Source organism: Anoplolepis gracilipes, chromosome 9 (genome assembly GCF_047496725.1).
Source record: "Anoplolepis gracilipes chromosome 9, ASM4749672v1, whole genome shotgun sequence".
Classification (NCBI taxonomy): Eukaryota; Metazoa; Arthropoda; class Insecta; order Hymenoptera; family Formicidae; genus Anoplolepis; species Anoplolepis gracilipes.
In genome coordinates this window covers 5,977,942-6,122,120 of record NC_132978.1, presented here as the reverse complement: position 1 = coordinate 6,122,120, position 144,179 = coordinate 5,977,942, and the positions used below count along the sequence as shown (strand labels likewise).

General features: G+C 35.7%; 1 protein-coding gene, 3 long non-coding RNA genes and 2 pseudogenes across 7 annotated transcripts; 3 read left to right on the top strand and 3 right to left on the bottom strand.

The window, feature by feature from the left end:
* Positions 1–11,850, top strand: part of LOC140669649 (uncharacterized) — a 13,418-nt pseudogene extending 1,568 nt beyond the window's left edge.
* Positions 11,851–31,582: 19,732 nt separating this feature from the next.
* Positions 31,583–33,360, top strand: LOC140669722 (uncharacterized; annotated as a pseudogene).
* An 8,208-nt stretch (positions 33,361–41,568) lies between these two features.
* LOC140669316 (uncharacterized) lies at positions 41,569–43,738 on the bottom strand. The gene is made up of 3 exons (XR_012047323.1): positions 43,608–43,738; positions 42,996–43,069; positions 41,569–41,845 (listed from the first exon to the last, which is right to left on the bottom strand). It is a non-coding gene; the product is annotated as an uncharacterized lncRNA (long non-coding RNA).
* Positions 43,739–52,471: 8,733 nt separating this feature from the next.
* Positions 52,472–53,911, bottom strand: LOC140669438 (uncharacterized). The gene is made up of 3 exons (XR_012047341.1): positions 53,823–53,911; positions 53,633–53,720; positions 52,472–53,521 (listed from the first exon to the last, which is right to left on the bottom strand). It is a non-coding gene; the product is annotated as an uncharacterized lncRNA (long non-coding RNA).
* Positions 53,912–53,977: 66 nt separating this feature from the next.
* LOC140669437 (uncharacterized) lies at positions 53,978–65,081 on the bottom strand. The gene is made up of 5 exons (XR_012047340.1): positions 63,907–65,081; positions 55,281–55,444; positions 54,724–55,173; positions 54,116–54,453; positions 53,978–54,028 (listed from the first exon to the last, which is right to left on the bottom strand). It is a non-coding gene; the product is annotated as an uncharacterized lncRNA (long non-coding RNA).
* Positions 65,082–67,733: 2,652 nt separating this feature from the next.
* Positions 67,734–135,311, top strand: LOC140669315 (uncharacterized). 4 transcript variants are annotated; one of them, XM_072899034.1, is made up of 10 exons: positions 67,734–68,149; positions 71,670–71,775; positions 72,551–72,715; positions 121,891–122,254; positions 130,282–130,366; positions 130,573–130,872; positions 130,948–131,439; positions 131,581–131,673; positions 132,040–132,190; positions 132,270–135,311. In XM_072899034.1, the coding sequence occupies exons 4-5, from the start codon at positions 121,894–121,896 to the stop codon at positions 130,359–130,361; spliced, it is 441 nt and encodes a 146-aa protein (XP_072755135.1). In that variant the 5' UTR covers positions 67,734–68,149; positions 71,670–71,775; positions 72,551–72,715; positions 121,891–121,893; the 3' UTR covers positions 130,362–130,366; positions 130,573–130,872; positions 130,948–131,439; positions 131,581–131,673; positions 132,040–132,190; positions 132,270–135,311. The 4 variants fall into 4 exon arrangements, with proteins under 4 accessions (XP_072755135.1, XP_072755136.1, XP_072755133.1 ...); XM_072899035.1 differs by lacking the exon at positions 67,734–68,149 and adding an exon at positions 70,577–70,608; XM_072899032.1 differs by lacking the exons at positions 67,734–68,149; positions 71,670–71,775 and having other exon boundaries at positions 72,439–72,715.
* Positions 135,312–144,179: the final 8,868 nt, after the last annotated feature.

Genomic DNA, 144,179 nt, shown 5'->3' with positions numbered 1-144,179 from the left:
TCTTCTCTGCAATTTGTTCTGCTCGTGTTAATATATCTTGGAGTTTATTTAAAGCATGAGATATAAAACCTGATTCTTTGGACATATTTCATATTTTTTTCCTTTTTGAAAGTATATTTTCTGATTCTGATATTTTGAGAGACATTTTTCTTTTTCTACGGGCTTGTTTCATGCGGATGATGTTTTTGAAAGTTGGGATGTGTGAGAAACAGCCTCATCATGAATAGTATCCTCTATTACTACTACTTATTCTGCATTTTTTTCTTAATTAACTTCAGTTTGAGTATCATTTCTTTGCAACACCTGAAAATAAATAATTTATTTCAGGTACCAATGACTCAAGAAGACTGGAAAAATATTGAATATGGATTTAGGATGTGTTGGAATTTTTCAAAATGTATAGGAGTTCTCGATGGAAAACATATTGTTATAGAAGCTTCTCCAAGAAGTGGCACAGATTACTATAATTTTAAGAACAGCTATAGTATCGTATTGCTTGCTTTGGTTGACAGTAATTACTGTTTTCATTATATCGACATTGGAGCTAAGAGAAAGGGGATCGGATGGAGGCATATTTCAAAATAGTTCATTATACACCGCTTTAGAAACCGATGCTCTTGCCATACCTCCCAATGCAGTCATTGTAGGAGATGACGCATTTCCTCTAAAAAAATATCTTATAAAACCCTACAGTCGTCGCAATTTATCAGAAAGAGAGAATCTATAATTACAGACTTTTCAGAGCACGCAGAGTCGTGGAAAACGCATTTGGAATTCTCGCTAGTAAATTTAGTTTTTGAAAAACCAATTTCATTGAAACTAGAAACAGTGGACAAAGTAGTTTGTACATTACACAGCTGTGCTTTACACAACTGGCTGAGAAAAACCAATCTGTGTTACATAACTAATGGCCTAATTGACTACGAAGACGAAAATCACCATGTTTTTCCTGTTCATGGCGTCAATTTAACGATGGTTTGCAAAACTTGTCACCGACGCGTAACAGACATGCAAACTTTGAAGCAGAACAAACACGAGAAAGATATTGTAATTATTTCAATGGTGAAGGAGCAGTACCATGACAACATCAAATATTAATTTATTATTAAAAATACTCATTTTGCCAAAAAAATATTACCAAAAAAAAAATATTTATTATGTGTAGTTAATTTCTCTTAAAGATATTTACTATTATTAAATGTTATTAAATGTTTATTATTATTAAATATTATTAAATATTAATTATAAAATTAATTATAATTATTCTACTTACCATATTTGACTAAGTTTCTCTTTATTGCACAAAAGGGCGAATAAAGGAATTCATCTTCGTAAACCACACTACTTTTGGTTTGTAAACCTCATCTGCAGATTTTCCCGACCTTTGACGATCTCTGATTTTTTTCAATTCTTGACAATACGAACTTCTCGAATTTTTCAATTTCAAAATTACTTCTTTTGGTCCAAAGCCATGTATATTTAAAGCCTCAGAAATTCGTTGGGCTGCTGCTGCTCGCATATCGCGATCTCTGTATTCATCCAATTTCGGATTATAAAGTACAGGTTCTGTTTGATACAAATGCAAAAACTTAAAAGTATCATTATCGTTTAATTTCATTACACGCTGCGTAGACATGTTGGTTCACGCGTGCTAGTATCACGACTGAGTCGTGGAGGTATTGACGTCACAGATAATCTTCAGGATAGCGCGTTCATACGAGTCGTAGGCCACGAAAGCGTAATTCACGTTCGTGATTCACGCCTTGTGGGAACGTGACATAACACTCGCTCGTTGTCCCTTTCCGCCTAACTCACGAACCTTGATCTCGGCGAACTATCCGACAAGCGATTTCTATACAGGGGGTCGTTACAGGCTATTAAAGGACTTCAAGCTCAAGCAAATACTATGAAACAATTATCCGATAAAAAATTTCCACCTATTGAAGTAGAAAAAACCGTTACTGTACCTATCCCAAGCGTGGATAGAGCAGAAGGTGATGCTCGAAATGTACTTGACGTAATAACAGAAAAAACGGATGATGAATTTTATAAAGTAGGTACCAAACAAGGAATTATAAATACACTTTTCTCTAAGGAATCAGATACAAGAATGTAAGGAAAATTTGATTAATATTAATAATGGACCCAATATGGAAGTATCCTTAAGAGAAGTTAGTATCAAAGATTCAAAGTTTGGAGGCTTTATAAAATGTAATTGTAATAAAAATTGTAATTCTAAATTGTGCAAATGCAAAAGGTCAAACGTATTGTGCAATTCTAAATGCCTTAAATCGATTGGTTGCCAGAATAAATAATTCGCTTATTGTCGATTTATGACATTTCGATAATTATTTAGTCTTAATTCTTTTTTATATTAATTATTTTTAATTTTCTTGTGTTTTTTAAAAATTTTTCCTACATATTGTTCCTAATTTTAAAAATATTTCTTTTACATAATATAAATTAAATGCATAAAGGCAATAAAGAGCAAACGCGGGTGGAGGGCGTGAAAAAACTTCTTATTCAATCGTATTGGATGTAAATCTTTATTTTCAAACGTTTTAAACTCTTTTTTTGAGTCTTCTTCAGTGACTTTAACATATAGAAAATAATATATCAAAAAATTGAAAAAACGATAGTAAAAAGGCGCAAAGTACAAAAATTATACTTACAATATCAATACAATATTAACGTACCGCGATACATCCCGCCATACTCCAACGCCTATCCAATGTAAGACGCCTCCTACACAGTGCTAAACGCAAGGATAAATGCACTAATGGGATCACATACAACTTATGATGAATAAAACTTCAAGTGCGAAATTCAAAATTTAAGAAAGGCAACTTACTTGGACCGACGAAGGACAAACGAGATCGCACGAACACACGCATATAAATGATAGACAGTAACGAAAAATTCAACGATAAATCATAAAAAATGTCGTCAAACCGATAAAAAATAAATAATAAATAAATAAACAACACAAGGACAAATATTAAAATAGTGACACGTTAAATTTTAGATAAATTGTCAATAATAGGTACACAAACATTATTTAATTTTATGGTATTGCTATAGAAGTTCAACGCATTCTTTTGGCGTTTAATATGAATCATCTCCGATATTAATCTCTTTCTCAAAAACAGTTCTTCATCCAAAATCTCAACATTGTCGAAAAATTGTGATTCAACGTCCTATGATCAGCAATGACAGACGTACGGCTCTTAGAATGTTTTATTATTTTCGTTTTTAGCAAACGTCCGGTTTGTCCCACATAAAACGCATCGCAATCCATACAATTGATTTTGTAAACTACATTACTACGAGAAAATTTATGTAATCTATCTTTTTCTACTTTAACGAACCGGCGTAAGTTGTTAATTTCCGTATAAGACAATGTTACATCTAACAAAGAAAGGGTTGGAAGTGTCCCCCTCCGATTTTAATGAGCTTTGACTATGTTATAGTCTTGGTCAAAATAGGAGACATGTATTTTTTTTATAAGTGCCCATACGCCCGTTAAGGGGATGAAACACCCTCTTGAGAAAAATCGATTTTTACATTTCTGAGCGAATATTGTCGAAACAATAAGATATAAAAAAATGTTTCAAATAAAAGTTTTATGGTTTTTCATGTTTTTTTTAAAACCGTGCAATCAGATTTTTCAAAAATGTTATATTTTTCAAAATCCCTTCTCCTTCCTTTCAATTTTTGAAAATTTTAAAATTTGTCTTATAGCAAAACTTATAGCTCATTTAAAGACAAATTCAACCATATATGATAAAGTTGTATTCCGAAGTCGCATTTTTCAGAAATAAGCTAAAAATATCTCTATATATCACTATACGCGCGCTTTATCCGCCTCATGACACTCGCTATTCACAGCGACGGTTTTTTCTTCGCAAACTCACAGACGCAACCATAAATTATCAATAAATAATTTATAAGAATATACATTTATAAATATAGAAATTATATTTATATAATTTACAATTATATAATATATATATATATATATATATATATATATATATATTATATATATACAGGGTGTCCCCGAAATGGCGGATCAATTCTCGTGGATAGATAGAACATGTTAAACTGAAAAGAAAAATCTTATATCATTTTGTTAAATTCGCAATTTATGAGATATAAATTAATAAAGATCGGCCAATACGTGCCAGGATAAGCGCGCGGCACGAAGAAGCCTCCTACTTGTTACTTGATACTAGGCGCGCGGCGAGACAGTAGGCGGAGCGCTCTACAAAGGACATACAAAGGGCGTACTTAAAGAGACACGTACAGTGCGTTCTGCGTTTACGTCTTGCCGCGCGCCTAGTATCAAGTAACAACTGGGAGGTTTCTTCGCGCCGCACGCTTATATTGGCACGGATTAGCCGATCTTTATTAATTTATATCTTATTAATTACTGCGAATTTAGCAAAATGATATAAGATTTTTTTCTTCAGTTTAACACGCTTTATCTACCGACGAAAGTTGATCCACCAATTCGGGGACACCCTGTATATATATTATATATATATATATATATATATATATATAATTAATATATATGTTATGTGAAAATATATAATTTGCATAAGAAAAATGTTTTTATACATTAAAAATAGAACTAGTCGAAAATCTTTGACGGGATGTGGAGGTTAATAGATTAAATGATTCAGTTTTATGAATAAACAGATGCGTTTACGCAACTGCGAGATAAGTTGGTGCAATATATAATTCTACAGCGATTAAATTTTCCGAAAAAACGTTCCTGCTATAAAAATTTGGTTTTGCAATTAATGCCTCTGCACCGTATCTTCCATCCCATTTTGTTAAAAGTTTAACATCTACGCGATTGCGCACATTTTCCATCGTTTTGCCAAACACGGCATTATTCATTAGTTTGTACAAATTTTTTTCAAATTCATTTTTCGCCAGTGTTCTAAATTTTGTGTTGAGTTCTATATAAGTACGGAGCCACGGAGATTGAGTGAATTGTAATATACAATGAATTTTTGCAACACGAAGACCGTGACGTGAACATTGCTGCAGGTTGCGGTAGTGTATCAACGTAACGCTTCTTATCGTATAAGGTTGCGAGAAGTTTGTCCTTGCGCTTGCCGGATGGTTTGTCGCGTGTCGGACAAAACGTTAAGTCAGTGTGCAAATCGTGAAGATGCTGCGGATACTTCGAGGATGTAGTCTGTAGACGAATCGAGCCTGTAGACGAATCGAGCGCGATCGATGATACATCAAAATTGGAAACATTATCGATCCACTAAAAATCAGCATAGGGCAATGGTTGACACATTGCCGTATAAATTATTAACATCGAAATACATCAAGAACGTTGATGGTTTCGATGAGTCATACAACTGCATGTACTTGTTATTAGCACACGCGTATCTGTTGGAACATTGACTCAAACCACTGCGTATACCTCGTTCGATAAATATAACCATGTCAATGTCTGTGAGTAATTCAAATATAATTTTCGTATGATTTAACATGGCGTCCCACGTGTAGCCGGGAAGAGTATAGTAATACGCGGGGTCGAACCCATAACTCTTGATACAACTCTCGCGGTTATTTTCAAAAATGTCGGCTTATTAGCCGACAACTTGTTACTACAAGACATCAGTTTTGAGGTATAAATCGCTATATTCGCTTAGCGTTTGAATGGAGAATCGCTTCCACATAATTTCAGCGTGCGCGTAATCGCTCTCGGATACTGTGTTACCTGTCAAGGAGCTGTAAAATGATTCTCGCGATGGTAGACACGCATCTTGCAATTTATCTATTCAGTCAATGTACTCGTACGGGAAGACACCTTTTCTTGTCAGTAAATTGAAATCCTCAGCGGATAAATTCCAATTGTAAAATTTTGAGTTTATCCTTGCTTAGAAAAGATACCAATTTGTCGAGACTTGTGAGAAATTTATATAAATCTATGAAACGTAATTTAATGTGATTTCCCGGTTTGTCTTTCGTACCCTTAACATGTTTTGTAAATGAAATATATTTTTCTTTTGTTATCGGAAGTAAATCGATTCCCCCTTCAAACGCTGTAACTATTTCCTTGATTATAAAGTGAGAATCATAAATTGTGAAATATGTACTATTGAAATACAAAAAGATTTTTTGTAATTTAGATTGCAATTTGAATGCGCGGGACCTCTGTACCGTCCGGTCAAATGACAATGATCGCGTACGCGCGTATCATCATCTTCCACGAATGGTTTCTCACATATATGACACTGAGTCGCGCTTCGAAATTCTTTCCATTCAGTTTGCGTTAAATTTACCATGGGGACATTGGTTGTTAAAATATTTTCTACGTTGCGCTAAATTTTTAAGTTCGTCGGCAAACCACGCAACGCAATTGGCTTCGCGACAAAAATGATATGCGGATAACGAATTATCGTACAAGCAATGTACATAATAAGCGATACTAAATACTTGATGTTGATAAAAATTTTCTTCTTTTTTCATCAAAACGCACTCCAGATCGGCATACACGACGAAAGGTAGTCGCTCTTTTCTGTTGTAGTTGGCGAATGCGAGCCACCTGTCTTTATCGCTTAATCGCGGTAACCGGATAGTGCAGTCGTTCATCTTTCCACAGTCTACTGTATGCGACTGTAGTTTCTCGTCCGAGTGAAAATAGCGCATGCATCTGTAAAATAAAAGTTAAAAATTTTATATCCTTGTTTTAAATATTTTTAGACAGTTTTATTAAATATACATACCGATCGCAGATATATTTTTGACCATTGTGTTTGCTGAGTTGCGAACTCATGAGTCTGGATAAATTCTTGATCCACGTGAAATGTCCGATATCTCGCGCATCTTGCACGTAAAACAAGTTAACGTGCTTGTCCCTCTTTTTCTCCGGCGTAACGGGATAATGTTTTCGTTTTCAATGGTATACATATTGATTGAAATGTCATTATAAATTTCAATTTTTTTAATTTGATTAAGAGTGACTGGAAACTCAATATCTTGGACATTTAGTACTGTTGTATAATGTGAGTATGATAATTGTCGGTCTGTTTGCCTTTCAACTGGATACAGAGCAGCCACCACCGCCCAAACATGCATTGTCTTGAGATTGCACGTTAACCACTGCTCGTTTCATTATTATCTTTCGCGGTAATTGCACGCAACATTCGGCGCGCATAGGATTATATTTATTTATATTTACAGTCAAATTTAATATACGCAATAATGCCCATCCGCTATCACGTTCCTGAAATTCTTCGAGCGATGCAAGGGTGGGCTCGACGACTCGCCGCTCATACTCGCGTAAATCGGATGTATGAAAGAGTTCAAAGTTTCGTGTATTGATTGATTTCTTGGCGCGCTTATCGCCCGCCACAAACTCGCCGTTAAACACTGTATTCACTTTCACACTGGTGTGTTTTTGCATAACGTTTTGCGCGTGCTCGAGCATAATGTCACTCGCGTCTTCCAAAAATTGACGAGGTTCGATGTAATTATAATTTATAATCGCATCAGTCAACATACGACCTTCGAACGCCGTATCGATCTCTCCCCAAATCAATCCATTTTCTCGCGAACTGCATCCTGCACCCGCGTGTACGAAATGCCTGCGCAACATATTTTTCAATCCTTCGAATCACGCGATTCGAGCAATCAGCGATTGTCGATTTCCGATCGATAATCATGGTCGTTTAATTCGACTTTGTTCTTCCAACGACTCGATACATTCGTTACATTGCGCCTCTCACGCAATGTACTCCTCCACTGAATTTACCCGGGTGGATTGCTCCCACACAATTTGTCCCGCCATGTTTTTCAGACCAAACAAGATGCACGACTCAAAAATAATAGAGATGCACCTCTTTGCAGTGATTTTATATCGCAATTCATAGACGTTTCTATCACGCATTTCGCGATTTGTCATTTAACGATGACGTTATGTCGAAAAATTTTTTTTGCTGTATTTCAAATATTAGCAGCTGCACATCGGCGCTCGAAAGTTTTGCAGTTTCAAATTTCATGCAGCTGCATTTCGCGATTTGTTATATCTCGTTGGATTGTCACCTATGGGCCACATCATCTCAAAGATTTGTCATATTTCGAATATTAGCAGCCGTAAATCGGCGCTCGGAAGATCTGCGTTTTCAAATTACATATAGTTGTCATTTAACCTTAACAATTTTGCAGTTTATCATGCACACTTTAAACATTTTAGTAAAATTCGTTAGCGCATGGATAATTTGTAGTTTCAAATTACATGCAGCTGCGGATTTGTCATCTAACGATGACGTTATGTCGAAAAATTTTTTTTGCTGTATTTCAAATATTAGCAGCTGCACATCGGCGCTCGAAAGTTTTGCAGTTTCAAATTTCATGCAGCTGCATTTCGCGATTTGTCATATCTCGTTGGATTGTCACCTATGGGCCACGTCATCAAAGATTTGTCATATTTCGAATATTAGCAGTCATATATCGGCGCTCGGAAGATCTGCAGCTTCAAATTACATATAGTTGTCATTTAACCTTGACAATTTTGCGGTTTGTTACGCACACTTTAAACATTTTAGTAAGATTTGTTAGCGCATGGATAATTTGTAGTTTCGAATTACATGCAACTGCGAGTTACTTTTTGATAATGTGTCACGTACATTTAGAATATTCAGGTGTGATTTCATCAGAAAATGTTGTCGTACCTCGGCGCATGGAAAATTTTAAGCGTATTCAGCTAAAATCTTTGGGGACGTAATTATTAATTAGCAGCTGTATATAGGCGCTTGGAGAAAAAAGCTTGCTGTATCAACAATCACCCCCTCCACATTGCAATTTGTAGTGCTAAATTGTGAACAATAATCCCCTCCACATTGCAGTGTGTAGTGCTAAATTGTGTTTTAATACTTAAAATAATTTAATATCGTGTCAATCGTTTGTGGTCTCCGCTAATGAAAGCAACATGAATTATTACGTCCCGATTACAGACACTCTGCCAAAAAAAGAATAAGTTTTATTTTTTTTAAATAATATTTTTATTATTTATATTAGCCTAACACTGCATATAAACTTTTATTTTAATTAAATAATATTTTTTAATATTTATATTAATATTATATTTTTAATAACATTTTTCTAAAATTTTGTAGCATTTCATCCGAGTCTCGTCGCGCGGGTCGTATCTTGGGAAGAAGGTATGCTCTAACCCCGACATCATACAAATACTTGGAGATTGGAATAAGCGTCAGAGCTATGTCATATGTGGAATTACTTATTGGTGATAACCGAGACAATCAAATAGTATTGCCTATCGTTACCTGACACTTTGATGCAGAACCGTGTTGATATTGAACTACATGTACAATCGACTGAAAGTGAGCTATTATGGATCTGCGATCTATCTATTCAAATGATTACATTAACTGATTCCAAGATTGTTAAATTAACATTATCTAATAATTCTTTGTATGTGCATCTGCAAACATTGGTGCATTAATTCGATTTTGAAGACTGTATCGATCATATGCATTTCTAGCTGTGTCAGAATACATATATTGTTAATGAAAAGTTTAAACAATTTGTTAGCGTTTTGCAACGCAACAATATCACTGACGTTTACGATGCGGTAAAAGTGATACGTGAGAGTGACGCGTTTGACGGCAAATCACTCGTAGGTTGTGAATTGTTAACATGTGCTGTAAATGATTTACTCTATGATGTTTGCAATAAATAAATTACCGTTTTTATTACTGATTTTTATTATTTCTTTCTTCGCCTATTTTTTATAAAACGTATGATGTATATAGTTGGATCTACATTCATTCTGCTAGAGATGTTGAAAAATGCTGATGTAGATGAGACGTGAGTTACTCGAGTTAGAGGGAGATGAGAGATGTGAGATTAAAATATATATTTGGGAGAAGCGTGTACCATAGGAAAATTTGCGATCATCCTTGTGACAATCTTGTCGCATCTGATAAAGAAAACGCGAGTTTGCGATCATCCTTGTGACATTTTTTTTGTTATATCTGATAAAAAAGAACTTTGTACTTATGGATGACTTGATGGACATTTCATCCGATTCGTTCGAGTTGGCCGATTCATCCGTGTCGCCTGATTTACTCTTGATGAACATTTCATCCGATTCATTCGAGTCGTCCGATTCGTCCGATTCGTTCGAGTTTGCCGAGTCGTCCGATTCGATGGATTTTTCGTCCGAGCATTCTATTCGGATGTAGAATCCTTACACGATAGTATTCTTGACGGTAATTCTAATGATTTCAGTGATGTTGTAGAACCTATTCATACGTTAGATGATGTACAAGTACGTACATATAATGAAATGAAACGACTGTGCATTATATCTTTTTATTATAAACCTGGGATTTCTGTTAAATACTGTATATCGTGTTTCATGCGATTACCGGAGAGGTCACAGATTGGGAGTGATGTGCGCACACATCAAAGTGAAGTTTATCAACAAATCCGTGATTTACATGAATGCGGTGGATGTCTGAGACCGCGGTATCAATTAATACCGTGTAATTTTTGTCCGTTTTGTACGAAAGAAGACTAATGCATGAAAAATAAAACTATTATTGTGTAAGTGTCGCGATAAGATGCGGTGGAGAGAACGCTCCGACGCCATCGGTGGCTCTGTGACTCCTGTGGTGCAGTTTTTGCGAAATCGTGAAATTGATTTGCCAAAGACTTATACGAGATCGCTAAAACTGTTTTTCGAGATTCGTGATGATATAGACTTTTTATGTAATGTGATCAATGAGGATATCGAAGTAGAACTTTTACAATTTGAGGATCCTGTTGTTGCGAAAATGAAGCATCTCCGAAAAGAGAAGCTGCTACAAATGAAAAGAGAAAGAAGGATAGACTTTTTAGAAGAGAGAAAAAAGCGACTTGTCTCTCACACAATTAATACACGCATGTGGTAAACGAAGAAATTCTGCATGAATTGTGTGTGTATTTATAATTTTTATAAAATTTTAAAGATGTTAATAATAATGTTTTTTTTTAAAAGACGCTGTGGTGCGCTCTCCCTCCCTTCTCTTATTTTAATTTTTTTATCTTTTTATATTTTCTATTTTATATTGTATATTTTCATATTTTATATTTTTATGCTATTCAATTAGAATTATCTGTATGAATGTTGTGTGGAGTGACAGTCCACGTCAGCTTTTAATTTTTGTTATCAGCTGTGAAGAGTAAGCATTCGTACTAACTCTTATGTCATGCTCGTCCCTTACCCTTTTTTTCTACCGAGACGTTACCTAGCCTCCGCTGGAGTTGGCATAAAGTGCCTGTCTGTTAATGAGTACATTTGTGAAGTGATTAAAAGTTTAAAATGTCACAAGTATTAGCATTCATTGAGGCTATGTTTGAGACGGAATACCGTCGCCTGCGGCTTCCGAAGGGAATTGACCGACGGTACCATCGCCGGTCAATTCGAAGAATGCGAAATTTGGCACGCGCCCTGTTCTAGGCATTGCTGAACGTTTTATTCGGAGACGTAAGTAATTTTTATTATTATTTTATACGCTTTTTTATTTATAATATATTTATAATATATACATATTTATATTTATTAATTTTGTTATATTTTTTACATTAATATAGATTTTCCAAATATGTACCGATCCGATCCCTGGATACATCAATATAGCGCACATGGAGGAGGTGTACTGGGTGCGGGCCTACCGTAAGGAGAGTGCCGAATGGGAAGATTTGCGGGGCGATAGCTCCGGGGCCCGAGAGCTGGACGCGGAGTATCCACATATGTATGCGGATATCTTCTCCCTCCGCAGATTATTCGGAGAGGAGTCCCTCATATTGTAAGTATGCGCAAATTTTAAATATTTTTTTTTAAGTACTAATAAAAATGTTCATTTTCTTTTCTGTTACAGAAACAGCCGTCGCGAGTTTCCCCTCCGCCTTTCTCCCACGAATTTTTAGTTTTTTAAATTTTATATTTTGTATCTTTTACATTTTATATTATATTTTATATTTCATTTTTTATATTATATTTTCTTAATTTTATATTATATTTTACATTTTTAAATATTTATATCTTTTTATATTTTTAATTTTCTATTATATTTTTAATTTTAAAACACACACACACTCTTTATATGTATACACACACCTTTCTTTATTAAAAATTATATTTATGATAAAATACGTATATTGCTTATTTGCGCCTTCTTCATCAATCCCATCCTTCTTCCTCCATATATTAGATATAATTAGATAATATTTAATATATATAATAAGATATAATTATATAATTAGATGTAATAACTTAATATTTAATATATAAAAAAAAAACTTAACATAGAAAAATTATATTTTCTCGCGTACGCCTTAGCCTCCGTCTTATCGCGCTCCCGCGGGAGGGTCCCGTTAGCGCACGGTGCAATAGCCCACTACCCGATAGCACACGACAAATTTAACGTTATTCTCTATAGCCCACAACTCTTTAGCACACATCCCGATAACACACCAAGTAAATCGAGTATTTTCCCGATAGCGCACAATAAAAATGCACATTGTCTCGATAGCACACGGCAAATTTGACGTTATTCCCGATAGCTCACAACTCTTTAGTACACATCCCGATAGCGCACGAGATAAAAATGCACATTGTCTCGATAGCACACTACCCGATAGCACACGGCAAATTTAACGTTATTCCCGATAGCTCACAACTCTTTAGCACACATCCCGATAGCACACCAAGTAAATCGAGTATTTTCCCGATAGCGCACGAGATAAAAAATGCATCATCCCGATAGCGCACAATAAAAATGCACATTGTCTCGATAGTGTCCAATAGTGCAGGATGCGTGTCCAATTGTTCAGTGTCCAATCGTGCGGTGTCCAATCGTGCAAAGTGTGTCCAATCGTGCGGTGTCCAATCGTGCAGTGTCCAATCGTGCAAAGTGAGTCCAATCGTGCGGTGTCCAATCGTGCAAAGTGTGTGTCCAATCGTGCGGTATCCAATCTGAACGTGTCCAATACTACTTGTCCAATCCTTTGGTGTCCAATCGTTCCTTGTCCAAACGGGATCCTCCCGTTATGGACAAAGAGGACTATTACAACAAAATCAAAATTATGCTCACAGACCATAATGTTTATAAGAAACTTAAACGCGATCCGACCTCTAGTATTAAGAAGAAAACCTCTTCACTTCTCAAAAATGCAGGTCTCCCTCCCCAAACTATCAGTAAAATAATCCCCCAAGATTTCTCAGCCCCCAGACTTTATGGTCTCCCTAAAATCCATAAAGATACAGTTTCTTTACGTCCCATTGTCAATAAAATTGGAAGACCCACTTATCAATTAACTCATCTTCTTGTGAAACCTCTCCAAGCCCTTACGGGACTCAATAATTTCCACACAAAAAAATTCAATAGACTTCGTGAACAGGATTACGTAAATCCAAACAAAAACCAACGACATTCTGGTCAGTTTTGATATAGTATCCTTATTCTCGAATGTTTTAATTCAAGACAATCTAAATATTATTAAGAAATCGGAAAAAATCCCTTCGAATCTTGTCCCACTAATAGAACATTGCCTAACTTCAACCTATTTCCAATTTCAAAGAGAGTTCTATAAACAAACCTCTAGAGCAGCAATGGGATCTCCCATCTCACCCATCAACGCAAACATTTTCATGGAACACTTTGAGAACAAAGTCCTGAAAAACGCACATCTCAAATCCTCCACATGGTTCCGGTATGTTGATGACACTTTTGTCATCTGGAATCATGGCAGAGAAACGCTTTCCCAATTTCTCGACTTTCTCAATTCCCAGCACCCAAATATTCAATTTACAATGAAAATAGAACAAAATAATCAGATTCCCTTTTTGGACGTGTTAGTCAATAAGAACGAGGATGGCATCGGGTTTACCGAAAACCAACACATACGGACCGTTATCTCCATGCTACTTCCCATCATCACCCTCTCAAAAGAATTCTGTCATCAGCTCATTAAGATACAGAGCTTTAACAATTTCTGAACCTACGTCCCTGAATGAAGAATTAGAACATCTTAACCAAGTCTTGACCAAGAATGGCTACAACAGCAGAGACATCAACCGCATAACTCAAAGACTGAAAAACTAGATTTTCATTTCTACTGATATCGAGACATTAAACGAAAAAAAGAGAAAATAAAAAATGGACTATTCTTCCGTATCTTCAAGGCACAACAGAACGCATTAGCAGAATCCTGGGTAAACACAACATCAAAATAATTTCCAAACCTCAAAGAAAGATTGCACAATTACTTCCTAATCCTGAGGACCACACTTGGAAACACCAGGAGTATATAGGATTCCTTGCTCCTGCGGAAAAGTATACATAGGAGAAACCGGGAGAAAGATTAGCACACGCATTAAAGAACACCAACGATGTACCTAGCACGGCCATTTTCATCAATGAGCCTTAGCCGAACATTGGATGGAGATGGGACACTCGATACAATACGACAGTGCTCGGAGTTAGTTGCTCTTTTCGGGCCGATTTCCGAAGCGCCACCTCCTATTCCCCCACTAGCGCTCGAGGCTCGACGGGCGAGCCGCCGAACGCTATACTTCAGGCGTGTCACTATAAGAAATATATTGAGGTCCGTATGTTACATCATAAATCGTCATTAAAATTTTTTTTGCTAAATAATTTTTATGTTTATAAATAATTATAAATAATAAATAAAATTTTATTAACAAATAATAAATATAATAATAATAACAAATAATATAATAATATATAATTAAAAAAATATAATAATACATAAAATAAATTATTAATAAAGTTATTAAAAATTCTATTATTAATATGTTATGTATGTGAATATGTATATGTATATGTATATGTATATGTATATGTATATGTGTGTGTGTATATATATATATATATAAAAAATATATAATAATAAATTATAAGAAAAAATATTAAAAATTCTATTATTAATGTTATGTAAAGCTATTATATATATATATATATATATATATATATATATATATATATATATATATAATAGCTTTACATAACATTAATAATAGAATTTTTAATATTTTTTCTTATAATTTATTATTATATATTTTTTATTATATATATTATTTATTATTTATTAACATAATTTTGTTTATAATTATTTATAAAAATAAAAATTATTTAGCAAAAAAATCTTTAATGATGTGACGATTTGTGTGCGTAACATACGGATCCCAATACATTTCTTATAGGGACGCGCCTGAAGTGATTCGGCGGCTCAGCCGTCGAGTCTCGAGCGCTAGTGGGGGAATAGGAGGCGTTGCCTCGGAAATCGGACCGAAAAGAGCAACTAACTCCGAGCACTGCAATACGACAAAGCAACCAGATTAGTCTCCTCACAAAGCTATTTCGCCAGAAAACATCGGGAAGCCCTAGAAATTCTAAAGCATCCTAACAACCTCAATCGCGACAAGGGCTACCATACAAACCCTATTTGGAACACCGCCCTTAATTTACGCTCACACCACTAGAGGGCATAACGGTATAGTTTTCCCGTAGATAGAAAAAACCTCTCGCAAGATATAAGGACCCCAACTCAAGAGAGCTCAATATCGGAGCTCTCAGCCCTGAAGATGCAAACTACAACGTTTGCGAAACGTCGGCATTACGCTGTTCAATCACGCGGCATCCATCCGGAAGTCCCCGTTTAGATTCTAATGGCCGCGAAAGCCTCAAGACTAGAATGAGTGTAACCTCTAGAAAATCAATTCTTCGGTGATGCTCAATCTTTAAGGTAAACTGTAATCTATCATGAAAAAAGTTAAAAACAGAAAGAAAAAATCAAGTTAATAGAGTCAAGGGGAACGTATTAGTATGAGGAACCATTAATATGTCATCCACATATCTGTAATATAACGGGGGACTAAATGTGTTGAGAGCATTTTCCAAATCTTGCAAAACTATGTCGGCTATAATCGGGGACAAAGCAGAACCCATAAGAGTGCCAAACGTTTGTAAGTGATATTATTAAACGTAAAGAATGTCGAGTTTAAAACCAGTTTAATTCCATTTAAAAATTCGATCTCAGGTAAATCACAGTTATCCCGCAAGAAGGGCTAACTATTGGAAACACTTTCGATAGTTAAATCTATGGAAATATTAGTAAACAGCGACACAACATCCAGTGAGATAGATCGTTTAGATGAATATTTGATATCTTATTTAAAAGATCAAAACTATTACTGACATGACTCTGCGTTGTGGGGAAATTATTGTTTATGATCTTGTGCGGAACACTGCAAGAGAATGAAGAGGAGTATTTATAGAGGAAACTATAAGCCTATAGGAAATATTAATTTTATGGATCTGCCCGTATTTGGTAGCCCATATGCCCTTGGTAAATTACCATCCGTAAACAAGAGTGACCGATAGGTAGCATTCAATATGTAACCGTGACTCTTCCACCTTGATAATAAGTTTTTTAAGTTGAAAATTAGTTTTTTTGTAAGGTCTTTTTCAACAGTTGTATAAGAAGCTTCATCATTTAATAAGTCTTCTACTTTTTTTATATATTCAAATCTGTCCAAAGCCACTGTTACATTTCCCTTGCCTGCTCTTGTAAAAATTAGGTCATTGTTAAAATCAAGAAATTTTTTTGTGGTGGAAAAACAGTGTAATAACCAATCATGCTGTGGTGTTTTTGGATAGGAATCTGTGGAAATGTTCCCTATAATGCTCCTTGTTCGATCTCTAAAATGCATCCTTTTTTCAACCATGAGTTTTCTCAAGTTGCTTTCAATGTCTTTTAAGAATTCAATAGTTAAAGAGGAATTCTTTATGATGGGGAGACTAAAATTATTGCCCAGTTGCAATAAAGAATGAATATTTTTTGGAATGTTTACCTTCGATAAATGGAACCATAAATGGTAAGATAAATCTCGAACTTCTTCAAGACTCGACTGTGATTCTGAATAATGGGAGGGATCTATAACGACTTTAACGGTTTCATTAGGAGATGGTCCTCTGCTATTGCTGCTTTTACTTTCTCAGCAGTAGCCGCGTCGTCCAGGTTCACAACCCGAATCTCCGCCATGTCCTTTGGTCTGGCAACACGCACATCAGTTCTTCCCGCTACTACCTCAAGTATTTTCGTTGCCAGAAGGTCCACTCTTTGAGTGCTGCCTTCCCCCGGGATTTCTAAAATTAGCTCACCAATCTTGACTCGTTTAGATTTTAGATATTTAATCCCTAGGTCTATTAGGTTGATCCTTTTCATGATCTCCTCCATGATCTGGGCAATGGAGATATTGCTCTCCATTGCCTTGTTCTGAGGAAGAACATTGACAGTGACTGCAGCAGTCCTGTTTTTGTTCTTCCTCTTTCCCTTACCCTTTTTGGATGAAACTTCCCTCTCCCTCAGGCTGAGCCCATCACCTTTGGGGGTGGATGAGGCCCCCGCGGAGGAGGAAGGACCACCCTTATTGAGGATATCCTTCCCTTCTTTTTTCTCTCCTTTCCCTTTCCTTTTCCGTCCTACAACCTCAGACCAGGTTGCAGTTTGTGCGGAGCGTTGGTTTCTGCCACGGCTGTACGGCTTCAGCATCTATCTCCCTTATAGTGTTTTCTCTCTTCTTTCTTTTTTCCTGCTACTGCTGCAATGGCGAATTTACAGCAGCTTTACCAGAGGGGGAGATCCTATTGCCCGTTTCTTTTTTGCTTTTTTCTTTCTTAGAGCCTGACTCAGAAACAGTTGTTGGAGCAGCCAGTTTAGGATTTGTAGTTTTCCTAAATTGTTTCGTGTTTTTAGGCATTAACCCATCTTCTCTTAGTGCGTCCAGTCTGGCTGAGACCAGCTCGCCAGTTTGCCGCATTGCTTCTCACATCCATTTTTGGAAGGTCTCCTCCAGGTCTTGTACATTTATTACCTCCCTGGAGGGACTGGTTTCCATTTTGTCCCTTCCGAATTTATCCCTCCTTGCTCTTGAGGGACGTTTAGGAAGGGATTCTTCCTGGGTTTTTATTGTGTTCTGCTGATCGAGTCTCATCTTGCTCAGCATCCCTATCTCTTCTCTGAGTTTCCCGATTTCAGTCTCGAGAAACTCAATTTTCTCTTTCAGGAACTTTTTATCTCTTTCAAGAGATTTTACTTTCTCCGTTGCAGAAAGTACCTCCAAATTCATCGCTGCATCTCGAATGTTAGCAGCTGTCGTCTTTAGGATGCCCTTCATAGTTCCTTTCAGGCCCTTCGAGATCTTCGTGATCCGTAGGCATTCATTCGCGCAGTTCTCTGCTTGTTTTAAGTATACTGTGCGTCTTGCCTCTTCGATCTTCTCAGGACCCTGACCAGCCTCTTTTGCCATTTTGGTTGCCAGTGCGTTAGTTTTCTCTCTATTGGCAATGGTGTTATCAATTATTTCCCTCTCTACTATATCGAAAAGTTCTTGTTGAACTTGCTCGTTATAGTCTCTCTTCGCTTCAGCATGACCGACATATTCGCCAGTTTTTACGGTCTGCCTCTCGTCTCCTTTTCCTGCCGCGAGCAGGAGGGAGCAGGATTGACGATTTCATCCGAGATTGCCTCAGTGTCGTCGTCAGAGTCCTCTGTCTCCACGGTAGGTTTCTTAGAAATAGAAGCGCATTCCTTTGTTCTGGACCTTATTCCAGGTTTGTTCTTAAATCCAGATCTGGACCTAGACCTATTGCGCTTTTTTCTATCTCTTCACTGTCAGAGAATTCAATCCTCTTCTTTCTCATATTTTTTTCTTCTCTCGTTCCTCTCTCTCTTCTCCTCTATCGTGAGAGGGATGCCCGGGAATTTCTTCAGATCATGGACGTAGCCCAGCTTGCTAGAGGCAGGACCGGGCTTTAACCCTTTCACCACCTTTATTTTATTGTCAAAGATGGCGACATAAGTGATTTGTGGGGCAGTAGCCCTAGCTTTCACCTCGCCCTCGCCATCTACGATCCCTCCCATCTCTTCACAGAAACGGGCCTATTCCTGCTCCCTCTCCTCCGACTGATGCGATACATAGTCGCATTGGTCAATATTCATTTTTTGTAGATTTTGCGTGTTCATTTCTATTGAAACCCACGCCCCGCTGCGGCTCTGCCACCCAGGGTGTACCCTCACCCGCCGCAGAGTGTCCTGAAACATGACCGGCAACACTTTACGACGGGGCTCCGAGTTCCCCCGGGAGGGGGGGGTGGCATACGACACGGGCCGGGGGATGGGCATTCCTGGCACTGGTCCCCAGCCCCTTACTGACCCATGGGGGTTTTTACGCCCCCATGGGCTTTCAGGGGTTCCTGGCTTCCGACCGGGATACCGCAGTGGGTGGTGCCAACCGCGGCACCTCCCCCAACGATGCCGCGCCACCGGGCAGTTGAAGTCGGAGCTGCCTACCCCTACCAACGATTGGGATGACACTTTAAACCACCCCAGAAGATGGGCGTCATCCCTGACAGGGAGTCGCTGGGTCTTCCCTTATACCCTTTCTAAGGGTACTGTGCGCTCTTAGTTTCCCTTCCACCCCGGAGGTTCACCCAACTTGGCCGAGGGTGTGTGGGTGTTCCATGGGGTTTCAGGGTTTAAGCCTCCTCACCACGACAAGGTGCGCACGACGAGGAGGACCTTTTTTTTTTTTGCGTCAGGAAAATGCTTTATGCATCCCCCAGGGAGCGGGAACTCCCTGGGGGTATGTGGGACCCCCCCCTATAGTCGGGGTATATCTACTAAAAACCTGACGACGGTCCTACTCGGCGGTTGATGGTGGGTGAGCCCTAGGGTCGCTCTCGCATTCTACCAGGACCCACCCCCGCAGATCCCCCCAAATAGTTGGGGGGGATTTTCCTGCCATGGTGCACCGCTGAGAAAACTCAGCGATGCACCATCGACGGCGCTGTGGGACCGCCACACAGCGCCGCCGCCTTCCCTGGGACCAAGGTGCAATGGGAAGTGGGTGTTACCCACACCCACCTTCCCTTGGCCCCTGGGGAAAGGTGAGAAATTAGTTCTCACCTCCCCCCGCTAAAGACCGGATCTTAGGTTTGGATTGGGGCGAGGGGGGTCCAAGGACTCCCCGAGTTCACTACCCCGTGGGGGAGAAGGGGAAAGACTACGTCTAACCTCTTCCTGCTCCCCCACAACCCCCTCATCCGTTTGGATGAGGAAGTGTTTCAACCCCTGGGTGGGGACACATCTCCACCTCCATTAAGGAGGTGGTGTCTGAGTCCCCTGGGGAGGGAGGGGCTGATAACTCGGTCCCCCCACACTCCTTAACAGGAGACTCTTCATTCCGGGCCACCTCCGTCGGGGGGACACCCTCCCCTCGTCCGATGGAGGCGCCCTACGCCTCCTCCTCTTCCCCTCCACACGAGGGGAGGAGCATTCCACGCCCCCACCCAGAGCGTGGTTAGCGGAGACCCCCAGGTTGGCACACAGCACGCACCTGGGCGTCCCCCTACACTCTCAGCTGAGGTGTCCAGGGACGAAACACCGGTCGCCGCTGAACACCTCAGACCTACAGGCTGCGCCGATGTGACCCCCCCTGAGGCATTTGAAACACCTCAGGGGGCCACCGGCGCCGCCCCCTCCCTTTCTTTTCCCCTCCTTTCCAAGAGAAAAAGACCGACCCGAGGACCCCTTACCCCTTTTAACGGGGAGGGCTCCCCGGGACCTGTCTCTCCCCTCTGCTCTTTTTTCCGCCCCCTTTTGCCGTCATCCGTGCTCAAGAGGGCTGTACGGCAGCCCCGTCACTGGGGGCAGAGGAAGGTGGGCGATAACTCGCCCGTAGCTCTTGGTGGAGTCCGCTTAGCCCTAAGGCCAGAGCGGACTCCACCTCACTCCTCACAAGACCACGGAGAGATTCCACATCCACGCAGGAATGTGGAACCTCCGCAGCCTTAGAGGTCTCCATTATTTGGAAACCTACGTCTCTCATAATTAGGGGGGCAGGTCTTACCTGCACCCCCTTCTTCCTGACTGACACCTCCATTTGCGTGGCGGCGTCAGAACGGGAGGTCATATGCTGCAACATGTGGTCCCTCGCTTCCGTTTGGGTGGAGATGTTCAGAGCCTCCACACTCGCGAGGGCCTGAACATACTCCATTTTGATGGACTTCTCTTGGAGGAGCCGGCCGATCTCGCCAAACATGGTGTCAAAAACACCCGTCAACGCGTCAACCAGACCCCCTCCCGACCGTCCTCAACCTCTCTCCACTCTTTCCAGGCCTCCAAAATCCGCACTCTCTTATAGGACCTATATGTCCCATCAAGGGTGCAGAGGAGAGACCTGGACACTTCCTTCCAGACGATCGCTGGTTCCCCCGAGGGCCTCGTCGGCAAACCCCCTTCGCATAAGAGCGACGAGGGGAAAACAGGGACAATACTCCCCCCCCCCGCAGCATCCGAAATTGCGGATTTTTTCCGAGTTTTAACCATCCCATATATTGGCACACTCTTAACACCCTTCGGGATCACCCGAGGGTTGTGAGTCCTAAGACCCGACAACCACGCCGGGCTCACCCTCCGGGTGAGCTCCCTTACCACGTCAAGGTGGTGTGCCGTCGGGAGGGTGCACCCTCCGAAGAGGGCCGATAGATGGCCCTTAGTGGTCTGGCCGCGTATACGATGACGAGTCGTGCCGTTTGACCAAACCGGGCGACATCCCCTTTGGCCCCTAGCTCGCCTGGGCCACGTCCTCTTTTGGCATCCCTCGGGTAACATCCCTGGCCTACGTCTTTGCCTCCGGTGTCTACCCTTGGAAGGTAGCCATTCGCGTGCGTCTTTCGGCCAAGACGAATCACCACTAGGCGAACTTCTGTATTGGCGGTCCGGCTGCACTTTATGGTCCCCACTTTGACGAGGACCTTCTACAGGGCCCTGGTTTCGCAGAACACCTCCTGGGTTCCGCTACTAACAGGTTCTCGCTTCCAGTTCTCGATCCAGCAGAGCCCTTCCCCTTGGACGAGTTCCCAGAGAAGGAGTCGAGACACGTACTAGCCCCAACGGCAGTTGGCCCGGAAGAGTCTTCTGTGCAACAACGCCCCAATTCATCGCGAACCGGTTTCCCCCGGTCAGGCACCAGCCATTTCAGAAAACGTTATTGCATTGTTGATGAACATGCTGCCCCGAACGCCTCCGTGTTTTGTACAGGGGGTAGGCGGACCCCTGTGCGTACTGTGTATAACATCGGGACTGCGGTCCTTCAACATACATCGGGCGTCCTGTTAATCGATCCGTCTTTCGAGATTCCTATACAGGAGAAAGAGGACCCCTGTTGCGGTGTTTGGTGACTTTGGGACTCGAATCTAGCCGAAAATCCCTCCATCACTCACTACCAGAACCCGAATCAGGGGGGAGCGACCCCCTGATGCCTCGCCCTGCTGTCAAGTCAACAGGTCGAAGTCCTACCCGAACCCTGCATCGTAGGGTGACTATCTAACCTACGACGACCAAAGCAAAGAAAGTCTTCGTTACTCCTCAATCCCCGCCCAGCCACGCTCCGGCTTAAAGGCTTTCGCCCCCGGCGTACTATGTGGCGTTCACCATCATTTCCGCCGCGACCGTCACGCCTGTAGCAGGGACCGATTCGTATGCGTCCGACATTCAGGTATGCATGCCGGTGCTATGCATCCTGTCCGAGGGTCCAAGAGGAAATCTGGCTAAAAGTGCGCTCTTAGCTATCCCTCCACTCCGGTTTCCCGGGGTTTTGGGACAGAGCCTCCCCACCACGTCAAGGTGGCGCACCATTGAGGAGGACGACGAGGACCTTTTTTTTTTACGTCTGGAAATGCGCTACGCATTCCCCGAGGAGCGGGAACTCCCCGGGGGTGTGTGGGACTCCCCCCTATTTAACGGAGTATACCCACTAAAACCAGACGGTGGTCCTCTCCGCGGTTGGCAGGTGGGCTCTGAGGTCGCTTTCGCATTCTACTAGAATCCACCCCCGCCTTTCTCCCCCAGATGGTCGGGGGAGATTCCTACCTTGTGATGCGTCACAGAGAAACTTCAGTGACGCATCAACGACGGCGTTGCGGGATCACCACGCAACTCCGCCGCCTTCCCTAGGGCCAAGGTGCAATGAGGAGTGGGTGTTTCCGCACCCCCCCCCTTGGCCCCTGGGGGGAGGTGTGAACTAATTCTCACCTCCCCCCACTAATGGCCTGATGAAAAGCCATTTTGGGGCGAGGGGGGTCAAAGACCTCCCGAGTTTACTGCCCCGTGGGGGAGAGGAGAGGAAAACTACGTCTTGCACCTTCCTACTCCCTCACATCTCCCTCAACTATGAGGGGGTTTTTCCCCTGGGCGGGGACATACCTCGACCTCCATAAAGGAGACTTTCTTCCCTGGGGAGGGGGGTGTTAAACAACATCCCCCCACTCTCCGCACCAGGGGCCCTCGAAACCTCTGGGGCCACCCTCACCGGGGGAGACACCTTTTCCGCACCCGGTGAGAGAACCCCTCTCCTTTTTCCCCTCTTCCTCCCCTCCATAGGAGGAGAGGAACACCGAACGCCCCCGCCCAGGGCGTGGTCGGAGGTAACACCCAGATCAGCGCACAGTGCGCATCTAGGTGTCCCCCGACACCCCCATCCGAGGTGTCCGGAGACGCCGCACCGGTAGCACCGGTCGCCCCGGAAAACCTCGGACCTGCAGGCGGCACCGATGTGTCGGCGGCATCAGTGGCCCCCTGAGGCATTTAAAACACCTCAGAGGGCCACTGATGCCGCCCTCTCCCCTCTTCTTCCTCTCCTTCGCAGGAGAGGAAGAAGACCGGCCCGGAGATCCTTTCCCCTTTTAAAGGGGGGGGATTTCTCCGGGATCAGACTTTTTCCCTTACTCTCTCCGCCCTCTTTTGCCGCTACTGCTGCCTAAGAGGGCGGCATGGCGGCCCCCTCACTAGGGGCGGAGGAGGGTCGGCGATGACGTGCCTCTAGTTCTTGGTGGAGTCCGTTTAGCCCTAAGGCCAGAGCGGACTCCACCTCACTCCTCACAAGGCTGCGGAGGGATTCCACATCCATGCAGGAATGTAGGACCTCCGCGGCCTTAGAGGCCTCTATGATGGTTTGGAGGTCCACTTCCATTTTTTTGGGGGGGGACAGGTACGACATGCACCCCCACGTCCTCGATCTTTGGAGGAGCAGGCCGCGCCTGCACCCCCACACTCTTCGCGGACGTCTCCACTTGCGTGAAGGCGTCCACCTGGGAGGACCCCCTCAGAAACACCCGTACGTCCCGTTGCTCAAAGAGCTGGTCTAGGACGTGAAGGTGATCCATGAGGAGGTCTTCGAGTTTGTCCACGAACTCGTTGGCCCCGTCCCAGTCCTCCCTTTGCTGGAGGACGTGGAGTCCCGAGTACGTGGACTCCCCTGACTCCCGAATTCTTTTCAGCCAGACGATAGCTGATGCCCCCGGGTGGCCCCTCACATAATGATGACGAGGGGGAAACGGGGACGATCACCCCCTCCCCCGCCGGTCCACCGTATCCGAAACGGTGGCGTTCGACCGCCGTTTTTTACCCATCCATTTTTTGGCGCATTCTTAGCATCCTTCGGGATCACCCGGGGGTTGTGGGTCCTAGGACCCGACAACCACGCCGGGATCACCCTCCAGGTGAGCCCCCCCACCACGTCAAGGTGGTGCGTTGTCGGGGGGAGGACGAGGATCTTTTTTTTTACGTCTGGAAATGCGCTACGCATCCCCCGAGGAGCAGGAACTCCCCGGGGGCGTGTCACAGGCCACGCCGATGTGCCCCACCCGTAGACATCTAAAACACCTCGGGGGGGAAACATCGGCGCCGCCTCTCCTCCTCTTCCTCCTCCTTTTAGAGGAGGAGGTTGGCTGCAGGGGACTGTCCTCCTTCTTAGGAGACAAAACACCCCCACGCAGCCCCGTTCCCTCCATAGTCCTTCCCGCCTGGACCCCCAGACGAAAAGGACCCATCCCTGACTTTACCTCTCCCGCCCCCCGCGATTTACGCCCAAGTCACCCCAAGGGGTGAGGGCATGGCCCTTTCTTCTTTACCAAAATTTTATTTAAAGTATAATTTTATGCTATAAGATAAAATAGTTAGCGACTCATGCGGCCGTAATCACCCGTCGGACGGTCAGCTGCGCCCGCGCTCGCGGTGCGCCGCGCCGCTTCTGCCTGCCTTCTATACTCGACGCGTGATTTGCTAATTATTTTTGCTTATAACACAAAAACTACGCTTCAAATCAAATTTTGGTAAAGGAAAAATTGTCTTAGAATTGTATCAGAAATACGTCACTTTACGGACGGTTGTTCTGGGACTCCCTGTATAATGGTTTTAAAAGTATTATTGTTACGTTCGCATAATTTATTTATTAGATTTTAGCGATTCTGATATTATAGTAACATATATTCCTATATATTTAAATAGAGAAAATTTCAACTCTTATTTAGAGAGTCAAATGGTAAAGTAGTCTAATGGTTGCAATTATATGATTTCTTTTACTGATAATGGTCAGTATTATTTTGTTAACACTATGTAAGCAAGCAATATCCAATTTAATAGCTATATAATATTTTGCTCGATTAAATATTTTATTGCGCGAATTTGAGAGATATACGTATATCTCATACCTTGTGTTCATATTTCTAGCGGTACGTTTATATTTTGAAAATTTGAATTTGAAATTTTTGGCGGGACGTCACAATAGGCATATTGGGATGCGTTATTACAGGTGAGAGAGTATGGAGAATAACTTCCACGGAGGTTTGGCCAGGAGGTTGTGGCATTGAAAATAGAGATTCGTCAGAGTCAGAGTCAGGATCAGATGGAAGAAAGGGGCTTTTTCTAAAGGGCAGGACTTGGACAGTTGGGTTCCTTAATAATGCATCAGCATTATTATTTAACGTTCCCTTTTTATATCGTATATCATAATCATATTCGGCTAATTTGATTCGTCATTTTAAAAGTCTTGAAGTTGGGTCTTTGATAGAATGTAACCATACTAGAGGTTTATGATCAGTCACTATGGTGAATTTAGTGCCATATAAATAAGGTCTAAAATGATTCGTACAATATACCATAGCTAAACATTCTTTCTCGATGGTCGAATAATTTTGCTCTGCTTTATTAAGTACTCTTGATGTATAGGCGATTGGAAAATCTTTTCCGATTGGTCCTTGACTTAATACTCCGCCGATTGCATATCCGGATGCATCGGTAGTTAAATTAAAGGGTTTACTAAAATCTGAATATTGTAATATCGGTTTGTTGCATAATTGATCCTTGAGATTATTAAACGCGTATTCTTGATCTTTTTGCCATTTGAAACAATTATTTTTCTTAAGTAAATCAGTTAGAGGTTTAGCAATTTTTGAAAAGCTTGGAATAAATCGTCGATAATAACCAACTAATCCTAGAAATTGTTTTATGTTTGTAGGATTTTTGGGAGGAGGAAAATCATGGACAGCGGTAACCTTGGTAGGGTCTGGTCGTACGCCGTCGGATTCCATAATATGACCGAGGTAAGCTACTTTTTGTCGCAAAAATTCACATTTGTCGGGTTGTAATTTTAAATTAGCTTCGCGTAATTTTTTCATTAATTTGTTAAATTTCACCTCACTGTTCTTTTAATGATCGAGCGTATATGATTATATCATCCATGTAAATAAAAAGCTCGTTGCCTTGTAATCCAGATAGTACATTGTCCATTAATCTTTGAAATGTTGCAGGGGCATTTTTTAATCCAAAGGGCATTCTCTTAAATTGATAATGTCCGTAAGGGGTGGAGAATACAGTTTTGTAAGCGTCATTTGGATCCATTGGTATTTGGTGGAATCCTGAGGCGAGGTCAAGAATTGAGAAATATTTAGCGCTTCCCAATTGGTCAAGTATATCAGTTATGTTGGGAAGAGGATAAGCGTCTCCGAATGTTTTTTCATTAAGAGCGCGATAATCAATGACCATTCGCCATTTTTTATTTCCAGAAGAATCGGGTTTCTTAGGGACGATCCATACTGGTGAATTATAAGGTGAGAGTGAATATTTTATCATATCGTCTTTTAGTAGTTTAGTAATTTGCCTGTCTATTTCTTTTTTATAGGAGGAAAACGATACTGCTTGGTGTGGATCGGAAAGTCCGTGGTATAAATAGAATGATGGGTTACATGAGTGGTTCCCAATTTATCATTAGGCAAATGGAATCTATCTAGATTATTATAAACTAGTGTTTGAAGATTATTCCTTTCTTCTACATTTAAATGTTCCAACCTTAGGAGTTTTAGGGTAAGTTCCGCACTCTCTCTAGAGGTGTTTTAAAAATGATCTCGTCTAACTGAGACGGATTTTGAATTGAAAGATGTGGTTCGTGCTCGTCTGATGCTCTCTGGAACCAACAACACTGCAAAAGCCTCCATGAGACGTAGAAAAATCATCTTCGTCTTCCTCAGGAGAAGAAGAGGATTGGTAAGAAGAATCAGGATCAGAGACACAACGAACTGTGGCCTTGGATAACCCTCGGGTTCCGTCGGCACCACAAGAGGAATATGGATTCTCTTGAGTATAAATGGTGTCAAATTTATGCAGAGTGAATACAGGTATTTCTATGTTATACTCTTCATCATTAGTATTAAAAAGAGGCAAGTAAGCTTTGCCATGAATATTAGAAACTATCGCGTCTCCAGGGTATATTCCTTTAATGGAAGTTATTAATGGAAGATATCCCGTTTTTATTTCAGGATTCGTGATTTTAATGAAGAAAAGAGTGACTGTTCTTGGTTTAATGTTAATATATTCCACTTCGTCGAATGGAATCGAAGTATTTTCAAGTAGTAAGTGTTTTGTTTTAAAATCAACATTTGCATTTCTATTTTTCAAAAACGGATTACCAAGAATACCGTGTTGCGAGAAAAGTATGTCGTTGGAAACAATGTGAAATTCAGTTTGTTTTCCTAATACTGATATGTAAATTGCACCTAAAGTATTAACGGGTTCGGATGCTATTCCTTGTAATGATTGAATATTTGTCTCATCCGGAGAAATATTAGAATTGACGTATTGTTTCTTAATTAAATTCAAATCAGAACCGGAATCTATCATAAAGGTGCATGTGTCCCTTAGATCAGGGGATGATAAGGTAATGGTAGGAGCGCAAGTGCTTGCTATAAGCCGATGTTTATTTACTTTTGTGTCACCAGGTTTTGATTTTCTATATCTACGAATCGCACGACTCGAGAGGGGTTTGGGCGTTCCTGAGCAGCGTCCCGGCGAACGCCTCCTTGTACCGGAGCGCTCTGACCGTTTCCCTGATTGTCAGGAGATTGATTAGAAGGGTTCATATCTCCGGTGAGTGATTTTCTATAAGCTAATTTCCGGCATTCTGTAATCAAATGTCCAGGAGTTTTACAATAACGACATATTTTTTCAGTTGGAAAATTTGGACCAGGTTGTCCAAGAACTAATGGTTTAATAAAAGGACCGACATTACTACGCGTGTCGTGTACTCTGGGGGCGGGAACGGGAGAAGCTATTGGACTACGCGAGGGGTTCTGAAGAATACGAGGACTATAAGTAAGGTCTACACGAGGGGTAAGAACAGGTCGTGTAGGAAAAGCAATTCTCTTACAATGATTTTTACAATCAATAAATCGGGCGGAAGGCCGTTAATAAAGCTTTCTAGTGCTCTCGCCTCAATGTTATAGCGAAGCTGTTCACTCATATTACCGTGAATGGTGATTTCACCGTCTATAATCGCGGATCTTAATTCTTTAACTCTTTCAATATAGTCGAAAATATTTTCATTTGGTTTTATATAAACGTTGGCAAGTTCCCCGCGATATTGATCGACTGATTTATTAGGACCAAAAACCTTCTTCAATCGATTAGTCAGATCGGTTAAATTAGGGTATTCTATTCCCTCTATTGCCGCGTAAGCATGTCCTTGTAATTTGTTTATTATTAATGGTAACAAATATTCTTCTTGCCACGAAGAAATTAAATTTAACGCCCGTTCGCACGTTTTACAAAATTGGAATACGGACATTTTAAGACCGTCATATTTGGGAATGAAATCGATTATGTCTTTAATACGAATGGGTGAAGCCAACTGGATATGATCCATATTCAAAGGGGTATTTCTGGAGGCAGATGGAAGAGGCGGATTGGTATTATCAGCTGGAAGTTTGGAAGTCAAGGAGATATTTATATTGCCAGGTAAGGGGTTAATAGGCTCCTGAGGTGGCAAATTTCTTATATAATCTTGTACGTGTAAGTTAGATACACCTTGTTGTCGCATCTCAGATACCTTTTGTTCTAAATTATTTAATTGATTTGGTAAAGTTTTTAATGAAGATACTTCTTGTCGTAATAAGCTTAATATCGAACTGAGGCTATTTATATCGACAGCAGCGTTTTGCTCTGCTTCAAATCTTTCCTTAGAAATTTCAAATTCTTTTTGCTGTATAGTCAGAGCAGCTTGTTGTTCCCTAACAAGTCTTTCTTTATTTTGTAATTGTTGCATCATGACTTCTAATTCAGCTTGTTATTTTTGTAAAGGAGTGATGACAGTAGTATCACTCTCGCTATGCTCAGAAGTGGTTTTAGAAGATTGTGATCGCGTACTAATATTTTTACTCATTATGAAAGATTGTTATTAATAATTAAATTTAAAAAAAATATTATATTCGTAAACAATGATTGATCCCTTTTTGGCGATCCCACCGCTGTCACCAATTTATGTCACGTGCAGTGACCCACTGTTATCATCTACCTAGGTGTCAATAACAGGGTTGCTCTCTATTTAGTTTTTTGGGTAATCTGTCTAAATAGGCTGTCACGTCCAGCGCCTCCGCTTGACACCAGTCGCCGTCCGTTGACGCCATACGCCACCTGTTAAGTAGACATAGTAAGCGTTAACCGCCTATAAAAATCTTTTTTTTTCTTTTTCTTCTTATATATATATACATATACTTATTAGCAAAAATAGATTAAGCCGATAAATACCTTTTTATTATATTTCCGGCTAGAACATTTTTTTTTGTTTCTTTTTCTTCTTTCATCCCCATCACTGGTTCTCCCCTATCACCTACCTAAAAATAAAGGAAAATAATTAATTAGTTGTCCAATGAAAATTCTTATCTATTTTCCGGCCACCCGGTATATTACCTTCTGGTCCGCATCCTCAGCACCTGAAAAAAGGAAGAGAAACGGCCTACTAAATCGGTCGAACATCTTAATTTCATTATAATTACTCATTCAGTTTTGTCACTCTAGTTGCAGTACCTGAAAAATAAAAAGGAAACAATATTAAGTATGCGTCAATAAAATAGCATAAATTAAGTAATAGCGATAATATAAGTCAATGTTCACTCCACCTCACCGTCATCATTCTAACTAAACACAAACATACACGTACACATCACCATAGACACACGCATCGAGAATTAACCACCACCTGATATAACAAAAATAATAGGTTAGATATAATCACAAGGTAGTAATACTAATATAAGAAAAAGAGAAAATACAACAAATAACACATAAAATACGAAAATAAAAAAAAATAATAATAACATATAATGTATAATACAAATATATATATATATATATATATAAGAATAGATATAAAACAATAGGCAATAGAGTTATGTATAAATGCTTAGATTAAGAAATATATATATACAAGTATCATCTTTTCAGTAGGAGAATCCATTCCTTGGAGACATTGGCGACCTGAGCCTGGCCTGGTCTATAATAATAATAATAGTAATAACTTTTGAATACATATAAAATAAATATATATATATTTCTATGTAGCAATAGTAATTTATAAAATGTGTAGACCTAAACCTTATAGATATAAGCCGCCTTATATTCTGACGCATTGCCCTGGAATTTTCTCTTATCATTGTTATAATATTCAGTATATTAAAGTGGAAGATAATCGATATTGCGTCACTTGCTTCAGATTAATTCAACAAAATTTTCAAGCGTACGGACTTATACAATTCCATAGCATGTATAGTGGTATTTTTCAAGAAGAAAATTGTTATATTTGCGGAAATGATATAATTACCTATACTTCCGTAAAAGAATGTTCTACTTACTTCATGCATTATTTAGCGATATGTTGCGTACTCAGAGAAAGAAAATTAGACTTAAATAATGTAGAAGAGTTGTTGTATGATTGCGATAATACAGAAGTAACGATACTATTAATGTATGAACCAACAAATGAGATGGAAATACCATGAAATAAAGTAAAAAATATATATATATATATTATATTCATACAAATATACATGTATAATAATAAATTGTATCTGCTTACTTACAGAAATGATGTATCATTTAGTATTATTATTCACTGCGCAAACCTCCCTCGCCCTTCTCGGTTTTGATTGCGGAGGACGACATTTAAATATCACATCGGTTTTGTTGTTGGATGTGGGAAAATGCAATCTTCCGCATAAAACATCAAACTCTACGGATACTTATATCCAACTCCTTCAATTATCTGACTATAATCATGCGTATATAATACAATGTAAGGTTGAAATTTCAAGAACTATATATTACTGTGGCATGCACTCACATGTTTCCATCGTGCATAACGGACGTGCTGACTATATACATGAAACCGGACACTCACAGTGCAAACGAATGTTTCGTGATGGTACTCTTTCGCTAGGAGCAAGAGTTTTAATCGATGGCATCCGAGTCAACCAAACCGCCTCCTACAGCATCACCATGGTTGGAAGCGTAAGCAACGATGGAAAATGCAAAGGCACGCAGTATTCCGACCATTATGGAACATGGGACGACGTTGTCGTGCAAGCTGTCGCCAGAATATCTTTGAAATCAGCCTATGTCCCCGTGAAGTTAAATACTGGAAAAATAATGCTAAAATCAAAAACAATTTGTACGCTCAGTGAAGGATTTTGCATCGATTCAGAGGATGGATATACCTATTGGGAACCGATGCCTATCTCTTCATGTAATTTTCATCAATACGACGTTCTATATGAAGGACCTGCTATCAAAACTACGGACGATACCAGTGAAGGAAAATCACCTATTGTATACAGCCTGACAACACAAGACATAACCTTCGCTCTGACAAGAACACGGGAACAGCCACTGTGCGGATACACGCTTCTTCGTACAGAGCATCACAAACTCTTTATATTGGAAACTAAAAAGGGAGACGTCTTCGCCGAAAGAGGAACAATCCCAATTGATAATCTTGATATTTTTGCATATATGAACTCGAAGTTTGTATATGTAGAAAAACACATACGACATCAAATGACATCTCTTTACCACAATGTCATACAACAGAAATGTGAGCTGAAAAAAGATGTAATAACTAACACCTTATCATTTGCCACCTTACAGCCTGACGAATTCGCCTATTGATTAATGAAAGGACCACGGCTGCAAGGATACATGGCTGTTACTGCAGGAGAAGCAATTCATGTAATAAAATGTATTCCCGTTGACGCCATAATCCGGAGAACAAAAGAATGTTATGCCGAGCTCCCTGTAACAGTAAGGAACGCTTCACTATTTCTAACGCCAAAATCAAGGATACTCACCAAATTTGGAACTCAGAAGGAATGTAGCTTTGAACTACCAACACTCTAGCGCATAGATGATACATGGATCCAGCTCATCTCTGATCTACAAGTCATACAATTACCTCCACAACGATTACATCCGATGATCTCTTTGAGTTGTAAATACCTCACCCCAGATCCATTAGCCATTAGTGGAATATATACTGAAAAGGATATAGAAAAGTTACGAGATCATATTATGTTTCCTGCAGAGAAACCAGCACTTCTAAATTTCATAGCCTGTGGGATGACAGGACAAGCTGTCATACCCGGAGAAGTCTCTATATACAGTCTGCTGGACGAGGAATCACTCCAGAAAATAGCTTCGAATACTGTCTCAAGAATTTGGGGTGGATTTGTAACCTTTGGATCAGCAACGGCCGGAATTCTAGGAGTATTCCTAATTATACGACTCATTAAATTAACTATTAACACAGCAATCCATGGATACGCCCTTCACACCGTGTACGGATGCAGTCTGCACCTACTAGGCGCCATATGGAGTTCTCTCACACATCTCCTACTTCACTTAGCACGAGGACCCGTGAATCAACAAAGAATAGAGAAGAAGATCAATCTCCCCTCGAGCCAATAAGTCTCTCACCAGTAACACCGACAGCACCCAAAATCGAGTCAACTATCGTTAATGCAACAGCGGTAAATACAACCACCTCTATTCCCATTGTTTACACTGACCTTCGAGAGCGATTGAACGATATGGAACAAATCCCTCCGATAACATCGAGAATTCGTTCTTAAATAAGGAGGGGGATGTGACGTCCCGCCAAAAATTTCAAATTAAAATTTTCAAAATATAAACAAACCGCTAGAAATATGAACACAAGGTATGAGATATACGTATAACTCTCAAATTCGTGCAATAAAATATTTAATCGAGCAAAATATTATATAGCTATTTAATTGGATATTGCTTGCTTACATAGTGTTAACAAAATAATACTGACCATTATCAGTAAAGGAAATCATATAATTGCAACCATTAGACTACTTTACCATTTGACTCTCTAAATAAGAGTTGAAATTTTCTCTATTAAAATATATAGGAATATATGTTACTATAATATCAGAATCGCTAAAATCTAATAAATAAATTATGCGAACGTAACAATAATACTTTTAAAACCATTATATTAATATGTCAATACCAAATCATACTAAGAATCGCTTTATCAATTATAAATTTTGCATTTTCTTAATTATTATAATGAAAAAAAATTAGAAAAAAAAGAAAAATTATTTAGTAAAGCATACCTCAAGGGGAATGTACACATTATTTATAAAAAAAAGGTTGGACAGGGTTAAAAAGGGTTGAGGCCTGCCTCAACCCCTTTTTCTCATAATAAAATGTAAATCTACATGGAAGACTCTTTTCTCAGTGTAACTAATGAGGAACTAATAATTTCGAAGCATAATACGACAAGCATTACTATATACACATATATATTACATATACGTATACCTATACATATATATATATATATATATATGTATATATATAGGAAAAGAACTAGTCTCCTATGCTAAAGTAAAAGTATAAGGAGCCAAGAGAAAATTATAAATTCATAAATGTGATAGTAACAAATTATGATAATTGAATTATAATAATAACCTCTTCCATATAGATGCTATAAAAAAAAATAAAATGTCAGTAAGAAATATGTAATACAACAAGAGAGAAAGCTAAAAGAAATTCAAATATGAAATGTAATTAATAAGTGAAAAGAAAATAATTAATGATGAGATATAATAATTACAAGAATATTAACTTTTACCATAGTTAAATTAATAAGTCTCTCTTGCTGTAAAATGAATTATAATATAAGAGTACGAAATTATTTTATAAGACGAAGAGTCTTTCATTCGCGTATCAAAAAATCAATAATTAGACGACGGCGAGAAAGACTGGATGAAACCGAATATTATTCTTATCTATCGACGCAGAGATTCAACGAAGCTAAATATTATAACAACTCGCTTTTGAAATTTACCGCTAGATACCAACTTATAAACTTTGCAATTTTCATCGAACCTATTAAGATTATGAAGAGCTCGCCGCTTCTGACGTCTTCGAAGGTGGAGAGTTCCCTCACCAGGACCAAAAAAATCCATCTCCATCCGGACAAAGTAGCCAACCCGGGAAATCTTGGGTCCACTGGATGCCTGGAGGGAGGCGACTCCGCAGTGGGGACGGACCGCAGGAAGTCAGTCGATCTTGTGGACGAAGTCAGTCGAAATTCAGCAGTCGTATTAAACCATCGCAATAAGAAAGTCGTCTCCGAGTCTTTATTCACTGCGTCCTAAAATCAATTTTAACTTAGTTCGTCAGCTACTTTGTGTCGTCAAGGTAGATCTTTAATAATATTTTATTTTCTCGTCTTCGTGACTCGTCTTATATTATAATTTAGAGTTGTGACTCACTCTACTTTATAATTTAGAATTACTATTTTATTGTTAATTAATTTCCAATGTCTGGTACAGTGCGGTTGTACCTTTTACTTTTAAATTGTAATCAATCATTAATATACTCGCAATCTCTGTAAAATTTTCAAGCTTTTAAAATACATAGTTGCTTATTTCACGATGTTCACAAATTCATTATTTCAAAATAGTGACCCTTCACCCTCAACCAGTATTTACTATAATTAATTTAATATTGATTAAATATTTAACGTACGTCTGGATCTTGTGTCACGTGCAGTGACCCACTGTTATCATCTACTTAGGTGTCAATAACAGGATTGCTCTCTATTTAGTTTTTTGAGTAATCTGTCTAAATCGGCTGTACCCAGGGCTCCGCCGAGAGCAGGATCAATGTGTTCTAAGAACTAATAAATCAGGGGATTTTTTTTACTGATCTGGGATTATGATAATAGAAGCTTGGTTTAAAAATTCTTTAATAATGTTTTCTAAATTGTAAATAATATTTTCTTTATTTTCTTCTATAAATTGGATTAAGGTGTCCAATATAACTTCAGGGTCAACAAAGGTGTCTTGTTGAATTTCAGTATCAGTTATTTGAGGTCTCATTTATTCTTAATTTATTTGGAGCTAATTAAAAGAGATAGGGATAAGATTTATGTCTTTAACATGTAAGTGTAGGGAATATTATGGATATTTGAATTTTAAACTTTAACGAGTAATGATTTTTTGACACCCGGTATACAAGAGATGTATATAGGGTAGCTTTAAAGTAAGATATCGTCTCTATTATTCAGTAGTGAGTATTAGGTATTATCATAACTTATTAATAAGGAATTTGATAATTCTTATAATTAATTTATTTAATTAACTATTATAGGGAGTGATTTGGAGAATCGAGATTGGGGACTGATTATCGTCGGTCTATCACAATGGAATTGGTCTGGTTTTCTTAGGATGGACCAGTAAAAACAAGATGGCTGACGTCTTATAAACAAATAGAAGTATTTCGGAACTTATTAGGGGTAAGTTTACGAAATTTTGCCTATAAGGTCGTCAGGAGATATTGCATAAAATAGACGTTTTAAATTATATTTTTGCAGGTGCAAAACTGTGATCTATTGAATAGTAGAATTCTAAAGTTGTCTCAATTTAGTTGAAATTTTGTATAAATCTTAGTTTGATAGTAGTAAGGGTATTTAAAGGTATTTGGAATCCTTAAGTCAAAAAATAAAAAATTTAAAAATGGCGGCTAAAATGTGTAAAATAGGCTAAAAAGCATGTCCTCGAAGTTTTGGGCAATTTAGAAATTTTTGTTAATTTTTTTTTATTTTGCAATAAATTTTGTTTTTTTATTATTATTATAAAATACTATTGTTAATTGATCATAAGAAAAAAATTTGTTGGAAATTATTAATTTACAAGTAGAATAGAATAAATGAGAAAAAATTTCTAATATCGTATCCCCGATAAATCTTAAGTTGTTCAATTATATAAGTAATTTGTTAATTAACTTATGTTGGAAAAATAATATTTATAATTATACAAGAGTTTAATTATGACTTGACCAAATTTTATATGGAAAAGATAAATTGTTGTTTGTAAATTTTTATAAATTTGAATCTAAAAGGTCGTTTTCAATAAGTTAATATATATGTGTTAATGGGTATACACAGAATTTTAATATTTATGTTCTAGTTCTTCAGGTCATAATCAATTGGTGGACCAAATTTGGTCCCTTAATGCAAAATGGTATAAGAGTGGTAACTCTAGGAAGTTATATAGTTTATGGCTTAAGGAGGAACATATGGTCTAAGACGTGTTGGAAGTATTTATTATTTTAACAAAGAAATCGGTAGTTATTTATGGATCTTCGGATAAGAGGGTAAGGTATGTGATTAATAGTTTCGTATGGAATATAAATTTCGTTGTTTAAACAATTATTATTGCATGTACTAACGAATTATATGAGAATAGGTTAACTATATTAATTGTTATTAGTAAGAATTGTTATTAGTAAGAATTTATTATGATTTTTTTTTATATTTGATAAAATTGATATTTTATTTAGTAAGATTTACAACTAATAAAAAAAAATAATTTTATAAAATTTATGTATGTATGGGCATGTTCGTGATTGAGTCTGGTGGGAAAAGGAAGAATATTACTAGATAGAACATAAATATGAAAGGATAATGAATATTGATGATCACTCTGTTAATTTATTGTTTTGGAGGAAAATAAAACTGATTTAGTATGAGTTGTTGATTAAATTGATGTAAATTAATTTATAAGTTTTGGACAAGTTATATCTGTATAGTAACGAATATAAGGGAATCAATTATTTTATTTGTATGAGAGATTTTATGGTTCATGAATACTTTGAATTAATTTTTTTTTATTTTATAATAAAGCAATTATTACTATTAATATTATTATTATTCTTATGATTAAGTATATATGTACTAAATAAAATATATGTCTTTGCAGATTTGATATTAAGTGGGAAGGTGTCATACAAAATAAATAAATTCATACTGGAAAATGGTTCATTGGAGGCCGGCGATATTATTTATTTAAAAATCACCGTCTCCGATGGAAAAGGGAAATGGGTAATATAAGAAGAATGCTCCTTATTTATTCATATCGTTATTTATTAAGATAAGTATCATGAATCTTCCTTCTTATTATATTTTATTTATTTATTTCCTTATCATAATTAGGAAAATCAATGATTAGTAATTTAATATTAATTTTATTGATAAGAATAAAATTTATTGTTTCATAGGTACTTATACGTATGTCTTAAAAATTTGAATAATATTTTATTTATCTTAAAGGTCTTATATGAAATTATTATTATCGTTAATAATTTTTTATAATATATATATATTTTTTATTAATTATTATTTTTCTTCTTTTTTTTTTATAAATTATATATATATATAGAAGCTAAGGGTAGAACAATTTATTATATGAGCAGTAATATGAATGTATTTGTTGTGAAGGTATTACTATTATATTTATTTATTATATTTTATAAATATAAAATATAATAAATATATGTATGACAAAATTTTACGTATTCTATATTCGAAAATAATATTATAAAATGATAAAAAAAATACCTTAATATAATGAGAGCTGTTGATTATAATTCAATATGTATATATACTATTTTATTTAAGTGATATTCAATTTTGAATATGATAATTTAATAATAAGGATGTATATAATGTGTGGTATGTATGTGTTTGAAATTATGACTTACCTTTGTTAATGCTTCTAGCTTTTCTGAATTTCCTGGGCTTTCTTCTCGTATACTTCTGGTCGTCGTGGATCTCCCTCAGGGTTATCACCAGCAGGGGTTGAGGCAGGACACAGCTCGATTTCAACCAACGGTCCGGGCCAGCCAATAAATTCGAAGGTTCTTCGCGAGATGGGAACTTCGACTAAGTCAAATGTAGGAAGTTGGTCAAAAAGTTCCACGACAATTCTTCGATTGTCTGGTACGCTAACTGGATTGTTTTTTATGTCTTTTGCTACTTGGCCGAGGCCGTTGTATTCAAAATCTGTCTCTGTCGTCGTAAAGCGGCACGTAATTGTCTACGTCGTTTACTGGCACCACGGGAACCAGGCATTTACTATAAATTATAATCAAAATTTTTTATTCTAATTTGAGAAAGTATTATTCATTATAGGCTGACAATCTAGATCAAGCGACATTCAAGCAGCTCATCGACTAAGTCTCAGCTCTGCTCGAACTAACACGAGGAGCACGTCACTCTGCTCTATCCCAGGCACGGGTCTTGCTAACGCTCAAGATCCAAACGTACGTTAAATATTTAATCAATATTAAAATTAATTATAGTAAATACTGGTTGAGGGTGAAGGAACACTATTTTAAAATAATGAACTTGTGAATATTCTGAAATAAGCGACTATGTATTTTAAAAGCTTGAAGATTTTACAGAGATTGCAAGTAATTATTACAAATGTTGGTCACAATTTGAACGTAAAAGGTGCAACCGCACTGTACCAGAAATTGGAAATTAATTAACAATAAAGTAGTAATTCTATTGTATTATATAAATTATAATGTAGAGTGAGTCGAAGCTCTAAATTATAATATAAGACGAGTCACAAAGACGAGAAAATAAAATATTATTAAAGATCTACCTTGACGACACAAAGTAGCTGACGAACTAAGTTAAAATTGATTTTAGGACGCAGTGAATAAAGACTCGGAGATGACTTTCTTATTGCGATGGTTTAATACGACTGCTGAATTTCGACTGACTCCGTCCACAAGATCGACTGACTTCCTGCGGTCCGTCCCCACTGCGAAGTCGACTCCCTCCAGGCATCCAGTGGACCCAAGATTTCCCGGGTTGGCTACTTTGTCCGGATGGAGATGGATTTTTTTGGTCCTGGTGAGGGAACTCTCCGCCTTCGAAGACGTCAGAAGCGGCGAGCTCTTCATAATCTTAATAGGTTCGATGAAAATTGCAAAGTTTATAAGTTGGTATTTAGCAGTAAATTTCAAAAGCGAGTTGTTATAATATTTAGCTTCGTTGAATCTCTGCGTCGATAGATAAGAATAATATTCGGTTTCATCCAGTCTTTCTCGCCGTCGTCTAATTATTGATTTTTTGATACGCGAATGAGAGACTCTTTGTCTTATAAAATAATTTCGTACTCTTATATTATAATTCATTTTACAGCAAGAGAGACTTATTAATTTAACTATGGTAAAAGTTAATATTCTTGTAATTATTATATCTCATCATTAATTATTTTCTTTTCACTTATTAATTACATTTCATATTTGAATTTCTTTTAGCTTCCTCTCTTGTTGTATTACATATTTCTTATTGACATTTTATTTTTTTTATAGCATCTATATGGAAGAGATTATTATTATAATTCAATTATCATAATTTGTTACTATCACATTTATGAATTTATAATTTTCTCTTGGCTCCTTATACTTTTACTTTAGCATAGGAGACTAGTTCTTTTCCTATATATATATATACATATATATATATATATATATATATATATATATATATATATATATATGTATAGGTATACGTATATGTATATATATATATATGTGTATATAGTAATGCTTGTTGTATTATGCTTCGAAATTATTAGTTCCTCATTAGTTACACTGAGAAAAGAGTCTCCCATGTAGATTTACATTTTATTATAAGAAAAAGGGGTTGAGGCAGGCCTCAACCCTTTTTAACCCTGTCCAACCTTTTTTTATATATAATGTGTGCATTCCCCTTGAGATATGCTTTACTAAATAATTTTTCTTTTTTTTCTAATTTTTTTTATTATAATAATTAAGAAAATGCAAAATTTATAATTGATAAAGCGATTCTTAGTATGATTTGGTATTGACATATTAATGTAATGATTTTAAAAGTATTATTGTTACGTTCGCATAATTTATTTATTAGATTTTAGCGATTCTGATATTATAGTAACATATATTCCTATATATTTTAATAGAAAAAATTTCAACTCTATTTAGAGAGTCAAATGGTAAAGTAGTCTAATGGTTGCAATTATATGATTTCCTTTACTGATAATGGTCAGTATTATTTTGTTAACACTATGTAAGCAAGCAATATCCAATTAAATAGTTATATAATATTTTGCTCGATTAAATATTTTATTGCACGAATTTGAGAGATATACGTATATCTCATACCTTGTGTTCATATTTCTAGCGGTTCGTTTATATTTTGAAAATTTTAATTTGAAATTTTTGGCGGGACGTCACAAGATATTTGAATTTTAAACTTTAACGAGTAATGATTTTTTGACACCCTGTATACAAGAGATGTATATAGGGTGGCTTTAAAGTAAGATATCGTCTCTATTATTCAGTAGTGAGTATTAGGTATTACCATAACTTGTTAATAAGGAATTTGATAATTCTTATAATTAAATTATTTAATTAACTATTATAAAGAGTGATTTGGAGAATCGAGATTGGAGACTGATTATCGTCGGTTCGAGTCTATTACAATGGAATTGGTCCGGTCTTCTTAGGATGGACCAGTAAAAACAAGATGGCTGACGTCTTATAAAATGTTACATCCTGGATAGCGAGCGAGGTGCGGTTGCGGTGGTTGGTGTACGCGGATCGCGGTGGCCGAGCGGTAAACCAGTCACGATCAGCGTAACGGTGCACCGGAAGCTGGCGGTCGGGACGTAATGGGTAATGAGAGGGATGTGAAGTGAGTAGACAATGAATACAGATTATTTACGTATACTAATTTTTATGTATTTATCATTATTTTATACTAAACATACATATACAGTTATATTTTCTTGTATTTTACAGGACGAATAGACGAGTAAATCACGGGCGAGTATCGGGAGGCAAACTGATAGGTACTTCAGCGGCCGGCAAGATGCGTACTCGCCCGAAAAAAGGCTGAGAGGAAAGGATCCTCGGTTGCGTAATCCCGAAGTCTATCAACGGCGGGGGCACGGGCCACGGACGGTATTCGATAGGCGGTAAGGGCCTATATGAGGAAGCGACGGCCCCGCTGCTGGATGCCGGTGGAGTGACAGCGTTGTGGAACGGGTCAGGAGCCGAGGACTCAGTCATATGGTTTCCCGGTGGAGGGTACGTGAAATACCCGACGGACGCTGGGTTTCGACTATCCGCTGGAAGAGCACCCGTTTGGACTGTTAGGTAAGAGCCGCCTTGATATAAGGACTAGATGAGGCGCTTCAGTTGGTGAGCGCGCCTTGATCGACGTGACCGACTCATGACGCAGCTGAGGAGATAAGTGAAATTATAATCAAAGCCATGGTTGAATAAATGGGGGAGTATGGACAGGGGTTAGGGATAGTAACGCGAGTGATGAAAAAGGGAAAAGAGAAAAAAAAACATACACACAAAACCAAAGGGGTCGGTTATGATAGGTGATAAGGGGCTCGTACACGCGCTAATGTAAATTGCTAAACGAGTTAACTTGACTTTATCTGACGGGTTGTGGGGACAGGGTAAACCTTAATGAATTTACTTTAATTTAATATTTATTTTATATTTCAGACCAAGAAGAGCGATCGGAGGAATTGTGAGAGACGCCCTAAGAAACGCGGTTCGTGGACTGAGAGGAGGCAGATCGCCCTGAGAGAGGCGCGCTGCACGCTAGGAGGCGGAATGCCCTGAAAGAGGCGCTCCTCAGAGATGAGAGTCGTTCGCCCTGAGAGAGGCGCGCGACGTAGATAGAGGTAGTCCAGCTCTGAAGGAGGCGCACTACGAGGGATGAAGGCAGAACAGCCCTGAAAGAGGCGCGCTGCTAGAAGGGACGTAGAGTCGCCCTGAAAGAGGCGCGGTACGTAAGAAGGATGTAGATCGCCCTAAAGGAGGCGCACTACGGTTTAGGTAAGGATGGTTATCGCTCTCTGTCTAATGACACTCCCTATGAAGACGTCCGAATAAAATATTAATCTCTTCAATTATATGTTACAAATATCTGAGGCTCCGGGTATGTCAAGGCGGACGTCGCGGACCTTGCCACAGGTGAGCGGATAAGGAAAAAGAAAAGAGAGAAAAAAAAATAAAAGAAAAAGCTATAAGGAATACAAGAACGCCCTGGGAGAGGCGCGTGTCGCCGCAGGATGAAAGAAAGAGCCCGATGTAGGCGTGAAGGAAGGATGACCTCGTCAGATAAGTAGCACTAATTTGTCCGATAATTTCAGTATTAAAATTAGAATAGAAAGCTTGTCTCTATATTTACAGGTGTGTAGACGTGAGAGGTTAACGGCGAGAAAGATTAACACCGAGAAGATGACCGACGCCCGGAATGGACAGGGGCCGCGAACTGACACAGGTATGTATATTTCGAGTAAATTACACGTATATACAATATGGTTAATGATTACACGAATATATCTTAATAATAACGACAACGTACTCACTTCACTAAATTATTATATGTTACAGGAACCACTGGGGAACACACTGCCACGCGGGTGTATACGAGAATGTGGATCTACAATATTATTAGGATTATAACATTAGTTAATAGAACTTTTCTTTGACTATAATTTCACGCGCGGATAGGTTTCGGACGCTTAAACGATATTAGATAGGCGGCATTAATATTATCTGATTGTCTGAAGAAGAAAAGATACAAAGCTTATATTGTTGATAGAAATAAATTTACTGTGAATGAAAATTAAGATAAAATGTATTTGAAAGTGATAGATAGAATTTGATATGTATTGTGAGCGCCGTGAAAATCAAAAAGTGAAAGGAAATATAATAGTGACAATGGGAACAATTAATCAAGAATAAATTTATACGACGGTAAATGCAAGAACTGGAAACTAATTAATAATATTCGCGATATGCTAGTCTCGAAGTCTCTCTGAATTAATGATTTTGTGTAAATAATACCGAGTAATGAACTAAAAACACTGATTCGAAGATATAATATTAATTACACTGTGTGAAAATTTGTAAGAATGTACGTATGATCGAATGCTATAAAGATAACCGATTATTAAATCGTAACTGTCTGTACGTACAGTAAATTTAATGAATACTGAATATTGAATGTCTCGAGAACCGAACAGTAAAAACTGCCGATCTGACTGATCCGAATGAACTGAATGGGCGAAAACTGAATGAACTGATCTGTCTGAGCGAAAACCGAATACTCAATGATCTGATCAAACTGTCTGAGCGAAAACTAAATACTCAATACTGAGCGCACGGTGCTCCCGTTTATATACCCGTGGTCGCTGAGGGCTCCCACCTTTCTGAATTGTAGCGCGCGCAACATGGTCCGATCCTGATCACGCTTGTTTGTCACGGGTATCACGCGCCGGGCAATAGTAAGCGGTCACGGTGTTTGTCCGAAATTTTCACGTGATGCGACGGTTCCTGAATGTTCTAGAAGCTTCGGGACTAGCATTATAATATAATATTTATATCGTTATTTCTAGATATATCGCAATTATTACTAGCGTTACGATAACTTATCTGATTAATTACTCATCGCCGCATTGTATTATTAGCGTTGTACTTAAATAATTGTAGGGATATGAGAGCATTTCGCTAATTAACTTATTAATTAACAATTATCTATGATGTCGCATAATGTTATTCGTGAATTATAAGGTCTAGATTAGCTTACAGAGATTAAACTCGCTATTATGTAACTATATGTATGTATATCATTATAATTAGCAGTAAAAGTTTATATTTATATATATATAAGTAATAATGGTATAAATGCACATGTAATGTGCCGTGATATATTTACAATGAATGGATGAGGAGTGTGTAAGTGTGTATAAATGCATAAATTTATGACAAGTTTATATTGTGAGAGATTGAATGCGTAATTTAAATAATGCGTATGGAATATGTATGAATTAGCTACAAGATCCGAAACTATTGTGTTACCATGTATATGATACATTGATTATGCGTATGTTAATGTATGAGTATGCCTGTAATAAGTTTATAATAGGTTTATTGAGAATGCGTCGTTTGTGCGTACTAATGCGTCACTATGTAGATAAATTATTTATAGGGTGTGTGTATTTGCGTGTTACTGGGTGGATATCATGTCTATAATAGTCAGATACTGATTAAATATTGTGTAGATGATAAGTTTATAACGCGCGTACTTTTGTATCACCGGGTATATTAGGTGACTATTGTTATATAATTTTATGGTGTGTTTATTAAGGAGCGTGTATCTATGTAATTATTTCTGGGTGTTCATTATGCGTTTATACTTGGTTTATGTAGTGTATGATATGTGTATTATTGTACCACCGTATATATAGGTATGGTCATTTTGTTTATTATGCATATGTATATTGTAATTATCATTCATCCTCAATAAAGTGATAAAGAAGTTTTGAGAATATTATCACGTTCAAGTTATTTCAGACACCTTGTATAAGTAAGAGTTAATTAAGTAATTGTATATATTTGAGTGTGACTGTCTAACTTTCGTTATCTTCCAGAGCTTTATTCGTTTTAAACTCTTTATAAGATATTTATATTGTTTTCACTATAATATATATATATATATATATATATATATATATATATATATGTATCATGAGTGGTTCATTTTAATTATTATTGGTTTTAATTGATCACTTAAATGTTGTCTGAGCCTCGAGGAGTTCTTGTCAGGTCGTTATAATTTGTCTTTAAAACATCTGTGGATTATGATTTCTGCAGTGAGTCGCATATATATATATATATGTATATGTGTATGCACCGAGTTATCGTCATGGTTGATATATGAAATAATTATAAATAATAGTTGACCGGATTTTTATTGGCAAACCAAATTGGATTCATGGTAAGGAATTATTATGCAGATGATGGGTTTGATCGAATCTTTTATTGTTGTTAAAATTTGAATTTACTGAAATCACTGCGCTGCGGTGGAGTATGAGTAAAATTGACAAGTTATTATATTTGGGTGACAGAATCATTAGATATGTACGTTATTGTGGTATTAATTCGGTTTTGGGATATTAAACCGCATTTAATAGTGAAGGCATAATTATATATTGGAGGTGCGGATTAAAATAAATGAATTATTAAAGTTGAAAATATGAGGTGTTCCTGAAGTAAAATGGGTCTATAACAATGTGCGCTTAATTTTTTATAGCAGGGCTGTAGCCCTATAAGTTGCTACTTTTTTTGGTTTTTTATGAGTCCAGGCGCCAGGAAATAATTAATTAAGGTCACTGGGTGGGTTTTTTATGTGATGTTTAAACCGTTAAAATTTGGATGCTTTTTGATGTTGCGACAACTTTTGATATATTGAGAAAAGTGACTTAGACTGTGCATAGGAAGTTGTAATTGCGCATACGAGTTACTTGGCTTGCTCAGATTTACTAATTAATGAAAGTTCATATATAGGGTGTCCCAAAAGTACCGATCGGAGTTTATCATATGAAGTTTATGGAATTTAACCAAATAAATCGGTCGGTTGTTAAACACTATTTTATATTAATGTTTGGATACTATGACAATGTTAGTTTATATACCGGGTGTCAATTTATTAAGGTGAACATATGTAATGAGTTGTATTTCCGCTTATTTGCAGTTATGATCTCTTTCTATGCGTGATTTTAGCTTGTTATATAGATTTTCTTTATATTTTTGTTATACCAGATGGTGGTTAATTCTCGATGCGTGTGTCTATGGTGATGTGTACGTGTATGTTTGTGTTTAGTAAGAGTGATGACGGCGAGGTGGAGTGAACATTGATTTATATTATCGCTATTACTTAATTTATGCTATTCTATTGACGCGTACTTAATATTATGTTTCCTTTTTATTTTTTAGGTACTGCAACTAGAGTGACGAAACTAAATGAGTAATTATAATGAAATTAAGATGTTCGACCGATTTAGTAGGCCGTTTCTCTTCCTTTTTTCAGGTGCTGAGGATGTGGACCAGAAGGTGATATACAGGGTGGCCGGAAAATAGGTAAGAATTTTCATTGGACAACTAATTAATTATTTTCCTTTATTTTTAGGTAGGTGATAGGGGAGAACCAGTGATGGTGATGAAAGAAGAAAAAGAAACAAAAAAAAAATGTTTTAGCCGGAAACATAATAAAAAGGTATTTATCGACTTAATCTATTTTTACTAATAACTATATGTATATATATATAAGAAGAAGAAGAAAAAATTTTTATATGCTCTTAACGCTTACTATGTCTACTTAACAGGTGGCGCATGGCGTCAACGGACGGCGACTGGTGTCAAGCGGAGGCGCTGGACGTGACATATGTGAGCTCAGCACATGCGCGGCGCCACATATACACGACTCGCGCTTATGTGTGTGTCATCACTGATGTACGCTCTAATATCATTACATTTTCTCATATCTTTTTTCTTTTACAATACGTTTATTCGGTCTCTTTCTAATCGTTATATCGCCCTATTGCTTTCTCACAAACTTACTCGTTTTTTATCATTTTTTGCAAGGAAATGAATGCAAATATTGCAAATATGAGCTTGTGAAACAGCTACGGAGTGATATAATAAGCAAAGTATTAGAAAATGGCAGAACGTACGTTACTAAAATTGTAGAAGAAAGAAGATACAATATCATGTATAAAATGATACACGTGTACATATCAAAACAGTTATATTAGAGAAATAATATTTATAATAAAATTAATAAAACATTGTATATAGCAAAACATAGTTATATGTAGAGAAATATTATTTCTCTAATATAACTATATTTTGATATGTGCATATTTATCATTTATTAAATGTACATATATATACATAAATATACATATATATATTGTATATTATGTTTTAAATTTTATTAAATATTATTTCCGAATAAAGTAATAAGTTTGGATGAAGATAACAGGCCGATTTAGGGAGCAATTAGAAAGAGACAAATGAGGATATAACTATATAACTAATAATAAGAGAAAAAAGATACAAAAAAGACAAAGTGTAATAATAGTGTGTACACACACCCACAGACATACATACATACCACACACACTCTTGTATATATATATATATATATATATATATACACTATTACGTTTTGTTTTTATATCCTTTTTCTCTTATTGTTAGTTGTGTGCTCATTATGTCTCTCTCTAATTATTCGCTAAATCGCCCTGTTACCTTTTTCCAAATTTATTATTTTATTTAGAAATAATACAATAAAATTTAAGACAAATAATATATACATAATAATCGCTTGATAATAATAAATAATAATGAGGGAGAAAATAATATTTTGGTTTATTTATAAAAATGTTTATTTAATAATAAAAAAATATTTAGTTATAAAAATCTGAATTTGCAACTAACAGTTACATTTTTACTTTAACATAATTATGTGTTTTAATTATACCAATTGATTCGTTTCGTTATTCTGTGCATAAAAGTATTAGAGTAAGATAATCAAAAAATGAATATTTTATGAGATATCTTGTATTTTATGTCAAAATACTGCAACTTTGAAGCCTTATAAGCCTCAAAAAATACTTAATGAAAAATACTTTGTCATAAGTGTTTTGGAAAGCTCTCGAGATAAGCTACAAGAATATGTAAAAATATATAGGTTTCATTTAAAAAACTTGAAGTGACCTTCACGTAACCTTCAAATGATTTTTCAAGGTCAAACCAATGGTACCATCTTATGGCCCCCTCGAAACCATACAACTTTTGTCTGAAACATTTTTCTCTCCCGGGCTTGGTTTTCGAGATATTCTACTGAATGGATTAAAATGGTCCACCCTGTATATATATCTAAATTAAAGATTTTACACACACGTATACACCACATTGTAATACACATGCAAACACATATACACTCAATATTTATGTATTTATGTATGTACATATTTAACAACATGTATATTGTATATACATAGATTTAATATTTCATATTATTTTAAAATAATTATATACATAAATATATGTATGTCAAGTGTATTATAATGTGTGTGTGAGAGAGTGTATATGTATAAGATCGTTTTGAAATATTTCTCATATTCTAATTGAAATTTTATAACAAAGTAATAATTAGTGTATGTTTCTATTTTTATATTATTATTATTTCTAATAGATATAATTGCATAATTTACATGTAAATGTGAATTGCAAATAACAGTAATATATTTAAACACGCACCAGTTATTATTACTTCATCATAAAATTTCTTTAATTAAAATATGAGAATTATTTCAAAAAGATTGATACCCACACACACACACACACACACACACACATTGTAATACACAGCATATGAAAAAATGAGAAGAAATATACACATTATAATCAAATAAAAAATATATTTTTCTCATTTTTACTTTTTATTTATAAAATAAAAGCTAACCTTATTTTGCTGCACTCTTGGATGTGCGCTCGCAGGGTGGCGAGGGTGCGCCGTCGCCGTTGATCTCGTGTCCTTGGGAAGCGGCGTCATCGCCGTCGCCGTCGATCTCGTGTCCCTGGCGGGCGGCGTCGTCGCCGTCGCCGTCGATTTCACGTCCCTGGCGTGTGACGTTGACGCCGTCGCCGTCGATCTCGTGTCCTTGACAAGCGGCATCGTCGCCGTGGATCTCGTGTCCTTGGCGAGCGGCGTCATCGCCGTAGATCTCGTGTTCTTGGCGTGCGACGTTGACGCCGTCGCCGTGGATCTCATGTCCATGGCGAGCGGCGTCGTCGCCGTCGTTTTCCGCGGTCGTCCTGGCGGCAAAGTACTGCCTTCACTTTTCGCTACAAATAAAAAAAATATTAATATATATACTTTTTATTTATTTATTTATTTAGCGAGAGAGAGAGAGAGAGAGAGAGAGAGAGAGAGAGGGAGGGAGGGAGGGAGAGAGGGAAAGAGAGAGAAAGAAAGAAAAGAAAGAAAGAAGATTGTATATTTTATAACATTATCAGTATATTATTATAATTTATGCATCATAATAAGTAAGATTCATAAATTATAATACATCCACTGAAAATGTTACTTTATAAATATTCTATATATAAAAATGTTATTCTATAATATTCTGTGTAGAATATAAAAGTACTTACATCTCACCATTGTCGCTGCTTCGATCACAATACTTATAAAACGCTGATCACTCTGTACTGTTCGATGTATACTGAAGAACTGAAAAATCACGATTTTCTGACCGCAGCACGTGCGCTCACTTGAAAGCGAGAACGAATAAATATATATATATATATATATATATATATAATAAATAAACACACAAAGGAATTCTCGCAAGCGAGACTTCGGAGTCCTTTAATGTTAATTATCTCGCTTGTTCTTTATACATTCTCGCTCTTTCTTTTGGCGACTCGCCGGCATCAAGAATCTTTCCTTTTTTCTACAAATATAAACATCTTAAAATCAAAAACTTTTATTTTGCATTTTATCGGTTTGAAAATAATTTTAATGAATTAATTATATTTTCCCAATTAAAATGACACCAAACATGACATAAATCGGATGATTTTTAATTAATCAATTGTCAAAATTAGGATTATCTTTCTATTTAAAAATTATCTGATTTATGTCATATTTGGTGTCATTTTAATTAGGAAAATATCATTAATTCATTAAAATAATTTTCAAATTGATAAAATGCAAAATAAAAGTATTAGATTTTATTCAATAAGATGTTTATATTTGTAGAAAAAAAAAGATTCCCGATGCCGGCGAGTCGCCGAAAGAGAGAGCGAGAACGTATAAGGAACAAGCGAGATAGTTAACATTAAAGGGCTCCGAAGTCTCGCTCACGAGGATTCCTTTGTGTGTTTTTTTTCGTATCATATATCATCTCACTTCAGAAAATAAAATTTTTTTATTTCGCATTTTATTGGTTTAAAAATAATTTTAATGGATTAATGAGATTTTTAAAATGCAATAAAAATTATATGAATTAAAATTTATTAAATAAAAATAAAAATTATATCCTAATATCATTACGATCACATAATAAAAATTGTTTATTTACCTAATTAAAAATTACCCGACTAATATCATGCTTCGTATCTTTTAATTAGCAATATGAAAATAATTTTAATGAATTTGATATTTCCCCAATTAAAATGACACCAAACACGACATAAATCGGATGATTTAAGCAATTGTCATAATTACGATTATCTTTCTAATTAAAAATTATCCGATTTATGTCGTGTTTGGTGTCATTTTAATTGGGGAGATATCAAATTCATTAAAATTATTTTCATATTACTAAATTGCGCAATAAAAAAACTTTATTTTCTATAATAAGATCATACACACATATAATAAGAAAAACGATAGATAAACCTTGAGACTTTGGAATTTTTTGGTGTTAGTCATCTCGCTCGCTGCTTGTTCGTTCTCGCTTTCACTTTCGACATCGCAGGGACTCTATCATATATCAATTTACTTTATGAAATAAAAATTACAATTTTTACTTCGTATTTTATCGGTTCGAAAGTAATTGGATGAGATTTTTCTAATTAAAAGATACGAAGCATGATATTAATCGGGTAATTTTTAATTAGGTAAATAAACAATTTTTATTATGTGATCGTAATGATATTAGGATATAATTTTTATTTTTATTTAATAAATTTTAATTCATATAATTTTTATTGCATTTTAAAAATTAGTCCATTTATATCGTGTTTTGTGTCATTTTTAATTGAAAAAGTTTCATTAATCCATTTTTGTGGAAACTTTCTATATTATATGGAATATTTTTTATGCTATAAGATTAAACGACGTGCTTTATATATAACATATACTGATGTTTGTGTAACTTATTATTAGAGACGTGTATAGATAACATAAATAATAGTATCGACATACTTAAAGGCCGCCGCACACACTTTTACATAATGCATATACATAAGGAATTCGATTGGTTGACCTTATTAATTTTATTGATTTTATAGACTAATTTCCTTTTGTATGTGCATTATGTAAAAGTGTGTGCGGCAGCCTTAAAGATTGGTACGATTTGCAGTGGCGCAGGCTAAGTGTGGACTTCTCACCACGCGGACTTGACCACCCAGAAATAATTACATAGATACACGCTCCATAATAAACACACCATAAAATTATATAACAATAGTCACCTAATATACCCGGTGATACAAAAATACGCGCGTTATAAACTTATCATCTACACAATATTTAATCAGTATCTGACTATTATAGACATGTTATCCACCCAGTAACACGCAAATATACACATCCTATAAATAATTTATATACGCGGTGACGCAATAGTACGTACAAACGACTCATTCTCAATAAACCTATTATAAACTTATTACAGGCATACTCATATATTAACATACGCATAATCAACATATCATATACACGGTAACACAATAGTTCCGGATCTTATAGCTAATGCATACATATTCCATACGCATTATTTAAATTACACAATCGATCTTTCACAATATAAACTTATCACACATTTATGCGTTTATACAAACTTACACACTCCTTCATTGTAAATATATCACGGCATATTACATGTACATTTATACCATTATTACTTATATATATAGATATAAACTTTTACTACTAGTAATAATGATATACATACATATGGTTATATAATAGCGAGTTTAATGTCTGTAAGCTAATCTAGAACCTTATAATCCACAAATAACATTATGCGACATCATAGATAATTGTTAATTAATAAGTTAATTAGCGAAATGCTCTCATATCCCTACAATTATTTAAGTACAACGCTATAATACAATGCGGCGATAAGTAATTAATCAGATAAGTTATCGTAACGCTAGTAATAATTGCGATATATTTAGAAATAACGATATAAATATTATATTATAATGCTAGTCCCGAAGCTTCTAGAACATTCAGGAACCGTCGGATCACGTGAAAATTTCGGACAAACACCGTGACCGCTTACTATTGCCTGGCGCGTGATACCCGTGACAAACAAGCGTGACCAGGATCGGACCATGTTGCGCGCGCTACAATTCAGAAGGGTGGGAGCCCTCAGCGACCACGGGTATATAAACGGGAGCACCGTGCGCTCAGCATTGAGTATTTAGTTTTCGCTCAGACAATTCGATCAGATCATTGAGTATTCAGTTTTCGCTCAGACAGTTCGATCGGATCATTGAGTATTCAGTTTTCGCTCAAACAGTCGATCAGATCATTGAGTATTCAGTTTTCGCTCAGACAGATCAATTCATTCAGTTTTCGCTCATTCAGATATTCGATTCAGTCAGTATTCAAATCAGTTTTTGTCCCTTCAGATCAGTCAGATCGACAGTTCTTACAGTTCGGTTCTCGAGACGTTCAGTATTCAGTATTCATTAAATTCACTGTACGTACAGACAGTTATTCATACGATTTAATAATCGGTTATCTTTATAGCATTCGAACATACGTACGTTCTTACAAATTTTCACACAGTGTAATTAATATTATATCTTCGAATCAGTGTTTTTAGTTCATTACTCGGTATTATGCACACAAAATCATTAATTCAGAGAGACTTCGAGACTAGCATATCGCGAATATTATTAATTAGTTTTTAGTTCTTGCATTTACCGTTGTATAAATTTATTCTTGATTAATTGTTTCCACTGTCACTATTATATTTCCTTACACTTTTTTGATTTTCACGGCGCTCACAATACATGTCGAATTCTATCTATCACTTTCAAAGACATTTTATCTTAATTTTCATTCGCAGTAAATTTATCTCTATCAACAATATAAGTGTTATATCTTTTCTTCTCCAGACAATCAGATTATTATTAATGCCGCCTATCCAATAAGTGTCGTTTAAGCGTCTGAAACCTGTCCGCGCGTGAAATTATAGCCAAAGAAAAGTTTTATTAACTAATGTTATAATCCTAATAATATTGTAGATCCACATTCTCGTATACACCCGCGTGGCAGTGTGTTCCCCAGTGGTTCCTGTAACATATAATAATTTAGTGAAGTGAGTACGTTGTCGTTATTATTAAGATATATTCGTGTGATCATTAATCATATTGTATACGTGTAATTTACTCGAAATATACATACCTGTGTCAGTTCGCGGCCCCTGTCCATTCCGGGCGTCGGTCATCTTCTCGGTGTCAATTCTCGCCGTTAATCTCTCGTGTCCACACACCTGTAAATATAGAGACAAGCTTTCTATTCTAATTTTAATACTGAAATTATCGGGCAAATTAGTGCTACTTATTTGACGAGGTCATCCTTCCTTCACGCTTACATCGGGCTCTCTCTTTCATCCTGCGGCGACGCGCGCCTCTCCCAGGGCGTTCCGGTTATCCTGCGTCGGTGCGCGCCTCCTCCAGGGCGTTCTTGTATTCCTTATAGCATCTTCTTTTATTTTTTTTTCTCTTTTTTTTTTCTTTAACCGCTCACCTGTGGCAAGGTCCGCGACGTCCGCCTTGACATACCCAGAGCCTTAGATATCTGTAACATATAATTGAAGAGATTAATATTTTATTCGGACGTCTTCATAAGAAGTGTCGTTAGACAGAGAGCGATAACCATCCTTACCTAAACCGTTGTGCGCCTTCTTCAGGGCGATCTACATCCTTCCTACGTAGCGCGCCTCTTTCAGGGCGACTCTACGTCCCTTCTAGCAGCGCGTCTCTTTCAGGGGTGTTCTGCCTTCATCCCTCGTAGTGCGCCTTGTTCAGGGCTGGGCTACCTCTATCTACGTCGCGCGCCTCTCTCAGGGAGAACGACTCTTATCTCTGAGGAGCGCCTCTTTCAGGGCATTCCGCCTTCTAGCGTGCAGCCCGCCTCTCTCAGGGCGATATGCCTCCTCTCAGTCCACGAACCGCGCCTCTCTCAGAGCGTCTCTCACAATTCCTCCGATCGCTCTTCTTGGTCTGAAATATAAAATAAATATTAAATTAAAGTAAATTCATTAAGGCTCATCCTGTCCCCACAACCCGTCAGATAAAGTCAAGTTAACTCGTTTAGCAAATTACATTAGCGCGTGTACGAGCCTCTTATCACTTATCATAACCGACCCCCTTGGTTTTGTGTGTTTGTTTTTTTTTCTCTTTTCCTTTTTTCATCACTCGCGTTACTATCCCTAACCCTTGTCTATACTCCCCCGTGTATTCAACCATGGCTTTGATTATAATTTTACTTACCTCCTCAGCTGCGTCATGGGTCTGTCACGTCGATCAGGGCGCGCTCACCAACTGAAGGGCCTCATCCGGTCCTTATATCAAGGCGGCTCTTACCTAACAGTCCAAACGGGTACTCCTCCAGCGGATAGTCAAAACCCAGCGTTCGTCGGGTATTTCACATACCCTCCACCGGGAAACCATACGGCTGAATCCTCGGCTCCTGACGCGTTCCACAACGCTATCACTCCACCGGCATCCAGCAGCGGGGCCGTCGCTTCCTCATATAGGCCCTTACCGCCTATCGAATACCGTCCGTGGCCCGTGCCCCCGCCGTTGATAGACTTCGGGATTACGCAACCGAGGATCCTTTCCTCTCAGCCTTTCTTCGGGCGAGTACGCATCTTGCCAACCGCTGAAGTATCTATCAGTTCGCCTCCCGATACTCGTCCGTGATTTACTCGTCTATTCGTCCTGTAAAATACAAGAAAATATAACTATATATGTATGTTTAGTATAAAATAATGATAAATACATAAAAATTAATATATGTAAATAATCTGTATTCATTGTCTACTCACTTCACATCCCCCTCATTACCCATTACGTCCCGATCGCCAGCTTCCGGTGCACCGCTACGCTGATCGTGACAGGTTTACCGCTCAGCCACCGCGATCCGCGTACACACACCACCGCAACCGCACCTCGCTCGCGATCCAGTACGTAACACGACATACGTCAATTTCTAATGCACAAGTCAGAAAATATCTACATTATTATAAAAAAATTATGCATACTTCTTCGTTCTTCAATACAGATAAATTTTGTAATCAATTACTATACTCACAATAAAGTTCAATTCAAGGCATATATATTTGTCATGGTCTATCTCTTTTAGAGAGAGAAACGCGCAATATCGATACATGTGTATCGCGATTAAACCGAGTCATGCGCATAAGTGTATACACTCCACGCGATCATCTGATATCTGATCTAGTGCGCGGTGCGCGGTGCGCGGACAATCACTCTTGCATGTACTAAAAGTGCAGAGCCGTGATATCAGTGGTTATAACGAGCTGACAGAAACAGTGTGTATGTGTAATTACGTGTGTTACATAATAGTGTATTGTTTAGTGTAGTGATTTGTGATTGAAAACATGGGTCGTGTACATAACAAAAAACATTTATATCTCAGCGAGCGTAGAATTTCCTTCAGGAAAGGCTGGATGAAAAAGTTAGTGTATTTCTATTTATATTTAAAAGGAATTGTTTTAATGCTAATTTTCCACTCGACATGTAGTATTTCTGAAATATTGCTGTCATTGTTTCAGTATCTCGGCAGTGTTACATGCCGAGTGGGTTATGTTATTAGATGTCATATCGTTTTCGAATGAAACAGATTCATCACTCAGAGAGCGATTTCCTTATTTTCCAATAAATTGACATTTTCAAGCGAAAGTGAATTTTGATTCATGAGATATATAAACAATATAAATAACACAAATAATATATATAGATAGTACTATGTCCCACTTGACACTTCTTACTTTTATAAAGTACAAAATTCTTTATTCTCAATTTAAAAAATTGTCAAATTAATAAAATAATCAAATAATGCTGCAGTATTCTTAAAATGTTTTGTTTGATCTAAAAATCAAAATACTTACTTCTATTAAATAAGACAGATTTTTAACTTTTGAGTGATTACTTGTATCATTTGAAAACGATAATATTTTGTCATTTGACCCATAAAATCCATTAAAACATTACTAGTAAGAGAGTCACTATGAAAATTGTTATATATATTTTTTTAATAAATTATATCTTTAAAACAATTCCTAAATAAAAAATATTAATAAAATATTAAGTATATTATGAAAATATTAAAATATTTATAAATATATTATAAAATTTTTGTTATATGTTACTATAAAATCTCGAATTTCAGCTAAACCTAAAATTTACTGATAAAAAATCAAACCAGTTTTGGAAAAAGTCTAAAATATTCAAAACAGTCTTTAAAATTTTATAAATGTTGATAGGTGTTAGTATTTATTTAGAATGAGTAAAAGTCGAGATTATTTTCTTGTGTTTGAATGTTCTAAATATGTTTTTTCTATTTCTTATACAAAATTGAATAAATATCACAGTAGTAGATCATATTGCAAGAAGTAGTAAATGTGTAACTCTGACAATATAAAAGATTAGTGAGCTAAATTTTCTTTTCATTAATTTAATAAACAGTATTAATTTATCAATATGTTTATTTTTATAACAAAATTTTTTTTATAGTTTTTATAAGAAAAAATTCTTTCACTACTACTTTTTTTTCTTATCACTCTATTTATTCAATCTTGTATAAGAAACAGAAAAAACATATTTAGAACATTCATACACAAGAAAATAATCTCGACTTTTACTAATTCTAAGTAAATACTAACATCTATCAACATTTATAAAACTTTAAATATTGTTTTGAATATTTTGAGACTTTTTCCAAAGTTGATTTGATAAATCTTTACCAGTAAATTCTATTTCACCAAAATTCAGAATCACAGTAACATATACATAGTTATACGTATGCATATAGATTATACATAATGCATATACAGCACATATATAAACAAATAAAGTATAAACAACTACTATCCTTCCTTTTCAAAATTTCTACGTTTAGAAGCACTCAAATGATTAATTTATTGTCTTATTACATTAATGCGGATTTTTTATTCACTGACTTATATTCTTTTTTGTTTTTTCCTACATTTATTTGTCCATACATCTGTATACAGGATGAGTTATTTTAATCAACGCAAGCAATTATTTTGGAAATAAAGCATTTTAGAGAAAAATGTTTCAGACAAAAGTTTTATAGTTTCGAGGGGGCCATAAGATGGTACCATTGGTTTGACCTTGAATAGTCATTTGAAGGACATGTGAAGGTCACTTTAATTTTTTAAATGGCACCCCCTATTTTTTATTGCATATTCTTATAGCTTATCTCGAGAGCTTTCCGAAACACTATAATTAATATTTTTTTGATTCAGTACTTTTTGAGTTATAAAGCTTCAAAGTTGCAGTATTTTGACATAAAATACAAGATATCTCATAAAATATTCATTTCTCGATTATTTCATCCTAATATTTTTGTGCACAGAATAATGAGACAAATCAATTGGTGTAAAGAAAACACATAGTTATCTAAAAAATATGAATTTGCAACTAGCAGTTATACATTTTTACTTTAATATAATTATGTGTTTTAATTACGTCAATTGATTTGTCCCATTATTCTGTGCGTATTAGGGTAAAATAATCAAAAAATGAATATTTTACGAGATATCTTGTATTTTATGTCAAAATACTGCAACTTTGAAGCCTTATAACTCAAAAAGTACTGAATCAAAAAATACTTAATTATAATGTTTTGGAAAGCTCTCGAGGTTAGCTACAAGAATATGCAATAAAAAATAGGGGGTACCATTTAAATACTTGAAGTGACCTTCACATGACTATCCAAGGTCAAATCAACCGTACCATCTTATGCCTCCCTCAAAACCATAAAACTTTTGTCTAAAACATTCTTCTCTAAAATGCTTTGTTTCCAAAATAATTGCGTGCGTTGATTAAAATGACTCACCCTGTATATTATGATATGTTTTGTAAGTGCATCATATACAGGGTGGACCATTTAAGTTGATAATGCGAAATATCTAAAAAACGAAGCGTTGGAGAAAGAAATGTTGTAAATAAAAGTTAATTGACTTAAGAGTGGAAAGCAAATTGCATGATTTATGTTTTATTTGGAGACTGTTTTCAAGGTCATTTGAAGATGAATCTAATTTTTTTAAATGGAAACCTACATTTTTTATTTTGTATTCTTATTCTTCGTAAAAAAATTTACAATTTTTGTAGGAACCATTTTTCAATTTAGCACATACTGTAAGTTTTGCAGATATTTGAAAAGTGAAAATTGATAAAAGAGTTATACAATACTTTAGTTATACCACTGTACAGAACTATTTTATGTAAGCATCTAATGTACATTTGTATTATCTGCCAAAACAAAAAAACATTAACATAATTCAATTAAATTACAGTAATAAATGTTCAAAGTGATGCCCTTCTACCTCAATGCATTTTCCAATTCTTTGTAGAAAAGATTGATGTGTACGTAAAAGTATGTCTCTTTCAATATCAATCAAATTTCGTTTTTGAGATATTTCGCATTATCAACTTAAATGGTCCATTCTGTATAATCTGCATGTACTGAGTGAATGAAAGACAATACTATTACTCTTTTCTTCTATGTAACAAAATATACTTCTGATTTCGAGATTGTGTGCACAGAACATATAATTTGGAAAAAATCTTTGAAAAAAACAATGCAGTCTTTCGCTTATTTATATTTTTAACTAAAAATAGAGATTATGTGTATTTTAATAGTAGTTAGTACCATTTGATACTAGATTGCATGTACGCATTGCTTAAAAAATTCCAGAGGCGATTTATTCGAGAGCTGGTTGTAATATTTCATATTCGATTTGCATGTACGCATTGCTTAAAAAATAATCCCAGAGGCGATTTATTCGTGAGCTGGTTGTAATATTTTCTACCAGATGCGATTTGCATGTACGCACTGGTTAAAAAATGATTCTAGAGGCGATTTATTCGTGAGCTGGTTGTAATATTTTATATTCGATGCGATTTGCATGTACGCATTGCTTAAAAAATTATCCCCGAGGCGATTTATTCGTGAGCTGGTTGTAATATTTCGTACTAGATGCGGTTCGCATGTACGCATTAGTTAAAAAAATCCCAGAGGCAATTTATTCGTGAGCTGGTTGTCATATTTTCTACCAGATGCGATTTGCATGTACGCACTGGTTAAAAAAATCTCAGAGGCGATTTATTCGTGAGCTGATTGTTGTATAATACATATTATAATACAAATTAGATGCGGTTTGCATGTGTGTTCTAAATACAAAAATATTTATATTTTCAAAATATCTATTATATCATACAATAGTTTTAGTAATAGACTATTGTATATTTAATAATATTAATATAATTTTTACTAATAAATAAACAAAAGACTGCACTTTTTCAAAGATTTTTTCTAGATATAAATAAGTAATAAAATATACATAATTATCACATAATACCTTATTTTTTTAACATTTTACAAAATACTAATCTTTATTTTTCTTTACAGGCGAAAGTTACTAAAACGAATGAAGCTAGAAGAAATTAATGACTCCAGAAGCATTAGGAATATTAACGATGAATCCATTGATTTTAAAAAATCGGAAGAATTATTTCCCGATGGATTTGAAAGTTAATATTCAAACAATGCTGTGTCAAGAGTCAAATATAGATATGTATAATGTAGAACAAGATACTGAACTTTGTAAAAATAACAAAGATTCAAATGACTCCAAAAGCATGGATATTAGCGATGAATCTATCGAGTTTAAAAAATCGGAAGAATTATTTCCCGATATGATGCATTCGAAAGTTAATATTCAAACAATGCTGTGTCAAGAGTCAAATATAGGTATGTATAATGTAGAACAAGATACTGAACTTTGTAAAAATAACAAAGATTCAAATGACTCCAAAAGCATGGATATTAGCGATGAATCTATCGAGTTTAAAAAATTGCTAGAATCATTTCCCAATACGATGGATTCTAAAGCTAATAGTCAAATAATGCACTGCCAGGAGTCAAATACAGATATGTATAATGTAGAACAAAATGTCGAATTTTGCGAAGATAACAAAGATTTTGTTATCGAAAATAGCCCTCTGGATACGAATCGTATCCAGGAAAGATTGCCTGAAGGCCGCCGCATTGTCGACATTTCTTTTCTATGGAATGAAATTCATAGAACGTTCGATAATCATGCACAAGGAATAGAGTGCCAATTTAAAGATTGGAAACTCGTAAATTCTTGTCGCTATGGGTTTAAGACACAATTGTTCTTCAAATGCCAAATGTGCCATTACAAAGCCAACATCTGGTCAGAACCTACAGAACCGGAAACATTGGAGTTAATACGGCTGCTGTAGCAGGAACTGTTACGACTAGAATTGGTTTTGCTCAGCTGGAAGAACTATGTGCATCCATGAATATTCCATGTATGTCCGATAAAACTTATATGAGATATCGAGAAAATATTATCAATGAATTCGAGAAAACAGCCATGGAAAATATGAAAATGGCTGGCGAAGCTGAAAAGCAATTCGCTCTTGAAAGAAATAAAACTATAAACGGTATTCCGTATATAACCGTTGTAGTAGATAGTAGTTGGATCAAGAGATCATACGGCAACACCTACGATTTACTTTCCGGTGTTGGTGCTATAATTGGTTACCACACGAAAAAAGTACTCTTTGTTGGTGTCCGCAACAAATTTTATTCCCTCTGTGATTTTGTGGAACGAAACGGAATCGAACCAAGAGAATCACAAATGTTACAAAAATTTCCATCGTAATGCAAGCTCTATAAGCATGGAGAGCGACGCCATTGCAAAAGGCTTCAAAAGTAGCTTGGAAATACATGGAATAATTTATAGAACGGTTATTGCTGATGGTGATAGTAGCGTTTATCAGGCCATCCTTGATAGCAATATATAGCCATATTGTGTGACGTCCCGCCAAAAATTTCAAATTAAATTTTTCAAAAATAAACATACCGCTAGAAATATTAATAAATATGCGTTGAGATATATACGTTTATCTCTCAAATTAAACTTAATAAAATATTTAATCGAGCATAGTATTATATAGCTATTAAATTGGACACTGCTTGCTTACATAGAAGTATTAAAAAAATAATACTGACCCTTATCAGTAAAGAAATCATAAAATTGCAATCATTAGACTACTATATATTAATTTTCTAAATAAAAGTTAAAATTTTCTCTACTAAAATATATGGAAATAAAATATTACTGTAATATCAGAATCGTTGATATTCAATAAATAAATTACGCGATCGTAACAGAAATACTTGCAAATTAATTATATTAGAATTAAATCATACTAACAAACGCTTTATAAATCTTACATTTTTATAATTATAATGAAAAGGAAAATAATAGGAAAAAAAGAAATATTATCTAAGTAAAGCACATTTCAAAAGGTATACGCACACTAGCATTCATATATATATATACGCAAATCCATATAAGTTAATATATTTACTAAGCTAATTTTATATATCAACATGTAAATCTACATGAAAGATTTTCTCTTAGTGTAATTGATAAAAAAGTAATAATCTAAAAAAAAAATAATAACGTATGATAAGTATTACTATATACATATGTCTATATATATATATAAAAGAGAGTTAGTCTCCTATGCTGTCACGTGCTGTGACCCACTGTTATCGTCTACCTAGGTGTCAATAACAGGGTTGCTCTCTATTTAAGTTTTTGGGTAATCTGTCTAAGTCGACTATACCCAGGGCTTCGCCGAGAGCAGGATCAATGTGTACTAGGAACTAATAAATCAGGGGATTTTTTTACTGATCTGGAATGATGATAATAGAGGCTTGATTTAAAAACTCTTTTATGATATTGTCTAAATTGTAAATAATATTTTCTTTATTTTCTTCTATAAATTGGATTAAAGTTTCTAATATGACTTCAGAGTCAACGAAAAGATTTTGTTGAAATTCAGAATCAGTTGTCTGAGGCCTCATTTATTTTATTTTATTTGATAAGAAGAAAAAAAAATTAAGAAAGTTGAAAATAAAAAAGTTAAATTTATGACATATGTATTTGAAAATGATTAAGAATGTTAAGCAAACGTTTTGAATCTCGTTATTGTATATTTGATATAGTCTGGTGGTCAGAATACAATTCACTCGGCACTAACGAGAGGCTGAGGAAGTTCTAGGAACTCCATGACACCATGACCATTATCGCGTATGCAATGAACGTGACGCACAATGACACTCGAGTTAATTAAAGAGAAAATAAAATTCTAAAATTATATCTGCAATAGTTTTAAATTTATTCAATTTAAAGTTGGAATGATTGGAAAGTTTCAATTTTGAAATTATAAATAGATTGTAATTAATTTGACAAATTTATATTAAAATTGAGATAGGGATTAAGGTGGTTTGTGATAGTAATGGTGGGGGATTAAGTACTTACTGTTGTATAGTAGAATTCACCGTCGGAGCAATACCAAATATATACTGATTTTGAAAGTTTTAATTTACGACTTGTATAATGTAAGAGCAAATTTCCCAGTAATTAATGACTGCTTTAATATGAAGAACAAAATTAAATTGAGAAATTTAAATGATTTGGATTTATATTGAATGTAGATATCTCTTTCTTTAAGAGAAAGTCAACTGTTGCACTATGATTTTATTTTTCATAAATATCGTTGATGCATCTATTCACGTAATAAGAAAAGATCATTAAAATTTTTATTGCTCTTATGTAGATATTTATATATGTTAATAAATGTATGGTTCTTCGCAGGTTCAGCACTGTGTGGTGAGGTGTCATATAAAGAAATGTACAACTGGAATATGGTGTGGTGGAGGCCAGTGATATAATTTATTGTTGTCAAAATTACTGTCTCCGATGGAAAATAGGAAGAAGAGATTAAACAAGGGATGCTCCGTTATTTTTATTATTAAGTGTAACGAGTAGTTAATTCTCTTACATTGATAGATCGATTATTTTATTTTATTCTAAATTTGCAAATTTCTTGGTATAGTATTTTAACTTTATAATTCTTGAGAGTGGTATCAAAATGTGAGTCAATTTGTAATTTTAAAAGTCAATAGTCTGAACTGTGCGTTATTCAAAAGAGTGAGATATATATATATATATATATATATATATATATATATATATCTTGTATGTATGTCTAGTTAACTGTATAAAAGATTTTTATTTCGGAGCTTGAAGGTGGAACAGTTTATTGCATTAGTCGTAGAAGCATATGTCTAAATTGTAATTATAATTGTTTTGCGAAATTGAAATTGTTAGAGTAGTAAGATGTCATATAAATGTCAAACACGATGTGTTAAAAATAGTAGTTCAATTCGGAATTCTTTTCTTTTTATTATATTTTGTTGGAATATGAGTGCGTTTTCCTTTTTTTATTATAAATAGTAGTATTTTCTTGCTTGATCATATGCGCATGTGCGTGTATGTATTTAAAATAGTGATTTACCTTTATTAATGTCTCTAGTTTTGCTGATTTTCCTGAGCCTTTTCCTCGTACTCTGGACGTCGTGGATCTCCCTCAGGGATGTCGGTGGTAGAGGTTGAGGCAGGATGCAGCTTGATTTCAACCAAAGGTTCGGGCCAGCCAATAAATTCGAAGGTTCTTCGCGAGATGGGAGCTTCAACCGAGTCAGATGCAGGAAGCTGATCGAAAAGTTCTACGACAATTCTTTGATTGTCCGGTACGTTAATTGGATTGTCTTTTTCTACTTGGCTGAGACCGTTATCACTGTTTGAAATTTGTCTCTGTCGGCGTAAAGCGGCACGTAGTTGTCTATGTCGTTTACCGGCGCGACGAGAACCAGGCATTTACTATAAATTATAACCAAAATTTTATTCTAATTTAAAAAAGTTATTCATTTCAGGTTGACAATCTGGATCAAGCGACATTCAAGCAGCTCATCGACTAAGTCTCAGCTCTGCTCGAACTAACACGAGGGGCACGTCACTCTGCTCTATCCCAGGCACGGGACTCGCTAACGCTCAAGATCCAGACGTACGTTAAAGATTTAATCGATATTAAATTAATTATAGTAAATACTGGTTGGAGGTGAAGGAACACTGTATTAAAATAATTAACTTGTGAATATTCTGAAATAAGACTATGTATTTTAAAAGCTTGAAGATTTTACAGAGATTGCAAGTAATGATTATAAATGTTGGTCACAATTCGAATGTAAAAGGTACAACCGCACTGTACCAGAAATTGGAAATTAATTAACAATAAAGTAGTAATTCTAAATTATAATGTAGAGTGAGTCGAAGCTCTAAATTATAATATAAGACGAGTCGCGAAGACGAGAAAGTAAAGTATTATTAAAGATCTACCTTGACGACACAAAGTAGCTGACGAAAATTAAGTTAAAATTGATTCTAGGACGCAATGAATGTATAAAGACACAGAGACTTTTCACGACTTCGGACTAACGTTTCAAAGAGATGTTGAAGTGACTTATTAAGATGAAGTTAGGAAGACGACTTTTAGTTTGGATGATGGGGAGCGACTGTTTTAGATGACCGGTTGTTGGCGACTGTTCACTTCGAATGTTATAATGCGACTTTTTAGTTTGAATGATGGGGAGCGACTTATTAGTATGGATGATGGGGAGCGACTTTTTTGTATGAGGAGTTGTTAGCGATTGACTCCGTCCGCAAGCTCGACTGACGTTCTGCGCTCCGTCCCCACTTTCGGCTCCCTCTAGGCGTCCGGTGGATCCAAGACTTCCCGGGTTGGCTTAATCATCCGGTGGAGATGGATTCTTGCTCTTGGTGAGGGAACTCTCCGCCTTCGAAGACGTCAGAAGCGGTGAGCTCTTCTTAATCTTAAGTTGATATTCAGCGGTGAATATCAAAAGGCACGTTGTTATAATATTTAGTTTCGTCGAGTCGCTGCGTCGAGAGATAGGCATAATATTCGGTTTCATCGGGTCTCTGCGTCAAGAGATAAGAATAATATTCGATTTCACTAAGTCTCTGCGTTGACATAATATTTAGTCAAGCTGAGTCTCTGCGTCGATAGATGTGACGTCCCGCCAAAAATTTCAAACTAAATTTTCCAAAATATAAACGTACCGCTGGAGATATGAACACAAAGTATGAGATATACATATATATCTCAACTTGAACTTAATAAAATATTTAATCAAGCATAGTATTATATAGCTATTAAATTGGACATTGCTTACATAGAAGTAATAACAAAATAATACTGACCTTATCAGAAAAAATAAGAAAAATATTTGTAATCATTAAACTACTATATATTAATTTTCCAAATAAAAGTTAAAATTCTCTTTACTAAAATATATGGAAATAAAATACTACTGTAATATCAGAATCATCGAAATTCAATTACACGATTGTAACAGAAACATTTGCAAATTAATTATATTAGAATTAAATCATATTAACAATCGCTTTATAAATCCTACATTTTCATAAGTATAATGAAAAGAAAAAAATAAAGAAAAAGAAATATTATTCAGTAAAGTACATTTTGGAAGGCATATGCATACTGGCATTGAGAACCATATATATACGCCAACCCATATAAATTAATATATTTAATAATATTAATAAGCTGATTTTGTATACCAACATGTAAATCTAAATGGAAGACTTTCTCTTAGTGTAATTGATGAAAAAGTAATATTCTAAAAAAAAATAACGCATGACACGTATTATACATATATGTCTATAAATATATTCATATATATATATATATATATGTAAAGGAGAGTTAGTCTCCTATGCTAAAGTGAAACCATAAGAAATCACGATAGAAAGGAATTATAAATTGAAATAACAGTATTAAACTGCATCTTCCATATAGATACTATTATAAAAGCGGATATGTTAAGATGAAATATGTGATACAACAAGAGAGAAAATTAAAGGAAATTTAAATATAAAAGCATAAATTAATAAGTGAAAAGAAAAGAAATATTAATGATGAGACATAATAACTTTGAGAACGAATAATAACTCTTGCTATAGTTAAATTAATAAGTCTCTCTTGCTGTAAAAAGAATTATAATATAAGAGTGCGAAATTATTATAATACAAAGAGCCTTTCATACGCATGATGACGCAATAGGCGACGGCGAGAAAGACTTAGTGTAATCGAATATTATTCTTATCTCTTGACGCGGAGACCCGATGAAACCGAATATTATTCTTATCTATCGACGCAGAGACTCAGCTTGACTAAATATTATGTCGATGCAGAGACCAGTGAAATCGAATATTATGCCTATCTCTCGACGCAGCAACTCGACGAAACTAAATATTATAACAACGTGCCTTTTGATATTCGCCGCTGAATATCAACTTAAGATTAAGAAGAGCTCACCGCTTCTGACGTCTTCGAAGGCGGAGAGTTCCCTCACCAAGAGCAAGAATCCATCTCCACCAGACGATTAAGCCAACCCGGGAAGTCTTGGATCCACCGGACGCCTAGAGGGAGGTGACCCGAAAGTGGGGACGGTGCGCAGAACGTCAGTCGAGCTTGCGGACGGAGTCAGTCGTTCACCACCAGTCATCTAAAACAGTCGCTCCTCATCATCCATACTAAGCAGTCGCCAACAACCCCTCATACTAAGCAGTCGCTCCCCATCATCCAAAGTGAACAGTCGTTCCTCATCATTCAAACTTAAAAGTCGCCTTCCTAACTTCATCTTAATAAGTCACTTCAACATCTCTCCGAAACGTTAGTCCGAAGTCGTGAAAAGTCTCTGTGTCTTTATACACTCACTGCGTCCTAAAATCAATTTTAACTTAATTTTCGTCAGCTACTTTGTGTCGTCAAGGTAGATCTTTAATAATACTTTACTTTCTCGTCTTCGCGACTCGTCTTATATTATAATTTAGAGCTTCGACTCACTCTACATTATAATTTAGAATTACTACTTTATTGTTAACTAATCTCCAATTTCTGGTACAGTGCGGTTGTACCTTTCTCATTTGAACTGTGAACAACATTTGTAATCATTACTTGCAACCTCTGTAAAATCTTCGAGCTTTTAAAATACATAGTCGCTTATTTCAGAATATTCACAAGTTAATTATTTTAATACAGTGTTCCTTCACCTCCAACCAGTATTTACTATAATTAATTTAATATCGATTAAATATTTAACGTACGTCTAGATCTTGAGCGTTAGCGAGTCCCGTGCCTGGGATAGAGCAGAGTGACGTGCCCCTCGTGTTAGTTCGAGCAGAGCTGAGACTTAGTCGATGAGCTGCTTGAATGTCGCTTGATCCAGATTGTCAACCTGAAATGAATAACTTTTTAAATTAGAATAAACTTTTGGTTATAATTTATAGTAAATGCCTGGTTCTCGTCGCGCCGGTAAACGACATAGACAACTACGTGCCGCTTTACGCCGACAGAGACAAATTTCAAACAGTGATAACGGTCTCAGCCAAGTAGAAAAAGACAATCCAATTAACGTACCGGACAATCAAAGAATTGTCGTAGAACTTTTCGATCAGCTTCCTGCATCTGACTCAGTTGAAGCTCCCATCTCGCGAAGAACCTTCGAATTTATTGGCTGGCCCGAACCTTTGGTTGAAATCAAGCTGCATCCTGCCTCAACCTCTACCACCGACATCCCTGAGGGAGATCCACGACGTCCAGAGTACGAGGAAAAGGCCCAGGAAAATCAGCAAAACTAGCGACATTAATAAAGGTAAATCACTATTTTAAATACATACACGCACATGCGCATATGATCAAGCAAGAAAATACTACTATTTTTAATAAAAAAAAAGAAAACGCACTCATATTCCAACAAAATATAATAAAAAGAAAAGAATTCCGAATTGAACTACTATTTTTAACACATCGTGTTTGACATTTATATGACATCTTACTACTCTAACAATTTCAATTTCGCAAAACAATTATAATTACAATTTAGACATATGCTTCTACGACTAATGCCATAAACTGTTCCACCTTCAAGCTTCAAAATAAAAATCTTTTATACAGCTAACTAGATATACATACTAGAGATATATATATATCTCACTCTTTTGAATAACTTACAGTTCAGGCTATTGACTCTTAAAATTACAAATTGACTCACATTTTGATACTACTCTCAAGAATTATAAAGTTAAAATATTATATCAATAAATTTGCAAATAATCGATCTATCAATGTAAGTGAATTAACTACTCGTTTTACTTAATAATAAAAATAACGGAGCATCCCTTGTTTAATCTCTTCTTCCTATTTTCCATCGGAGACAGTGATTTTGACAACAATAAATTATATCACTGGCCTCCACCACACCATATTCCAGTGTACATTTCTTTATATGACATCTCACCACACAGTGCTGAACCTGCAAAGAACCATACTCTTGTTAACATATATATATCCACATAAGAGCAATAACAATTTTAATAATCTTTTCTTATTACACGAATAGATGCATCAACAAAATTCATGAAGAATAAAATCATATTACAATAGTCGACTTTCTTTTAAGGAAAAAGATATCTACATTCAATATAAATCCAAACCATTTAAATTTCACAATTTAACCTTGTTCTTCATATTAAAGCAGTTATTAACTACTGAGAAATTTGCTCTTACATTATACAAGTCGTAAATTAAAACTTTCAAAATCAGTATATATTTGGAATTGCTTCGACGGCGAATTCTACTATACAACAACAGTAAGTACTTAATCCTTCATAATTACTATTACAAACCGCCTTAATCCTTAGCCCAATTCTAATATAAATGAAAATTTGTTAAATTGATCACAATTGATCTATTTATAATTTCAAAAAATTGAAATTTTCCAATCATTCCAACTTTAAATTGAAAAAATTTAAAACTATTGCAGATATAATTTTAGAATTTTATTTTCTCTTCAATTGACTCGAGTGTCATTGTGCGTCACGTTCATTGCATACGCGATAATGGTCATGATGTCATGGAGTTCCTAGAACTTCCTCAGCCTCTCGTTAGTGCCGAGTGAATTGTATTCTGACCACCAGACTATATCAAATATACAATAACGAGAGTCAACGCGTTTGCTTAACGTTTTTAATCATTTTCAAATACATATGTCATAAATTTAACCTTTTTATTTTCAACTTTCTTAATTTTTCTTGTCAAATAAAATAAAACAAATGAGACCTCAGACAACTGATTCTGAATTTCAACATAATCCTTTCGTTGACCCTGAAGTCATATTAGAAACTTTAATCCAATTTATAGAAGAAAATAAAGAAAACATTATTTACAATTTAGACAATATCATAAAAGAGTTTTTAAATCAAGCCTCTATTATCATCATTTCAGATCAGTAAAAAAATCCCCTGATTTATTAATTCCTAGTACACATTGATCCTGCTCTCGACGAAGCCCTGGGTATAGCCGATTTAGACAGATTACCCAAAAACTAAATAGAGAGCAACCCTGTTATTGACACCTGTTACGTGCTCGCACGTCTCGCGATCCATTGTTATCGTCCACCTCAGTGTCAATACCAGGGTTGCTCTCTATTTAGTTTTTTAGGGCAACCTGTTTAAACCGGCTATACCCAGGGAGCCGCCGAGAGCTAAGTCTTGACCCTTTTGATAATCAGGGGATTTTTTTACTGATCGGGAACCACTACAATTGAAGCTTGGTTCATAAGCTCAATAATAATATTGTCTAAATTATAAATAATGTTTTCTTTATTTTCTTCCAAGAATTGTATTAATATTTCTAGTATAGTGTCAGGTTCTTGGGAAGAATTTTGTTGTATTTCAGCGTCGGTTACTCTTGGTTTCATTGATTATCAATTTATTTGAGGCTAATATAGAGAGATAGAGATAAAATTTTATGTTCGTATTGAGTGTATTGTAGATATTGAAAATTTAAATTTCTATGATCAATGATTCTTTGACACCCGGTATATGAGATTTGTATATAGGGTGGCTCTAAAGTAGGATTTTGTCTTTATTATTTAGTAATGACTGTTAAGAATTATCCTAGCTTATTATTTAAGAAATTCTATAACTCTTATAATTAATTCATTTAATTAATTATTATGGGGACTGATTTGGAGAGGCGACATTAAGGACAGATTATCGTCATTTCAAGTCCTTTATAATGGAATTGGTCCGATCTTCCCAGGATGAACCAGTAAGAACAAGATGGCTGACGTTTTATAAACAAATGGAAATATTTTGTAACCAATTAAGGATGAGTTTACTAAATTTTGGTTATAAGATATACAGGGAATACTGCATAAAATAAACCAGTTAAAGTAGTACCTTTACAGGTGCAAAATTGTGATTTATTGAATAGCAAAATCCTAAAGTCGTCTTAATTTAGTTCAAGTTTTGCATAAATCTTAGTTTAGAGGTAATAAGAAGTTTTAAGGGTATTCGGGATCATTAGGTCCGGAAATAAAAAATTTCAAAATGGCGGTCAAAATGTGTAAAATTGGCTAAAAAGTGTATTCTCAAAGTTTCAAGCAAATTGGAAATTTCGTTAATTATTTATTTATTTTGTAATAAAATTTTATGGTTTTTATTGTTATTACATAACGTTATTGTTAATTAATCATGAGGAGGAAAATTTGTTAGAAATTATTAATTTACAAGTAGGATAGGATAACTGAGACAATTTCTAACTTTGTATTTCCAATAGATTCGTTGTTATTTGATTTTACAAGTAATTTGTAAATTAAATTATGTAAGAAAAATAATATTTTGTAATTATAAAGGAGTCTAATTATAATAATTTGACTAAAATTTTGATGAGAAAAATATGATATCGTTTGTAAATTATTGTTAGTTAACAAATGGATTGTTTATAAGTATATGTGTATGGAGGGTTTTAACAATTACCCTAATGTGCAAATGTATGTTAAAATTATTATCTTAACATGTCACTTGATTGTTTATTTATAAACCAATTGACTCGGTTTTATTATAGATTGAGAAGAAGGGGATGAAAACTTTCTCAATATGATTTGTTAATTGCTTGATATGAATTAATATATAATTTTGAACAAGTTATACTCGTATAGTAATGAGTATGAGAAAGAATTGATTATTTTAATTATGTAGGGGATTTTGTGACTCATGAATACTTTGAATGGATTTTCTTATTTAATAATAAAATGATAATAATATGCTAAATAATAATAATGTGTTGAATAAGGTATGTTTTAATTTTTGTGTTTTTTTTTTTTTCAGGGAAGATGGTGTACAAATAAATGAATTTACACTGGAATATGGTTAATTAGAGGCCGGTGCTATTATTTATTTAAAAGGTCACCGTCTCTGATGGAGAAGGAAAGTGGTAGTTATAAGAAGGATGCTCCTTATGACATTGTTTATTAACATAAGTATCGCAGATCTTTCTTATATATATATATATATATATATATGTTTCTATTTATTTATTTGTTCCCTTGTCATAATTAGAAAAATTAATAATTAGTAATTTAATGTTAATCTATAAATAAGGTTAAAATTCATCGTTTTCATAAATACTTATACATGATTGGAAAGATTCTTATTAATACTTTATTTGTCTAAAAGCTTATTATGAAGATTTATTGTTGTAGTTAATTATTTAGTGAAGTATAGATATATATATATATATATATATATGTATACGTTGCTACTTTATACGTGAGTTATATCTAGGAGCTAAGGGAGGAACAGTTTATTGTATGAACAGTAATATATATATATATGTGTACTTACAGTTGTATTAACTATTACTATGTTTTATTTATTATATTATATATATATATATATATATGTGTATAATGAAATTTTTACGTATTTTATATTTGAAATAATATTATTAAATGATAGAGAAAATGCTTTAATATAGTGAAAGCAATTGCAAATAAAATTTTCTAAAAATTTTATTATAATTTTAATGATTATAAGATAAAGTAGTAATATGGTTACTAATGTGTAATTAAAATAATATTAAGAGATAAAAGAAAAGAAAAAATATGTGTATATATATATATATTTATATGTGTGTGTGACTTCCTTTAAAGTTTTTTATTGTTGTGAGTTTTCCTGTGTCTTCTCACGTGCTGTTCTTCGTGGATCAGATTCGAGGATGTCTGCGACAGAGATCTCAGGAGGAAATAGTTCAATCTGCGCCAGTGGTCCGGGCCATCCAATGAACTCGAAGGTTCTTTGGGTGCTGGGGATGTCAACTGGCTCTAAGGCCTGCGGCCACTCGAAGAGTTCAACAACGATCCTTTGATTATTTGGTATGTCTATAATAAGTTCTTCACTATTTCCAGTTGTTTGATTAAAAGCATTAATTTGATTTTGAAGTTGCCGTTGTTGGCGTAAAGCGGCGCGTAACTGTTTGTACCTTTTACCGGCGCGGCGAGTACCAGGCATCTACTATAAATTATCGTAAATTATTTGTTTATTTTGCTAAATTAACTTTTGTTAACAATCTGGATTAAACGACGCCCAGACAGCTCATCGACTAAGTCTCAGCTCTGCCTGAACTGTAACGAGGGGCACGTCACTTTGCTCTTTCCCAGGCTCGGGACTCGCTATCGCTTTATCCAGATAGAGTAAGTAATAAAATTTTAATGACTTTAATATTTAGTTAATATTGTAGTAATTAATTTGTATAATATCTAATTATTTATAGCAAATGTTGGCTCTGGAATGTAGGAACACTGGATCTAACAATTCACTTGAAGTAATGCAAGAATAAGCTAGTATATTTCAAATGTCAAAATAATTTTACAAAGCTGCAAGTATATAAGTTGCTATGATAATGTTATTAATTAAAACGAGAGGTACATCCGCACTGTACCGAGATTAAAGATATCAATGGTAATATAGTATTAAATCTAAGTTAATTTAAAACGAGTCGCGGAGTAGATGAATCTTAAAATATTAAAAGACTCTACCTTGACGACACAAAGTAGTAGTCAGAAAAACTAAGTTGAATTATATTTTAGGACGCAGCGAACAAAGACTCAGAAATTCTATCACTTAGGATGACTTCTTCACGTCTACTGTTTAACTTATGATGAACGACTTATTAAAATGATGAGTGGTTAGCGACTTTTAGGTTGAAGGTAAGAAGATGACTGTTTTAGATGACCGGTGGTGAACGACTGACTCTGTCCGCAAGCTCGACTGACGTTCTGCGCTCCGTCCCCACTTTCGGGTCTCTCCCTCTAGGCGTCCGGTGGATCCAAGACTTCCCGGGTTGGCTATGTCATCCGGTGGAGATGGATTCTTGGTCTTGGTGAGGAAACTCTCCGCCTTCGAAGACGGCAGAAGCGGTGAGCTCTTCTTAATCTCAGTTTGATATTCAACGGGAATATCAAGAGGTTGTTATCATATTTAGTGTCGTCGAGTCTCTGTGTCGAGAGATATGAATAATATTCGGTTTCACTAGTCTCTTCGTCAATAGATAGGAGTAATATTCGATTTCACTAATCTCTGCGTTGATAGATAGTATTTAGTCTCGCTGAGTCTCTGTGTCAATAGATAAGAATAGTATTCGGTTTCATTCAATCTTTCTTCGTCAAGAGATAAGTATAATATTTGATTTCATCGGGTCTCTGCGTCAAGAGATAAGAATAATATTCAATTTCATTCAGTCTTTCTCGCCGTCGCTTATTGCGTCATCATGCGAATGAAAGGCTCTTTGTATTATAAAATAATTTCGCACTCTTATATTATAATTCTTTTTACAGCAAGAGAGACTTATTGATTCAAGCATAGCAAGAGTTAGTATTTCTTTTCGAAATTATTATGTCTCATCATTAAAATTCCTTTTCTTTTCACTTGTTAATTTATGCTTTTATATTTAAATTTCTTTTAATTTTCTCTCTTGTTGTATCACATATTTCATCTTAACATATCCGCTTTTATAATAATATCTATATGGAAGATGCAATCTAATACTGTTATTTTAATTTATAATTTTTTTCTATATTGATTCTTTATGATTTTTACTTTAGCATAGGAGAATAGCTCTCTTTTACATATATATATATATATTCTCACGTCCAGCGCCTCCGCTTGACACCAGTCGCCGTCCGTTGACTCCATACGTCACCTGTTAAGTAGACATAGTAAGCGTTAAGCACCTATAAAATTCTTTTATTTTCTTTTTTCTTTTTTATATATATATATATATATATATATAGTTGTTATCAAAAATAGATTAAGCCGATAAATACCTTTTATTATGTTTCCGGCTAGAACATCCTTTTTTTTCTCTTTCTCTTCTTTTTCTTCTCTTTTCTTGTTTTATCCCCATCACTGGTTCTCCCCTATCACCTACCTAAAAATGAAGGAAAATAATTAATTAGTTGTCCAATGAAAATTCTTACCTATTTACCGGCCACCCGGTATATCACCTTCTGGTCCGCCTCCTCAACACCTGAAAAAGGGAAGAGAAACGACCAAGTCGGTCGAACATCTTAATTTTATTATAATTACCCATTTAATTCTGTCACTCTAGTCGCAGTACCTGAAAAATAAAAGGAAACATAATATTAAGTACGCGTCGATAGAATAACGTAAATTAAGTAATAGCGATAATATAAACCAATGTTCACTCCACCTCGTCGTCATCACTCTTACTAAACACAAACATGCACGTACACATCACCATAGACACACGCATCGAGAATTAACCACCACCCGGTATAACAAAAATATAAAATAAATCTATATAACAAGCTAAAATCACGCAAGGAAAGAGATCGTAATTGCGAATAAGCGGAAATACAACTCCCGATACATGTTCACCTTAATAAATTGACACCCGGTATATAAACTAACATTGTCATATTATCCAAACATTAGTATAAAATAGTGTTTAACAACCGACCGATTCATTTGGTTAAATTCCATAAACTTCATATAATAAACTCCGATCGGTACTTTCGGGACACCCTGTATATGAACTTTCATTAATTATTAAAACTGAGCAAGCCAAGTAACTCGTATGTGCAATTGCAACTTCCTATGCACAGTCTAAATCACTTTTCTCAATATATCAAAAGTTGTCGCAACATCGAAAAGCACCCAATTTTTAACGGTTTAAACATCACATAAAAAACCCGCCCAGTGACCTTAATTAAATATTTCCTGGCGCCTTGGCTCATAAGGAACCAAAAAAGGTAGCAACTTATAGGGCTACAGCCCCGCCATAAAAAGTTAAGCGCACATTGTTATAGACCCATTTTACTTCAGGAACACCTCATATTTTCAACTTTAATAATTTATTTATTTTAATCCGCACCTCCAATATATAATTATGCCTTCACTATTAAATGCAGTTTTATATCCCAAAGCCGAATTAATACCACAATAACGTACATGTCTAACGATTCTGTCACCCAAATATAATAACTTGTCAATTTTACTCATATTCCACCATAGCGCAGTGATTTCAGTAAATTCAAATTTTAACAATAATAAAAGATTCGATCAAACCCATCATCTGCATAATAATTTCTTAACATGAATCCAATTTGGTTTGCCAATGAAAATCCGGTCAGCTATCATTTATAATTATTTCATATATCAACCATGGAGATAACTTGGTGCATGCACATATACATATATATATATATATATGCGACTCGCTGCAGAAGTCATGATCCACAGATGTTTTAAAGGCAAATTATAATGACCTGACAAGAACTCCTCGAGGCTCAGACAATATTTGAGTGATCAAGTAAAACCAATAATAATTAAAATGAACTACACAAGATAAATATATGTATATACATATTATAGTGAAAACAATATAAATATCCCATAAAGAGTTTAAAACGAATAAAGCTCTGGAAGATAACTAAAGTTAAATAGTCACACTCAAATATATACAATTACTTAATTAACTCTTACTTATACAAGGTGTCTGAAATAACTTGAACGTGATAATATTCTCAAAACTTCTTTATCGTTTTATTGAGGATGAATGATAATTACAATATACATATGTATAATAAACAAAATGACCATAACTATATATACGGTGATACGATAATACACACATCATACACTACATAAACCAAGTATAAACGCATAATGAACACCCAGAAATAATTACATAGATACACGCTCCTTAACAAACACACCATAAAATTATATAACTATAGTTACCTAATATACCCGGTGATACAAAAGTACGCGCGTCATAAACTTATCATCTACACAATGTTTAATCAGTATCTGACTATTATAGACATATTATCCACCCAGTAACACGCAAATACACACACCCTATAAATAATTTATATACACAGTGACGCATTAGTACGCACAAACGAAGCACTCTCAATAAATCTATTATAAACTTATTACAGGCATATTCATATATTAACAAACACATAATCAATGTATCGTATACATGGTAACGCAATAGTTTCGGATCTTATAGCTAATTCATACATATTCCATGCGTATCATTTAAATTACACACTCAACCTCTCACAATATAAACTTGTCTTAAATTTATGCATTTGTACACACTTACACACTCCTCATCCATTCATTGTAAATATATCATGGCATATTACATGTGCATTTATACCATTATTACTTATATATATATATATATATAAATATATAAACCTTTTACTACTAGTTATAATGATATACATACATACATATAGTTATATAATAGCGAGCTTAACGTCTGTAGACTAATTTACATCTTGTAATCCACGAATAACATTATGCGACATCATAGATAATTGTTAATTAATAAGTTAATTAGCGAAATGCTCTCGTATCTCTACGATTATTTAAGTACAACGCTATAATACAATGCGGCGATAAGTAATTAATCAGATAAGTTATCGTAACGCTAGTAATAATTGCGGTATATCTAGAAATAACGATATAGATATTATATTATAATGCTAGTCCCGAAGCTTCTAGAACATTCAGGAACCGCCGGATCACGTGAAAATTTCAGACAAACACCGTGACCGCTTACTATTGCCCGGCGCGTGATACCCGTGACAAACAAGCATGACCAGGATCGGACCACGTTGCGCGCGCTATAATTCAGAAGGTGGGAGCCCTCAGCGACCACGGGTATATAAACGGGAGCACCGTGTGCTCAAGATACAGAGTATTCAGTTCTCGCCCAGACAGTTCAGATCATTAAACAGTTCGGATCATATTGAGTATTCGGCTTTCGCCCGACAGTAAAATCTGTTGTACGGTTCGTTTCGACCATTCAGTTTTCGCATAATCAGTATTCGATCAGCAGTCAATACTCGATTCATACAGTACCCAGTAAATTCATTGTACGTACAGACAGTCATTCATACGACTTAATAATCGGTTATCCTTATAACATTCGATCATACATACGCTCTCGCAAATTTTCGCACGGTGTAATTAATATTGTATCTTCGAATCAGTGTTTTCTAGTTCATTACTCGGTATTATTCACACGAAATCATTAACTCAGAGAGACTTTGAGACTAGCATATCGCGAACACTATTAATTAGCCTTCAGTTTCTTACGTTTACCGTCGTATAAATTTATTCTTGATTAATTGTATCCACTGTCACTATTATACTTCCTTTCTCTTTTTCGATTTCCACGGCGCTCACAATACATATCGATTTCTATCTATCACTCTTAAAGACATTTTATCTTAATTTTCACTCGCAGTAAATTATTCCTATCAACTATATAAGTGTTATATCTTTTCCTCTCCAAGCAATTATTAATGCCGCCTATCTATAATATCGTTTACGCGTCCGGAACCAGTCTGCGCGCGAAATCATAGTCAAAGGAAAGTTCTATTGACTAATGTTGTAATACTAATATTGTAGATCCACATTTTCGTGTACACCCGCGTGACAGTGTGTTCCCCAGTGGTTCCTGTAACACAATAACAATTTAGTGAAGTGAGTACGTAGTCGTAATTATTAAGATATATTCGTGTAATCATTAATCATATTGTCTACGTGTAATTACTCGAAATATACATACTTGTGTCAGTTCGCGGCCCCTGTCCATTCCGGGCGTCGGTCATCTTTTCGGTGTCAATTCTTCTCTCCGTTACCTCTCGAATCCGTACCTGTAAATATAAAGACAAGCTTTCTATTCTAATTTTAATATTGAAATTATCGGGCAAATTAGTGCTACTTATCTGACGAGGTCATCCTTCCTTCAAGCCTACGTCGGGCTCTCTCTTTCATCCTGCGGCGACGCGCGCCTCCTCCAGGGCGTTCTTGTATTCCTTATAGCTTCTCCTTTTATAGCCTCTCCTTTTTTTCTTTCTTTCTTTTTTTTCTTTTCTTTTTCCTTATCCGCTCACCAGTGGCAAGGTCCGCGACGTCCGCCTTGACATACCCAGAGCCTCAGATATCTGTAACTTATAATCGAAGAGATTAATATTTTATTCGGACGTCTTCATAGGGAATGTCATTAGACAGAGAGCGATAACCATTCTTACCTACACCGTAGGGCGCCTCCTCCAGGGCGACCTACATCCTTCCTACGTAGTGTGCCTCTTTCAGAGCGATTCTACGTCCCTTCTAGCAGTGCGCCTCTTCCAGGGCGGCTCTGCCTTCATCCTTCGTAGTGCGCCTCCTTCAGAGCCGGACTACCCCTATCTACGTCGCACGCCTCTCTCAGGGCGAACGACTCTCTTCTTCGAGGAGCGTCTCTTTCAGGGCATTCCGCCTCCTAGCGTGCAGCGCGCCTCTGTCAGGGCGATCTGCCTCCTCTCAGTCCACGAACCGCGCCTCTCTCAGGGCGTCTCTCACAATTCCTCCGATCGCTCTTCTTGATCTAAAATATAGAATAAATATTAAATTAAAATAAACTCATTAAGGCTCACCCTGTCCCCGCAACCCGTCAGATAAGGTAAAGTCAACTCGTTTAGCAATTTACTTTAACGCATATGTTTTTTTTTCTCTTTTCTTTTTCTTTTTCCCTTTTCATCACTCGCGTTACTATTGCTAACCCCAGTCTATACCTCTCCGCGTATTCAATTATGGCGTTGATTATGATTTCGCTTACCTTCTTAGCTGCGTCATGGGTCGGTCACGTCGAGCAGGGCGTGCTCACCAATTGAAGCGCCTCATCCGGTCACTATACCAAGGCGGCTCCTACCTGACGGTCCGAACAGCTGCGTCGCCACCAGGTAGTCAGAGCCCAGCATCTGTCGGGTATTTCACTTACCCTCCACCGGGAACCCATACATCGGAGTCATCAACCCCTGACCAGCTACACGACGCCGTCACTCCACCGGCATCCAGTAGCGGGGTCGCCGCTTCCTCACATAGGCCCTTACCACCCATCGAATACCGTCCGTGGCTCGTGCCCCCGCCGTTGATAGACTTCGGGATTACGCAACCGAGGATCATTTCCTCCCAGGCTTTCTTCGGGCGAGTATGCATCTTGTCGTCCGCGGAAGCACCTATCAATTCGCCTCCCGATAACCGTCCGTGAATTAGTTGTCTAATCGTCTTGAAAAATATAATTTAACTGTACATATATGTTTAATATAAAATAATGATAAATACATAAAAATTAGTAAACAATCTGTACTCATTGTCTACTCACTTCACATCCTCCCTATTATCCATTACGTCCCGACCTCTAGTTTCCGGTGCACCGCTACGCTGATCGTGACAGGTTTACCGCTCGGCCACCGCGATCCGCGTACACCAACCACCGTAACCGCACCTCACTCACGAACGCTCAGGACGTAACAATATATATATATATATATATATATATATATGTATGTAAAATACTTGTCATGTGTTATCTTTTTAGAATATTACTTTTTCGTTAATTACATTAGGAGAAAGTCTTCCATGTAGATTTACATGTTGATATATATATATATATATATATGAAATTAGCTTATTAATATTATTAAATAAATTAACTTATATAGATTTGCTTATATATATATATGTATCTCTTAACGCTAGTGTGCATATGCTTTTTGAAATGTACTTTACTGAATGATATTTCTTTTTCTTTTTTATTTCTTTACTGACAAGGGTCAGTATTATTTTGTTTTAATTTTTATAAGAAGTTAATTTGTTTTAAATTTATATTTATTAGTATGAATATTTTTTTTTTTGAATATATATATATATATATATATATATATATATATAACCGTAAGAATTCTTGACTTTTAATTTTTGACTGTGAATTGTATTCTGACCACCAGACTATATCAAATATACAATAACGAGATTCAAAGCGTTTGCTTAACATTCTTAATCATTTTCAAATACATATGTCATAAATTTAACCTTTTTATTTTCAACTTTCTTAATTTTTTTTTCTTCTTATCAAATAAAATAAAATAAATGAGGCCTCAGACAACTGATTCTGAATTTCAACAAAATCCCTTTGTTGACCCTGAAGTTATATTAGAAACTTTAATCCAATTCATAAAAGAAAATAATGAAAACATTATTTACAATTTAGACAATATCATAAAAGAGTTTTTAAATCAAGCCTCTATTATCATTATTCCAGATCAGTAAAAAAATCCCCTGATTTATTAGTTCCTAGTACATATTGATCCTGCTCTCGGCGAAGCCCTGGGTATAGACGATTTAGACAGATTACCCAAAAAACTAAATAGAGAGCAACCTTGTTATTGACACCTAGGTAGTGTGACGTCCCGCCAAAAATAAAAAAAAAAAATTTTTTCAAAAACACAAATATACTGCTCAATTATAAAATCTACGCTATATACATATATATATATAATTCGGCATATTACCAAACGCTTGCTTATACAAAATCACAATTAAGTAATATTGTCCTTAATGAATATAAAAATTAATTATACAATCATAGCTATTCAATTATATTATATCAAGTATTAATTAAAAATTAAAAGTCAAAAATTCTTACGGTTATATATATATATATATATATATTCAAAAAAATATATATTTATGTATTCATACTAATAAATATAAATTTAAAACAAATTAACTTCTTATAAAAATTAAAACAAAAATAATACTGACCTTATCAGTAAAGAAAAAAAAAAGAAAAAGAAATATCATTCAGTAAAGTACATTTCAAAAAGCATATGCACACTAGCGTTAAGAGATACATATATATATATATATATATGCAAATCTATATAAGCTAATTTATTTAATAATATTAATAAGCTAATTTCATATATATATATATATATATCAACATGTAAATCTACATGGAAGACTTTCTCTTAATGTAATTAATGAAAAATTAATATTCTAAAAAGATAACACATGACAAGTATTATACATACAAATATATATATATATATATATATATATATATATATATATAAACATATGTAAAAGAGAGCTATTCTCCTATGCTAAAGTAAAAATCATAAAGAATCAATATAGAAAAAATTATAAATTAAAATAACAGTATTAGACTGCATCTTCCATATAGATACTATTATAAAAGCGGATATGTTAAGATGAAATATGTGATACAACAAGAGAGAAATTTAAATATAAAAGCATAAATTAACAAGTGAAAAGAAAAGGAATATTAATGATGAGACATAATAATTTCGAAAAGAAATACTAACTCTTGCTATGCTTGAATCAATAAGTCTCTCTTGCTGTAAAAAGAATTATAATATAAGAGTGCGAAATTATTTTATAATACAAAGAGCCTTTCATTCGCATGATGACGCAATAAGCGACGGCGAGAAAGACTGATTGAAATTGAATATTATTCTTATCTCTTGACGCAGAGACCCGATGAAATCAAATATTATACTTATCTCTTGACGAAGAAAGATTGAATGAAACCGAATACTATTCTTATCTATTGACACAGAGACTCAGCGAGACTAAATACTATCTATCAACGCAGAGATTAGTGAAATCGAATATTACTCCTATCTATTGACGAAGAGACTAGTGAAACCGAATATTATTCATATCTCTCGACACAGAGACTCGACGAAACTAAATATGATAACAACGTGCCTCTTGATATTCCCGTTGAATATCAAACTGAGATTAAGAAGAGCTCACCGCTTCTGACGTCTTCGAAGGCGGAGAGTTTCCTCACCAAGACCAAGAATCCATCTCCACCGGATGACATAGCCAACCCGGGAAGTCTTGGATCCACCGGACGCCTAGAGGGAGAGACCCGAAAGTGGGGACGGAGCGCAGAACGTCAGTCGAGCTTGCGGACAGAGTCAGTCGTTCACCACCGGTCATCTAAAACAGTCATCTTCTTACCTTCAACCTAAAAGTCGCTAACCACTCATCATTTTAATAAGTCGTTCATCATAAGTTAAACAGTAGACGTGAAGAAGTCATCCTAAGTGATAGAATTTCTGAGTCTTTGTTCGCTGCGTCCTAAAATATAATTCAACTTAGTTTTTCTGACTACTACTTTGTGTCGTCAAGGTAGAGTCTTTTAATATTTTAAGATTCATCTACTCCGCGACTCGTTTTAAATTAACTTAGATTTAATACTATATTACCATTGATATCTTTAATCTCGGTACAGTGCGGATGTACCTCTCGTTTTAATTAATAACATTATCATAGCAACTTATATACTTGCAGCTTTGTAAAATTATTTTGACATTTGAAATATACTAGCTTATTCTTGCATTACTTCAAGTGAATTGTTAGATCCAGTGTTCCTACATTCCAGAGCCAACATTTGCTATAAATAATTAGATATTATACAAATTAATTACTACAATATTAACTAAATATTAAAGTCATTAAAATTTTATTACTTACTCTATCTGGATAAAGCGATAGCGAGTCCCGAGCCTGGGAAAGAGCAAAGTGACGTGCCCCTCGTTACAGTTCAGGCAGAGCTGAGACTTAGTCGATGAGCTGTCTGGGCGTCGTTTAATCCAGATTGTTAACAAAAGTTAATTTAGCAAAATAAAAAAATAATTTACGATAATTTATAGTAGATGCCTGGTACTCGCCGCGCCGGTAAAAGGTACAAACAGTTACGCGCCGTTTTACGCCAACAACGGCAACTTCAAAACCAAATTAATCCTTTTAATCAAACAACTGAAAATAGTGAAGAACTTATTATAGACATACCGAATAATCAAAGAATCGTTGTTGAACTCTTCGAGTGGCCGCAGGCCTTAGAGCCAGTTGACATCCCCAGCAACCGAAGAACCTTCGAGTTCATTGGATGGTCCGGACCACTGGCGCAGATTGAACTATTTCCTCCTGAGATCTCTGTCGCAGACATCCTCGAATCTGATCCACGAAGAACAGCACGTGAGAAGACACAGGAAAACTCACAACAATAAAATACTTTAAAGTAAGTCACACACACACATGTAAATATATATATATATACACATATTTTTTCTCTTTTTTTTTTTTTATCTCTTAATATTATTTTAATTCAACATTATTTTAATTACACATTAGTAACCATATTACTACTTTATCTTATAATCATTAAAATTATAATAAAATTTTTAGAAAATTTTATTTGCAATTGCTTTCACTATATTAAAGCATTTTCTCTATCATTTAATAATATTATTTCAAATATAAAATACGTAAAAATTTCATTATACACATATATATATATATATAATATAATAAATAAAACATAGTAATAGTTAATACAACTGTAAGTACACATATATATATATATTACTGTTCATACAATAAACTGTTCCTCCCTTAGCTCCTAGATATAACTCACGTATAAAGCAGCAACTATAGATATAGATATATATATATATATATATATATATATATATATCTATACTTCACTAAATAATTAACTATAACAATAAATCTTCATAATAAGCTTTTAGACAAATAAAGTATTAATAAGAATCTTTTCAATCATGTATAAGTATTTATGAAAACAATGAATTTTTTATCTATAGATTAACATTAAATTACTAATTATTAATTTTTCTAATTATGACAAGGGAACAAATAAATAAATAGAAACATATATATATATAAAAGAAAGATCCGCGATACTTATCTTAATAAATAATGTCATAAGGAGCATCCTTCTTATAACTACCACTGTCACGAGCTGTGACCCACTGTTATCGTCTACCTAGGTGTCAATAACAGGGTTGCTCTCTATTTAGTTTTTGGGTAATCTGTCTAAATCGGCTATACCCAGGGCTTCGCCGAGAACAGGATCAATGTGTGTTAGGAACTAATAAATCAGAGGATTTTTTTTACTGATCTTGAATGATGATAATAGAGGCTTGATTTAAAAACTCTTTTATGATATTGTCTAAATTGTAAATAATGTTTTCTTTATTTTCTTCTATAAATTGGATTAAAGTTTCTAATATGACTTCAGGGTCAACGAAAGGATTTTGTTGAAATTCAGAATCAGTTGTCTGAGGTCTCATTTGTTTTATTTTATTTGACAAGAAAAATTAAGAAAGTTGAAAATAAAAAGGTTAAATTTATGACATATGTATTTGAAAATGACTAAAAACGTTAAGCAAACGCGTTGAATCTCGTTATTGTATATTTGATATAGTCTGGTGGTCAGAATACAATTCACTCGGCACTAACGAGAGGCTGAGGAAGTTCTAGGAACTCCATGACACCATGACCATTATCGCGTATGCAATAAACGTGACGCACAATGACTCGTGTCAATTAAAGATGTGAGAAAATAAAATTCTAAAATTATAACTGCAATAGTTCTGAATTTATTCGATTTTTAGTTGGGGCAATAATTATGACTGGAAAATCTCAACTTTGAAATCATAAATAGATTGTGATTAATGTGACAAATTTTCAATTATATTAAAATTGAGATAGGGATTAAGGTGGTTTGTGATAGTAATGGTGAGGGATTAAGTACTTACTGTTGTTGTATAGTAGAATTCACCGTCGGAGCAATTCCAAATATATACTGATTTTAAAAAAAATGACTGCTTTAATACGAAGAACAAAGTTAAATTGAGAAATTTAAATGATTTGGATTTATATTGAATGTAGATATCTCTTTCTTTATGAGAAAGTCAACTGTTGCTTTTAATTTTCATTTTCATAAATATCGTTGATGCATCTATTCACGTAATAAGAAAGTATCATTAAAATTTTTATTGCTCTTATGTAGATATTTATATATGTTAATAAAAGTATGGTTCTTTGCAGGTTCAGCACTGTGGTGAGGTGTCATATAAAGAAATGTACAACTGGAATATGGTGTGGTGGAGGCCATATAATTTATTGTTGTCAAAATCACTGTCTCCGATGGAAAATAGGAAGAAGAGATTAAACAAGGGATGCTCCGTTATTTTTATTATTAAGTAAAACGAGTAGTTAATTCACTTACATTGATAGATCGATTATTTGCAAATTTATTGATATAGTATTTTAACTTTATAATTCTTGAGAGTAGTATCAAAATGTAAGTCAATTTGTAATTTTAAGAGTCAATAGCCTGAACTGTAAGTTATTCAAAAGGGTGAGATATATATATATATATATATATATTGTATGTATGTCTAGTTAACTGTATAAAAGATTTTTATTTCGGAGCTTGAAGGTGGAACAGTTTATTGCATTAGTCGTAGAAGCATATGTCTAAATTGTAATTATAATTGTTTTGCGAAATTGAAATTGTTAGAGTAGTAAGATGTCATATAAATGTCAAACACGATGTGTTAAAAATAGTAGTTCAATTCGGAATTCTTTTCTTTTTATTATATTTTGTTGGAATATGAGTGCGTTTTCCTTTTTTTATTATAAATAGTAGTATTTTCTTGCTTGATCATATGCGCATGTGCGTGTATGTATTTAAAATAGTGATTTACCTTTATTAATGTCTCTAGTTTTGCTGATTTTCCTGGGCCTTTTCCTCGTACTCTGGACGTCGTGGATCTCCCTCAGGGATGTCGGTGGTAGAGGTTGAGGCAGGATGCAGCTTGATTTCAACCAAAGGTTCGGGCCAGCCAATAAATTCGAAGGTTCTTCGCGAGATGGGAGCTTCAACCGAGTCAGATGCAGGAAGCTGATCGAAAAGTTCTACCACAATTCTTTGATTGTCCGGTACGTTAATTGGATTGTCTTTTTCTACTTGGCTGAGACCGTTATCACTGTTTGAAATTTGTCTCTGTCGGCGTAAAGCGGCACGTAGTTGTCTATGTCGTTTACCGGCGCGACGAGAACCAGGCATTTACTATAAATTATAACCAAAATTTTATTCTAATTTAAAAAAGTTATTCATTTCAGGTTGACAATCTGGATCAAGCGACATTCAAGCAGCTCATCGACTAAGTCTCAGCTCTGCTCGAACTAACACGAGGGGCACGTCACTCTGCTCTATCCCAGGCACGGGACTCGCTAACGCTCAAGATCCAGACGTACGTTAAAGATTTAATCGATATTAAATTAATTATAGTAAATACTGGTTGGAGGTGAAGGAACACTGTATTAAAATAATTAACTTGTGAATATTCTGAAATAAGCGACTATGTATTTTAAAAGCTTGAAGATTTTACAGAGATTGCAAGTAATGATTATAAATGTTGGTCACAATTCGAATGTAAAAGGTACAACCGCACTGTACCAGAAATTGGAAATTAATTAACAATAAAGTAGTAATTCTAAATTATAATGTAGAGTGAGTCGAAGCTCTAAATTATAATATAAGACGAGTCGCGAAGACGAGAAAGTAAAGTATTATTAAAGATCTACCTTGACGACACAAAGTAGCTGACGAAAATTAAGTTAAAATTGATTTTAGGACGCAGTGAGTGTATAAAGACACAGAGACTTTTCATGACTTCGGACTAACGTTTCGGAGAGATGTTGAAGTGACTTATTAAGATGAAGTTAGGAAGGCGACTGTTTTAGATGACTGGTGGTGAACGACTTGTTAGTTTGAATGATGGGGAGCGACTGCTTAGTGTGAGGGGTTGTTGGCGACTGTTTTAGATGACTAGTGGTGAACGACTTATTAGTTTGAATGATGGGGATCGACTGTCTCCGTCCGCAAGCTCGACTGACGTTCTGCGCTCCGTCCCCACTTTCGGGTCACCTCCCTCTAGGCGTCCGGTGGATCCAAGACTTCCCGGGTTGGCTTAATCGTCTGGTGGAGATGGATTCTTGCTCTTGATGAGGGAACTCTCCGCCTTCGAAGACGTCAGAAGCGGTGAGCTCTTCTTAATCTTAAGTTGATATTCAGCGGCGAATATCAAAAGGCACGTTGTTATAATATTTAATTTCGTCCAGTCGCTGCGTCGAGAGATAGGCATAATATTCGATTTCACTGGTCTCTGCATCGACATAATATTTAGTCAAGCTGAGTCTCTGCGTCGATAGATAAGAATAATATTCGGTTTCATCGGGTCTCCGCGTCAAGAGATAAGAATAATATTCGATTACACTAAGTCTTTCTCGCCGTCGCCTATTGCGTCATCATGCGAATGAAAGGCTCTTTGTATTATAATAATTTCGCACTCTTATATTATAATTCTTTTTACAGCAAGAGAGACTTATTAATTTAACTATAGCAAGAGTTATTATTCGTTCTCAAAGTTATTATGTCTCATCATTAATATTTCTTTTCTTTTCACTTATTAATTTATGCTTTTATATTTAAATTTCCTTTAATTTTCTCTCTTGTTGTATCACATATTTCATCTTAACATATCCGCTTTTATAATAGTATCTATATGGAAGATGCAGTTTAATACTGTTATTTCAATTTATAATTCCTTTCTATCGTGATTTCTTATGGTTTCACTTTAGCACAGGAGACTAACTCTCCTTTACATATATATATATATATATATATATATGAATATATATATATAGACATATATGTATAATACGTGTCATGCGTTATTTTTTTTTTAGAATATTACTTTTTCATCAATTACACTAAAAGAAAGTCTTCCATTTAGATTTACATGTTGGTATACAAAATCAGTTTATTAATATTATTAAATATATTAATTTATTTGGCGTATATATATGGTTCTCAATGCCAGTATGCATATGCCTTCCAAAATGTACTTTACTGAATAATATTTCTTTTTCTTTTTATTTTTTCCTTTTCATTATACTTATGAAAATGTAGGATTTATAAAGCGATTGTTAATATGATTTAATTCTAATATAATTAATTTGCAAATGTTTCTGTTACAATCGTGTAATTGAATTTCGAGGATTCTGATATTACAGTAATATTTTATTTCCATATATTTTAGTAAAGAGAATTTTAACTTTTATTTGGAAAATTAATATATAGTAGTTTAATGATTACAAATATTTTTCTTATTTTTTCTGATAAGGTCAGTATTATTTTGTTATTACTTCTATGTAAGCAATGTCCAATTTAATAGCTATATAATACTATGCTTGATTAAATATTTTATTAAGTTCAAGTTGAGATATATATGTATATCTCATACTTTGTGTTCATATCTCCAGCGGTACGTTTATATTTTGGAAAATTTAGTTTGAAATTTTTGGCGGGACGTCACACCACTTTCCTTTTCCATCAGAGACGGTGACTTTTTAAATAAATAATAGCACCGGCCTCTAATTAACCATATTCCAGTGTAAATTCATTTATTTGTACACCATCTTCCCTGAAAAAAAAAAAAACACAAAAATTAAAACATACCTTATTCAACACATTATTATTATTTAGCATATTATTATCATTTTATTATTAAATAAGAAAATCCATTCAAAGTATTCATGAGTCACAAAATCCCCTACATAATTAAAAATAATCAATTCTTTCTCATACTCATTACTATACGAGTATAACTTGTTCAAAATTATATATTAATTCATATCAAGCAATTAAATCATATTGAGAAAGTTTTCATCCCCTTTTTCTCAATCTATAATAAAACCGAGTCAATTTGTTTATAAATAAACAATCAAGTGACATGTTAAGATAATAATTTTAACATACATTTGCACATTAGGGTAATTGTTAAAACCCTCCATACACATATACTTATAAACAATCCATTTGTTAACTAACAATAATTTACAAACGATATCATATTTTTCTCATCAAAATTTTAGTCAAATTATTATAATTAGACTCCTTTGTAATTACAAAATATTATTTTTCTTACATAATTTAATTTACAAATTACTTGTAAAATCAAATAACAACGAATCTATTGGAGATACAAAGTTAGAAATTGTCTCAGTTATCCTATCCTACTTGTAAATTAATAATTTCTAACAAATTTTCCTTCTCATGATTAATTAACAATAACGTTATGTAATAACAATAAAAACCATAAAATTTTATTACAAAATAAATAAATAATTAACGAAATTTCCAATTTGCTTGAAACTTTGAGAATACACTTTTTAGCCAATTTTACACATTTTGACCGCCATTTTGAAATTTTTTATTTCCGGACCTAATGATCCCAAATACCCTTAAAACTTCTTATTACCTCTAAACTAAGATTTATGCAAAACTTGAACTAAATTAAGACGACTTTAGGATTTTGCTATTCAATAAATCACAATTTTGCACCTGTAAAGATACTACTTTAACTGGTTTATTTTATGCAGTACTCCCTGTATATCTTATAACCAAAATTTAGTAAACATCCTTAATTGGTTACAAAATATTTCCATTTGTTTATAAAACGTCAGCCATCTTGTTCTTACTGGTTCATCCTGGGAAGATCGGACCAATTCCATTATAAAGGACTTGAAATGACGATAATCTGTCCTTAATGTCGCCTCTCCAAATCAGTCCCTATAATAATTAATTAAATGAATTAATTATAAGAGTTATAGAATTTCTTAAATAATAAGCTAGGATAATTCTTAACAGTCATTACTAAATAATAAAGACAAAATCCTACTTTAGAGCCACCCTATATACAAATCTCATATACCGGGTGTCAAAGAATCATTGATCATAGAAATTTAAATTTTCAATATCTACAATACACTCAATACGTACTCATAACGAACATAAAATTTTTATCTCTACCTCTCTATATTAGCCTCAAATAAATTGATAATCAATGAAACCAAAAGTAACCGACGCTGAAATACAACAAAATTCTTCCCAAGAACCTGACACTATACTAGAAATATTAATACAATTCTTGGAAGAAAATAAAGAAAACATTATTTATAATTTAGACAATATTATTATTGAGCTTATGAACCAAGCTTCAATTGTAGTGGTTCCCGATCAGTAAAAAAAATCCCCTGATTATCAAAAGGGTCAAGACTTAGCTCTCGGCGGCTCCCTGGGTATAGCCGGTTTAAACAGGTTGCCCTAAAAAAACTAAATAGAGAGCAACCCTGGTATTGACACTGAGGTGGACGATAACAGTGGATCGCGAGACGTGCGAGCACGTAACATAATATGACTTCAGGGTCAACGAAAGGATTTTGTTGAAATTCAGAATCAGTTGTCTGAGGCCTCATTTATTTTATTTTATTTGATAAGAAGAAAATAAAATTTAAGAAAGTTGAAAATAAATAGGTTAAATTTATGACATATATATTTGAAAGTGATTAAGAATGTTAAGCAAACGCGTTGAATCTCGTTATTGTATATTTGATATAGTCTGGTGGTCAGAATACAATTCACTCGGCACTAACGAGAGGCTGAGGAAGTTCTAGGAACTCCATGACACCATGACCATTATCGTGTATGCAATGAACGTGACGCACAATGACACTCGGGTCAATTAAAAAAAAAATAAAATTCTAAAATTATATCTGCAATAGCTTTAAATTTTTTCAATTTAAAGTTGGAATGATTGAAAAATTTCAGTTTTGGAATTATAAATAGATTGTGATTAATTTGACAAATTTTCAATTATATTAGAATTGGGCTAAGGATTAAGGCGGTTTGTGATAGTAATTATGAGGGATTAAGTACTTACTGTTGTTGTATAGTAGAATTCGCCGTCGAAGCAATTCCAAACATATACTGATTTTGGAAGTTTTAATTTACGACTTGTATAATGTAAGAGCAAATTTCTCAGTAGTTAATAACTGCTTTAATATGAAGAACAAGGTTAAAATGAGAAATTTAAATGATTTGGATTTATATTGAATGTAGATATCTCTTTTTTTTTAAAGAAAGTCAACTGTTGCACTATGATTTTATTTTTCATAAATATCGTTGATGCATCTATTCACGTAATAAGAAAAGATTATTAAAATTGTTATTGCTCTTGTCACGTCCAGCGCCTCCGCTTGACACCAGTCGCCGTCCGTTGACTCCATACGTCACCTGTTAAGTAGACATAGTAAGCGTTAAGCACCTATAAAATTCTTTTATTTTCTTTTTTCTTTTTATATATATATATATATATATAGTTGTTATCAAAAATAGATTAAGCCGATAAATACCTTTTATTATGTTTCCGGCTAGAACATCCTTTTTTTTTCTCTTTCTCTTCTTTTTCTTCTCTTTTCTTGTTTTATCCCCATCACTGGTTCTCCCCTATCACCTACCTAAAAATGAGGGAAAATAATTAATTAGTTGTCCAATGAAAATTCTTACCTATTTACCGGCCACCCGGTATATCACCTTCTGGTCCGCCTCCTCAACATCTGAAAAAGGGAAGAGAAACGACCAAGTCGGTCGAACATCTTAATTTTATTATAATTACCCATTTAATTCTGTCATTCTAGTCGCAGTACCTGAAAAATAAAAGGAAACATAATATTAAGTACGCGTCGATAGAATAACGTAAATTAAGTAATAGCGATAATATAAACCAATGTTCACTCCACCTCGTCGTCATCACTCTTACTAAACACAAACATGCACGTACACATCACCATAGACACACGCATCGAGAATTAACCACCACCCGGTATAACAAAAATATAAAGTAAATCTATATAACAAGCTAAAATCACGCAAGGAAAGAGATCGTAATTGCGAATAAGCGGAAATACAACTCCCGATACATGTTCACCTTAATAAATTGACACCCGGTATATAAACTAACATTGTCATATTATCCAAACATTAGTATAAAATAGTGTTTAACAACCGACCGATTCATTTGGTTAAATTCCATAAACTTCATATAATAAACTCCGATCGGTACTTTCGGGACACCCTGTATATGAACTTTCATTAATTATTAAAACTGAGCAAGCCAAGTAACTCGTATGTGCAATTGCAACTTCCTATGCACAGTCTAAATCACTTTTCTCAATATATCAAAAGTTGTCGCAACATCGAAAAGCACCCAATTTTTAACGGTTTAAACATCACATAAAAAACCCGCCCAGTGACCTTAATTAAATATTTTCTGGCGTCTTGACTAATAAGGAACCAAAAAAGGTAGCAACTTATAGGGCCACAGCCCCGCCATAAAAAGTTAAGCGCACATTGTTGTAGACCTATTTTACCTCAGGAACACCTCATGTTTTCAACTTTAATAATTTATTTATTTTAATCCGCACCTCCAATATATAATTATGCCTTCACTATTAAATGCAGTTTTATATCCCAAAGCCGAATTAATACCACAATAACGTACATGTCTAACGATTCTGTCACCCAAATATAATAACTTGTCAATTTTACTCATATTCCACCGTAGCGCAGTGATTTCAGTAAATTCAAATTTTAACAATAATAAAAGATTCGATCAAACCCATCATCTGCATAATAATTCCTTACCATGAATCCAATTTGGTTTGCCAATAAAAATCCGGTCAGCTATCATTTATAATTATTTCATATATCAACCATGGAGATAACTTGGTGCATGCACATATACATATATATATATATATGCGACTCGCTGCAGAAGTCATGATCCACAGATGTTTTAAAGGCAAACTATAATGACCTGACAAGAACTCCTCGAGGCTCAGACAATATTTAAGTGATCAAGTAAAACCAATAATAATTAAAATGAACTACACAAGATAAATATATATATATACATATTATAGTGAAAACAATATAAATATCCCATAAAGAGTTTAAAACGAATAAAGCTCTGGAAGATAACTAAAGTTAAATAGTCACACTCAAATATATACAATTACTTAATTAACTCTTACTTATACAAGGTGTCTGAAATAACTTGAACGTGATAATATTCCCAAAACTTCTTTATCATTTTATTGAGGATGAATGATAATTACAATATACATATGTATAATAAACAAAATGACCATAACTATATATACGGTGATACGATAATACACACATCATACACTACATAAACCAAGTATAAACGCATAATGAACACCCAGAAATAATTACATAGATACACGCTCCTTAACAAACACACCATAAAATTATATAACAATAGTTACCTAATATACCCGGTGATACAAAAGTACGCGCGTTATAAACTTATCATCTACACAATGTTTAATCAGTATCTGACTATTATAGACATATTATCCACCCAGTAACACGCAAATACACACACCCTATAAATAATTTATATACATAGTGACGCATTAATACGCACAAATGAAGCACTCTCAATAAACCTATTATAAACTTATTACAGGTGTTACGTCCCACCGCTGTCACCAGTTGTCACGTCCTCGAGCGTTCGCGAGTGAGGTGCGGTTACGGTGGTTGGTGTACGCGGATCGCGGTGGCCGAGCGGTAAACCTGTCACGATCAGCGTAGCGGTGCACCGGAAACTAGAGGTCGGGACGTAATGGATAATAGGGAGGATGTGAAGTGAGTAGACAATGAGTACAGATTGTTTACGTATACTAATTTTCATGTATTTATCATTATTTTATATTAAACATATGTCACGTCCAGCGCCTCCGCTTGACACCAGTCGCCGTCCGTTGACTCCATACGTCACCTGTTAAGTAGACATAGTAAGCGTTAAGCACCTATAAAATTCTTTTATTTTCTTTTTCTTTTTATAAATATATATATATAGTTATTATTAAGAATCGATTAAGCCGATAAATACCTTTTATTATGTTTCCGGCTAAAACATCCTTTTCTTTTTTTTTCTTTTTTTTTCCTGTTTTATCCCCATCACTGGTTCTCCCCTATCACCTACCTAAAAATGAAGGAAAATAATTAATTAATTGTCCAATGAAAATTCTCACCTATTTTCCGGCCACCCGGTATATCACCTTCTGGTCCGCCTCCTCAGCACCTGAAAAAGAGAAGAGAAACGACCCACCAAGTCGGTCGAACATCTTAATTTTATTATAATTACCCATTTAGTTTTGTCACTCTAGTTGCAGTATCTGAAAAATAAAAAGGAAACATAATATTAAGTATGCGTCAATAGAATAACGTAAATTAAGTAATAGCGATAATATAAACCAATGTTCACTCCACCTCGTCGTCATCACTCTTACTAAACACAAACATACACGTACACATCACCATAGACACACGCATCGAGAATTAACCACCACCCGGTATAACAAAAATATAAAGTAAATCTATATAACAAGCTAAAATCACTCAAGGAAAGAGATCGTAACTGCGAATGAGCGGAAATACAACTCCCGATACATGTTCACCTTAATAAATTGACACCCGGTATATAAACTAACATTGTCATATTATCCAAACATTAGTATAAAATAGTGTTTAACAACCGACCGATTCATTTGGTTAAATTCCATAAGCTTCATATAATAAACTCCGATCGGTACTTTCGGGACACCCTGTATATGAACTTTCATTAATTATTAAAACTGAGCAAGCCAAGTAACTCGTATGTGCAATTGCAACTTCCTATGCACAGTCTAAATCACTTTTCTCAATATATCAAAAGTTGTCGCAACATCGAAAAGCACCCAATTTTTAACGATTTAAACATCACATAAAAAACCCGCCCAGTGACCTTAATTAATTATTTCCTGGCGCCTTGACTCATAAGGAACCGAAAAAGGTAGCAACTTATAGGGCTACAGCCCCGCCATAAAAAGTTAAGCGCACATTGTTATAGACCCATTTTGCTTCAGGAACACCTCATATTTTCAACTTTAATAATTTATTTATTTTAATCCGCACCTCCAATATATAATTATGCCTTCACTATTAAATGCAGTTTTATATCCCAAAGCCGAATTAATACCACAATAACGTACATGTCTAACGATTCTGTCACCCAAATATAATAACTTGTCAATTTTACTCATATTCCACCGCAGCGCAGTGATTTCATAAATCCAAATTTTAACAATAATAAAAGATTCGATCAAACCCATCTTCTGCATAATAATTCCTTACCATGAATCCAATTTGGTTTGCCAATAAAAATCCGGTCAGCTATCATTTATAATTATTTCATATATCAACCATGGAGATAACTTGGTGCATGCACATATACATATATATATATATATGCGACTCGATGCAGATATCATAATCCACAGATGTTTTAAAGGCAAATTATAATGACCTGACAAGAACTCCTCGAGGCTCAGACAATATTTAAGTAATCAATTAAAACCAATAATAATTAAAATGAACCACTCATAATACATATATATATATATATATATATATTATAGTGAAAACAATATAAATATCCCATAAAGAGTTTAGAACGAATAAAGCTCTGGAAGATAACTAAAGTTAAATAGTCACACTCAATATATACAATTACCTAATTAACTCTTACTTATACAAGGTGTCTGAAATAACTTGAACGTGATAATATTCTCAAAACTTCGTTATCATTTTATTGAGGATGAATGATAATTACAATATACATATGCATAATAAACAAAATGACCATACCTATATATACGGTGGTACGATAATACACACATCATACACTACATAAACCAAGTATAAACGCATAATGAACACCCAGAAATAATTACATAGATACACGCTCCTTAACAAACACACCATAAAATTATATAACAATAGTCACTTAATATACCCGGTGATACAAAAATACGCGCGTTATAAACTTATCATCTACACAATGTTTAATCAGTATCTGACTATTATAGACATATTATCCACCCAGTAACACGCAAATACACACACTCTATAAATAATTTATATACATAGTGACGCATTAGTACGCACAAACGAAGCACTCTCAATAAACCTATTATAAACTTATTACAGGCATATTCATATATTAACATACACATAATCAATGTATCATATACACGGTAACGCAATAGTTTCGGATCTTATAGCTAATTCATACATATTCCAAGCGTATCATTTAAATTACACACTCAACCTCTCACAATATAAACTTGTCTTAAATTTATGCATTTATACACACCTACACACTCCTCATCCATTCATTGTAAATATATCACGGCATATTACATATGCAATTATACCATTATTACATATATATATATATATATATACTTCTACTACTAATTATAATGATATACATACATACATATACTTATATAATAGCAAGTTTAACGTCTGCAGATTAATTTAGACCTTGTAATCCACGAATAACATTATGCGACATCATAGATAATTGTTAATTAATAAGTTAATTAGCGTAATGCTCTCATATCTCTACAATTATTTAAGTACAACGCTATAATACAATGCGGCGATAAGTAATTAATCAGATAAGTTATCGTAACGCTAGTGATAATTGCGATATATCTAGAAATAACGATATAGATATTACATTATAATGCTAGTCCCGAAGCTTCTAGAACATTCAGGAACCGCCGGATCACGTGAAAATTTCGGACAAACACCGTGATCGCTTACTATTGCCCGGCGCGTGATACCCGTGACAAACAAGCATGACCAGGATCGGACCACGTTGCGCGCGCTATAATTCAGAAGGTGGGAGCCCTCAGCGACCACGGGTATATAAACGGGAGCACCGTGTGCTCAAAAAATCAGAGTATTCAGTTCTCGCCTAGACAGTTCAGATCATTAGACAGTTCAGATCACATTTAGTATTCGGCTTTCGCCCGACAGTAAAATCTGTTGTACGGTTCGTTCCGACCATTCAGTTTTCGCATAATCAGTATTCGATCAGCAGTCAATACTCGATTCATACAGTACCCAGTAAATTCATTGTACGCACAGACAGTCATTTATACGATTTAATAATCAGTTATCCTTATAACATTCGATCATACATACGCTCTCGCAAATTTTCGCGCAGTGTAATTAATATTATATCTTCGAATCAGTGTTTTCTAGTTCATTACGGTATTATTCATACAAAATCATTAATTGAGAGAGACTTCGAGACTAGCATATCGCGAATACTATTAATTAGCCTTCAGTTCTTACGTTTACTGTCGTATAAATCTATTCTTGATTATTTGTATCCACTGTTACTATTATATTTCCTTTCTCTTTTTCGATTTCCACGGCGCTCACAATACATATCGAATTCTATCTATCACTTTTAAAGATATTTTATCTAAATTTTCGTTTGCAGTGAATTACTTCTATCAACAATATAAGCGTATTATCTTTTCCTCTCCATGCAATTGTTAATGCCGCCTATCTATAATATCGTTTACGCGTCCGAAACCAGTCTGTGCGTGAAATCATAGTCGAAGGAAGTTCTATTAACTAATGTTGTAATACTAATATTGTAGATCCACATTCTCGTGTACACCTGCGTTACAGTGTGTTTCTCAGTGGTTCCTGTAACACATAACAATTTAGTGAAGTGAGTACGTTGTCGTAATTATTAAGATATATTCGTGTAATCATTAATCATATTGTTTACGTGTAATTACTCGAAATATACATACTTGTGTCAGTTCGCGGCCCCTGTCCATTCCGGGCGTCGGTCATCTTTTCGGTGTCAATTCTTCTCGCCGTTAACCTCTCGCGTCTATACCTGTAAATATAAAGACAAGCTTTCTATTCTAATTTTAATATTGAAATTATCGGGCAAATTAGTGCTACTTATCTGACGAGGTCATCCTTCCTTCAAGCCTACGTCGGGCTCTCTCTTTCATCCTGCGGCGACGCGCGCCTCCTCCAGGGCGTTCTTGTATTCCCTATAGCTTCTTCCTTTATATTTTTTTTTTTCCTTTCTTTCTTTCTTTTTTTTTTCTTCTTTTCCTTTTCCTTATCCGCTCACCAGTGGCAAGGTCCACGACGTCCGCCTTGACATACCCAGAGCCTCAGATATCTGTAACTTATAATCGAAGAGATTAATATTTTATTCGGACGTCTTCATAGGGAATGTCATTAGACAGAGAGCGATAACCATTCTTACCTACACCGTAGGGCGCCTCCTCCAGGGCGACCTACATCCTTCCTACGTAGTGTGCCTCTTTCAGGGCGATTCTACGTCCCTTCTAGCAGTGCGCCTCATTCAGGGCGGCTCTGCCTTCATCCTTCGTAGTGCGCCTCCTTCAGAGCCGGACTACCCCTCTCTAGGTCGCACGCCTCTCTCAGGGCGAACGACTCTCTTCTCCGAGGAGCGCCTCTTTCAGGGCATTCCGCCTCCTAGCGTGCAGCGCGCCTCTGTCAGGGCGATCTGCCTCCTCTCAGTCCACGAACCGCGCCTCTGTCAGGGCGTCTCTCACAATTCCTCCGATCGCTCTTCTTGATCTAAAATATAGAATAAATATTAAATTAAAGTAAACTCATTAAGGCTCACCCTGCCCCCGCAACTCGTCAGATAAGGTCAAGTCAACTCGTTTACCAATTTACTTTAACGCGTATGTTTTTTTTCTTTTTTTTCTTATCATCACTCGCGTTACTATTACTAACCCCAGTCTATACCCCTCCGCGTATTCAACTATGGCGTTGATTATGATTTCGCTTACCTCCTTAGTTGCGTCATGGGTCGGTCACGTCGAGCAGGGCGTGCTCACCAATTGAAGCGCCTCATCCGGTCACTATACCAAGGCGGCTCCTACCTGACGGTCCGAACAGCTGCGTCGCCACCAGGTAGTCAGAGCCCAGCATCCGTCGGGTATTTCACTTACCCTCCACCGGGAACCCATACATCGGAGTCATCAACCCCTGACCTGTTACACGACGCCGTCACTCCACCGGCATCCAGTAGCGGGGTCGTCGCTTCCTCACATAGGCCCTTACCGCCTATCGAATACCGTCCGTGGCCCGTGCCCCCGCCGTTGATAGACTTCGGGATTACGCAACCGAGGATCATTTCCTCCCAGGCTTTCTCCGGGCGAGTATGCATCTTGTCGTCCGCTGAAGCACCTATCAATTCGCCGATAACCGTCCATGAATTAGTTGTCTAATCGTCTTGAAAAATATAATATAACTGTACATATATGTTTAATATAAAATAATGATAAATACATGAAAATTAGTATACGTAAACAATCTGTACTCATTGTCTACTCACTTCACATCCTCCCTATTATCCATTACGTCCCGACCTCTAGTTTCCGGTGCACCGCTACGCTGATCGTGACAGGTTTACCGCTCGGCCACCGCGATCCGCGTACACCAACCACCGTAACCGCACCTCACTCGCGAACGCTCGAAAAACGTGACAACTGGTGACAAATTACGGGACGTAACAAGGCATATGCATACTGGCATTGAGAACCATATATATATACGCCAAATAAATTAATATATTTAATTATATTATTAAGCTGCTTTTGTATACCAACATGTAAATCTAAATGGAAGACTTTCTTTTAGTGTAATTGATGAAAAAGTAATATTCTAAAAACAATAAAGCATGACACGTACTATACATATATGTCTATATATATATATATTCATATATATATATGTAAAGGAGAGTTAGTCTCCTATGCTAAAGTGAAACCATAAGGAATCACGATAGAAAGGAATTATAAATTGAAATAACAGTATTAAACTGCATCTTCCATATAGATACTATTATAAAAGCGGATATGTTAAGATGAAATATGTGATACAACAAGAGAGAAAATTAAAAGAAATTTAAATATAAAAGCATAAATTAATAAATGAAAAGAAAAGAAATATTAAAAGAAAAGAAATATTAATAATGAGACATAATAACTTTGAGAACGAATAATAACTCTTGCTATTGTTACGTCCCGCCGCTGTCACCAGTTGTTACGTCCTCTGCGTTCGCGAGCGAGGTGCGGTTACGGTGGTTGGTGTACGCGGATCGCGGTGGCCGAGCGGTAAACCTGTCACGATCAGCGTAGCGGTGCACCGGAAACTAGAGGTCGGGACGTAATGGATAATAGGGAGGATGTGAAGTGAGTAGACAATGAGTACAGATTGTTTACGTATACTAATTTTCATGTATTTATCATTATTTTATATTAAACATATATGTACAGTTATATTATATTTTTCAAGACGATTAGACAACTAATTCATGGACGGTTATCGGCGAATTGATAGGTGCTTCAGCGGACGACAAGATGCATACTCGCCCGGAGAAAGCCTGGGAGGAAATGATCCTCGGTTGCGTAATCCCGAAGTCTATCAACGGCGGGGGCACGGGCCACGGACGGTATTCGATAGGCGGTAAGGGCCTATGTGAGGAAGCGACGACCCCGCTACTGGATGCCGGTGGAGTGACGGCGTCGTGTAACAGGTCAGGGGTTGATGACTCCGATGTATGGGTTCCCGGTGGAGGGTAAGTGAAATACCCGACGGATGCTGGGCTCTGACTACCTGGTGGCGACGCAGCTGTTCGGACCGTCAGGTAGGAGCCGCCTTGGTATAGTGACCGGATGAGGCGCTTCAATTGGTGAGCACGCCCTGCTCGACGTGACCGACCCATGACGCAACTAAGGAGGTAAGCGAAATCATAATCAACGCCATAGTTGAATACGCGGAGGGGTATAGACTGGGGTTAGTAATAGTAACGCGAGTGATGATAAGAAAAAAAAGAAAAAAAACATACGCGTTAAAGTAAATTGGTAAACGAGTTGACTTGACCTTATCTGACGAGTTGCGGGGGCAGGGTGAGCCTTAATGAGTTTACTTTAATTTAATATTTATTCTATATTTTAGATCAAGAAGAGCGATCGGAGGAATTGTGAGAGACGCCCTGACAGAGGCGCGGTTCGTGGACTGAGAGGAGGCAGATCGCCCTGACAGAGGCGCGCTGCACGCTAGGAGGCGGAATGCCCTGAAAGAGGCGCTCCTCGGAGAAGAGAGTCGTTCGCCCTGAGAGAGGCGTGCGACCTAGAGAGGGGTAGTCCGGCTCTGAAGGAGGCGCACTACGAAGGATGAAGGCAGAGCCGCCCTGAATGAGGCGCACTGCTAGAAGGGACGTAGAATCGCCCTGAAAGAGGCACACTACGTAGGAAGGATGTAGGTCGCCCTGGAGGAGGCGCCCTACGGTGTAGGTAAGAATGGTTATCGCTCTCTGTCTAATGACATTCCCTATGAAGACGTCCGAATAAAATATTAATCTCTTCGATTATAAGTTACAGATATCTGAGGCTCTGGGTATGTCAAGGCGGACGTCGTGGACCTTGCCACTGGTGAGCGGATAAGGAAAAGGAAAAGAAGAAAAAAAAAAGAAAGAAAGAAAGGAAAAAAAAAAATATAAAGGAAGAAGCTATAGGGAATACAAGAACGCCCTGGAGGAGGCGCGCGTCGCCGCAGGATGAAAGAGAGAGCCCGACGTAGGCTTGAAGGAAGGATGACCTCGTCAGATAAGTAGCACTAATTTGCCCGATAATTTCAATATTAAAATTAGAATAGAAAGCTTGTCTTTATATTTACAGGTATAGACGCGAGAGGTTAACGGCGAGAAGAATTGACACCGAAAAGATGACCGACGCCCGGAATGGACAGGGGCCGCGAACTGACACAAGTATGTATATTTCGAGTAATTACACGTAAACAATATGATTAATGATTACACGAATATATCTTAATAATTACGACAACGTACTCACTTCACTAAATTGTTATGTGTTACAGGAACCACTGAGAAACACACTGTAACGCAGGTGTACACGAGAATGTGGATCTACAATATTAGTATTACAACATTAGTTAATAGAACTTCCTTCGACTATGATTTCACGCACAGACTGGTTTCGGACGCGTAAACGATATTATAGATAGGCGGCATTAACAATTGCATGGAGAGGAAAAGATAATACGCTTATATTGTTGATAGAAGTAATTCACTGCAAACGAAAATTTAGATAAAATATCTTTAAAAGTGATAGATAGAATTCGATATGTATTGTGAGCGCCGTGGAAATCGAAAAAGAGAAAGGAAATATAATAGTAACAGTGGATACAAATAATCAAGAATAGATTTATACGACAGTAAACGTAAGAACTGAAGGCTAATTAATAGTATTCGCGATATGCTAGTCTCGAAGTCTCTCTCAATTAATGATTTTGTATGAATAATACCGTAATGAACTAGAAAACACTGATTCGAAGATATAATATTAATTACACTGCGCGAAAATTTGCGAGAGCGTATGTATGATCGAATGTTATAAGGATAACTGATTATTAAATCGTATAAATGACTGTCTGTGCGTACAATGAATTTACTGGGTACTGTATGAATCGAGTATTGACTGCTGATCGAATACTGATTATGCGAAAACTGAATGGTCGGAACGAACCGTACAACAGATTTTACTGTCGGGCGAAAGCCGAATACTAAATGTGATCTGAACTGTCTAATGATCTGAACTGTCTAGGCGAGAACTGAATACTCTGATTTTTTGAGCACACGGTGCTCCCGTTTATATACCCGTGGTCGCTGAGGGCTCCCACCTTCTGAATTATAGCGCGCGCAACGTGGTCCGATCCTGGTCATGCTTGTTTGTCACGGGTATCACGCGCCGGGCAATAGTAAGCGATCACGGTGTTTGTCCGAAATTTTCACGTGATCCGGCGGTTCCTGAATGTTCTAGAAGCTTCGGGACTAGCATTATAATGTAATATCTATATCGTTATTTCTAGATATATCGCAATTATCACTAGCGTTACGATAACTTATCTGATTAATTACTTATCGCCGCATTGTATTATAGCGTTGTACTTAAATAATTGTAGAGATATGAGAGCATTACGCTAATTAACTTATTAATTAACAATTATCTATGATGTCGCATAATGTTATTCGTGGATTACAAGGTCTAAATTAATCTGCAGACGTTAAACTTGCTATTATATAAGTATATGTATGTATGTATATCATTATAATTAGTAGTAGAAGTATATATATATATATATATATGTAATAATGGTATAATTGCACATGTAATATGCCGTGATATATTTACAATGAATGGATGAGGAGTGTGTAGGTGTGTATAAATGCATAAATTTAAGACAAGTTTATATTGTGAGAGGTTGAGTGTGTAATTTAAATGATACGCTTGGAATATGTATGAATTAGCTATAAGATCCGAAACTATTGCGTTACCGTGTATATGATACATTGATTATGTGTATGTTAATATATGAATATGCCTGTAATAAGTTTATAATAGGTTTATTGAGAGTGCTTCGTTTGTGCGTACTAATGCGTCACTATGTATATAAATTATTTATAGAGTGTGTGTATTTGCGTGTTACTGGGTGGATAATATGTCTATAATAGTCAGATACTGATTAAACATTGTGTAGATGATAAGTTTATAACGCGCGTATTTTTGTATCACCGGGTATATTAAGTGACTATTGTTATATAATTTTATGGTGTGTTTGTTAAGGAGCGTGTATCTATGTAATTATTTCTGGGTGTTCATTATGCGTTTATACTTGGTTTATGTAGTGTATGATGTGTGTATTATCGTACCACCGTATATATAGGTATGGTCATTTTGTTTATTATGCATATGTATATTGTAATTATCATTCATCCTCAATAAAATGATAACGAAGTTTTGAGAATATTATCACGTTCAAGTTATTTCAGACACCTTGTATAAGTAAGAGTTAATTAGGTAATTGTATATATTGAGTGTGACTATTTAACTTTAGTTATCTTCCAGAGCTTTATTCGTTCTAAACTCTTTATGGGATATTTATATTGTTTTCACTATAATATATATATATATATATATATATGTATTATGAGTGGTTCATTTTAATTATTATTGGTTTTAATTGATTACTTAAATATTGTCTGAGCCTCGAGGAGTTCTTGTCAGGTCATTATAATTTGCCTTTAAAACATCTGTGGATTATGATATCTGCATCGAGTCGCATATATATATATATATGTATTGTGCATGCACCAAGTTATCTCCATGGTTGATATATGAAATAATTATAAATGATAGCTGACCGGATTTTTATTGGCAAACCAAATTGGATTCATGGTAAGGAATTATTATGCAGAAGATGGGTTTGATCGAATCTTTTATTATTGTTAAAATTTGGATTTATGAAATCACTGCGCTGCGGTGGAATATGAGTAAAATTGACAAGTTATTATATTTGGGTGACAGAATCGTTAGACATGTACGTTATTGTGGTATTAATTCGGCTTTGGGATATAAAACTGCATTTAATAGTGAAGGCATAATTATATATTGGAGGTGCGGATTAAAATAAATAAATTATTAAAGTTGAAAATATGAGGTGTTCCTGAAGCAAAATGGGTCTATAACAATGTGCGCTTAACTTTTTATGGCGGGGCTGTAGCCCTATAAGTTGCTACCTTTTTCGGTTCCTTATGAGTCAAGGCGCCAGGAAATAATTAATTAAGGTCACTGGGCGGGTTTTTTATGTGATGTTTAAATCGTTAAAAATTGGGTGCTTTTCGATGTTGCGACAACTTTTGATATATTGAGAAAAGTGATTTAGACTGTGCATAGGAAGTTGCAATTGCACATACGAGTTACTTGGCTTGCTCAGTTTTAATAATTAATGAAAGTTCATATACAGGGTGTCCCGAAAGTACCGATCGGAGTTTATTATATGAAGCTTATGGAATTTAACCAAATGAATCGGTCGGTTGTTAAACACTATTTTATACTAATGTTTGGATAATATGACAATGTTAGTTTATATACCGGGTGTCAATTTATTAAGGTGAACATGTATCGGGAGTTGTATTTCCGCTCATTCGCAGTTACGATCTCTTTCCTTGAGTGATTTTAGCTTGTTATATAGATTTACTTTATATTTTTGTTATACCGGGTGGTGGTTAATTCTCGATGCGTGTGTCTATGGTGATGTGTACGTGTATGTTTGTGTTTAGTAAGAGTGATGACGACGAGGTGGAGTGAACATTGGTTTATATTATCGCTATTACTTAATTTACGTTATTCTATTGACGCATACTTAATATTATGTTTCCTTTTTATTTTTCAGATACTGCAACTAGAGTGACAAAACTAAATGGGTAATTATAATAAAATTAAGATGTTCGACCGACTTGGTGGGTCGTTTCTCTTCTCTTTTTCAGGTGCTGAGGAGGCGGACCAGAAGGTGATATACCGGGTGGCCGGAAAATAGGTGAGAATTTTCATTGGACAATTAATTAATTATTTTCCTTCATTTTTAGGTAGGTGATAGGGGAGAACCAGTGATGGGGATAAAACAGGAAAAAAAAAGAAAAAAAAAGAAAAGGATGTTTTAGCCGGAAACATAATAAAAGGTATTTATCGGCTTAATCGATTCTTAATAATAACTATATATATATATTTATAAAAAGAAAAAGAAAATAAAAGAATTTTATAGGTGCTTAACGCTTACTATGTCTACTTAACAGGTGACGTATGGAGTCAACGGACGGCGACTGGTGTCAAGCGGAGGCGCTGGACGTGACACTATAGTTAAATTAATAAGTCTCTCTTGCTGTAAAAAGAATTATAATATAAGAGTGCGAAATTATTATAATACAAAGAGCCTTACATTCGCATGATGACGCAATAGGCGACGGCGAGAAAGACTTAGTGAAACCGAATATTATTCTTATCTATCGACGCAGAGACTCAGCTTGACTAAATATTATGTCAACGCAGAGACCCGATGAAACCGAATATTATTCTTATCTATCAACGCAGAGACCAGTGAAATCGAATATTATGCCTATCTCTCGACGCAGCGACTCGACGAAATTAAATATTATAACAACGTGCCTTTTGATATTCGCCGCTGAATATCAACTTAAGATTAAGAAGAGCTCACCGCTTCTGACGTCTTCGAAGGCGGAGAGTTCCCTCACCAAGAGCAAGAATCCATCTCCACCGGACGATTAAGCCAACCCGGGAAGTCTTGGATCCACCGGACGCCTAGAGGGAGGTGACCCGAAAGTGGGGACGGAGCGCAGAACGTCAGTCGAGCTTGCGGACGGAGTCAGTCGCCAACAACACCTCATACTTATAAGTCGTCTTCCCACCATCAACCTGAAAAGTCGCTCCCTATCATCCAAAGTGAACAGTCGCCAACAACACCTCATACTAATAAGTCGTCTTCCCACCATCAACCTAAAAAGTCGGTCCCTATCATCCAAAGTGAACAGTCGCCAACAACGCCTCATACTAATCAGTCGATCCCCATCATTCAACCTAATAAGTCGTTCCCCATCATCCGAAGTGAAAAGTCGCCTTCCTAACTTCATAAGTCACTTCAACATCTCTCCGAAACGTTAGTCCGAAGTCGTGAAAAGTCTCTGTGTCTTTATACACTCACTGCGTCTTAAAATCAATTTTAACTTAATTTTCGTCAGCTACTTTGTGTCGTCAAGGTAGATCTTTAATAATACTTTACTTTCTCGTCTTCGCGACTCGTCTTATATTATAATTTAGAGCTTCGACTCACTCTACATTATAATTTAGAATTACTACTTTATTGTTAACTAATCTCCAATTTCTGGTACAGTGCGGTTGTACCTTTTCATTTGAATTGTGAACAACATTTGTAATCATTACTTGCAACCTCTGTAAAATCTTCAAGCTTTTAAAGTACATAGTCGCTTATTTCAGAATACTTACAAGCTAATTATTTTAATACAGTGTTCCTTCACCTTCAACCAGTGTTTACTATAATTAATTTAATATCGATTAAATATTTAACGTACGTCTGGATCTTGAGCGTTAGCGAGTCCCGTGCCTGGGATAGAGCAGAGTGACGTGCCCCTCGTGTTAGTTCGAGCAGAGCTGAGACTTAGTCGATGAGCTGCTTGAATGTCGCTTGATCCAGATTGTCAACCTGAATTGAATAACTTTTTAAATTAGAATAAAATTTTGGTTATAATTTATAGTAAATGTCTGGTTCTCGTCGCGCCGGTAAACGACATAGACAACTACGTGCCGCTTTACGCCGACAGAGACAAATTTCAAACAGTGATAACGGTCCCAGCCAAGTAGAAAAAGACAATCCAATTAACGTACCGGACAATCAAAGAATTGTCATAGAATTTTTCGATCAGCTTCCTGCATCTGACTCAGTTGAAGCTCCCATCTCGCGAAGAACCTTCGAATTTATTGGCTGGCCCGAACCTTTGGTTGAAATCAAGCTGCATCCTGCCTCAACCTCCACCACCGACATCCCTGAGGGAGATCCACGACGTCCAGAGTACGAGGAAAAGGCCCAGGAAAATCAGCAAACTAGAGACATTAATAAAGGTAAATTACTATTTTGAATACATGCGCATATGATCAAGCAAGAAAATACTACTATTTTTAATAAAAAAGAAAACGCACTCATATTCCAACAAAAAATAATAAAAAGAAAAGAATTTTATATCTTACTATTCTAACAATTTCAATTTCGCAAAACAACTATAATTACAATTTAGACATATGCTTCTACGACTAATGCAATAAACTGTTCCACCTTCAAGCTCCGAAATAAAAATCTTTTTATACAGTTAAGTAGACATACATACTAGATATATATATATATCTCACTCTTTTGAATAACTTACAGTTCAGGCTACTGACTCTTAAAATTACAAATTGACTCACATTCTGATACCACTCTCAAGAATTATAAAGTTAAAATACTATACCAAGAAATTTGCAAGTTTAGAATAAAATAAAATAATCGATCTATCAATGTAAATGAATTAACTACTCGTTTACTTAATAATAAAAATAACGGAGCATCCCTTGTTTAATCTCTTCTTCCTATTTTCCATCGGAGACAGTGATTTTGACAACAATAAATTATATCGCTGGCCTCCACCCACCATATTCCAGTTGTACATTTCTTTATATGTCACCTCACCACACAGTGCTGAACCTGCAAAGAACAATACTTTTAGTAACATATATAAATATCTACATAAGAGCAATAAAAATTTTAATGATTCTTTCTTATTACGTGAATAGATGCATCAACGATATTTATGAAAAATAAAAACATAGTGCAACAATTGACTTTCTCCTAAAGAAAGAGATATCTACATTCAATATAAATCCAAATCATTTAAATTTCTCAATTTAACTTTGTTCTTTATATTAAAGCAGTCATCAATTACTGAGAAATTTGCTCTTACATTATAAAAGTCGTAAATTAAACTTTCAAAACCAGTATATATTTGGAATTGCTCCGACGGTGAATTCTACTATACAACAACAGTAAGTACTTAATCCCTCACCATTACTATCACAAACCACCTTAATCCCTATCTCAATTTTAATATAAAAGAAAATTTGTCAAATTAATCACAATCCATTTATAATTCCAAAACTGAAATTTTCCAATCATTCCAACTTTAAATTGAATAAATTTAAAGCTATTGCAGATATAATTTTACAATTTTATTTTCTCTTTGATTAACTCGAGTGTCATTGTGCGTCACGTTCATTGCATACGCGATAATGGTCATGGTGTCATGGAGTTCCTAGAACTTCCTCAGCCTCTCGTTAGTGCCGAGTGAATTGTATTCTGACCACCAGACTATATCAAATATACAATAACGAGATTCAACGCGTTTGCTTAACGTTTTAATCATTTTCAAATGCATATGTCATAAATTTAACCTTTTTATTTTCAACTTTCTTAATTTTTCTTGTCAAATAAAATAAAATAAATGAGACCTCAGACAACTGATTCTGAATTTCAACAAAATCCTTTCGTTGACCCTGAAGTCATATTAGAAACTCTAATCCAATTTATAGAAGAAAATAAAGAAAATATTATTTACAATTTAGACAATATCATAAAAGAGTTTTTAAATCAAGCCTCTATTATCATCATCCCTGATCAGTAAAAAAATCCTCTGAATTATTAGTTCCTAGTACACATTGATCCTGCTCTCGGCGAAGCCCTGGGTATAGCCGACTTAGACAGATTACCCAAAAACTAAATAGAGAGCAACCCTGTTATTGACACCGAGGTAGACGATAACAGTGGGTCACAGCACGTGACATAAATTGGTGGCAGCGGTGGGATAGCCAAAAAGGATCAATCGTTGTTTTTTGAATAAAATTTTTTTTTTTTATCATTTATAACAATCTTTCATAATGAGCAAAAATATTAGTACGCGGTCACAATCTTCCAAAACCACTTCTGAACATAGCGAGAGTGATACTACTGTCACTACTTCTTTACAAAAACAACAAGCTGAATTAGAAATCATGATGCAACAATTACAAAATAAAGAGAGACTTGTTCGGGAACAACAAGCCGCTCTGATTATACAACAAAAAGAATTTGAAATTTCTAGGGAAAGATTTGAAGCAGAGCAAAACGCTGCTGTTGATATAAATAGCCTCAGTTCGATATTAAGCTTATTACGACAAGAAGTATCCTCATTAAAAACTTTACCAAATCAATTAAATAATTTAGAACAAAAGGTATCTGAAATGCGACAACAAGGAGTATCTAACTTACACGTACAAGATTATATAAGAAATTTGCCACCCCAAGAGCCTATTAATCCCTTACCTGGCAATATAAATCCCTCTTCGACTTTCAAACCTCCAGCTGAAGATACCAATCCTCCTCCTCCACCTGTCTCTAGAAATACCCCTTTGAATATGGATCATATTCAACTAGCTTCACCCATTCGTATTATAGATATAATTGATTCCATTCCTAAATATGACGGTCTTAAAATGTCCGTGTTCCAATTCTGTAAAACGTGCGAACGAGCGTTAAAATTAATTCCTTCATGGCAAGAAGAATATCTGTTACCATTAATAATAAACAAATTACAAGGATATGCTTATAGGCAATAGAAGGAATAGAATATCATAATTTAACCGATCTGACTAATCGATTAAAGAAGGTTTTTGGTCCAAATAAATCGGTCGATCAATATCGCGGGGAACTTGCCAACGTTTATATGAAACCAAATGAAAATATTTTCGACTATATTGAAAGAGTTAAAGAATTAAGATCCGCGATCATAGACGGTGAAACCACCATTCATGGTAATATGAGTGAACAGCTTCGCTATAACATTGAGACGAGAGCACTAGAAAGCTTTAACGGCCTTCCGCCTGATTTATTGATTCGTGTAAAGCTAGAGGGATATTACAGTCTGGAAGACGCAATTGTTGGAGCTATTCAATTAAGCAAAACCTTGGAAACCGAAAATCGTCGTAGGAAAATTGCTTTTCCCACACGACCTGTTCCTGCCCCTCGTGCAGACCTTACCTATAATCCTCGTATTCTTCAAAACCCCTCACGTAATCCAACAGCTTCTCCCATTTTCGCCCCCAGAGTACACGACACGCGTAATAACGTCGCTCCTTTTATTAAACCATTAGTTCCTGGACAACCTGGTCCAAATTTTCCCACTGAAAAAATATGTCGTTACTGCAAAACTCCTGGACATTTGATTACAGAATGCCGGAAATTAGCTTATAGAAAATCATTCACTGGAGATATGAATCCCTCTAATCAATCTTCTGACAATCAGGGAAACGGTCAGAGCGCTCCGGTACAAGGAGGCGTTCGCCGGGACGCTGCTCAACAGGAACGCCCAAACCCCTCTCGAGTCGTGCGATTCGTAGATGCCGAAAACCAAAATCTAGAAACACAAAAATAAATAAACATCGGCTCATAGCAAGCACTTGTGCTCCTACTGTTACTTTATCTTCTCCTGATTTAAAAAACACATGCACCTTTATGATAGATTCCGGTTCTGATTTAAATTTAATTAAAAAACAATACGTCAATTCTAATATTCTTCCGGATAAAAGAAATATTCAATCATTGCAAGGAATAGCATCCGAACCCATTAATACTTTAGGTGCAATCTATATATCAGTATTAGGGAAACCAACTGAATTTCACATTGTTTCCAACGATATACTTTTGTTACGTCCCGTAATTTGTCACCAGTTGTCACGTCCTCGAGCGTTCGCGAGTGAGGTGCGGTTACGGTGGTTGGTATACGCGGATCGCGGTGGCCGAGCGGTAAAGCTGTCACGATCAGCGTAGCGGTGCACCGGAAACTAGAGGTCGGGACGTAATGGATAATAGGGAGGATGTGAAGTGAGTAGACAATGATTACAGATTGTTTACGTATACTAATTTTCATGTATTTATCATTATTTTATATTAAACATATATGTACAGTTATATTATATTTTTCAAGACGATTAGACAACTAATTCATGGACGGTTATCGGGAGGCGAATTGATAGGTGCTTCAGCGGACGACAAGATGCATACTCGCCCGGAGAAAGCCTGGGAGGAAATGATCCTCGGTCGCGTAATCCCGAAGTCTATCAACGGCGGGGGCAAGGGCCACGGACGGTATTCGATGGGTGGTAAGGGCCTATGTGAGGAAGCGACGACCCCGCTACTGGATGCCGGTGGAGTGACGGCGTCGTGTAGCTGGTCAGGGGTTGATGACTCCGATGTATGGGTTCCCGGTGGAGGGTAAGTGAAATACCCGACGGATGCTGGGCTCTGACTACCTGGTGGCGACGCACCGTCAGTTCGGACCGTCAGGTAGGAGCCGCCTTGGTATAGTGACCGGATGAGGCGCTTCAATTGGTGAGCACGCCCTGCTCGACGTGACCGACCCATGACGCAGCTAAGAAGGTAAGTGAAATCATAATCAACGCCATAATTGAATACGCGGAGAGGTATAGACTGGGGTTAGCAATAGTAACGCGAGTGATGAAAAGGGAAAAAGAAAAAGAAAAGTGAAGAAAAAAAAAGAAAAACATATGCGTTAAAGTAAATTGCTAAACGAGTTGACTTTACCTTATCTGACGGGTTGCGGAAACAGGGTGAGCCTTAATGAGTTTACTTTAATTTAATATTTATTCTATATTTTAGATCAAGAAGAGCGATCGGAGGAATTGTGAGAGACGCCCTGACAGAGGCGCGGTTCGTGGACTGAGAGGAGGCAGATCGCCCTGAGCGAGGCGCGCTGCACGCTAGGAGGCGGAATGCCCTGAGAGAGGCGCTCCTCGGAGGTTAGAGTCGTTCGCCCTGAGAGAGGCGTGCGATCTAGATAAAGGTAGTCCGGCTCTGAAGGAGGCGCACTACGAAGGATGAAGGCAGAGCCGCCCTGGAAGAGGCGCACTGCTAGAAGGGACGTAGAATCGCTCTGAAAGAGGCACACTACGTAGGAAGGATGTAAGTCGCCCTGGGGGAGGCGCCCTACGGTGTAGGTAAGGATGGTTATCGCTCTCTGTCTAACGACACTCCCTATGAAGACGTCCGAATAAAATATTAATCTCTTCGATTATAAGTTACAGATATCTGAGGCTCTGGGTATGTCAAGGCGGACGTCGCGGACCTTGCCACTGGTGAACGGATAAGAGAAAAAAAAAGAAGAAAAAAAAAATAAAGGAGGAAGCTATGAGGAATACAAGAACGCCCTGGAGGAGGCGCGCGTCGCCGCAGGATGAAAGAGAGAGAGAGCCCGACGTAGGCTCGAAGGAAGGATGACCTAGTCAGATAAGTAGCACTAATTTGCCCGATAATTTCAATATTAAAATTAGAATAGAAAGCTTGTCTTTATAATTACAGGTATGGACGCGAGAGGTTAACGGAGAGAAGAATTGACACCGAAAAGATGACCGACGCCCGGAAAGGACAGGGGCCGCGAACTGACACAAGTATGTATATTTCGAGTAATTACACGCAGACAATATGATTAATGATTACACGAATATATCTTAATAATTACGACTACGTACTCACTTCACTAAATTGTTATGTGTTACAGGAACCACTGGAGAACACACTGTCACGCGGGTATACACGAGAATGTGGATCTACAATATTAGTATTACAACATTAGTTAATAGAACTTTCCTTTGACTATAATTTCCGCGCGGACTGGTTTCGGACGCGTAAACGATATTATAGATAAGCGGCATTAACAATTGCCTGGAGAGGAAAAGATATAACACTTATATTGTTGATAGAAATAATTTACTGCGAATGAAAATTAAGATAAAATGTCTTTAAAAATGATAGATAGAATTCGATATGTATTGTGAAAGCCGTGGAAATCGAAAAAGAGAAAGGAAATATAATAGTGACGGTGGATACAAATAATCAAGAATAAATTTATACGACAATAAACGTAAGAACTGAAGGCTAATTAATAGTATTCGCGATATGCTAGTCTCGAAGTCTCTCTCAATTAATGATTTTGTGTGAATAATACCGTAATGAACTAGAAAACACTGATTAGAAGATATAATGTTAATTACACTGCGCGAAAATTTGCGAGAGCGTATGTATGATTAAATGTTATAAGGATAACCGATTATTAAATCGTATAAATGACTGTCTGTACGTACAATGAATTTACTGAGTACTGTATGAATCGAGTATTGACTGCTGATCGAATACTGATTATGCGAAAACTGAATGGTCGGAACGAACCGTACAACAGATTTTACTGTCGGGCGAAAGCCGAATACTAAATATGATCTGAACTGTCTAATGATCTGAACTGTCTAGGCGAGAACTGAATACTCTGAATGATGAGCACACGGTGCTCCCGTTTATATACCCGTGGTCGCTGAGGGCTTCCACCTTCTGAATTATAGCGCGCGCAACGTGGTCCGATCCTGGTCATGCTTGTTTGTCACGGGTATCACGCGCCGGGCAATAGTAAGCGGTCACGGTGTTTGTCTGAAATTTTCACGTGATCCGGCGGTTCCTGAATGTTCTAGAAGCTTCGGGACTAGCATTATAATATAATATTTATATCGTTATTTCTAGATATATCGCAATTATTACTAGCGTTACGATAACTTATCTGATTAATTACTTATCGCCGCATAATTGAATACGCGGAGAGGTATAGACTGGGGTTAGCAATAGTAACGCGAGTGATGAAAAGGGAAAAAGAAAAAGAAAAGTGAAGAAAAAAAAAGAAAAACATATGCGTTAAAGTAAATTGCTAAACGAGTTGACTTTACCTTATCTGACGGGTTGCGGAAACAGGGTGAGCCTTAATGAGTTTACTTTAATTTAATATTTATTCTATATTTTAGATCAAGAAGAGCGATCGGAGGAATTGTGAGAGACGCCCTGACAGAGGCGCGGTTCGTGGACTGAGAGGAGGCAGATCGCCCTGAGCGAGGCGCGCTGCACGCTAGGAGGCGGAATGCCCTGAGAGAGGCGCTCCTCGGAGGTTAGAGTCGTTCGCCCTGAGAGAGGCGTGCGATCTAGATAAAGGTAGTCCGGCTCTGAAGGAGGCGCACTACGAAGGATGAAGGCAGAGCCGCCCTGGAAGAGGCGCACTGCTAGAAGGGACGTAGAATCGCTCTGAAAGAGGCACACTACGTAGGAAGGATGTAAGTCGCCCTGGGGGAGGCGCCCTACGGTGTAGGTAAGGATGGTTATCGCTCTCTGTCTAACGACACTCCCTATGAAGACGTCCGAATAAAATATTAATCTCTTCGATTATAAGTTACAGATATCTGAGGCTCTGGGTATGTCAAGGCGGACGTCGCGGACCTTGCCACTGGTGAACGGATAAGAGAAAAAAAAAGAAGAAAAAAAAAATAAAGGAGGAAGCTATGAGGAATACAAGAACGCCCTGGAGGAGGCGCGCGTCGCCGCAGGATGAAAGAGAGAGAGAGCCCGACGTAGGCTCGAAGGAAGGATGACCTAGTCAGATAAGTAGCACTAATTTGCCCGATAATTTCAATATTAAAATTAGAATAGAAAGCTTGTCTTTATAATTACAGGTATGGACGCGAGAGGTTAACGGAGAGAAGAATTGACACCGAAAAGATGACCGACGCCCGGAAAGGACAGGGGCCGCGAACTGACACAAGTATGTATATTTCGAGTAATTACACGCAGACAATATGATTAATGATTACACGAATATATCTTAATAATTACGACTACGTACTCACTTCACTAAATTGTTATGTGTTACAGGAACCACTGGAGAACACACTGTCACGCGGGTATACACGAGAATGTGGATCTACAATATTAGTATTACAACATTAGTTAATAGAACTTTCCTTTGACTATAATTTCCGCGCGGACTGGTTTCGGACGCGTAAACGATATTATAGATAAGCGGCATTAACAATTGCCTGGAGAGGAAAAGATATAACACTTATATTGTTGATAGAAATAATTTACTGCGAATGAAAATTAAGATAAAATGTCTTTAAAAATGATAGATAGAATTCGATATGTATTGTGAAAGCCGTGGAAATCGAAAAAGAGAAAGGAAATATAATAGTGACGGTGGATACAAATAATCAAGAATAAATTTATACGACAATAAACGTAAGAACTGAAGGCTAATTAATAGTATTCGCGATATGCTAGTCTCGAAGTCTCTCTCAATTAATGATTTTGTGTGAATAATACCGTAATGAACTAGAAAACACTGATTAGAAGATATAATGTTAATTACACTGCGCGAAAATTTGCGAGAGCGTATGTATGATTAAATGTTATAAGGATAACCGATTATTAAATCGTATAAATGACTGTCTGTACGTACAATGAATTTACTGAGTACTGTATGAATCGAGTATTGACTGCTGATCGAATACTGATTATGCGAAAACTGAATGGTCGGAACGAACCGTACAACAGATTTTACTGTCGGGCGAAAGCCGAATACTAAATATGATCTGAACTGTCTAATGATCTGAACTGTCTAGGCGAGAACTGAATACTCTGAATGATGAGCACACGGTGCTCCCGTTTATATACCCGTGGTCGCTGAGGGCTTCCACCTTCTGAATTATAGCGCGCGCAACGTGGTCCGATCCTGGTCATGCTTGTTTGTCACGGGTATCACGCGCCGGGCAATAGTAAGCGGTCACGGTGTTTGTCTGAAATTTTCACGTGATCCGGCGGTTCCTGAATGTTCTAGAAGCTTCGGGACTAGCATTATAATATAATATTTATATCGTTATTTCTAGATATATCGCAATTATTACTAGCGTTACGATAACTTATCTGATTAATTACTTATCGCCGCATTGTATTATAGCGTTGTACTTAAATAATCGTAGAGATACGAGAGCATTCCGCTAATTAACTTATTAATTAACAATTATCTATGATGTCGCATAATGTTATTCGTGGATTACAAGGTCTAAATTAGTCTACAGACGTTAAACTCGCTATTATATAACTATATGTATGTATGTATATCATTATAACTAGTAGTAAAGGTTTATATATTTATATATATGTAATAATGGTATAAATGCACATGTAATATGCCGTGATATATTTTCAATGGATGGATGAGGAGTGTGTAAGTGTGTACAAATGCATAAATTTAAGACAAGTTTATATTGTGAGAGATTGAGTGTGTAATTTAAATGATACGCATGGAATATGTATGAATTAGCTATAAGATCCGAAACTATTGCGTTACCATGTATACGATACATTGATTATGTGTATGTTAATATATGAATATGCCTGTAATAAGTTTATAATAGATTTATTGAGAGTGCTTCGTTTGTGCGTACTAATGCGTCACTGTGTATATAAATTATTTATAGGGTGTGTGTATTTGCGTGTTACTGGGTGGATAATATGTCTATAATAGTCAGATACTGATTAAACATTGTGTAGATGATAAGTTTATGACGCGCGTACTTTTGTATCACCGGGTATATTAGGTAACTATTGTTATATAATTTTATGGTGTGTTTGTTAAAGAGCGTGTATCTATGTAATTATTTCTGGGTGTTCATTATGCGTTTATACTTGGTTTATGTAGTGTATGATGTGTGTATTATCGTATCACCGTATATATAGTTATGGTCATTTTGTTTATTATACATATGTATATTGTAATTATCATTCATCCTCAATAAAACGATATAGAAGTTTTGAGAATATTATCACGTTCAAGTTATTTCAGACACCTTGTATAAGTAAGAGTTAATTAAGTAATTGTATATATTTGAGTGTGACTATTTAACTTTAGTTATCTTCCAGAGCTTTATTCGGTTTAAACTCTTTATGGGATATTTATATTGTTTTCACTATAATATGTATATACATATATTTATCTTGTGTAGTTCATTTTAATTATTATTGGTTTTACTTGATCACTCAAATATTGTCTGAGCCTCGAGGAGTTCTTGTCAGGTCATTATAGTTTGCCTTTAAAACATCTGTGGATCATGACTTCTGCAGCGAGTCGCATATATATATATATATGTATATGTGCATGCACCAAGTTATCTCCATGGTTGATATATGAAATAATTATAAATGATAGCTGACCGGATTTTTATTGGCAAACCAAATTGGATTCATGGTAAGGAATTATTATGCAGATGATGGGTTTGATCGAATCTTTTATTATTGTTAAAATTTGAATTTACTGAAATCACTGCGCTACGGTGGAATTTGAGTAAAATTGACAAGTTATTATATTTGGGTGACAGAATCGTTAGACATGTACGTTATTGTGGTATTAATTCGGCTTTGGGATATAAAACTGCATTTAATAGTGAAGGCATAATTATATATTGGAGGTGCGGATTAAAATAAATAAACTATTAAAGTTGAAAATATGAGGTGTTCCTGAAGTAAAATGGGTCTATAACAATGTGCGCTTAACTTTTTATGGCGGGGCTGTAGCCCTATAAGTTGCTACCTTTTTTGGTTCCTTATGAGCCAAGGCGCCAGGAAATATTTAATTAAGGTCACTGGGCGGGTTTTTTATGTGATGTTTAAACCGTTAAAAATTGGGTGCTTTTCGATGTTGCGACAACTTTTGATATATTGAGAAAAGTGATTTAGACTGTGCATAGGAAGTTGCAATTGCACATACGAGTTACTTGGCTTGCTCAGTTTTAATAATTAATGAAAGTTCATATACAGGGTTTCCCGAAAGTACCGATCGGAGTTTATTATATGAAGCTTATGGAATTTAACCAAATAAATCGGTCGGTTGTTAAACACTATTTTATACTGATGTTTGGATAATATGACAATATTAGTTTATATACCGGGTGTCAATTTATTAAGGTGAACATGTATCGGGAGTTGTATTTCCGCTTATTCGCGGTTACGATCTCTTTCCTTGCGTGATTTTTACTTGTTATATAGATTTACTTTATATTTTTGTTATACCGGGTGGTGGTTAATTCTCGATGCGTGTGTCTATGGTGATGTGTACGTGTATGTTTGTGTTTAGTAAGAGTGATGACGACGAGGTGGAGTGAACATTGGTTTATATTATCGCTATTACTTAATTTACGTTATTCTATCGACGCGTACTTAATATTATGTTTCCTTTTTATTTTTCAGGTACTGCGACTAGAGTGACAGAATTAAATGGGTAATTATAATAATATTAAGATGTTCGACCGACTTGGTCGTTTCTCTTCCCTTTTTCAGGTGTTGAGGAGGCGGACCAGAAGGTGATATACCGGGTGGCCGGTAAATAGGTAAGAATTTTCATTGGACAACTAATTAATTATTTTCCTTCATTTTTAGGTAGGTGATAGGGGAGAACCAGTGATGGGGATAAAACAAGAAAAGAGAAGAAAAAGAAGAGAAAGAGAGAAAAAAGAAGGATGTTCTAGCCGGAAACATAATAAAAGGTATTTATCGGCCTTAATCTATTTTTGATAACAACTATATATATAAAAAGAAAAAGAAGATAAAAGAATTTTATAGGTGCTTAACGCTTACTATGTTTACTTAACAGGTGACGTATGGAGTCAACGGACGGCGACTGGTGTCAAGCGGAGGCGCTGGACGTGACACCACCCATCGAATACCGTCCGTGGCCCTTGCCCCCGCCGTTGATAGACTTCGGGATTACGCGACCGAGGATCATTTCCTCCCAGGCTTTCTCCGGGCGAGTATGCATCTTGTCGTCCGCTGAAGCACCTATCAATTCGCCTCCCGATAACCGTCCATGAATTAGTTGTCTAATCGTCTTGAAAAATATAATATAACTGTACATTGTGACGTCCCGCCAAAAATTTCAAACTAAATTTTCAAAATATAAACGTACCGCTGGAGATATGAACACAAGGTATGAGATATACATATATATCTCAACTTGAACTTAATAAAATATTTAATCAAGCATAGTATTATATAGCTATTAAATTGGACATTGCTTACTTAGAAGTAATAACAAAATAATACTGTCCTTATCAGAAAAAAATAAGAAAAAATATTTGTAATCATTAAACTACTATATTAATTTTCCAAATAAAAGTTAAAATTCTCTTTGCTAGAATATATGGAAATAAAATATTACTGTAACATCAGAATCGTTGAAATTCAATTACGCGATTGTAACAGAAACACTTGCAAACCAATTATATTAGAGTTAAATCATACTAACAATCGCTTTATAAATCCTACATTTCATAAGTATAATGAAAAGAAAAAATAAAGAAAAAGAAATATTATTCAGTAAAGTACATTTTGGAAGGCATATGCATACTGGCATTGAGAACCATATATATACGCCAAATAAATTAATTTATTTAATAATATTATTAAGCTGCATTTGTATATCAACATGTAAATCTAAATGGAAGACTTTCTTTTAGTGTAATTGATGAAAAAGTAATATTCTAAAAACAATAACGCATGACACGTATTATACATATATGTCTATATATATATATATTCATATATATATATGTAAAGGAGAGTTAGTCTCCTACGCTAAAGTGAAACCATAAGGAATCACGATAGAAAGGAATTATAAATTGAAATAACAGTATTAAAATGCATCTTCCATATAGATACTATTATAAAAGCGGATAAGTTAAGATGAAATATGTGATACAACAAGAGAGAAAATTAAAGGAAATTTAAATATAAAAGCATAAATTAATAAGTGAAAAGAAAAGAAATATTAATAATGAGACATAATAACTTTGAGAACGAATAATAACTCTTGCCATAGTTAAATTAATAAGTCTCTCTTGCTGTAAAAAGAATTATAATATAAGAGTGCGAAATTATTATAATACAAAGAGCCTTTCATTCGCATGATGACGCAATAGGCGACGGCGAGAAAGACTTAGTGAAATCGAATATTATTCTTATCTCTTGACGCAGAGACCCAATGAAACCGAATATTATTCTTATCTATCGACGCAGAGACTCAGCTTGACTAAATATTATGTCAACGCAGAGACCAGTGAAATCGAATATTATGCCTATCTCTCGACGCAGCGACTCGACGAAACTAAATATTATAACAACGTGCCTTTTGATATTCACCGCTGAATATCAACTTAAGATTAAGAAGAGCTCACCGCTTCTGACGTCTTCGAAGGCGGAGAGTTCCCTCACCAAGAGCAAGAATCCATCTCCACCGGACGATTAAGCCAACCCGGGAAGTCTTGGATCCACCGGACGCCTAGAGAGAGGTGACCCGAAAGTGGGGACGGAGCGCAGAACGTCAGTCGAGCTTGCGGACGGAATAGTCGCCAACAACCTCTCATACTAAACAGTCGTCTTCCCAACATCAACCTGAAAAGTCGATCCCCATCATCCGAAGTGAAAAGTCGCCTTCCTAACTTCATCTTAATAAGTCACTTCAACATCTCTCCGAAACGTTAGTCCGAAGTCGTGAAAAGTCTCTGTGTCTTTATACACTCACTGCGTCTTAAAATCAATTTTAACTTAATTTTCGTCAGCTACTTTGTGTCGTCAAGGTAGATCTTCAATAATACTTTACTTTCTCGTCTTCGCGACTCGTCTTATATTATAATTTAGAGCTTCGACTCACTCTACATTATAATTTAGAATTATTACTTTATTGTTAACTAATCTCCAAGTTCTGGTACAGTGCGGTTGTACCTTTTTCATTTGAATTGTGAACAACATTTGTAATCATTACTTGCAACCTTTGTAAAATCTTCAAGCTTTTAAAATACATAGTCGCTTATTTCAGAATACTTACAAGCTAATTATTTTAATACAGTGTTCCTTCACCTTCAACCAGTGTTTACTATAATTAATTTAATATCGATTAAATATTTAACGTACGTCTGGATCTTGAGCGTTAGCGAGTCCCGTGCCTGGGATAGAGCAGAGTGACGTGCCCCTCGTGTTAGTTCGAGCAGAGCTGAGACTTAGTCGATGAGCTGCTTGAATGTCGCTTGATCCAGATTGTCAACCTGAATTGAATAACTTTTTAAATTAGAATAAAATTTTGGTTATAATTTATAGTAAATGCCTGGTTCTCGTCGCGCCGGTAAACGACATAGACAACTACGTGCCGCTTTACGCCGACAGAGACAAATTTCAAACAGTGATAACGGTCTCAGCCAAGTAGAAAAAGACAATCCAATTAACGTACCGGACAATCAAAGAATTGTCGTAGAACTTTTCGATCAGCTTCCTGCATCTGACTCAATTGAAGCTCCCATCTCGCGAAGAACCTTCGAATTTATTGGCTGGCCCGAACCTTTGGTTGAAATCAAGCTGCATCCTGCCTCAACCTCTACCACCGACATCCCTGAGGGAGATCCACGACGTCCAGAGTACGAGGAAAAGGCCCAGGAAAATCAGCAAACTAGAGACATTAATAAAGGTAAATTACTATTTTGAATACATGCGCATATGATCAAGCAAGAAAATACTACTATTTTTAATAAAAAAGAAAACGCACTCATATTCCAACAAAAAATAATAAAAAGAAAAGAATTTTATATGACATCTTACTATTCTAACAATTTCAATTTCGCAAAACAACTATAATTACAATTTAGACATATGCTTCTACGACTAATGCAATAAACTGTTCCACCTTCAAGCTTCGAAATAAAAATCTTTTTATACAGTTAAGTAGACATACATACTAGATATATATATATCTCACTCTTTTGAATAACCCACAGTTCAGACTATTGACTCTTAAAATTACAAATTGACTTACATTTTGATACTACTCTCAAGAATTATAAAGTTAAAATACTATACCAATAAATTTGCAAATAATCGATCTATCAATGTAAATGAATCAACTACTCGTTTACTTAATAATAAAAATAACGGAGCATCCCTTGTTTAATCTCTTCTTCCTATTTTCCATCGGAGACAGTGATTTTTGACAACAATAAATTATATCGCTGGCCTCCACCCACCATATTCCAGTTGTACATTTCTTTATATGTCACCTCACCACACAGTGCTGAACCTGCAAAGAACAATACTTTTAGTAACATATATATATATCTACATAAGAGCAATAAAAATTTTAATGATTCTTTCTTATTACGTGAATAGATGCATCAACGATATTTATGAGAAATAAAATCATAGTGCAACAGTTGACTTTCTCCTAAAGAAAGAGATATCTACATTTAATATAAATCCAAATCATTTAAATTTCTCAATTTAACTTTGTTCTTTATATTAAAGCAGTCATTAATTACTGAGAAATTTGCTCTTACATTATAAAAGTCGTAAATTAAACTTTCAAAACCAGTATATATTTGGAATTGCTCCGACGGTGAATTCTACTATACAACAACAGTAAGTACTTAATCCCTCACCATTACTATCACAAACCACCTTAATTCCTATCTCAATTTTAATATAATTGAAAATTTGTCAAATTAATCACAATCCATTTATAATTCCAAAACTGAAATTTTCCAATCATTCCAACTTTAAATTGAATAAATTTAAAGCTATTGCAGATATAATTTTACAATTTTATTTTCTCTTTGATTAACTCGAGTGTCATTGTGCGTCACGTTCATTGCATACGCGATAATGGTCATGGTGTCATGGAGTTCCTAGAACTTCCTCAGCCTCTCGTTAGTGCCGAGTGAATTGCATTCTGACCACCAGACTATATCAAATATACAATAACGAGATTCAACGCGTTTGCTTAACGTTTTAATCATTTTCAAATACATATGTCATAAATTTAACCTTTTTATTTTCAACTTTCTTAATTTTTCTTGTCAAATAAAATAAAATAAATGAGACCTCAGACAACTGATTCTGAATTTCAACAAAATCCTTTCGTTGACCCTGAAGTCATATTAGAAACTCTAATCCAATTTATAGAAGAAAATAAAGAAAATATTATTTACAATTTAGACAATATCATAAAAGAGTTTTTAAATCAAGCCTCTATTATCATCATCCCAGATCAGTAAAAAAATCCTCTGAATTATTAGTTCCTAGTACACATTGATCCTGCTCTCGGCGAAGCCCTGGGTATAGCCGACTTAGACAGATTACCCAAAAACTAAATAGAGAGCAACCCTGTTATTGACACCGAGGTAGACGATAACAGTGGGTCACAGCACGTGACATAAATTGGTGGCAGCGGTGGGATAGCCAAAAAGGATCAATCGTTGTTTTTTGAATAAAATTTTTTTTTTTATCATTTATAACAATCTTTCATAATGAGCAAAAATATTAGTACGCGGTCACAATCTTCCAAAACCACTTCTGAACATAGCGAGAGTGATACTACTGTCACTACTTCTTTACAAAAACAACAAGCTGAATTAGAAATCATGATGCAACAATTACAAAATAAAGAGAGACTTGTTCGGGAACAACAAGCCGCTCTGATTATACAACAAAAAGAATTTGAAATTTCTAGGGAAAGATTTGAAGCAGAGCAAAACGCTGCTGTTGATATAAATAGCCTCAGTTCGATATTAAGCTTATTACGACAAGAAGTTCTTCATTAAAAACTTTACCAAATCAATTAAATAATTTAGAACAAAAGGTATCTGAAATGCGACAACAAGGTGCATCTAACTTACACGTACAAGATTATATAAGAAATTTGCCACCCCAAGAGCCTATTAATCCCTTACCTGGCAATATAAATCTCTCTTCGACTTCCAAACCTCCAGCTGAAGATACCAATCCTCCTCCTCCACTTGCCTCTAGAAATACCCCTTTGAATGTGGATCATATCCAACTTGCTTCACCCATTCGTATTAAAGACATAATTGATTCCATTCCTAAATATGACGGTCTTAAAATGTCCGTGTTCCAATTCTGTAAAACGTGCGAACGAGCGTTAAAATTAATCCCTTCATGGCAAGAAGAATATCTGTTACCATTAATAATAAACAAATTACAAGGATATGCTTACGCGGCAATAGAAGGAATAGAATATCATAATTTAACCGATCTGACTAATCGATTAAAGAAGGTTTTTGGTCCAAATAAATCGGTCGATCAATATCGCGGGGAACTTGCCAACGTTTATATGAAACCAAATGAAAATATTTTTGACTATATTGAAAGAATTAAAGAATTAAGATCCGCGATTATAGACGGTGAAACCACCATTCATGGTAATATGAGTGAACAACTTCGCTATAACATTGAGACGAGAGCACTAGAAAGCTTTATTAACGGCCTTCCGCCTGATTTATTGATTCGTGTAAAGCTAGAGGGATATTACAGTCTGGAAGACGCAATTGTTGGAGCTATTCAATTAAGCAAAACCTTGGAAACCGAAAATCGTCGTAGGAAAATTGCTTTTCCCACACGACCTGTTCCTGCCCCTCGTGCAGACCTTACCTACATTGTGGTAAAGAGATGTCATTTGATGTCGTATGTGTTTTTCTACATATACAAACTTCGAGTTCATATATGCGAAAATATCAAGATTATCAAATGAAATTGTTCCTCGTTCGGCGAAGACGTCTCCCTTTTTAGTTTCTAGTATAAAGAGTTTGGGATGCTCTGTACGAAGAAGCGTGTACCCGCACAATGGCTGTTCTCGCGTTCTTGTCAGGGCGAAAGTTATATCTTGCGTTGTCAGGCTGTATACGATAGGTGATTTTTCTTCACTGGTATCGTCTGTAGTTTTGATAGCAGGTCCTTCATATAGAACGTCGTATTGGTGAAAATTGCACGAAGAGGTAGGCATCGGTTCCCAATAAGTATATCCATCCTCCGAATCGATGCAAAATCCTTCACTGAGCGTACAAATTGTTCCTGATTTTAGCATTATTTTCCCAGTATTTAGTTTCACGGGGACATAGGCTGATTTCAAAGATATTCTGGCGACAGCTTGCACGACAACGTCGTCCCATGTTCCATAATGGTCGGAATATTGGGTGCCTTTGCATTTTCCATCGTTGCCTACGCTTCCGGCCATGGTAATGCTGTAGGAGGCGGTTTGGTTGACTCGGATGCCGTCGATTAAAACTCTTGCTCCTAGCGAAAGAGTACCATCACGAAGCATTCGTTTGCACTGTGAGTGTCCGGTTTCAATCATATAATAACTCTTCTACATTATTTGAATCTAACTCTCTCTCTCTGAGAACACAACATATTGCTAAATAGTGCATAAAGCAAGTAGAACATTCTTTCACAGAAGTATAGGTAATTATGTCATTTCCGCAAATATGACAATATTCTTCTTGAAAAATACCACTATATATGCCATGGAATTGTATAAGTCCATATGCTTGAAAATTTTGTTGAATTAATCTGAAGCAGGTGACGCAATATCTATTATCTTCTATTTTAATATACTGGACGTTATAACAATGATAAGAGAAAATTCCAGGGCAATGCGTCAGAATGTAAGGTGGCTTATATCTATAAGGCTTAGGTCTACACATTTTATGAATTACTATTTCTAAGTAGAAATATATATATATACTTATTTTATATGTATTTAAAAGTTATTACTATTGTTATTAAACTTGGACCAGGCTCAGGTCGTCAATGTCTTCAAGGAATGGATTCTTTTGCTGAAAAGATAATACTTGTATATATATATTTCTTTACTAGAAGCACTTATATATATAACTCTATTCTCTATTGTTTTATGTGTAAGATTTTTCTTTTCGTATTTTCGTATTTTATGTGTTAGGTGTTTATTGTGTTTTCTTCTTTTTCTCTCCCCTATATTAGTATTACTACCTTATGATTATATCTATATGTTTTGCTTTCAGTCGTCGATGACTGCTAATATTATAGGATCGTCATAATAGTTAATTGTGCGGTGTAGTTGCTCCATTTCGTTAGTAAATTCGAAGTACCGATTGATACAAGGATTACAATGAGCTATGGGTTGGATAGTTCCCATGTGATTTTCGCATGCATAACATTTATTTCTGTAGAATTTTGTGCCATCTACGCACTGATGTCTCTTAGTTTCCTGGTATAATGACTTTACTGCTTCAGGAATTAGTTTATTATAACAAGGGACGCATAAAGTGACATGTACATCATTTATCTTCTGATAGGAATAAGTTTTGAAACAATGTACGGTATATAATCTTTGAAGAGCTTCTACGGAAGGGTGTGAGGAGGATGGTTCTGAGGAATTTGGCTGACTGTGCGATGAATGATGCATTTTGTTGTTTGAGTTTGATTAATAATATCTAGCTCCGTTTACATGTAATATGAGAGGATTAGGAAGAGTATTGATTTGTCTGTCGTCGCAATACAATAAGAATTCTAAGAACCTTAATAAACATTGATCGCATTGATATACAGGTTTGACTATGGTGATATCTGCATTACACCGCGCGCAAATTATTTCACGGAATTGTTCGCCGGAAATCAAGTGGTGTGATACTATCCACTCATATTGATTTTGATATTGTGGTTGATAAATGTGATAACACTGAGTACAGTAAGCGAATCCTGACGCAATGTGTCTATACGCAAAAGATTTATAGCACCGCGCAATTGAAAGTATTTGACATGGATCGAAACTAGGTAATGTTGTGTTGAATTGTAACCCAGTAGCATGGTTTCTTGAGCTCATTCTATAAAGAGAAAAAGAGTAGTGCAAAACAAAAGTCGATAGCTATTTAATAGCTTATTCAAAGTATCCACTTATACGAATTAATGTATTATCTTCTGTATCAATTTGTTCTTCTTCTAGACGAGTCGAGTACGACAAGTATGCATCGTTACACAAAGAGCATTGTCTCAATGTTCTTAGCGCAACTAGAGGTATTTTACATATTTTACATATTATAGGTTCGTAGCTTTCGTGATTACAAGATAATGACAATGAAAGAATTTATGAAAATATCTATAGTATTCAGACAGCAGGGAGGAGTAACAGTTTGCGCAGATTAAGTATCCGCGTCTGGTGTGGGTATATCCGGTGGCTTTAACGCACCATGTAATGTGTAATCGTTGCTGTACCCGTGAAAAGGCGGGTGAGGTTTTGTACAAAGGATCTATTGTTGGTCGTTGGCGGGGCCAACACATCTGAAACCAAAAAGTCTTTCTTAGCATTTCATCCTGGTTCAATGTGAGCTATCTTCAATTTATCTGCGTGAACAACTCTCGACGAGTTTTTAAATAAAATTTTGATGTTGTTGTTGGGCAATGTTTCAAGTACTTCAAAGGGTCCTATATATTGATCAGAGAATTTTCCTTTAGCTGGTTCTTTCAATAGGAATACGTGATCTCCCTGTTTAAATTCTTGTGCGTGAATGCGTTTATCGTAGTAGTGCTTGCTTCTGTTTTTGGATTGAATTAAATTTTGTCGCGCTTCTTCTTGTGTGTCGCGCAATCGATTGAATAAATCTGTTAAATATTCAGTATATGTAGGATCTATATTTTCTTCCACTATAGTGTTAGATGAAGGTAAGCGTGCTATTCTTCCAAAAATTAATTCAAAAGGAGAAAATTTAGTGCTTTCATGTATGCTCGTATTGTATGAAAACATTGCTAGGGCAAGATGATCATCCCAATTTGAGTCTTTGTTAATTTGGGTTTTGAGATATTCTGTTAGGACGTGGTGAGACCTTTCTATTGATCCGTTAGATTGAGGATGATACGCGGTAGTATGATATTGTTTGATTCTAAACTTTTTCGCTAGATTTCTCATTAAGGCCGTTAAGAAGTTAGATCCTTGATCGGTTAAAATGGCTTGTGGGGCACCGTATATGCATATGAAATTCTTAGTAAAGGCATCGGCGATTGTTAATGACGTGGCTTCTTTTAATGGTACCGCGATTGAATATTTTGTTAGTAAATCCTGCATGGTGAGAATGTAAACGTTTCCGTTATCAGATACGGGTAATGGACCTACAATGTCCATTGATACTTTGTCGAAAGCAGATCCGGGAGTGTCGGTGATTACCATAGGCTGTTTAGTTTTTATTCTAGTTAATTTTTTTAATTGGCAGGTTCGACAATTCCGGATAAAATTTTGAATATCCTTTTTCATTGTATTCCAGTAATAGAAAGTTCGCAATCGATTGTAAGTTTTAGTTATTCCTTTATGTCCACCTATTGCTGAATCGTGATATTCGCGGATAAGAGCTGATCTGTCTTCTGTATTTGGTGTTTGAATAAGATCCTTGCATATAGTTACGCGAATATTAATGTCATTTACCTGTTTAATTAATTGTTTTTCTACGTAAGCCCAAGGGATATTATCAAAAAAGTTAGTATTTTTAATTGAGATAGATTCTAATTATAATTCATTTAAAACGTCTATTAACGATTTAATACAATTTTTAATGTTATCTGGCTCTATTAACGTGCGATGATTGAGTTTTAGTGGTAAGGATATCAAGGTCTTAGAGCGCAATGTATTTATTTTTGCTCTCTCGTAGGTTACATCTTTGTATGTAGGTAAGAGATTGGCTTCTTGTAGCTCTCTTGCGCCGTTATCAAGAGGTTCTCCGTTCAGAGTTATAAAAATTACGTAATTATCATTATGTTTTAACAATCTGTCACGGCTTATTAAAACTTTAGCTTTAGAGCCAGTAGGTACTTCTACGTATGGCAAAATATCAGTTAGCATTAATTCTGTGTCGCTTTCATCGCTGCTTGTTTCTAAATCTTCATTACTAATAATGCTTTCATTACTATTGTAATCTTCAATAATCATCGAGTCAGTAATTGGTTCATTTGTAGGCATATTGGGATGCGTTATTACAGATGGGAGAGTATGAGGGATAATTTCGACGGAGGTTTGGCCAAGGGGTTGTGGCATTGAAAATAGAGATTCGTCAGAGTCAGAGTCAGGATCAGGTGGAAGAGAGGGGCTTTTTCTAAAGGGCAGGACTTGGACAGTTGGGTTTCTTGACAATGCATCAGCATTATTATTTAACGTTCCCTTTTTGTATCGTATATCGTAATCATATTCGGCTAATTTGATTCGCCATTTTAAAAGTCTTGAAGTTGGGTCTTTGATAGAATGTAACCATACTAGAGGTTTATGATCTGTTACGATGGTGAATTTAGTGCCATATAAATAAGGTCTAAAATGATTCGTACAATATACCATAGCTAAACATTCTTTTTCGATAGTTGAATAATTTTGTTCTGCTTTATTAAGTATTCTTGAGGTATATGCGATGGGAAGATCTTTCCCGATTGGCCCTTGACTTAATACTCCGCCGATTGCATATCCGGATGCATCGGTAGTTAAGTTAAAAGGTTTACTAAAATCTGGATATTGTAATATCGGTTTGTTGCATAATTGGTCTTTGAGATTATTAAATGCGTACTCTTGATCTTTTTGCCATTTGAAACAATTATTTTTCTTAAGTAAATCAGTTAGAGGTTTAGCAATTTTTGAAAAACTTGGAATAAATCGTCGATAATAACCAACTAATCCTAGAAATTGTTTTATGTTTTTAGGATTTTTGGGAGGAGGAAAATCGTGGACAGCGGTAACTTTGGTAGGGTCTGGTCGTACGCCGTCGGATCCGATAATATGACCGAGGTAAGCTACTTCTCGTCGCAAAAATTCACATTTGTCGGGTTGTAATTTTAAATTAGCTTTACGTAATCTTTTCATTAATTTATTAAATTTTACTTCGTGTTCTTTTAATGATCGAGCGTATATAACTATATCATCCATGTAAACGAAAAGCTCGTTGCCTTGTAATCCAGATAGTACATTGTCCATTAATCTTTGAAATGTTGCAGGGGCATTTTTTAATCCAAAGGGCATTCTCTTGAATTGATAATGTCCGTAAGGAGTGGAGAATGCAGTTTTGTGGGCGTCATTTGGATCCATTGGTATTTGATGAAATCCTGAAGCGAGGTCAAGAACTGAAAAATATTTAGCGCTTCCCAATTGGTCAAGTATATCAGTTATGTTGGGAAGGGGATAAGCGTCTCCAATTGTTTTTTCGTTAAGAGCGCGATAATCGATGACCATTCGCCATCTTTTATTTCCAGAAGAATCGGGTTTCTTAGGGACGATCCATACTGGCGAATTATAAGGTGAGAGAGAATATTCTATCATATCGTCTCTTAGTAATTTAGTTACTTGTTTGTCAATTTCTTCTTTATGCATAGGAGGAAAGCGATATTGCTTGGTGTGGATCGGAGAGTCATCCGTAGTATGGATAGAATGATGGATTACACGAGTGGTTCCCAATTTATCATTAGGCAAATGGAATCTATCTAGATTATTATAAACCAGTGTCTGAAAATTATTCCTTTCTTCCATATTTAAATGTTCCAACCTTAGGAGTTTTAAAGCAAGTTCCGCGCTCTCTGGCGGTGTTTCAAAAACGATCTCGTCTAACTGAGACGGATTATGAGTTGAAGGATGGCTCGTGCTCATCTGATGCCCTCGGGAATCAACGACATTGCAGAAGCCTTTATGAGACGTAGAAAAATCATCTTTATCTTCCTCGGAAGAAGAAGAGGATTGGTAAGAAGAATCAGGATTAGAGACACAACGAACTGTGGCCTTGGATAACCCTCGGGCTCCGTCGGCACCACAAGAAGAATATAGATTCTCTTGGGTATCAATGGTGTCAAATTCCTGCAGAGTGAATGAAGGTATTTCTATGTTATACTCTTCATCATTAGTATTAAAAAGAGGCAAGTAAGCTTTGCCATGAATATTAGAAACTATCGCGTCTCCAAGGTATATTCCTTTGATGGAAGTTATTGATGGAAGATATCCCGTTTTTATTTCAGGATTCGTGATTTTAACGAAGAAAGGAGTGACTGTTCTTGGTTTAATGTTAACATATTCCACTTCGTCGAATGGAATCGAAGTATTTTCAAATAGTAAGTGTTTTGTTTTAAAATCAACATTTGCATTTCTATCTTTCAAAAACGGATTACCAAGAATACCGTGTTGCGAGAAAAGTATATCGTTGAAAACAATGTGAAATTCAGTTGGTTTCCCTAATACTGATATATAGATTGCACCTAAAGTATTAATGGGTTCGGATGCTATTCCTTGCAATGATTGAATATTTCTTTTATCCGGAAGAATATTAGAATTGACGTATTGTTTTTTAATTAAATTTAAATCAGAACCGGAATCTATCATAAAGGTGCATGTGGTTTTTAAATCAGGAGAAGATAAAGTAACAGTAGGAGCACAAGTGCTTGCTATGAGCCGATGTTTATTTATTTTTGTGTTTCTAGATTTTGGTTTTCGGCATCTACGAATCGCACGACTCGAGAGGGGTTTGGGCGTTCCTGTTGAGCAGCGTCCCGGCGAACGCCTCCTTGTACCGGAGCGCTCTGACCGTTTCCCTGATTGTCAGAAGATTGATTAGAGGGATTCATGTCTCCAGTGAATGATTTTCTATAAGCTAATTTCCGGCATGTAATCAAATGTCCAGGAGTTTTGCAGTAACGACATATTTTTTCAGTGGGAAAATTTGGACCAGGTTGTCCAGGAACTAATGGTTTAATAAAAGGAGCGACGTTATTACGCGTGTCGTGTACTCTGGGGGCGAAAATGGGAGAAGCTGTTGGATTACGTGAGGGGTTTTGAAGAATACGAGGATTATAGGTAAGGTCTGCACGAGGGGCAGGAACAGGTCGTGTGGGAAAAGCAATTTTCCTACGACGATTTTCGGTTTCCAAGGTTTTGCTTAATTGTGTCACGTCCAGCGCCTCCGCTTGACACCAGTGGCCGTCCGTTGACTCCATACGTCACCTGTTAAGTAGACATAGTAAGCGTTAAGCACCTATAAAATTCTTTTATTTTCTTTTTCTTTTTATAAATATATATATATAGTTATTATTAAGAATCGATTAAGCCGATAAATACCTTTTATTATGTTTCCGGCTAAAACATCCTTTTCTTTTTTTTTTCTTTTTTTTTTCTGTTTTATCCCCATCACTGGTTCTCCCCTATCACCTACCTAAAAATGAAGGAAAATAATTAATTAATTGTCCAATGAAAATTCTTACCTATTTTCCGGCCACCCGGTATATCACCTTCTGGTCCGCCTCCTCAGCACCTGAAAAAGAGAAGAGAAACGACCCACCAAGTCGGTCGAACATCTTAATTTTATTATAATTACCCATTTAGTTTTGTCACTCTAGTTGCAGTATCTGAAAAATAAAAAGGAAACATAATATTAAGTATGCGTCAATAGAATAACGTAAATTAAGTAATAGCGATAATATAAACCAATGTTCACTCCACCTCGTCTTCACCACTCTTACTAAACACAAACATACACGTACACATCACCATAGACACACGCATCGAGAATTAACCACCACCCGGTATAACAAAAATATAAAGTAAATCTATATAACAAGCTAAAATCACTCAAGGAAAGAGATCGTAACTGCTAATGAGCGGAAATACAACTCCCGATACATGTTCACCTTAATAAATTGACACCCGGTATATAAACTAACATTGTCATATTATCCAAACATTAGTATAAAATAGTGTTTAACAACCGACCGATTCATTTGGTTAAATTCCATAAGCTTCATATAATAAACTCCGATCGGTACTTTCGGGACACCCTGTATATGAACTTTCATTAATTATTAAAACTGAGCAAGCCAAGTAACTCGTATGTGCAATTGCAACTTCCTATGCACAGTCTAAATCACTTTTCTCAATATATCAAAAGTTGTCGCAACATCGAAAAGCACCCAAATTTTAACGATTTAAACATCACATAAAAAACCCGCCCAGTGACCTTAATTAATTATTTCCTGGCGCCTTGACTCATAAGGAACCGAAAAAGGTAGCAACTTATAGGGCTACAGCCCCGCCATAAAAAGTTAAGCGCACATTGTTATAGACCCATTTTGCTTCAGGAACACCTCATATTTTCAACTTTAATAATTTATTTATTTTAATTCGCACCTCCAATATATAATTATGCCTTCACTATTAAATGCAGTTTTATATCCCAAAGCCGAATTAATACCACAATAACGTACATGTCTAACGATTCTGTCACCCAAATATAATAACTTGTCAATTTTACTCATATTCCACCGCAGCGCAGTGATTTCATAAATCCAAATTTTAACAATAATAAAAGATTCGATCAAACCCATCTTCTGCATAATAATTTCTTACCATGAATCCAATTTGGTTTGCCAATAAGAATCCGGTCAGCTATCATTTATAATTATTTCATATATCAACCATGGAGATAACTTGGTGCATGCACATATACATATATATATATATATGCGACTCGATGCAGATATCATAATCCACAGATGTTTTAAAGGCAAATTATAATGACCTGACAAGAACTCCTCGAGGCTCAGACAATATTTAAGTAATCAATTAAAACCAATAATAATTAAAATGAACCACTCATAATACATATATATATATATATATATATATTATAGTGAAAACAATATAAATATCCCATAAAGAGTTTAGAACGAATAAAGCTCTGGAAGATAACTAAAGTTAAATAGTCACACTCAATATATACAATTACCTAATTAACTCTTACTTATACAAGGTGTCTGAAATAACTTGAACGTGATAATATTCTCAAAACTTCGTTATCATTTTATTGAGGATGAATGATAATTACAATATACATATGCATAATAAACAAAATGACCATACCTATATATACGGTGGTACGATAATACACACATCATACACTACATAAACCAAATATAAACGCATAATGAACACCCAGAAATAATTACATAGATACACGCTCCTTAACAAACACACCATAAAATTATATAACAATAGTCACTTAATATACCCGGTGACACGAAAATACGCGCGTTATAAACTTATCATCTACACAATGTTTAATCAGTATCTGACTATTATAGACATATTATCCACCCAGTAACACGCAAATACACACACTCTATAAATAATTTATATACATAGTGACCCATTAGTACGCACAAATAAAGCACTCTCAATAAACCTATTATAAACTTATTACAGGCATATTCATATATTAACATACACATAATCAATGTATCATATACATGGTAACGCAATAGTTTCGGATCCTATAACTAATTCATACATATTCCAAGCGTATCACTTAAATTACACACTCAACCTCTCACAATATAAACTTGTCTTAAATTTATGCATTTATACACACTTACACACTCCTCATCCATCCATTGTAAATTTATCACGGCATATTACATGTGCATTTATACCATTATTACATATATATAAATATATAAACCTTTACTACTAGTTATAATGATATACATACATACATATAGTTATATAATAGCGAGTTTAACGTCTGTAGACTAATTTAGATCTTGTAATCCACGAATAACATTATGCGACATCATAGATAATTGTTAATTAATAAGTTAATTAGCGTAATGCTCTCATATCTCTACAATTATTTAAGTACAACGCTATAATACAATGCGGCGATAAGTAATTAATCAGATAAGTTATCGTAACGCTAGTGATAATTGCGATATATCTAGAAATAACGATATAGATATTACATTATAATGCTAGTCCCGAAGCTTCTAGAACATTCAGGAACCGCCGGATCACGTGAAAATTTCGGACAAACACCGTGATCGCTTACTATTGCCCGGCGCGTGATACCCGTGACAAACAAGCATGACCAGGATCGGACCACGTTGCGCGCGCTATAATTCAGAAGGTGGGAGCCCTCAGCGACCACGGGTATATAAACGGGAGCACCGTGTGCTCAGAAAATCAGAGTATTCAGTTCTCGCCTAGACAGTTCAGATCATTAGACAGTTCAGATCACATTTAGTATTCGGCTTTCGCCCGACAGTAAAATCTGTTGTACGGTTCGTTCCGACCATTCAGTTTTCGCATAATCAGTATTCGATCAGCAGTCAATACTCGATTCATACAGTACCCAGTAAATTCATTGTACGCACAGACAGTCATTTATACGATTTAATAATCAGTTATCCTTATAACATTCGATCATACATACGCTCTCGCAAATTTTCGCGCAGTGTAATTAATATTATATCTTCGAATCAGTGTTTTCTAGTTCATTACGGTATTATTCATACAAAATCATTAATTGAGAGAGACTTCGAGACTAGCATATCGCGAATACTATTAATTAGCCTTCAGTTCTTACGTTTACTGTCGTATAAATCTATTCTTGATTATTTGTATCCACTGTTACTATTATATTTCCTTTCTCTTTTTCGATTTCCACGGCGCTCACAATACATATCGAATTCTATCTATCACTTTTAAAGATATTTTATCTAAATTTTCGTTTGCAGTGAATTACTTCTATCAACAATATAAGCGTATTATCTTTTCCTCTCCATGCAATTGTTAATGCCGCCTATCTATAATATCGTTTACGCGTCCGAAACCAGTCTGTGCGTGAAATCATAGTCGAAGGAAGTTCTATTAACTAATGTTGTAATACTAATATTGTAGATCCACATTCTCGTGTACACCTGCGTTACAGTGTGTTTCTCAGTGGTTCCTGTAACACATAACAATTTAGTGAAGTGAGTACGTTGTCGTAATTATTAAGATATATTCGTGTAATCATTAATCATATTGTTTACGTGTAATTACTCGAAATATACATACTTGTGTCAGTTCGCGGCCCCTGTCCATTCCGGGCGTCGGTCATCTTTTCGGTGTCAATTCTTCTCGCCGTTAACCTCTCGCGTCTATACCTGTAAATATAAAGACAAGCTTTCTATTCTAATTTTAATATTGAAATTATCGGGCAAATTAGTGCTACTTATCTGACGAGGTCATCCTTCCTTCAAGCCTACGTCGGGCTCTCTCTTTCATCCTGCGGCGACGCGCGCCTCCTCCAGGGCGTTCTTGTATTCCCTATAGCTTCTTCCTTTATATTTTTTTTTTTTTCCTTTCTTTCTTTCTTTTTTTTTTTCTTCTTTTCTTTTTCCTTATCCGCTCACCAGTGGCAAGGTCCACGACGTCCGCCTTGACATACCCAGAGCCTCAGATATCTGTAACTTATAATCGAAGAGATTAATATTTTATTCGGACGTCTTCATAGGGAATGTCATTAGACAGAGAGCGATAACCATTCTTACCTACACCGTAGGGCGCCTCCTCCAGGGCGACCTACATCCTTCCTACGTAGTGTGCCTCTTTCAGGGCGATTCTACGTCCCTTCTAGCAGTGCGCCTCATTCAGGGCGGCTCTGCCTTCATCCTTCGTAGTGCGCCTCCTTCAGAGCCGGACTACCCCTCTCTAGGTCGCACGCCTCTCTCAGGGCGAACGACTCTCTTCTCCGAGGAGCGCCTCTTTCAGGGCATTCCGCCTCCTAGCGTGCAGCGCGCCTCTGTCAGGGCGATCTGCCTCCTCTCAGTCCACGAACCGCGCCTCTGTCAGGGCGTCTCTCACAATTCCTCCGATCGCTCTTCTTGATCTAAAATATAGAATAAATATTAAATTAAAGTAAACTCATTAAGGCTCACCCTGCCCCCGCAACTCGTCAGATAAGGTCAAGTCAACTCGTTTACCAATTTACTTTAACGCGTATGTTTTTTTTCTTTTTTTTCTTATCATCACTCGCGTTACTATTACTAACCCCAGTCTATACCCCTCCGCGTATTCAACTATGGCGTTGATTATGATTTCGCTTACCTCCTTAGTTGCGTCATGGGTCGGTCACGTCGAGCAGGGCGTGCTCACCAATTGAAGCGCCTCATCCGGTCACTATACCAAGGCGGCTCCTACCTGACGGTCCGAACAGCTGCGTCGCCACCAGGTAGTCAGAGCCCAGCATCCGTCGGGTATTTCACTTACCCTCCACCGGGAACCCATACATCGGAGTCATCAACCCCTGACCTGTTACACGACGCCGTCACTCCACCGGCATCCAGTAGCGGGGTCGTCGCTTCCTCACATAGGCCCTTACCGCCTATCGAATACCGTCCGTGGCCCGTGCCCCCGCCGTTGATAGACTTCGGGATTACGCAACCGAGGATCATTTCCTCCCAGGCTTTCTTCGGGCGAGTACGCATCCTGTCGTCCGCTGAAGCACCTATCAATTCGCCTTCCGATAACCGTCTGTGATTTAATTGTCTAATCGTCTTGAAAAATATATTATAACTGTACATATATGTTTACTATAAAATAATGATAAATACATAAAAATTAGTATACGTAAACAATCTGCATTCATTGCCTACTCACTTCACATCCTCCCTATTATCCATTACGTCCCGACCTCTAGTTTCCGGTGCACCGCTACGCTGATCGTGACAGGTTTACCGCTCGGCCACCGCGATCCGCGTACACCAACCACCGTAACCGCACCTCGCTCGCGAACGCAGAGGACGTATCAACTGGTGACAGCGGCGGGACGTAACACGAGGATCATTTCCTCCCAGGCTTTCTTCGGGCGAGTACGCATCCTGTCGTCCGCTGAAGCACCTATCAATTCGCCTTCCGATAACCGTCTGTGATTTAATTGTCTAATCGTCTTGAAAAATATATTATAACTGTACATATATGTTTACTATAAAATAATGATAAATACATAAAAATTAGTATACGTAAACAATCTGCATTCATTGCCTACTCACTTCACATCCTCCCTATTATCCATTACGTCCCGACCTCTAGTTTCCGGTGCACCGCTACGCTGATCGTGACAGGTTTACCGCTCGGCCACCGCGATCCGCGTACACCAACCATCGTAACCGCACCTCGCTCGCGAACGCAGAGGACGTAACAACTGGTGACAGCGGCGGGACGTAACAATGGTAACAGATATTCTTCTTGCCATGAAGGAATTAATTTTAACGCTCGTTCGCACGTTTTACAGAATTGGAACACGGACATTTTAAGACCGTCATATTTAGGAATGGAATCAATTATATCTTTAATACGAATGGGTGAAGCTAGTTGAATATGATCCATATTCAAAGGGGTATTTCTAGAGACAGGTGGAGGAGGAGGATTGGTATCTTCAGCTGGAGGTTTGAAAGTCGAAGAGGGATTTATATTGCCAGGTAAGGGATTAATAGGCTCTTGGGGTGGCAAATTTCTTATATAATCTTGTACGTGTAAGTTAGATGCACCTTGTTGTCGCATTTCAGATACCTTTTGTTCTAAATTATTTAATTGATTTGGTAAAGTTTTTAATGAGGTGTCACGTGCAGTGACCCACTGTTATCGTCTACCTCGGTGTCAATAACAGGGTTGCTCTCTATTTAGTTTTTGGGTAATCTGTCTAAGTCGGCTATACCCAGGGCTTCGCCGAGAGCAGGATCAATGTGTACTAGGAACTAATAATTCGGAGGATTTTTTTACTGATCTGGGATGATGATAATAGAGGCTTGATTTAAAAACTCTTTTATGATGTTGTCTAAATTGTAAATAATATTTTCTTTATTTTCTTCTATAAATTGGATTAGAGTTTCTAATATGACTTCAGGGTCAACGAAAGGGTTTTGTTGAAATTCAGAATCAGTTGTCTGAGGTCTCATTTATTTTATTTTATTTGACAAGAAAAATTAAGAAAGTTGAAAATAAAAAGGTTAAATTTATGACATATGTATTTGAAAATGATTAAAACGGTAAGCAAACGCGTTGAATCTCGTTATTGTATATTTGATATAGTCTGGTGGTCAGAATGCAATTCACTCGGCACTAACGAGAGGCTGAGGAAGTTCTAGGAACTCCATGACACCATGACCATTATCGCGTATGCAATGAACGTGACGCACAATGACACTCGAGTTAATCAAAGAGAAAATAAAATTGTAAAATTATATCTGCAATAGCTTTAAATTTATTCAATTTAAAGTTGGAATGATTGGAAAATTTCAGTTTTGGAATTATAAATGGATTGTGATTAATTTGACAAATTTTCAGTTATATTAAAATTGAGATAGGGATTAAGGTGGTTTGTGATAGTAACGGTGAGGGATTAAGTACTTACTGTTGTTGTATAGTAGAATTCACCGTCGGAGCAATTCCAAATATATACTGGTTTTGAAAGGTTAATTTACGACTTTTATAATGTAAGAGCAAATTTCTCAGTAATTAATGACTGCTTTAATATAAAGAACAAAGTTAAATTGAGAAATTTAAATGATTTGGATTTATATTAAATGTAGATATCTCTTTCTTTAGGAGAAAGTCAACTGTTGCACTATGATTTTATTTCTCATAAATATCGTTGATGCATCTATTCACGTAATAAGAAAGAATCATTAAAATTTTTATTGCTCTTATGTAGATATTTATATATGTTACTAAAAGTATTGTTCTTTGCAGGTGCAGCACTGTGTGGTGAGGTGACATATAAAGAAATGTACAACTGGAATATGGTGTGGTGGAGGCCAGCGATATAATTTATTGTTGTCAAGATCACTGTCTCCGATGGAAAATAGGAAGAAGAGATTAAACAAAGGATGCTCCGTTATTTTTATTATTAAATTAAGTGTAACGAGTAGTTAATACACTTACATTGATCGATTATTTTATTTTTTATTCTAAACTTGCAAATTTCTTGGTATAGTATTTTAACTTTATAATTCTTGAGAGTGGTATCAGAATGTGAGTCAATTTGTAATTTTATGAGAGTCAATAGTCTGACTGTAAGTTATTCAAAAGAGTGAGATATATATATATATATATATATATATCTAACAATTTCAACTTCGTAAAACAATTATAATTACAATTTAGACATATGCTTCTACGACTAATGCAATAAACTGTTCCACCTTCAAGCTCCGAAATAAAAATCTTTTAATACAGTTAAGTAAACATACATACTAGATATATATATATATATATATATATATATATATATATATCTAGTATGTATGTTTACTTAACTGTATTAAAAGATTTTTATTTCGGAGCTTGAAGGTGGAACAGTTTATTGCATTAGTCGTAGAAGCATATGTCTAAATTGTAATTATAATTGTTTTACGAAGTTGAAATTGTTAGAGTAGTAAGATGTCATATAAATGTCAAACACGATGTGTTGAAAATAGTAGTTCAATTCGGAATTCTTTTCCTTTTTTTTTTATTATATTTTGTTGGAATGTGAGTGCGTTTTCTTTTTATTAAAAATAGTAATATTCTCTTGTTTGATCATATGCGTATGTATTCAAAATAGTAATTTACCTTTATTAGTGTCTCTAGTTTTGCTGATTTTCCTGGGCCTTTTCCTCGTACTCTGGACGTCGTGGATCTCCCTCAGGGATGTCGGTGGTAGAGGTTGAGGCAGGATGCAGCTTGATTTCAACCAAAGGTTCGGGCCAGCCAATAAATTCGAAGGTTCTTCGCGAGATGGGAGCTTCAACTGAGTCAGATGCAGGAAGCTGATCGAAAAGTTCTACGACAATTCTTTGATTGTCCGGTACGTTAATTGGATTGTCTTTTTCTACTTGGCTGAGACCGTTATCACTGTTTGAAATTTGTCTCTGTCGGCGTAAAGCGGCACGTAGTTGTCTATGTCGTTTACCGGCGCGACGAGAACCAGGCATTTACTATAAATTATAACCAAAATTTTATTCTAATTTAAAAAGTTATTCAATTCAGGTTGACAATCTGGATCAAGCGACATTCAAGCAGCTCATCGACTAAGTCTCAGCTCTGCTCGAACTAACACGAGGGGCACGTCACTCTGCTCTATCCCAGGCACGGGACTCGCTAACGCTCAAGATCCAGACGTACGTTAAATATTTAATCGATATTAAATTAATTATAGTAAACACTGGTTGAAGGTGAAGGAACACTGTATTAAAATAATGTACTTGAGAATATTTCGAAATAAGCAACTATGTATTTTAAAAGCTTGAAGAATTTACAAAGGTTGCAAGTAATGATTACAAATGTTGTTCACAATTCAAATGAAAAAGGTACAACCGCACTGTACCAGAAATTGGAGATTAGTTAACAATAAAGTAATAATTCTAAATTATAATGTAGAGTGAGTCTAAGCTCTAAATTATAATATAAGACGAGTCGCGAAGACGAGAAAGTAAAGTATTATTAAAGATCTACTTTGACGACACAAAGTAGCTGACGAAAATTAAGTTAAAATTGATTTTAGGACGCAGTGAATGTATAAAGACACAGAGACTTTTCACGACTTCGGACTAACGTTTCGGAGAGATGTTGAAGTGACTTATGAAGTTAGGAAGGCGACTTTTTAGGTTGAATGTTGGCGACTGTTTTAGATGACAGGTGGTGAAAGACTGATTCCGTCTGCAAACTCGACTGACGTTCTGCGCTCCGTCCCCACTTTCGGGTCACCTCCCTCTAGGCGTCCGGTGGATCCAAGACTTCCCGGGTTGGCTTAATCATCCGGTGGAGATGGATTCTTGCTCTTGGTGAGGGAACTCTCCGCCTTCGAAGACGTCAGAAGCGGTGAGCTCTTCTTAATCTTAAGTTGATATTCAGCGGCGAATATCAAAAGGCACGTTGTTATAATATTTAGTTTCGTCGAGTCGCTGCGTCGAGAGATAGGCATAATATTCGATTTCACTGGTCTCTGCGTTGACATAATATTTAGTCAAGCTGAGTCTCTGCGTCAATAGATAAGAATAATATTCGGTTTCATCGGGTCTCTGCGTCAAGAGATAAGAATAATATTCGATTTCACTAAGTCTTTCTCGCCGTCGCCTATTGCGTCATCGTGCGAATGAAAGGCTCTTTGTATTATAATAATTTCGCACTCTTATATTATAAATTTTTTTTTTTTACAGCAAGAGAGACTTATTAATTTAACTATAGCAAGAGTTAATGTTCATTATCGAAATTATTATGTCTCATACTAATATTTCTTTTCTTTTCACTTATTAATTTATGCTTTTATGTTTAAATTTCTTTTACTTTTCTCTCTTGTTGTATTACATATTTTATGTTGACATATCTGCTTTTATAATAGTATCCATATGGAAGATTTAATTAATGCAATTTTAATACTGTTATTTTTAATTTATAATTCCTTTCTATCGTGATTCCTTATGATTTCACTTTAGCATAGGAGACTAGCTCTCCTTTACATATATATATATGAATATATATATAGACATATATAATACGTGTCATGCGTTATTTTTGTAATATTACTTTTTCATCAATTACACTAAAAGAAAGTCTTCCATTTAGATTTACATGTTGATATACAAGTGCAGCTTAATAATATTAATAAATTAATTTATTTGGCGTATATATATGGTTCTCAATGCCAGTATGCATATGCCTTCCAAAATGTACTTTACTGAATAATATTTCTTTTTCTTTATTTTTTCTTTTCATTATACTTATGAAATGTAGGATTTATAAAGCGATTGTTAGTATGATTTAACTCTAATATAATTGGTTTGCAAGTGTTTCTGTTACAATCGCGTAATTGAATTTCAACGATTCTGATGTTACAGTAATATTTTATTTCCATATATTCTAGCAAAGAGAATTTTAACTTTTATTTGGAAAATTAATATAGTAGTTTAATGATTACAAATATTTTTTCTTATTTTTTTCTGATAAGGTCAGTATTATTTTGTTATTACTTCTAAGTAAGCAATGTCCAATTTAATAGCTTGTGACGTCCCGCCAAAAATTTCAAACTAAATTTTCAAAATATAAACGTACCGCTGGAGATATGAACACAAGGTATGAGATATACATATATATCTCAACTTGAACTTAATAAAATATTTAATCAAGCATAGTATTATATAGCTATTAAATTGGACATTGCTTACTTAGAAGTAATAACAAAATAATACTGACCTTATCAGAAAAAAAATAAGAAAAAATATTTGTAATCATTAAACTACTATATTAATTTTCCAAATAAAAGTTAAAATTCTCTTTGCTAGAATATATGGAAATAAAATATTACTGTAACATCCGAATCGTTGAAATTCAATTACGCGATTGTAACAGAAACACTTGCAAACCAATTATATTAGAGTTAAATCATACTAACAATCGCTTTATAAATCCTACATTTCATAAGTATAATGAAAAGAAAAAATAAAGAAAAAGAAATATTATTCAGTAAAGTACATTTTGGAAGGCATATGCATACTGGCATTGAGAACCATATATATACGCCAAATAAATTAATTTATTAATATTATTAAGCTGCATTTGTATATCAACATGTAAATCTAAATGGAAGACTTTCTTTTAGTGTAATTGATGAAAAAGTAATATTCTAAAAACAATAACGCATGACACATATTATACATATATGTCTATATATATATATTCATATATATATATATGTAAAGGAGAGTTAGTCTCCTACGCTAAAGTGAAACCATAAGGAATCACGATAGAAAGGAATTATAAATTGAAATAACAG

What these genes read in the sequence shown, in the direction of transcription:
- LOC140669315 (XM_072899034.1), top strand. Translation starts at nt 121,894, where the DNA reads ATGCCTGGTTCTCGTCGCGCCGGTAAACGACATAGACAACTACGTGCC. An exon ending in AACTAGAGACATTAATAAAG is followed by an intron (nt 122,255 to 130,281) that starts GTAAATTACTAT and finishes TTATGTTTTTAG; the next exon opens with GATTTTTGGGAGGAGGAAAA.